Source organism: Myotis daubentonii, chromosome 12 (assembly GCF_963259705.1).
Source record: "Myotis daubentonii chromosome 12, mMyoDau2.1, whole genome shotgun sequence".
Classification (NCBI taxonomy): Eukaryota; Metazoa; Chordata; class Mammalia; order Chiroptera; family Vespertilionidae; genus Myotis; species Myotis daubentonii.
Genome location: NC_081851.1, coordinates 8,332,256 through 8,476,434, shown reverse-complemented (window position 1 = coordinate 8,476,434; position 144,179 = coordinate 8,332,256). Strand labels below are relative to the sequence as shown.

The 144,179-nt window shown below is 42.0% G+C and overlaps 3 pseudogenes; 1 reads left to right on the top strand and 2 right to left on the bottom strand.

Moving 5' to 3' along the window:
* Window positions 1-53,743: 53,743 nt before the first annotated feature.
* On the bottom strand, window positions 53,744-55,356 carry LOC132213852 (ribosomal L1 domain-containing protein 1-like; annotated as a pseudogene).
* An 11,215-nt stretch (window positions 55,357-66,571) lies between these two features.
* Window positions 66,572-104,268, bottom strand: LOC132213851 (nuclear prelamin A recognition factor-like; annotated as a pseudogene).
* Window positions 104,269-138,459: 34,191 nt separating this feature from the next.
* On the top strand, window positions 138,460-143,016 carry LOC132213850 (CXXC motif containing zinc binding protein-like; annotated as a pseudogene).
* Window positions 143,017-144,179: the final 1,163 nt, after the last annotated feature.

Here is a 144,179-nt window from a genome sequence, read left to right as displayed (position 1 = left end):
ATTTCAATGCCACTGTACTATTTGATTAGATAATACAGCGAGAGTAACATCTAATGGTACTTTACGGTTAATCAACATATAGCACTTCACATGTCATTTAATCTGATAATTTAATAGAGCATTAAACATTAAAATAGCATTTCATGAGGGAGAAACTTATTTAACCATGGATGTCTCTAAGTCCAAAGCAATGTAACCATTAAGCATTCCTAGAGCTATACATGTTTGCTTTCTGTGTTTTGGACGAAAGTTCACCAAGCCATTCTTTAATAGCCTGTGGTTTTGTTGATGTTAATGTAAGTGTTTATGCTCCCACTGAGCTATTCAATGCCATTTCTTTAAAGCTCATGTAATCCTAGTCATAATGGGAAGACTCTACTGTGTGTTATTTCAACACACATCTTGTCTTGGACCACATGGTCCAGACAGGCAGAGGACAAAGCTGCACCACATCCTTCTCAAGCACAGCATGAGTAAGACACACTGCCTCCCTGCACGCTGCTCACTGACCTCCATCAGGGATCTGCTGGAAAACGGGGTACGTACAAGTTCAAGTTTGGTAACATATCCTCCTGGAACTGCTGTAGAAGGGGAGAAACAAACATGATTAAGGAGCCCCTCCTCCACCTCCCTGTCCTGCCCAGCTTGCCCCATCCTGTGCAACACAGAAGCACTAATATCCTCATTAAGGAAGTCTTTTCCCCAAAAAATGTGTTTTATTGATTTTAGGGAGAGAGAGAGATAGAAATATCCAGGAGAGAGACACATCATTGATTGACTGCCTCCTGCAAGCCCCCTCCTGGGGATTAAGTCCACAACCCAGGCATGGGCCCTGACCCGGAATCAAACCGTGACCTTCTGTTTCAGGGGTCAAAGCTCATCCACTGAGCCACACCAGCTGGGCAGGAAGTCTTGGTTATGATTTCACTTTTCTATCCACAGAAGCGAATTTTGTTGCCATTCTCCATGGGCATGGTGCACTGTCACTGCTGACTCCAGATGCCAACGCAGCCCAGCCCAGCACGAAGCAGGGTCCTGAGAAAACGCAAAGCTTTTGTTACAAGGAGTCTGTACTCTACATTGGACAATACGGATAAACATTGACGTAAGTGTTTTTAAATTTGTCTCATTTACTTGCATGTTTCGTGCTTCATGAAAATTATACTTAATTTAATAAAACGCCTATTTCTGTCCAGCAAACACTTTTCTGAAAATTCATCAAGTCTTACACTTTATCATTCCTTATATACAAATTGGAACATCTTACACAATACATGTGACTTGTTCAAACTTTTATATCTTAAAAGCCTCCTAATTATACCTTTGGTTTGAAATCTAAATATGTCTATAGCATAGAATACACACTCCCTTTATAATAGGTTGCTGGCAGGATTTGCTTTCGCTTTTGGGAGAAGCCTATTCATGGTGAAATGTTCCCACACATGTCTGTGTCTGTTTCTCAGAGAGCGCCACAAAGGCTCTGACCCCCTCGCTCCCAGTCACCTGTCATGGTGCTGAGTCGCCTGCATGTGGGTGCCGGTCAGCCCGATTGGATCTGCTCTGTAAGAATAAGATTATATCTCACAGACGATGTCATTTCCAGGTTCAATAGGCACAGATTTAAAACTAGTCCTCTCTTTGACCCTCTGGGCTCTGTTGAACCCTTGCACCTTTTTTGACAGTGTTTGTGAATGAGTGAATTCATGGAAATTCACGGCCATTTTAATGATAATAGCCCTGCGGTGACAAAGGAAGGAGGACGGGCCGGTGGGTCCAGCGCTGCTGCTCCTTCTCCACAGCGACTTCCTTTCTGACAGGCTGACTGCAGAGTGAATTCCTGGAGCTGGTCAAAAGCTGAGCGTCCTTGTGTGTCTGCTACGTGTCGCTGCTGCTGTTCTGTGAACATGACATGCCTGAGAATATCGCATCACCATGGCAACAACAAACATGGGCTAAATTCCATTAGCCGTTGTGACTCAGTGAGTCAAACAGATAATGTGCTGGGCCAGGCAATGGCCCACAAAGGCGATGTGAAAGTTGTGATGAATCATCTTCTGCTCTTTATGCCTACTTTGGTGTAGATTCCCCTTTTTGGTTCTCTAAGTCCTCATATTTATGATATTTTCAAGTAGTTAAAAACCCATTTGGCTAGTCCACGCCCTGCGACGTACATTTGAGACTATCTCCTGTTTATTTAAAATGCCCACCATTGTCACTGCTACATCTTTTTCAGTTCTTCCATTAATCTAGATTAATTTTTAAAAATCTTTTTTGTTCCCTATAAGTTAGTGACAGGTAATTTTCAAAAAATGTTTACATTGTACTTATCCCGAAACGATTTTCTCTGAAGCAGGTAGAACTAATGAAAGTGGACAGCACTCTTCATTGAGGTCAGTGACACCAGAGTTTCTGTAAGGGAGGAGCTCCTAGGTCAAAAGGAGAAAAAAGCTAAGTCCTTTGATAAATTCAGTGGAATTGAGGGACAATCAGTTCCAGAGAAGATTAAAGAATGCGGACATCTTCAGAATAACTTTGAATGTAGAAAATAAATAGCTTTAAATGATCTCATATTAATGTACATCCTATTCTCCTGAGCTTGTGAGTTGAGATTTGTTTTCAAAGAAAAATCTGACTGAGTAAATAACTTACCTTCATATTTATAACTAAGTAGTGTCAGGGCTTAAAAAAATGCCACCTGCTTGTTTGTACCAGGCGTATTCTGTATGAGCCCCTCCCTTCCCTGGTCCCCTCTCTGTCTGTAGCTAGTTTCCATCCTGCTAGCTTCCTCTGCAACCTAACCATACGAAATCGGGCCTTGTGTGGATAGGAAAGGCAATTAGACAATTGTAATGGGCAGTTAGACAGAGGTGATTAGAGCAAGGACACCGGGTCAGTTACAGAAGATCACCAGGGTGGAAAGCAAAGGGCAAACCTGGAAAAACAAGGTAACCCAGGTAACCTTCCTTCCCTAGCTTATCACTGGTCATGCGGTTTAGACCCCTGACCTTTCCTCCCTAAAGATAACATCTAGGCCTCTGCCTTACTTCTGCTCCAGGCCCAGAAAAGCAGCAAAACCAGGCAAATGGCTCCCTGGCTCCCTCAGGACCAACTGCATTGACTCATGCCCCGCCCCCTTACCCTGGCACTGACCAAGCAGTGGAGACCATGGCCCTAAAGACCACACCTGGAAGCTGATGAATATTCTATTGAGACCCTCCCCTGACAGCTCCCCTAAGATTCCTGCCTGTAGGAGAGAGACATAAATACCCTCAACACAAAGGACCCAGCTGCCCTCTCCCCCAGGGAGCACGCCCTCACCAATCACTTCCCTTTCTTCCCTCTAAGGGACCCCATGAGACTTGCAGCCGGGCAGCAGTGGGCAGCGGCAGCATGTCCCGGGCTCACCCCTGACCCTGTCCCCAAGGCCCCTTTCCTCTGCCTTCCCCGTGAGCCCGAGCAGCCGGCCCAGGCTCTCCTGTGCTTCTTCGATGCCAAGCCCTTGTTCGCTGTCCTGAGTGTGTTTTGCTGCGGCCAGTAAGTTCTCACCTGCTTTGCGGCACTTGGTCTCTTGATTGAAATCTCTCCTTCAAGAAGATAAGAATCGAGGTCTCTCCGTCTCGCTGGCGAAATATGTATCATTATTGACCAGATGAGAAATAAAAATATTCTGTTTCTGCTTCAAAAGAATGATGTAGTTGATGAACCCCAGGGAATATCTACTTTTGTAATTTAGACAAATGTATAAGCTCAGCCTTCTAGTTAGCTTTCTTTGAGTACATTCATAATCTGCCTCAGAACAGTGAATTAAATACAAATCTTAAACATGAGACTTTTTAATGATTCTAAATACATATACTACTGTTTTCTCCAGAAACCTTTTAATGAACAAAATAAAAAACCTCTCTCTCCAATACACACACACACACACGCACACACACACACACACAACTTTCTTCATATTCATGTAGCCAAAGGTGTCTTTCTTAGCTCTCCTTCTCCACCACCCTCAACAAAGCAATAGAGATGATCTTAGATGCTGTGAAGTCCCTTAAGTTTTTCACTGCTCCCTCCATCCAGTCCCCAGCTGTATTTTAAGGAAAGATACACATACATATCTGAAGCAGGCGCTGGTTATGAAGAGAGAAGCGTCATGTCCAGGGCAGGGAGCAGCCCTCCGGCACCAGGTGAATCGGGAGCAGTAGTCAGAAAAGGAAAAGGGCCTGGATCACTCAGGCAGGGCTTGCTCTGGAGGAGGGCAAAGGCAGCCAGGCCTGGGGAGGCTTTTGAGCAGGACGATGCAACCACAAAGGTGATGGGGGAAGCCCAGGTGGGTGGGAATGGGCCATTTCAGTAGCCTGGTCGTGGAATGCTGCAGGTTAGTGAACTGATGCAAAGGACACGGAACTGACTGGTGCAAAACATGCAAATTAAATAGTTTTTGTTGTTGTCATGGTGGTAACTTTGATGGACCTTCCCCTATTTGAGGCAATAATAATGGTTTTCTCTATCTATTTTAAATATTTGAATGCAGCCATTCTGCCAAGAAATTCAGCATGTTTGAAAATACCAGGACATGTATTTTGGAGAGGTCTCCCTTTTCCAGACAAAGAGTGAACATGTTTCTTGGCCCTGGCTATTTTAAAGCATCGGACACAAACTCTGCATGTAGTACTATCCCTCTTTTTCTTTTTTATAAGAAACAAAATAACACCATACAGTCTTTTATGATTTTAGTATTTTAATGACGCTTCTCTTACTTACAAGATTGCAAAAATTACACAATTTATTGACTATTTCTTAAATAAATAGTAAAATCACAGTATCTTAAAACAATTAGAGAAAATTCATCTAAGCCAATCTAAGCCTGTTTAGTGTTTTATTATGAAATTGAAATAAAATTAAACAGTATTATTTTCAAGACCTTTATACTATTTCAACATAGAACACCATTTTCTCATAGATAATGTTATGAAATTATCAGTAATAAATGGTTAGAATTTATTTGCAATTAGCATATGCATTTTTTAAATGAGAATGAGGGCAAAGTGTTTCCGAATATTTGCAAACCTTTGTCCTTCCAGCATTGTTAAAAGTGAGAAGGTAAACTTCAGGTAAAGCCTCTGTCTTATATATTTTAAATTCTGAATAAGATTTTTGAATTTTTGAGACTTTACCATGATAAAACTAATCAATACCCATTAATATATGGATAATATTTATCCATAATCTAAGATAACGGTGCCTTCCCCATCCTCTGCAGCCCTAAGAGGCTGCTGCTACGAGGCGCAGTTTCAGGCAAGTCCCTTAGTGACTTAGGCCAACCCTTTCCAATATCCTCTCTCTAATAAGCTGCGAGCCCGAGCCGGCCTTTCTGCTGTGGGGGCGTGTTGGAGGTGAGCAAGGGGAGCTCTTCCTCTCCCATCTGCTCGCTGACTGTGCGCCTCCAAGAGCAGCGCAATAACGCAGGGTCAGAAGGGAAGGAGCCCTGCCCTGCGTGGCAAAGCGCAGTCGTGCCGCGTGTCCTGGGCGCTCCCGGCGCTCTCTGGGGCTCTGCCACCTTTATCATCGCGGCCTCTGCCAGATGCCAGCCCGCCCTGGGCCTCTCAGCGTCAGCACACGCAGCCATGACGGAGCCCGCGGCCAGCTCAGCGGCCAGCTCAGCGTCCGCACCTGCACCCCTGTCTCAGCAGCCGGCCGCGTGTTTGTTCTCGGTGGTGTTTTAAATTCAAATTCATTTATTTGATGCTGGGGTTTTACTAATATTCAGAGGAAAAATAATCTATTCAAGATAAAAGAGAGAAGCAGATACCTTTTCATGTTTTGGTGGATGGGATAAATTAAAGAAGAGACTAAAGAGTTCTTTAAAGGAGCTATATGTAATCCTTGTGTTTCCTGTCGCAGCTTCTTCTAACCTCTCAGGTAACTTCTCCCAGGAATTGCATTTCTGTATTTATTTCATAATAAAGCTTATGACCTCCAGGTGAAGCTGTCCTTTAAGACTATAAAAAAACTGCTGATAAGACAAAACTTGAGAATCTTAAAAACCCTATCGCACCATACCCCTAAATGGCTAGCCACACTCCTCGCAGTCTAAAACTGTGATGTTCTTAATGCTATGGGATTACCCACTGCAGAGCAGACCTGCTTGCCTGGGAGTAACTTGAAAGATTCTCTGCAAATTCCTCCTGCACCTGAACAAGAAGTCCTCAAGGCGTTATGGGCTTGCGGTTGGCTTTTAGCCCTAGGAAGCCTGTCCTTCCAAATGACACTCTAAAGTGCTTCTATCCACTCCTCTCAAGCTCTGTTGTTCTCCACATCTCACCTCCTCGCTGCTTCTCACCTCATTCCCAGGCCAAACTGGAATAGGGTTTCCTAGAGCTGGCCAGGGAGGAGGCGGCAGAAGATGTGCCTGCTCTGCTGCGTTCGCTTAGGAGTGAGAGCAGCAGCCACACTTGATTCTGTCTTCTTGTTCACTCATTTCTTAAACAATATTTACTGATGGCCTCCTATGTTCTGGTGACTAGATGGGGTTATGAAGATATTTTTACATCCCTAGAATTAAATATATTTATTTTATCAAGAAATATTAATCAACCAGTGAGGAATGGACAAAGAGGAACACTGTAGCATTTTCCTATATTAACTAGCCTTTCAAAAGAAGGACAACCCAAAAGCCCCAGTCCAAAAAGTCAACGCTAGCACCGTTTTCAAGATCAAAATGAAAATTAGTTGTCGGAAATGCTGTTCATAAAGGTTAGCCCATACCTGCAACGACTAATGCAAGTTTTCTGAAAATAATTACTTTCCTGAGGACATCATGTCCTCAAAATGTATTGGACAAATTAATTATTGCATTTATCTGAAATGTTTTGCAAACATTTTAATCATTCATTTATAAAGATTAAAGATCATTTACTATGTCCCAGAACCTAAGAATAGAAGCGTGAACACCAGAGGGCTTTCATCCAAGAAGCGTATCATCTGATGGAACAGCGTATCATCAGATGAGAACAGGGCACAGACGATTGCAATTCACTGATGCAAGGGACACGGAGCACCAAGGATGAGGTGGCCACAGCGCAGGGACACGGGTCAGCATAGCGATAGCAGAGGCAGGCAAGCACTCAGATCAGCACTGTTCTGACAAGAAAAGGTAGCCTGACCTGGCCAGAAAAGAGCTTCTACATAGAGTTGGGTAAAGTTAGGCTAGAATCTTACTGAGAGGGGTATTTTATCCGGAAAGACCTTGAGCATGAGAGAAAGGAGATCGAATTTGCATTGTAGAAAGGGCAGTGTGGCAGAAATGTAAAAGATATACTCAAGCAAGAGAAGACTAGAGATAGAGAGAGGAAGAGAGAGCTAATGAGGACATAAATTTGAATGCTGGTACTTCAGTAGTACCTTCTGAAATCAGTATATGCCCTTTTTAATGTCTCATTCTCTCTCTCCCTGTCTACACACACATGCACAAACACACACATGCATACACAATTTGTGTGGCGTTTACTTCTTTTTCTTTCTTTTTTTAAATGTTTTCTGTGTTTTTTTTCCTTTTTTAAAATTTTACATCTTTATTGTTGATGGATTACATATGTCCCCATTTTTCCCCCATTACCCCCTTCTAGCCCCCCCTCACCCCAGGCCTTTACCACATTATTATCTGTGTCCTTAGGTTATGCGTATGTGCATACAAGTTCTTTAGCTGATCTCATCCCACCAATCCCCACCTTTCCTCTGAGATTCCACAGTCTGTTCCCTGCTTCTATGTGTATGGGTCTATTTTGTTCCTCAGTTTATTTTCTTCGGTAGATTCCACATATGAGTGAGATCATGTGATGCTTGTCTTTCTCTGACTGGCTTAATAGTGTTTATTTCTAATCAGTCATCTCCATAAACAAAATCTCATATCGCTTCATTACGGGAAAATACAGAGTGTGGCTCAGTTAGTTGAGCCTCATCCTGTGTACTGAAAGGTTGCCATTCAATTCCCTGTCAGGGCTCATGCCTGGGTTGCAGTTCAATCCCCAGTTGGGGTGCATATGGAAGGTAACCAATCGATATTTCTCTAAGCATGTCCTCGGGTGAAGATTAAATTACAATAATAATCATGATGAACATAATAATAATAATAAGTTTTCTAATATTACACTGAATATTTTTTCATAACCAAACTGTTTGGAGAATATAATGGTATGAATACAGTTAAGTAAATAATATTTAATTATTTGATTAAATAATTTTATAATATTTATATCAACAAACAACAACAAAAATAGACTAGGACAAGCGAGTAGAAGAATAATTAAAAATTAGTAAGATGAAGGTGTGGCACGTTGGTTGAGCATTGTCCTGTGCACCAAAAGGTTGCTGATTTGATTCCCTCAGGGCACATGCCCAGGTTTCCGGCTGGGTCCATGGTTGAGTCATGCAGGAAACAGCCCATTGATGTTACATTCTCATATTGATGTTTCTCTCCCCCTCCCTGACCCTTCTTCTCTCTCTCAAAATCAATTAAAATGTTCTTAAAAATTTGTCAGATGAATCATGAATTAGTGTTTGGACACTTGTCATGAGATGGAAATACTATGAAATTTTTATCCATTGTGTGCCTGATCTGCTAGAAGGATCAGAAAATGGAGCAAGTGCTGACAGACATAATTATCACAGAATTTCATGAGTTTCCTTGGTATGAAGATGGTTGGCATTCCCTTCGCACATCATGCCTAAGTTACAGATGCCATGACTTCATCATCCCATTCCCTTTCCACCTACCATACCTGACTCAAATAAATGACAGCTGATTTTGGACTGCTGATTTGAGGAAGGAGTCAAGACAGGGTTTTCTAGAGATTATAATCATGACACTATATATCAGTCACCACCAAATCACCTTCTGCCACCACATACCTAGTGTAGACTTTGCAGACAGAGTCTTAGGATGCTTGTGACCACACTGTGGGCTTGGTATTATCACATTGATCCTAGGACGTACACATTGGGAGAGTGTTGTAATTGTTTCCAACATATTAATTACTTGTCACACAATTATTAGAGTATTGAGTCTGACTTGTAATTTCTTGAAGAGTGGTATAATCATAACTTGAAGTAATTTAGAGGGTGGATTTAAATGGAGTACCATGAATAAATCCCATCAAGGATACTGAGTTGTTTATGTGGAATAAAGAAAAGCTATGCAATGATGTATGTTTCAAAGATGTAAGCTAAGTTCACAAATGCAAGTTGAACATTATTTATTACTAGAGGCCTGGTGCACAAAATTCGTGCATGGGGGTGTCCTTCAGCCCAGCCTGCACCCTCTCCAATCTGGGACCCCTCGGGGGATATCCAACTGCTGGTTTAGGCCCGATCCCACAGGCAGTCAGACATCCCTCTCACAATCTGGGACTGCTGGCTCCTAACCGCTTGCCTGCCTGCCTGCAGATTGCCCCTAACCACTTCTGCCTGCCAGCCTGATTGACTGCTCCCCTGCCGGCCCAATTGCCCCTAACTGCCCTCTCCTGCTGGCCTGATCGTCCCCAACTGCCCTCCCCTGCTGGCCTGATCACCCACAACTGCCCTCCCCTGCCACAACCTACCTCCTCTGCTGGGACCCACATTCTCCAGGCAAGATGGCAGAACTGCGGGACCTTCAGGCCTCACCGCATGGAGTGGCCACCAGGCCCCGCCTCCACTGTGCGCACAGCCATCTTGTGACTGCCATCTTGGGCGTGATGCGTGAGGGCATAACGCCACTTAGGCTCTTATTAGTATAGATTGGACCTGCCCTATCCTTTGCACCTATTAGACATAGGATGTGCTCACTCTAAATAACTGTCTTAAAAAATATAGGACTGAGCATAATATTATCTGGAAAATATTTTAGAAAAAGCTAGATAATCTCCAGAAAATTATTTCATGCATTGTTCTTTCACCATGCTAATCTACTTTTTTCATTCATGCCCCTCACATTTTAAAATGTACCTTTTAATAATAATGTTGTGCAATTAACTTCCTACTTTTCCTTTCTAACCCTGAATATAGCATTTAGGTTTCCAATATAATTAAAAATGATAAAATTTAAAGAAACCAGGTATTAAAAATTTTTATATCCAATCAAATAATTATTTTCTTGACTGAAGAGATTTTTCTCTTTTTAAAAAAAACTTGTGTTTGTGTGGGAATGGTAGAGTTTTTATTGATTCCTAAAGTTAATGTTAAAAGTAACTTTAAAAAGCATTGTGTTACTAATTTTGCCTTGAAATACAGCTGAGAAAAAAGTCTCACATGTAATAGAAGCAAATAAGCATTATGCTTTATAACTGCAAATTATTTCACTACCCTTATGATTCAAAAATAAAAAAAATGAGAGTGATCACTAAGCTATTGTATACTACATAATGGTGTGGAAAATTTGAATTTGGGTAAATATGCCCATGTATCATTATTAAATTACTAGAGGCCCTGTGCACAAAATTTGTGCAGGGGGGTGGGGATCCCTCAGCCCAGTCTGCACCCTCTCCAATCTGGGACCCCTCAGGGAATGTCCGACTCGGGGATCGGGCCTAAACAGGCAGTCAGACATCCCTCTCGCAATCCAGAACTGCTGGCTCCTAACCGCCCTCCCCTGCCAGCCTGATCGTCCTTAACCACTCTGCCTGCCTTCCTGATCACCCCTAACCACCTCTGCCTGCCATCCTCATTACTCCTATCCGCTCTCCCCTGCAGGCCTCATAGCCCCTAACTTCCCTCCCCTGATGGCCTGATCACCCCTAACTGCCCTCCCCTGCCAGCCTGTCGCCCCTAACTGCTCTCCCCTGATGGCCTGATCACCCCTAACTGCCCTCCCCTGCTGGCCTGATTGCAAGATGTTCAGTCTATCTGGTCTAATTAGCATATTACCCTTTTATTAGTATAGATGCTAAGCAAATACAAATATATGTAGAGAAGTGTCTTACAAAAATGTTGATAGTATTTAAACATTATATACATTATTTAAATGAATATGTAAAATTAATTTTAAACAATTGCATTTATTATATCTGTATACTATCAATTATGATGCTGTTTAAACAGATAAATTTTAATTAGCCTACAGAACTTGGTCATTTATTTTAACTATAAGCAAAAAGTAATAAAATATCACATACATAAAAACAAAATGTATTCAGACTTTCTTGGCACAAAGTTATTAGACTTTTTAAAACAGAAATATTTTAAATGTAAATGCGATTTAGTATAAACTCTGCTTTAAATGTTTAATGAAATAATTAAGTCTTATTAAACTATCTTCCTTTATTTTTAACCTAGAGGCCCGGTGCATGAAATTCGTGCAAGGGGCTCAGCCCTTGCAGCCCCAGCTTTGTCCAGAAAGTCATCTGGGAGGACATCTGGAAGGTCGTTCGGCTGTCTGGTCTAATTAGCATATTATGCTTTTATTATTATAGATTATAGATTCTTATGAACTCAAAGTTTTCATTTTTATTGAATAATTCATTGGTTTTAATTGATATACAAATTTTGACTAATGTAATAAGTAAATGTCACTTCAATTCTCAAAATTAAGAATTATACTTTGTGTTGTATTCTTTTTACTGCAGAATTATTAATATTTTATATTTATTCTCTACCAGATTTCTGTGAAGAGAAGCATTAAGGTGTTGGATAACAACGTTATTATTTATAACTGGAGTCTGGTGCATGGATTCATGCACCGATTGGGTCCCTCGGCCTGGCCTGTGGGGATTGGGCCAAAACCAGCAGTCCGACATCTGCTAAGCGGTCCTGGAGCTCCAGAGGGCACTCTATAAAGTTACTGTAGCTTAGCAGCTCCTGCGTTAAGCATCTTCCTCCTGGTGGTACCGCCGGTTGGCCAATCTGACGGTCACATAGGCTTTTATATATAGAGATTATTATATTGAAATTTTGACTTTACCTAATTGGAAGTTGTTTCTTTCTCCAATGGACACTCCTTACACGGTGAATTCATGTCACATAAGACTGAAATTTATTTGAGGAAAGGAAAGTTTTTTTGTGTTTGTATTTGTGCTTGTGTAGCTTTCTCTCTCTCTCTCTCTCACACACACACACACGACTGAAAAATGTACACTTTAATTTGCTCCATATGTTTCTGTCATTTATTTTTTTCTCCATTCTAAGGTACCCTTTCTAAATCATCAGTAGATGAGCCATCCACTTCAGTCATTAGATGTGAAATGTCTGGTTTAATTCTATTTCATAACATGGACTTTATCATTTTTATGTTAAGACATCAATGAAAAGGAACTTCCATTTGTACATCTTTAATTCTAAATAAAAACTGAGGAAAAAGACTTATCGCATGCACATTATGCATTTTAATTCATCAAATACATATTAATAAATGTTTTGTTGATGACAACTGAATAAATGATGAAAAGCAAAAAGCATGCCTAACCAACTTAAGATTTTATGGGGAGACTGACAATCCAACCTTACGTTATCATGCAGGTCAATAAGAACCACACCGGGCAACTAACTAACTGTTGCCAGTTCACACAAGCAGCGCCTAACCCAGACCTTGGATTTTAAGGGGCCTCCTGGAGGTGGTGGCTACCAAGGCGAGACCAGATGGGAGAAGTAGCCAGTGCCAAGAAGTAGGGGCAAGCCAGGGGAGCCGTGAGAACCCTCTCAGGCTGTCACTGAGAGAGTGGACTCTTAGGAAATGATAGAAATTTGGTGCAGCTCCTTCTTTAATGAATTCAGATTTTCTAAAAACCAAACAAACAAGTAACAGCAACAATAGGCCGCCTCATCGTGCCTGGGTCTGAAGAAACCAAATTGGAAAGTCTGCAACTGTGCCGGCCTGTCCACAGAGCCGTGACCTCACTGGGGCACGTGGGAGCCTGAGGTGGGGGTGCGGGGTGAAGGGGAAATCAGGGAGCAAGAGCCACAAAACTGATATTTCAAACTTGCATCCGTGAGCAGGCGCTGCCTGCTTGAGGAGGGTGACCTCACAGGGAAGATCCCGGCACAAGCAGACCGTGTAGCAAACCCGGGCTCCCCACCTGGGTCCGCAGGAAGGGCAGGCTCCGTCTCTCTCCTGGAGGAGTGTTGCATTCTTGGTTCAGGTCTGGGCTTTCACTGGGATGCCAGGCCCACAGACCTTCAGTTCCTCAGTCGTGCTCTTGCCCTGGCCCACGCCCTGCACTTCCCACTGAGACCTCCACTCTCTCCCAGGGAGATCGCCTGGGCATGGGGTCCAGACTCGGGATAGGGGAGGCCTCCAAGGCTCGCCCTGCGTCCTGGATGAGACCCCAGGAAGGGGGAGAGAAAGCAGGGCTGCAGGGGTGGGAGCAAGCCACTCAGCAATGCAGTGGGAGAGGCACACCCCATAGCTGCTCACACAGTGTGGGGACTTGACCTCTAGTGGACTGATGCGGGCAGTCATACTGTAAAGAACTTCATAAAAATAGGAAAGAAACGAAAGAGGCATCGTTGGCCATGATTTCGGCCGAAGAGCATAAAGGCCGTAGTGTTCCTAAGGGCAGCATATGCCCTTTCGGCATCCCCTCGGGCGGGTGAGAGCATGAGGCCAGGACGCTCGCCTCTGATGGCCAGGCTTGTGTTCGCCTGATTTGTGCTTCGCTGAGCCCTGCGGGGGTCATGAACCCACAAACACACATACATATGTTAGGTGATTGTCCGCCCGCACGAGGAGCTAATCCTTACATATCAGTAAGGAGTAAGCATGTGAAATTCCACTGAGACTTTCAAGCGGGAATTTCAGCTTTCATAAGATGTAGAAATTGTTACCTCAATGATTTAAAAAACTCCCCAAACACTAGAAATGATACTAGATTGTAGCACACCATTTGCTACAGAAACAGATTTTTTCATCACTTCTCTCTCTTTGTCCTTTCTTGATGGGAAACTGAAAACCTGTCCACCCTGAAGATGACAGTTCTCTGAAGATTTAGATGAAGGTCAAGGGAGACAAATATTCCCGCTGCCAGGCCCATTCTCTTACATGCCAAGAGTGAGCCTTATTTCCACAGTGAAAATTGGGAACGTGGCCAGGAAAAGCCAGAATGAATTAACACAATGCAAAATACTGTATTAGAAAACTGCTCTCACCTGGGCTGAGCAAGCCAGTGGAGTGAAATGAGGAGGGACTACGACTTTTTCAGCAAAGGGATAAGCATACGGACTGTTCCAGGAACTTGAAGGATGCACCAGTAATTATAGGTGGATTAACGAAGGCAGAGGCCTGGCGATGAGCTGGAGAACAGGCATGGCCTGCTTCATGGAGGGCCTAGGTATCGTGCTCACCGTCCACTCTTTATCTTGCAGAGAACCAAGAGCTCTGACAGAGCAAGCATTCACCACTTGGAAGGCCAGCTGGCTGCTCCATCACTTGTCATGTCCTCACAACAATCTCAAATGTGCACATGCTCTCCAATGCCTGGTGGTTGAAATTGCTTTCATTGCCCATGCACAAACAGCTATAGGGTTACGCAATATCAAAGACATGGAGTGCTGTTTTATTCAACTGCTGATGTTGATTGTAAAGCCCAAAACATAAAAATAAGAATTTCATTCACCAATTAGGAACAAGATGGTTTTAAAAAGCAATAAATTTTTTCTATAGAGAAAGTATCTGATACTTTGTACTTGGAAATCTGGAGTGAATATTATACATTATATCACTGGGAGAAAAATAACTAAAAAGGAAAGGATAAGTTAAAATTCAGAATGAGTTTGTTATGTCAGACTACATTTACATTATAAATATTTCCAAAATACAAGACAAATAAGCAAATTCCAATCCGTAAGTGATACTCTTGCAAAGATTTTTGATAAATGCTATATGGAATAGACAGCATGGTGCAAAAAATTAGGTCTCAGGTTGAAATTCACTTTTGATACCTCTGGTTGGTCAAAACGGGTCCTATTTACTATACCATCTGAGTAGTTTTATATGTAAGCATGTAAGACTTCCTGAGCGTTATTTTAAAAAATAAATAGCAAATGGAAGTAGACATTTTTTGAAAGAATTTCTTCTGGTTAACTCTATCTTCTAATTATTTAACAAAACATGTTATTAATGGACAAACTTGCAGAATATCAAAGAACCATAATATTCATACTTAATACTCTAATACATAATTACTCAGATTAATGATATGTATATAAGATTTGTCTGTATAGGTAATGTGTTTAGATAGCTATGATCATAAAAGTTATAAAGTATTTGTCTTAAGCATTTATACTGATCTATGTCATATATAATTTATCTTTGTAAGTATATACCTATCTAGATACATGGGTATGTATAACACTTTTTATCATATATGTGTACATTCACACACATAGAAACATACCCATAGTTTAATCAATAGTTTATTACAGTACTGGGCTGTCATGGCTCAGTGTTTGAGCATCAACCTATGAACCAGGAGGTCAGGTTTCAATTCCCAGTCAGGGCACATGTCCAGGGTTACAGCTCCATCCCCAGTGTGGGTGTGCAGGATGCAGCCAATCAATGATTCTCTCTCATCATTGATTTTTCTATCTCTCTCTCCCTCTCCCTTCCTCTCTGAAATCAATAATAAAAATATATTAACAAAATAGTTTATCATAGATCAAAAATGTGAGTTTTACTTTTTTATTTTAAACTCCATAAATATATGAAATTAATCTTATTTAACCACTATTTGGGTTATGGAAAATATGAATTGATTTTAGATTTCCCAAGAGAATGTTCATTTTTAATATCTCACAAGAATATTTCACAACATTACATCAAAAATTATCTTCAGAAACAATATGAGCCAATTTTAGCGAGGCCCTGGGTATTTTTTCCCAGGGAATTTGCTAATGTATATAATCAAACCAAATAATGAGCTGCAATACAGTGAGCATGCTGTTTGTTTGAAAGGTATTCAAGTGAAATCTTGCTCTGTATTTAATATTTAGTGAGGAAGTTAGTAATAATTCAACAAAGAAACTTCAGTCAAATAATACCCCTGTGAAGCATAAATCTCCTTTCCTTTTATAACTACAATAAAAATAATACACATGCACATGCATGCATGAACAAATACACGTGTACACACACACACACACACACACACACAGCACCCAGCACAGGGAGTAAACCTGGGTAAGGAAGGCCAAAAATTAAACTGAGCTGAGCTTTTCCAGGCTGATAGTAGCAATGTCATATAGGTTTGCAACGAGACGGTCAGCGGCCAGGGAAGGAGAAATCTAGTCTTCAAGGATATGGCATATAGTTACAGACCAAAAGAGTTTATATAAATGCTCCAGTCGAATTTTGCATGCCCCTTCAACTAAGAAAAATAACTTTCTATATCAAAAGAATGAAAGAGAAGAGTTTTTCTTCCAGCCGTGAGGGAGTAACAGGTAATGGTTTACTCTCATGTGTTAAACAACTAAAACACAGACAAAATATGTGAAACAACAACGTCCGGTCATCAGGCAACAGGCAGAGTAAGACAGTATTCCTGTGTATGAAGAGACCAATGGAGGGGGCCCTGTGAGAGCGTGGACAGATCTCCAGAATGCACTCCAAAGATGAAGATGCAAACAGAGCCTGGCACCCTCCAAGAGCTCAAAAGACACGGGTCACGTTACAGGTAGGGTGAGGTAGCTAGAATTTTCAGGGCAAACTACAGAGGAGAGAGAATGTCAGGGAGAAAACTCAGGAAATTTGCAGAGCATTTCTTCTCCTATGTGAGATCAATGAGAACACATGTCTACACACAGACTTGTACACTAATGTTCAGAGAAGCTTTTCCCCCCAATAGCCATAATTTGGAAACAATCCAAATGTCCAAATGTTCATCAAAAGTCAAATAGAGCCCTGACCAGGTAGCTCAATTTGTTGGAGTGTCATCCTGTACACCAGAAGGTTTTGGGTTTGATCCCTGGTAGGAGCGCATATAGGAAGCAACCGATTGATGTTTCTCTCACAGCTCTGTCTGTCTCTGTCTCTCTCTGTCTCTCTGTGTCTCTCTTCCCCTCTCTCTGTAATCAATAAAAACACATCCTCATGTGAGGGTTAAAAAGAAAGTCAAATGGATAGTGGTATTCAATAGAATACTACTCAGCAATCACATGGAATGAACTATTGATACAAAAACATAAAGGTTAATGTAGTGAATTGAATAGTGCCCCTCTCCCCCAAATAAAAGCTGTGAGAAAGTCTATGAACCTGAGAATGTGACCTTATTTGAATAAAGAGTTCATGCAGATGCAATTAAGTTAAAATTCTTGAGGTGAGATCATAACAATTACCTGAAGGGAATTTTAATCCTATAACAACTATTCTTATGAGCCACAGCAGAGTCACAGACACATGAAGGAGAAAGTGATGTGAGAATAGAAACAGATTGATGTTATGCAGCCGAAAGCCTAGGAAAGGCTGGAAATACCGAATGCTGGAAGAAGCAAGAAAAGATTGTCTCCTTTTCAGCACCTGAGAATTACTTAATGACTTAGTCACTACCACAGAGGCCATCACATATATCATTACTTATCACTGAGAAAATTATACAATAAGTGAGATATTGTATCAAAGGAAGTCACTGATATTGCAAGACATGCCATTCCCCTGACTGAGGCCCACTGAGGTTTTAGGTATGTTGATAACTTGGGTTATCATCAAGAGCTTAGACCTATTTGGAATACAGGCTTGGCTAACTCCATGATGCAAAACTAGCTATCCAGTTGAGGGCAATGGGAATATGGAATAAAAGGTACAAAAATCATTAGAGAGATCCAAGTTGGTGGCACAGCAAATGGAAGTTACATTCACCTCCTCCCAGGACCATACCAGGATTAAAACTAAATTATAGAACAACCAACCTGAAAAACCAACTGAAGACTAGATGAACAGAAGCTTCAGAGCTAAGAATTTACAGAAGAAGCCACACCAAGACAGGTAGGAAGGGCAGAGAAGCCAAATGGGCTGTCCCTGCATCTATGTGTTGAGATTGAGAATCCAGAGGGACGTCTCAGCTGCAGAGGTCACCCTGTGGCACCAGAGCTGGGAGGAGGAGCCCACGTAACGTCTGGCTGTGAAAATCAGTGGGGATTCCATCTGCCACAGAGAGACAGGAGTCTGCTATTAACCCAGGCACACTCTTAAGGACCAATGCACAAAATTTCGTTTGCAGCCACACACACTGGGCTCTGGTGCAGAGACACTGGCTTATAACAGACTGGTGTTATAAAGGGAGATATCAGGGTGTATGGCTTCAAGGAGAGGGCTACAAGGACAGCTGAGTGTCCTGCGCTGAGTTTCTCTCCCACGCTGCCCACAGACACCATCGTTTCTGGGTCAAACACTCCCATGCATGCATGTCAGCCTGGGAATATGCACTAGCCCTACACTTCTGACTCCCTGTGATCCTGCCTTGCCAAGCTCAAGTCCTGTGGAGAAGTCTGGTGGCTGTAACCAGATTGGGTCCATGCAGCAGTTTCTTGGAAGGCTTTCAGAGAGGCCTACTTTTCCCTGACATGTCCCAACTGGCACCACTACTCCTGTGCAAAGCTCCTACTCACATGGCCAATTTGTAATTTGTTTTAGACTGATGAAATCTACTGGCCTCACCCTGATGACTCCCTGAGATCCTGTTCATCACAAAGTTGCACAGGCCCCAAGAAGGTGGCAGCTGGCCTTGGTGTACCCTGAGAATTTTGCTGAATATTCTCAGACCCAGAACTGATGCCAAGTTTGAGTATTTATCAACCTGGTGAACTTCACTCGTCCCTACCTGGTATCTCTCAGAGAACCTACCTCACACAAGCAACCTGTATACTACTAGAGGGTCTTTTAGTGACTGAGCCTGAAAGACAGCCAGAAGGCTGAGATGGATCTCAGGGTGCTTGGGCCATTGGCTGACTTTCCCCAAGGCTTGGTGCTGGTGGAATCCAGCCTTGGGACACAACTTGACCCCTACCATGTGCACCTAGCCCCAGCAGAGGGAGCCACAAACTGTGGATCACTTTGTAGCTCCTACCAGGTCACACAGAGCCAGTCAGAGGAGCAATTGACATTGGCCTACACCTGATACCGTCCAAGAAGCTCCAAAACCAAAAACGTCAGTGGTGGGCTTCAGACCACATCACAGCATGACCCAATTAGTTCCAAAGTGGTACACACAAAGGAAGATAGTAGCAGGCACTGGATACTGTAGGGGAAAATTCCACTTCATGGGGTCAGCCTCCACACAGCAGCTTGTACATTGTTGTCAGGGTAAATCCTCAAAGTCAGCCAGCAGTCAACCCCACCCATGGGCCAACAGCAATAAAGACTCAACTAGAACAGGAGGACTAACATAAACCAAAAAAAAAAGGAAATTCCTAGAGAACCTAACTCTGGTGATCAGGGAGATTGTGCCACTGAGGCCCATACAACATCTACTACCTAAGTCCACCATGCCAAGAACAAGAGACATAGCAGATCTACCTAATGCATGGAAACAAATACAGAAGCAGCCAAAATTTGGAGACAAAGAAATATGCCTCAAATTAAAGAACAGGAGAAATCTTCCCCTAAAAACTAAATGACATGGAGGCAAGCAATCTTTCAAATACAGAGTTCAAAACAATGGTTATAGGGATACTCAAGGAACTTAGGAGAAGAATGATGAAATCAGTGATAACTTAGATTGACAGTAGGCATTACAAAAGGACATAAAAAACATTAACAAAAAATAGTAAAAAAACACCAAATATAATATCTGAAATAAAGAATACACCAGGAGAACCAAGATGGCGGCGATATAGGAAGACGCGTCCCACATCGTGTCCCGGAGCAAATGGAGTGAGCAGCTGAAACTAGTAACACCCACACCAAATTGGCGAAATTGCTCAGCTGGTGAGAGGGTTTGCAGCCAGGAAGAGCAGAACTCCCCTGGAAAGGTAAAAAAACCAGGGATTTGGACAGGAAAGTTTGCCAGACCTCTGAGCCCAGAGAGTCGGAGGGAGACCGCGTGGCAGACAGCCGCGTCCCTTGGGACAGGCACAGCCCCTGACGGGGGGGAAAGGAGAACCACGAGATTCCTGGCCCTGCCCTGCCGGGGGAATTGAGAGCTGGGTTCTGTGATCACGGAGGACTGAGCCTAAAGGGGCCAGCCTGAAGAGCTGACCTGACCATGCAGTCCCGGTAAGAGAAGAAGCTTACAGAAACCAAGCCTTCCCCGTTTCTGCGGCCGGCGTTTGTTTGTTTGTTTTCACTGAATCCTGTTCATGGGACATTTCGGATACAGACACTCACCTGTGCTGAAGAGAGGGAGAGTGTGCGGAGGAGTGGAATCTGGGGAGAGACTGGGGAGAGAGGGGGAGCCGGGAGAGGAGGCAGTGAATTGAGTGCGGAGACACCCCTGAGCCCAGGACTGGGGTGAGACTCCTCCCCCCAGCCCCCAGGCAAGGAGCACAGCCACACCCAGATTCCACCCTGTACGAGATCAAGGATTAAGATAACCTGATCAGTCCCTGGGAGTTAACAGGGTCTGGCCTATAGAGGGATTTTCAATCCCAGCAACAACATAGCGCCGGTAACTAACAATTACGCAGTCAGCTCTGGGCAGTGAACTTCCACTGGAAAGAGAGGCCCTATAGCCTCAGAGGCCAACCCCAGAACACTGCCACCCAGAGGCTGACCCACAAACTGACTCTTTGCTAAACACAAAATAAGGCAGTCTGGGAAATAAATGCGACCTGCTTTAAAATAAAGACTGTGGTTCACAACACAGAGGAACAGTATATCGCAGGGAAACTCAACACTCTCCTGAATACCTGGAAGGTCTAAGGCGAGCCACACTGAAGAATAGAAGAACCGAAGGACCTTCACTACTGCATTTTTTTTTCTTTTTTCACTTTTTAACTAAGAAATCATTTTTTTTCTTTTTTTTTTCTGTTCTTTTTTTTTTCTTTTTCCATCACCTCATTTTACCCTTTTAATTACTACCTTCTTATTTTTAACCAGTATTATTACTGCTACTATTTTACCATTTTTTAAAGTGCCATTTTATTTTCTCTTTATTTTATTTTAGGATTAGTGTTCTCCATTCTATTTTCATCGTTATATTATTGGTTGTTTCTAGTTTGCGTTCATATCCAGGGAGCTGTTGCTGGAATTTGTTGGGATTAATGGCTGTTCTATAGGAGTATTCTCCTCATATAAAAAGTCTCTTCCCCTCTTCCACTTCATTCTCTCTTTTCGCTCTTTTTTTTTTCTTTTCTCGCTTTTATTTTCCCCTCTCCTTTTTCCCAATTTCATTTTTGCACTCCTTTTTTTGGTCCCTACTTTTCTTTTCTTTTTTCTCTTTTATCTTTTTCTCTTCCTCCTTCCTTATCCCCTAATTCTCTTAATTCAGGTGGTCACCTTTATTTGGGGTTATTAATATCGTGAATATATTTGTGCATAGTGCCTGGTACGTGGTGCCTTGTTGTGTTGTATTTTGTGCCTTTAAATCAACGCAGCAGATCCAAGCAACAGCAACCTCCTGAGCACCACATCCTCTGCTGAGGAACAGCAGCTGTACATGAAACCTCGCCCCACCAGCCAGAAGAGCCACCACAGCTGTGAACAGCACCCACCAGAGGAGCTGCTGACAACTGAAGAGCAGCTGCTACCGCAACCGCCCGAAGAGCAACCACAGACCAAGGAGTCACTGCCACCCAGGGAGCAACTACTGAACGACTCAACATCTAGATATGTCAGTGAGATCAAACATGGGTAGACAAAGAAACCCCCAAAGGAAAGAGAAGGAGGACTCTCCAGAAAAGCAGCTAAGTAATACAGAGGCATGCAACATGACAGAAAAAGAATTCAGAATAAGGGTCCTAGAGTGCATAAACCGGATGGAGGAAAAAATCAACAACCTCTTCAAGAAGCAAGAAGAAACAGATGAAAAAATCGATAACATATGGAAGAAGCTAGAAGAAACAGATGAAAAAATCGATAACATATGGAAGAAGTAGAAGAAACAGATGCAAAAATCAACAACTTAAGTAAGACCCAAGAAGAAATGAAGAGTGATATAGCTGCAATGAAAAACTCCATTGAAAGTATCAATAGTAGACTAGGAGAAGCGGAGGACCGAATTAGTGAATTAGAAGACAAGGAAGCAAAACACACCCAAAATGTACTGCAATTGGAGAAAAAAATTAAAAGACAGGAGGAGAGCCTAAGGGAGCTTTGGGACAACATGAAACGAAACAACGTACGAATAATAGGAGTACCAGAACAACAGAAGGATGAACAAGGATTAGAAAACCTACTCGAAGAAATAATATCAGAAAACTTTCCTGAGGTGGGGAAGAAAAAAGTCACACAAGCCCAGAGAGTCCCAACCAAGGTGAACCCGAAAAGACCCACACCAAGACACATCATAATCACTATGGCAAATGTTCAGGACAAAGAGAGAATCTTACAGGCTGCAAGAGAGAGACGGAAAGTTACATACAAGGGATCTCCCATTAGACTGTCAAATGATTTCTCAACAGAAACACATCAGGCCAGAAAAGAATGGACTGAAATTTACAAAGTGATGCAAAGCAAAGGACTGAATCCAAGAATACTCTATCCAGCAAGGCTATCATTCAAACTTAAAGGGGAAATAAGAAGCTTCACAGACAAAAAAAAAGGCTAAGGGAGTTTGTCACCACCAAGCCAGCAATGCAAGGAATGCTAAAGGGACTGGTATAAAAAGAAGAAATAAAAAGCTCAGAAAGAAAACAGCCACACAAAAAAAGAAATGGCTACAAACAAGTACCGTTCAATAATAACTTTAAACGTAAACGGACTAAATGCTCCAAACAAAAGACATCGAGTGGCTGAATGGATAAAAAAACATGACCCATACATCTGCTGTCTACAAGAAACCCACCTCATTAGAAGGGACTCACACAGACTGAAAGTGAAAGGATGGAAAAATATCTTTCAGGCAAATGGAAAGGAAAAGAAAGCTGGGGTAGCAATACTTATATCGGACAAAATAGACCTCAAAGTGAAGGCCATAACAAGAGATAAGGAAGGCCACTTCATAACACTAAAGGGATCAATACAACAAGAAGATATAACCCTGGTAAACATATATGCACCCAATGCAGGAGCACCCAAATTCATAAAAAAACTCTTGGAAGATATCAAAGGAGAGATCGACAACAATACAATCATAGTAGGAGACTTTAATACACCACTGACAGCACTGGATAAGCCCTCTAAACAAACAATCAGCAAAGATACAGCAATCCTAAATGACTCACTAGATCAGATGGACTTAATAGACATCTTCAGAACACTTCACCCCAAAGCCAGGGAATATACATTCTACTCAAATGCTCATAAGACATATTCAAAAATAGACCATATATTGGGTCACAAGCAAAGTATCCCCAAATTCAAGAAGATTGAAATCATAAAAAGCGTCTTCGCAGACCACGATGGCATAATATTAGAAATAAACGACAATAAAAACAACCCAAAATACTCAAACACCTGGAAGCTGAATAGCATGCTATTAAATATTGATTGGGTTACCAATGAGATCAAAGAAGAAATTAAAAACATCCTGGAAACTAATGACAATGAAAACACAACAATCCAAAACCTTTGGGACACAATGAAAGCAGTCCTGAGAGGGAAGTTTATAGCTCTACAGGCCTATCTCAAAAAACAAGAAAAAATGGTAGTAAATCATCTAACTCTACAACTCAAAGAATTAGAAAGAGAGCAACAAGAAAACCCCAGAGTGAGCAGAAGGAAGGAGATAATAAAGATTAGAGCAGAAATAAATGACATAGAGACCAAAAAAACAATACAGAAAATCAATGAAACCAAGAGCTGGTTCTTTGAAAGGATAAACAAGATTGACAAACCTCTAGCCAGACTCACCAAGAAGCAGAGAGAGAGGACCCAAATAAATAAAATCAGAAACGATAGAGGCGAAATAACAACAGACCCCACAGAAATACAAATGATTGTTAAAAAATACTATGGACAGCTCTACTCCAACAAACTAGACAACATGGAGGAAATGGACAAATTCCTAGAAAAATACAACATTCCAAATCTCAATCAGGAAGAATCTAAAAATCTCAACAGGCCAATAACTATGGAAGAAATTGAAGCAGTCATCAAAAAGCTTCCATCAAACAAAAGCCCAGGACCAGACAGCTTCACAGGGGAGTTTTACCAAACATTCAAGGAAGAACTAAAACCTATCCTTCTCAGACTACTACAAAAAATTCAAGAGGAAGGAACACTTCCAAGCTCATTCTATGAAGCCAGCATCACCCTAATACCAAAACCAGGTAAAGACAACACAATGAAAGAGAATTACAGGCCAATATCCCTCATGAACATAGATGCCAAAATCCTCAACAAAATCTTAGCAAATCGGATCCAGCAGTACATCAGAAAGATCATACACCATGACCAAGTAGGATTTATCCCAGGGATGCAAGGATGGTACAATATCCGCAAATCAATAAACGTGATACATCACATAAACAAATTGAAAGAAAAAAACCACATGGTCATATCAATTGATGCAGAAAAAGCATTTGACAAAGTTCAACACCCATTTTTGATAAAAACTCTCAGCAAGGTGGGAGTAGAAGGATCATACCTCAACATAATAAAAGCCATATATGACAGGCCCACAGCCAACATCATATTCAATGGACAAAAACTAACACCATTTCCCCTAAGAACAGGAACAAGACAGGGATGCCCCCTCTCACCACTCCTGTTCAACATAGTTCTGGAAGTGTTAGCCATTGCAATTCGGCAAGAAGAAGAAATAAAAGGCATCCAAATTGGAAAAGAGGAAGTAAAACTGTCCTTATTTGCAGACGACATGATATTATACATACAAAACCCTAGAGATTCCATCAAAAAGCTATTAGACTTAATACATGAATTTGGCAATGTAGCAGGATACAAAATTAACCCCAAGAAATCTGAGGCATTTCTATACACCAATAGTGAACTTTCAGAAAGAGAGATTATAAAAACAATCCCGTTTACCATTGCACCAAAAAAATTAAGCTACCTAGGAATAAACTTAACTAAAGAGGTAAAAGACCTCTACTCAGAAAACTACAGGACGTTGAAAAAAGATATAGAGGAAGACATAAACAGATGGAAGAACATACCGTGTTCATGGATTGGTAGAATCAACATCATTAAAATGTCCATACTACCCAAAGCAATCTATAAATTCAACGCACTTCCCATTAAAATACCAATGGCATACTTCAGAGATCTAGAACGAACTCTCCAAAAATTCATCTGGAATAAAAAAAGACCCCGAATAGCTGCAGCAATCCTGAAAAAGAACAAAGTAGGTGGGATCTCAGTACCAGATATCAAGTTGTATTACAAAGCCACTGTTCTCAAAACTGCCTGGTACTGGCACAAGAATAGGCATATAGATCAATGGAATAGAATAGAGAGCCCAGAAATCGGCCCGAACCAATATGCTCAATTAATATTTGACAAAGGAGGCAAGAACATACAATGGAGCCAAGATAGTCTCTTCAATAAATGGTGCTGGGAAAATTGGACAGATATATGCAAGAAAATGAAACTAGACCACCAACTTACACCATACACAAAAATAAACTCAAAATGGATAAAGGACTTAAATGTACGACGGGAAACCATAAAAATTCTAGAAGAATTCAAAGGCAACAAAATCTCAGACATATGCCGAAGCATTTTCTTCACTGATACAGCTCCTAGGGCACTTGAAACTAAAGAAAAAATGAACAAATGGGACTACATCAAAATAAAAAGCTTCTGCACAGCAAAAGAAACCATCAACAAAACAACGAGAAAACCCACTGTGTGGGAAAACATATTTGCCAATGACATATCTGATAAGGGCCTAATCTCCAAAATTTATAGGGAACTCATACAACTTAACAAAAGGAAGATAAACAATCCAATCAAAAAATGGGCAAAGGACCTAAATAGACACATTCCAAAGAGGACATTCAGAAAGCCAAGAGACATATGAAAACATGCTCTAAGTCACTAATCATCCGAGAGATGCAAATCAAAACAGCAATGAGGTACCATCTCACACCTGTCAGACTGGCTATCATCAACAAATCAACAAATGACAAGTGCTGGAGAGGATGTGGAGAAAAAGGAACACTTGTGCACTGCTGGTGGGAATGCAGACTGGTGCAGCCACTATGGAAGACAGTATGGAGTTTCCTTAAAAAACTGAAAATGGAACTCCCATTTGACCCTGTGATCCCACTTATAGGAATATATCCCGAGAAACCAGAAACACCAATCAGAAAGGATATATGCACCCCTATGTTCATAGCAGCACAATTCACCATAGCTAAGATCTGGAAACAGCCTAAGTTCCCACCAGTAGATGAATGGATTAGAAAACTTTGGTACATCTACACGATGGAATACTATGCTGCTCTAAAAAGGAAGGAACTCTTACCATTTGCAACGTCATGGATGGAACTGGAGAGCATTATGCTAAGTGAAATAAGCCAGTCAATAAAGGAAAAATACCACATGATCTCACTCATTCATGGACAATAGAGACCATTATAAACTTTTGAACAATAATAGATACAGAGGCAGAGCTGCCTCAAACAGATTGTCAAACTGCAGCGGGAAGGCCGGGGAAGGTTGGGGGGCAGGAGGTAGGGGGGTAAGAGAACAACTAAAGGACTTGTATGCATGCATATAAGCATAACCAATGGACATAAGACACTGGGGGATAGGGGAGGCTAGGGGACTGTCTAGGGCGGGGGGATAAAATGGATACATATGTAATACCCTTTGTAATACTTTAAGCAATAAAAAAAAAATAAAAAAAATAAAAAAAAATAAAAAAAAAGAATACACCAGAAGGAATCAACAGCAGACCAGATGAAGCAGGGGAATGACTTAATTAATTAAAAGACAAAGTAGTAGAAAATATATAATCTGAGCAGCAAAAAGAAAAAAGAATTTTTAAAAATGTGATACTTCTCAGACAACATTAACCATAACAGAATACATACCATAGGGGGACATAAAAAGAAGAAAGAGAGCATGGGATTGACAACATACGTGAAGAAATAATGACTGAGAAATTCCTTATTCTGGTGAAGGAAAAATATACACAAGTCAAAGAAGCACAGGGAGTCCAACATCAGATGAACCCAAAGAGGCCCAAACAAATACACATCATAAATAAAATGCCAAAGGTTAAGACGAAGAGATAATCTTAAAAGCAGCAATAAAAAGACAGTTGCCTACAAGGGAGCTTCCATAAGACTGTCAGCTGATATCTCAACAGAAACATATCAGGTCAGAAGTTATTGACACAATATATTTAAAGTGATGAAAAGCAAGGAACTACAACCAAGATTACTTTATCAAGAAAGGGTGTCATTTAAAATGGAAGGCATTAAAAAAGCTTCTCAGACAATAAAAAGCTAAAGGAGTTCATTACCACCAAACCAGTATTACATGAAATATTAAAAGAACTTCTCCAAGAAGAAGAAAGGAAAATAAACAAACTAACAAAAACCCGTAATTAGAAAGAATTAAATATCAATAAATATGTACCTATCAATAGTCACTTTAAATGTAAATTGATTAACCAGTTAACTTCCATGCATCCAAAATGGAAACCATCCCCACACGCCACTATATTTTGAATTTAATTTAAAAAATCCGCAGCTTGCATCTAGAGATGCTTATGGCATACAAAGAGTTAAATGTTCCATCAAAAGACATAGTGTAGGATAGGTAAGAAAGCAAGAAACCTATATGCTTTCTATAAGAGACCTACTTTAGATTGAAAGACAAACAGACTAAAAATAAAGGGATGGAAAAACATATTTTTACAAATGAAAATGAAAAATACCTGTGGTAGCCATACTTATATCAGACAAACCAAAAGACTGTAAAACAAAAGCTATGATAAGAGACAAAGAAGGACATTACATAATGATAAAGGATCAATCTAATAAGAGGGTATAATACTTGTAAACATCTGCATCAAACATAGAAACACCTAAACATATAAAGTAAATATTGATGGATACAAAGGAAAAGATCAACAGTAATACAGTCATAGTAGGGGACTTTAGCACCCCATTAATATCTAGGTGTACATCTTTCAGACGGAAAATCAAAAAGGAACTAGAAAATGAATTACAAGTAAATAAAGTGAAAAATACATGGAAGCTAAATAACATGTTGTTAAACAATGAATTGATTAACAAAGACAACAACAAAAATGAAAAGACACCTTGAGATAAATTGAAATAAAACCACAATAACCCCAACTCTCTGGGACACAGAAAAAGGAGTCCTAAGAGGAAAATTTATAAAAATGCAGACCTACCACAAGACAGAAGAGAAGTCTCAAATAAACAAGATAACCTTACACCTAAAGAAACCAGAAAAAGAAAAGCAAATAAAGCCCAAGGTTAATTGAAGAAAGAAAATAATAAATATCTGAGTGGAAATAAATTAAAGTCTAAAAAGTATACAAAGTATCAATGAAACTGAGGCTTGGTTCTTTGAAAAGATAAACAAGATGGATAAGAAAAATAGAGAGGACCAAACTAAATAAAAATAGAAATGGAAGAGAATTAACAACTGACACCACAGAAATACAAAGTACTATCAGAAAACATTATGAACAATTATATGACAACAAATTGGACAATCTGAAAGAAACAGATAAATTCCTAGAAATACAATCTTTCAAAACTGAATTTAAAAGAAACAGAAAATCTGAACAGACCAATACAATCAAAGTAGTAATCAAAAATCTTCCAACAAATGAAAGTCTTGGACTGCTGGCTCCTAACCGCTCGCCTGCCTGCCTGCCTGTTCGCCCCCAACTGCCCTCCCCTGTAGGCCTGGTTGCCCCCAGCTGCCCTCCTCTGCCAGCCTGATCGCCCACAACTGCCCTCCCCAGCCAGCCATCTTATGTTGGCCATCTTGTGATGATGTGAGGGCATTGCACTAGTGTGCGAGGACCACCTACTCTTTTATTAGTATAGATGTGCAGAAAACTGTGCAGCTGTTGTTGTTTTCTGTGGGTTGTGTGTGTGTGTGTGTGGGTTTAATTTCGTTCTCAAGTAAGAAGTCACAGAAAACTCCCATGGTTCCACTTGTGTAGAAGAGAATTCAGAGTAATTTCCGAGAATAATTACATTTTTAGATAATTTACTCATTCTGTCAGTACCTTTTGGGTACAGCCCTGCTTATATCACCTCTATTCACTTAGCAGTGGTTCTCAACCTTCTGGCCCTTTAAATACAGTTCCTCATGTTGTGACCCAACCATAAAATTATTTTCGTTGCTACTTCGTAACTGTAATGTTGCTACTGTTATGAATCATAATGTAAATATCTGATATGCAGGATGGTCTTAGGCGACCCCTGTGAAAGGGTCGTTCGACCGCCAAAGGAGGTTGAGAACCACTGACCTATGGAGTTGGTTGACATGTCCATCAGTAATACTCAGTGGATAAAAGAGCACTAATTCAGGAAAACAAGCTCAGGTGACATGGTCTCCTGGGATACCGAGCTAGGTAAGCAATCTCTACCAGGGAAAGTAGCAAAGCCAGGAATTCTTTCTCTAGAAGCGAATCATTATCTCCCAAGAAGGACATGGTTTTGCTCCAAAACATGAGGCATCATGCAGCACATTAAATCTGTTGGGTGATACTTCAAAGTGATCTAAATGACAGCTAAATCCTAGAACTAAAGGCAGCTCTTTCCCGGAGCCACATTCGAAGCTGACACCATTACAGGTTACCTGTAAGTGGGCGCAGCCAGCACACCTGAGGCAGCATTAATTGCCTCCAACTCCATGCCAGGCATTGTTCCTCTTTCTAGAGGCAGGGAGCCTGTGGCGCAGAAAGTTATCTGTGTGTCCCAGACCACTAGACTCAAACGTTTGAGTACATTTTCAGGAGGCTTATCTCCTAAATTCTCTTAGTCACTTATGTTTCTTACCACAACAACTAAGATCCTTGTACTTCATCCTCACCAGGTTCCATCCATCAAGAAATGGATCAGTGAGATATTCTGTGGAGAGTGAGATGATCGTGATGCTTAAAGACTTCACTATGATACAGACATGGAGATTTGGCATGGCACTGAGTTAATACAGGAAAGATGAATAGGTGTCTTCCAGAAAAAGACAGTTATTTCTGATATTCTGTGTTTAATAGGATAAATAATGACAGCACTGAGACAGGGCTTCTTTTCTCCCCCAAAAGGGCTATCTCTTAAGTAGCATATGACTTTTGAGTCACTAGCATTTTTATACAAGACACACTTGCTATCAGACCTGATCAAAAAACCCAGTTAAAAATCAATATTAGAGAAATTTCCAAACCTTCATGCAAGTCACAAAAATCCCAAGACTGTGCTATTGATTTTTTTAAATATATTTTATTGATTTTCTACAGAGAGGAAAGGAGAGGGATAGAGAGTTAGAAACATCAATGAGAGAGAAGCATCGATCAGCTGCCTCCTGCACACCCCCAACTGGGAATGTGCCCGCAACCAAGGTACATGCCCCTGACCAGAATCGAACCTGGGACCCTTCAGTCCGCAGGCCGATGCTCTATCCACTGAGCCAAACCGGTTAGGGCCTGTACTGTTGATTTTAATGTGTAATATTGTTAGAGGTGCTTTAAGATGCTTCACTTTGACAACTACCTTAATGGGCCCTCATTCCATGGGTTTTGGAGACAAAGCAGGGTGTTTTCCAAGCACTAGGAATTTTCACTCTGAATCTATATGTAAGAGCTTGAGCCAACTTTACGAGGGCAGGGGTCAAACCTCCACCACCTGCCTGGAAGTCCTCATTGTGACCAGTGAACCACGGAAGAATTCCGAGTGCCCAGCATTTACTGTTAATTTAGAACTAGTGTTCAGTATTCCAGGTATATTTCTATATTGCCCATTCCCAAGTACAGTTGATGCATAGCTATGAGTTTGAGGCTAGAAAGGGCATTTATACTATTTTGTGTTGTGATGGTAAGGTCACCCCTTAAGTGCAGCTGGTTGTCATTCAAGAGAATCTAGGCCACAAAAAAATTCAGCTTTTGGAACTGTACAAGGGATTTTCATGTGGTGACTCAAACCAGGCCTTAATTCCTGAAAACTAGAGTTTGTTTTTGCATAAAAAGTTTGTATAAAAGGTTTCTATATATCAGTTAGGATCTTAGTAGAGCTAGAGCTATCCTGATCAACTTGCCATTGCCATAGTTCCTTGAAAGTAGTACATTTTGATTAACACTCCATTTTATATTGAATTTATTGGGGGTAACATCCTATATAATAAAAGGCTAATATGCAAATGTTCATCATGCCCTCACATGTAATGACCGATCAGCAGGAAGCTGTGTGAGCAGCAAGCACTTGCGGGTGGGCAGGGCTGCATGCACAGTGAGGCATGTGTGGGTGGGCGGGGCTGCATGCATGACCAGTCATCAAGAGATTCATGGAGCTCCTCTCAGTTCCTCCATCCCTGGCTTCTGCAGGCAGTGGTGGTGGCTCCCTCCCAGCTCCAGCGGGTGGTGGCAGCTCACTCCCTCTTTCCACGGAGGCAGCGCGGCTCCCTCCCGCCTCCTGTGGAAGTGGTGCGGCTCCTGCCAGCTCCCCTGGGCACACTGCAGCTCCCGCCAGCTCCCACAGGCTCGCTGCGGCTCCTGCTGGCTCCCACGGGCTTCTGCAGGCACACTGTGGCTCCCACCGGGTCCGGCAGAAGTAGCAGGCAGTCTGCAGCATGTGATATCATGCACTGGGCCACTAGTTGGTTAATAAAATCACATAGGTTTCAAGGGTGCAATTCTATAATATATCATCTGTATATTGTATTGTGTGTTCACCACCCCAAGTCAAGTCTCCTTCCATCATCTCTGATCCATCACCATTTATCCCCCATTTACCCTGTTCTACCTGCCCACCCCCCTTTCCCTTTGCTCATTTTTTAATTGAACTGTTTGTTTTTTGGTGTTGAGCTTTGTAAGTTCTTTATATATTTTGGACATTAACCCCTTATTAGATGTATCATTGGTAAATATGTTTCCCATTCAGTAGGTTGTATTTTCATTTTGTTCATGGTTTCCTTCACTGTGCAAAACTCTTTAGTTTTATGTAGTCTAATTTGTTTATTTTTTTCTTTCATTTCTCTTGCCTGAGGAGATAGATCAGAAAAATATATATTGCTACAAGAAATGTCAAAGATTTTACTGCCCTTGTTTTCTTCTAGGATTTTTATTGTTTTAAGCGTAATGTTTAACTCTTATCCATTTTGTGTTTATTCTTGTGTGTGGTGTGAGAAGGTGGTCTAAGTTCACTTTTTTCACCTATCTGTTCAATTTTCCCAAATCCATTTATTCAATAGACAATCTTTACCTCATTGTATGCTCTTGCCTCCTTTGCAGAATACCAACATGAATTTCTCTCTGGGCTCTGTATTCCGTTCCATTGACCTACATGTCTGTTTCTATGCTGATGCCAGGGCGTTTTGATTAATTTGGCCTTGTAGTATAGTTTGATATCAGGTAACATGATTCCTTCAACTTTGTTCTTCTTTCTCAATGGCTATTTGGGGTCCTTTGTGGTTCTATATAAATTTTTGAAATACTTGTTCTAGTTCTGTACAATACACCATTGGTATCTTGATAGAAAATGCATTGAACCTATAGATTGTTTTGGGTAGTATGGACCTTTTAATGATGTTAATTCTTTCTCTCCATGAACACAGTATATGCTTCCAGATATTTGTATCTTTTTAAAATTTCTTTCTCATAATTTTTGAGTATAGATCTTTTACATCCTTGGGAAACTTATTACTAGGTTTTCGGTTTTCTTATGCAGTTGTAAATGGGATTGTTCTCTTATTTTCCCTTTCTTGTAGTTCTTTATGTAGTATAGAAATGTAGCTGATTTCTAGATATTTATTTTGTATCCTGCTACTTTACTGAATTCACTTATCAGTTCTAGTAGTTCTTTGGCAGAATCAATATGCAGTATTTGTCATTTACAGATAATGACAATTTTACTTCTCTCTAATTTGGATGGATTGTGTTTCTTCATCTTTTCAGATCGCTGTGGCTAGGACTCCGAGTGCTTTGTGGAACAAGAGTGGTGGAAGTAGACTTCCCTGTATTGTTTCCGATCTTAAGGGAAATGTGTTCCGGTTTTTTTCCCTCTGAGTGTGATGTTCCATGAGGGTTTGTCATATGTGGCCTTTATTGTGCTAAGATATGTTCCCCCTCTCCCCATTTTTCTGAGAGCTTTTATCGTAAATGGGTTCTGGATTATATTAAAAGCTTTTTCTAAATTGATATGATCATGTTATTTTTATCCTTTATTTTGTTTATGTGGTATATTACATTGATTGATTTGAAGATATTGTACCAAACTTGCACCCAGGAATAAATCCCACTTGATCATCGTGGATAATCTTTTTGTGTCTTTCTGGAATCAAACACTCCATTTTCACACTTTTTATTGTAATTATGTCAACTTTGGTTTAGCCTACCCACTTACCAGTGACTCCAGAATCACTTAACCTCCACTAAGATGTGGGAATTCATTTAACTGGAACATCTTTCCACTTTATCCCCAGCCTGTAAAGGAAAAGTATTACAGCACTTTTCTGGGATTCTTGTGCTTTCCTAGGATGGCATAGTTATGTGAACTTCAGGAGAGTTGCATAGATTTCACCTGACAGAAAAGTTGTGAGAAGTGACAGCCAACCCCTCACAGGAATGCAGAGGAGTGGCTTAACGGTAGCAAAGAAATATAAGCTAGACTTAGAAAAACAGGTAGCACTTGGATGTTGAAGGGTGCAATATAATGTATCAAAGACAATCCATGCGAATCAGACATCAGTTAGGTAGCCACCCAACCTGGCTAACGGGCAAGGGTTAGAAGAGAGTTCAAAGGAGGAGCTAGGATGCCTCTTCTACATTGTTCATAATCGTATAAATTTACAGGAAAACTAAATGTAAATATCTAACTATTTGCTAAATCATTTAAGATATTTATGAAACAAAGGAAACTAAAGGATGTTATTAAAAGGACCTGAAAGGAATATATGTAGGAGCATTATGGATATGATTAGAAAGTATTAATTGGATGCACTATGTTAATGACCAATTTTATTGTGGTTATTTTAGACCAGAGTTAAGTTAGGGTTTTTCAAAATGCTGACACACTGAGCTCAAAAGCTTCGCCATCACTGTTCTAAGCCTTCTTTTTTCTCTGCCTTTCATTGTTACTTTAAAAAAATATTTTTATTGATTTTAGAGAGGAAGGGAGAGGGAGAGAGAGATAGAAACATCAATGCTTACAGATAATCATTGATCAGCTGCTTCCTGCACATCCCTACTGGGATCCAGCCCACAACCTGGGCATGTGCCCTGATGGGTAATTAAACTGTGAATTCCTGTTTCATGGGTCGATGCTCAATCACTGAGCAACACTGGCGGGACTATTGTTACTTTTTGTATTCAAGTTAGTGTCTCTGTACTCTTGGGAGTGAAACAGACCTATTCAGAGATTAAATGGTGTACAATTGTTGGAACTTCCTTTTGCTTTCCTTTCCCTCTTTTGGAATTGTTCTTTCACTTTATTATCAATGTTCTTTCTTCAAAACTGACTGATGACATCTTTCAAAAGAAAAAAAAATCTCTTACTTATCTGAATGACAAAGATCAGGTATCATTAAACAAATGTCTGCTTTCTGCCATCAGCAGTGCTATTTATAGCCAAAGATAACATACTGACAATTTTATGCACCAATTAGCATGTGCTCAGTGACAAAATTATTTTTTCTTCTCTTTCACATTTTAAAATTATACATTTCTAACTTACTTTCATATGTATTACATCACTGACTCTGAAATTGTTAGAGAGCTTTAATGCCATTAAAGATTATATAGTTTGGAAGAAGTATAGTTTTCCCCTAAGCTTTCATTGTCTCTGATTCAGGGGTGTTACTATTATTATTAGTAGTAGTAGTAGTAGTAGTATTCTTTCCTAAAGTACACTTTGAGGTTCAGTTAAACTATCTTTAAACATCTCAAGCACAATGTCGTCTTTATAGAGCATATCTACTTTTACAAACTTTTAATTGAAGAATAGTTTAAGCGGATTATTTACAGAGCAGAAGTAAATGTCAACAAATCATCAGACTTTAGAAAGTAAATCTTCCCAAAAGACAATAATTATTTTTGATTTCTAAGGTCAAAATATTAGTCACTCTTACATTTCCTTGGCCATGAGGTCTATCTCAATAATCTAAATGAATAAGAAATGCCTGACATAAGCATGTGAGTGAGTCACAGTTTCATGGCCAAAGGTTCAAACATCCATTTTTTTTTTCATTTCACATATTAAATGTTTTACAAGATAGTTTATCAAATATAATAGTAAGGAATCACTAAAAATGAAATATTAGGAATGGATATTAGGAGAAGTAAAATGAAACATTGATATTCATGGAAGGACTGAGAGGTACATCAGCATGAAATAAAATGGAACTAAATCCTGAACAGCTCCATATGCCCAGTTATAATACAGAATTCTTATTTCCAGTACACATTTCTGGTTTTGATCTGGTTGTTGCTAATTTATTAACTATATTTTATACAACCCATTAACTCACTATTTAATTTCCACTTCTACTTATCCCACTATATTCTATTTTCTCAGCCAACATTTTAATTGATTTTTGTAGTAGGGGGTTGTTAATGGGATAATTTGTCAATACAATAATAAAACAGTTTTCTCAATGGTTCTGGTTGCTTAGTTCATCAGATAACAAAGTTGAGTTTTGCTTCATTAATTGAATGCAGGTGTAGTATTTGCTGGATAAAACATATAAATCCCTGTGGAGCTGTGGAAACCTGGGCCAGAGATCGCTGAACACTTAGTTAAGTGTGGTGGGTCAACAGCGGCCAGGCCGGTGTCCGGCTTTGCTTCTTTGTGTCACTCCCCATGCTCTTGCTCACGCACAGGCCTGCTGAGGTCGGGCACGTAGATCAACACACATATTTCTGAGTCTGTAGTAAATTAGAGGCCAGGCGAGGATTCCTTAAACTCACAAACATGTGATTCCTAAACACCCAGCCAGTACTCTCAGGGTAAAAAAATGTCACTGTATACTTAATGGTTTCAAAGAAACTAGTGAGTATTTTTTCATCTTTAAGGATTGGAGATAGTCTAAATAGAGATGAAATTATTTTTCCTTTATTGAAAAATAAAACATAAGACATTCATTCATCTCAAAAGAAACATAAAATTGTTAAGAAAACGAAAGATGCTAAGTCAAAACACATTCTTTATTTTTAAAGCCGTCCTTAAAATGTCAAAGGCTTTTAATATTCTCTAGTTAATCCATAGCCATGTCACTAGATGTTCTTTTTTTACTGTCATTTTAGTATACTTTTAAAAAGTCTCCACTTATGATTCTTATCTATAACTTCTTAGTATTTCAGGAATAATATAGTAAAGTTATTCTTACCAGGGGTGGGCAAACTTTTTGACTCGAGGGCCACAATGGGTTCTTAAACTGGACCGGAGGGCCGGAACAAAGGCATGGATGGAGTGTTTGTGTGAACTAATATAAATTCAAAGTAAACATCATTACATAAAAGGGTACGGTCTTTTTTTTCAATAGTTTTATTCATTTCAAACGGGCCGGATCCTGCCCGCGGGCCGTAGTTTGCCCACGGCTGAATTCTATATAGTGGTTACTGCAGACCCCAGATTGAATGCAAACCCTAGGATTAGACACTAAGGAGAATACTGACAAGAGGGCTCCTTCTGGACCCATAAGCTTATTAAGTAAATAGGCACAAACAGAATAATACCTTCGTTATGGCCTTATGTATGCCTCGATTCCCTAAAACCCATACCTGTGCGTGCGCACACGCACACACCATACTTCTTTTATTATTACTAAAAAAAAAAAAAAAAAAGAAAAGAAAATACCCTTTTTTATAAGTTTAAAAGTTTTTAGTAGCAAAAGTAAGCCTATCTCAGGAAAAAAAATTCAGGCAAAGGAATTTAAGGTGGAAAAAAAAAATTAAACTGATATTCTATACAAATAAGTTGGCCAGTTCTAGAAAGAGCTATGTGAACTCAACTATGATATTCAAACAAAACCTATTTTATATTATGTAACTATAATTTATTCTGCTACATGTTACGAAATAATGCTTACATGTCACCTAAGTCTGCTTTGCTAGTATCTCATTGGGTAAATGTGCATTTTCCTTATTTTCTATCTTTCATAGATTCCAAGATACATAATTTATTTCATTTTAAGAATTCTGAAATTGGGACATATTTTAAAAATCACTGTTTTGTCAGAGTTAATGACAGCATTGTTTTTCTGTCTTCCTGGTTCATAAAACAATGATGTCTATTATGACATCAATGACATCTTAGATTTGAGGATACAGATACAAATTAGCCCTCATTTCCCCAGTAACAATATTTCATTCATGCAACTCTCTTGGCTATGTTCACGTGTGATCATAGCCTATGATAGTGGCTGGAAAAACTGACAATCTCTGTCCCTCAGTCAGGGAGGGAAGGTGCTAACTAAATAGAATTAACCAGGAGCTGATGGCGCCATGAGAGCAATTTAGCTTTGTGTTTTCATATGTGCACATGACATTTCCTGATTCCAAAATGATAAATGAAAGTAAGTTTGTCATCCCAAAAAAGGGGTTCCTGTTTGTCCAAGAGGGTCTGTTGACTTCCAAGAGAGTTAAGTGTTTTCAATGGTGTATCTTCTCACTGAGTCACTAAGTAAGGGAACCCATAGGCTCACCTCTCTCCTCTTTCTTACTGGATGGAAAACTAGAGTCCACCAAGGTCAGTGAGACTGTTCAGACAGGTCCAAAAACCTGTGCTTCCGAGGCTGAGGTCCGGAGTGCTCAACGTTAGGGGCCCAGGAAGAAACCAAGACTGGGGGCATTCTTGTGTTGGGATTGTGAAGCATTATGAGGGGCGAACAAGTTAGTCTGAAGCAGTTGAAGAGAGGAGTAGAGACAGTCCAAGCAGGAAGCTGAGGGGGGAGAATTAACTCAGTGTGAAGAGAAAATCCAAAGGCAAGTCCTCCTGCAGCCGACCGTCCTTCTTGGGAAGTGAACGTAGCGAAATCCAATGCCTATGACTGTACATTTCACTTCCTGTGAAATCATAGTCCTGCTGGAGGCTGAGTGACCACCCAGCCACAGGAGAGGAGAGGGGATTATGTTTCTTCTTGACCATTTCAGACTAGAGTGAAATGGCACCCTCTTGGTTGGACCACAAAGAAAATAGTCTGCAAATGACCCTCAGTTATGCCAGAGAACCAGTAAGATTAACCATTTGATTGCCTCCAAAACTAGCAGGTCAGCCCCAGTGAGGGGAAAAGGTATTCTATATGGTAGGTATTTATATTTTCTACTGCGCAGATGTGCAAATTAAGTCACAGAGAGAGCAAGTGATTTGCCAAAAGTCCAGTATTTCCTTAGCTTAATGGTGCTAGAACAGAGATAAAGGGTCTTTTTATTCCAAAGTGGTCACTTTTTGCGTGTATGTCCTCTACATGTTAGCAATTCAGTCTCCTTACTAGAAGCCTATACATATGTGACGCCATTTGTTGTGCAGATTCTATGGATCTAATACTATTTTTTTCAGATAATTTTCAATAAAAGCTTGAAAACACAAAGGTATCCAAATGTTTCTTTCTCTGACCGATTCTTTCCATTGTTTGGTCAATTGAAAACCACTTATAAATTTTAAGATCATTATTTTAGGGCATAGAATTTAAAACCCTTCAAGTGGACTTCTCAGCACTTGACTATATCTTTTCTACTAATAAATGTTGATGTGTATGTATTATATACTAGAGGCTCGATTCATGAAATTCATGCAAGGGACTCGGCTCTTGCAGCCGCAGCCGCTGCCCTCAGCCCTCGCAGACCTGGCTTCACCCGGAAGGTAATCCGGAAAGATGTCTGAAAGGTTGTTTGGCTGTCCAGTCTAATTAGCATATTACCCTTTTATTATTATAGATCTCTCAAATAGTGGATATTAAACTTTTGCCTATTTTTTAAAAACATTAAAATTGCATAAATCAGCTTACTTTGACATATTTAAGTATTACATGTATGGAATTAAAATGTATCCATCAGCCACAAGTGCCACGCCATAGACCCTCTGCCACTGTCAGCCTTCAAGACAGAGGCCTGCCTCAGTGTGTCACAGATACGCGTGGACAGAGCCTCCCTCAGAGGGCTCGCAGGTCTTTGGGACTCAGCCTGGGCCGGAAAAACCTCTGGCTGCCCAGAGAGCCTTGGTTCTACTTGCCACATTCTCTGCCCTCTTCCCTGCCTGTTTCAGCCATGATGGAGCCCTGTCTAATGGGTGGGGGGGCGGGGGGGAGAGGTTTCTGTGAAGAATGGGGAAAGTAATTTTCTATAATGTGTGAAGTGGAGAAGCCACTATCATGGTTTTTACATTGAATATTGGAACATTTCAAAAATAATACAGGTATTTTCCTAATTTAAAAAGATGTACCCATCACATTTAGTGTTCACATTTTTATCAAGAGGTAGAGTTATTCACCTGAAGCACATGTGCTATTGTGGATGGAAAGGGGCCACATTCTACCCTGACAGGCTCAGGGAAGGCCTGTGTGGCAGCCTCACAAACTCAGAGACTTAAACAACTACAGAGGATGGTCTGAAATTAAATATTTTGAAACCTTAAAGCAGTTTATGGTGGATAGTCATGTCCTAGGCAGGTGTCTTCCCTGACAAAAGCCAATCTTCATCTTAACTGAGCCTGTCAATTGTCTTTTTGCATCTACGATAACATATGATTGGAATGCCAAAGTAATTTTCCCTTTTCCAGACCCCTCAAAGCACAGAACCCCTCCCCCACCCGCAGAGACCACAAACGCCTCATTATTATCGAGTTAATTGTTGACTGTTAACTATCCTGTAAAAGCAGTACGTGTCTATCATTTTATTTTTTACCCAATCCCAAAGGTTTCCCTGTTTTGCTTTCTCCCTTCTCTCTAATCCATCACCAATGGATTTCATGTAACCCACCTATGTCCCCTCCTTTGATTGCAATGTATAAAAATAGATGAAAACCGCCATTCTCCGGAGCATTATTCCAATAGATGGAGATTGCTTCCCAGCATTTGCTGACAGTTTGACTCAAATAAACTCAGAAAAATTCTTCACAGATTTGAATGTTTCTTGTGTTAACACTATTAACAAAGGCACTAGAATGGTGAAAATGGAGACTGTCTGCGTGAACTGATAGTTGTATGAGAAGCTCCTGGCAGCATTGCCTGATTCTGCTATTCAGATGGCTAAGATCATACTTCTTATTCTGTCTACATTACCAGGTAATTTTATACCTGGAAAATTTAGAAAAACATTAAGGAGGAGAGATTGGACTAAAGTATTCAGATTGGTTACTACTAAATATTTAATTTCTTAAAATGAAACAAAACCTATCTAGTTTAACCTTGAAAGGTAAAGCATTTTTTTTCTGAAAATTCTGCCCAGCTGCTAATGACCCAGCTTATTTTCCATTTATTCAATTTTATATTTAAATTCTTTATTGTTGAAAGTATTACATATGTCTCCCTTTTCCCCCATTGATTTCTCCCATCCCGCTCCCATCCCCAAAGCACATGCCCTCACCCACTACTGTCTGTGTCCATGGGTTCTGCTTACTGGTATATGCATACATACAAGTCCATTGGTTGAACTCTTAACTACTGCTCCCCTCCCCTGCCTTCTCTCTGAGGTTTGACAGTTCAATGCTTCCATGTCTCTGGATCTATTTTTGTTCATCAGTTTATGTTGTTCATTATAATCCAAAAATGAGTGGGATCATGTGATATTTATCTTTCTCCGACTGGCTTATTTCACTTAGCATAATGCTGTCCAGCTCCATCCATGCTGTTGCAAATGGTAAGAGTTCTTTCTTTTTTTACAGCAGTGTAGTATTCCATTGTGTAGATGTACCAAAGTTTTTTAATCCACTCATCTGCTGATGGGCACTTAGGCTGTTTCCAAATCTTAGTTATTGTAAACTGTGCTGCTATGAACATAGGGGTGCATATAATCTTTCTGAATGGTGTTTCTGATTTCTTGGGATATATTCCTAGAAGTGGGATTACTGGGTCAAATGGGAGTTCCGTTTTAAATTTTTTGAGGAAACTCCATACTGTTTTCCACAGTGGCTGCACCAGTCTGCATTCCCACCAGCAGGGCACAAGGGTTCCTTTTTCCTCGCATCCTCACCAGGCCTTGTCATTTGTTGATTTGTTGATGATAGCCATTCTGACAGGCGTGAGATGGTACCTCATTATTGTTTTGATTTGCATCTCTTGGATGATTAGTGACTTTGAGCATGTTTTCATATGTTTATTGGCTTTCTGTGTGTCTACCTTTGAAAAGTGTCTTTTTAGGTCCTTCGCCCATTTTTTGATTGGATTGTTTATCTTCCATTCGTTAAGTTGCATGAGTTCCCTTTAAATTTTAGAGGTTAAGCCTTTACTGGATTTTTATTTATTCTTCTTGTCTGAACACTATGGCTAGCACTTCCAACACTATGTCAAATAGGAGTAGTGAAAGTGGGCATCCCTGTCTTGTTTCTGTTCTTATGGGAAATGGTTTTATTATTTACCCTTTGAGTATATTGTTGGCTATAGTTTTGTCATATAAGGCTTTTAATTATGTTGAGGTATGATCCCTCTATTCCCACTTTGCTGAGAGTTTTTATCAAAAAAGGGTGTTGAATTTTGTCAAGTGCTTTTGCTGCATCAATTGATATGATCATGTGGTTTTTGTCTTTCAATTATTTCTATGTAATGTATCATGTTTATTGATTTGTAGATTTGTACCAGTCTTGTGTCCCCCGAATAAATCCAACTTGGTCATGGAGTATGATTTTTTTAATACATTGCTGGATGCAATTTGCTAATATTTTGCTGAGGATTTTAGCATCTATGTTCGTTAGGGATATTGGCCTGTAATTCTCTTTCTCTGTAGTATCTTTATCTGGGTATGGGATTAAGGTAATAATGGCTTCATAGAAAGAGCTTGGAAGTGCTCCTTCCTCTTGAATTTTTTGGAATAGTCTGAGAAGGATCAGTGTGAGTTCTTCTTTGAATGTTTGGTAAAACTCCCCTGTGAAGCCATCCAGACCAGGGCTTTTGTTTGCTGGGAGTTTTTTTTAATAACTGTTTCAATTGCATCGGTAATTATAGGCCTATACAGGTTTTCTGATTCTTCCTGATTGAGTTTTAGAATATTTCTTTTTCTAGGAATATTTCCATTTCATCTAGGTTGTCCAGGTTTTTGGAATAGAGTTCTTCATAGTACTTTCTTACAATCCTCTGTATTTCTGTGGGGTCAGTTGTTACTTTACCTCTTTCATTTTTTATTTTGTTTATATGGGTCTCATCTCTGTGTTTCTTCATGAGCCTTTCTAGAGGTTCATCAATCTTGTTTCTCTTTTCAAAGAACCTACTCTTGGTTCTATTGATCTTTTATATTGTTTTTGTGGGTTTTTGTGTGTGTGTTTTTTTAGGGGGGGGGGGGAGGCTCTATATCATTTATTTCTGCTCTGATCTTCATTATTTCCTTCCTTCTATTTACTCTAGGCTTTTCTAATTCTTGTTGCTCTCTTTCTAGTTCTAAAAGTTGTAGGGTTAGATAACATATTACCATTTTTTGTTATTTTTTGAGGTCTGCCTGTAGTGCTATAACCTTCCCTTTCAGGACTGCTTTCATTGTGTTCATAGATTTTTGGATTGCTGTTTGTTTTTGTTTTTTTCTAGAATGTTTTTTATTTCTTCTTTGATCTCTTTGGTAACCCAGTCATTGTTTAATAGCATGCTATTTAGCCTCCATGTGTTTGATTGATTTTTATTGCTTTTATTGTAGTTGATTACTAATTTTATGCCATTGTGATCTGAGAAGATGCTTGATATGATTCAATCTTCTTGAATTTGTAGAAACTTAGCCTGTGTCCTAACATGTGGTTTATCTTTGAAAATGCCCCATGTGCACTTAAGAAGAATGTATATTTCATAGCTTTGAGGTGAAGTGTCCTGAAGATTTCAATTAATTCCATCTGATCTAGTGAGTCATTTAGGATTGCTGTTTCTTTGCTGATTTTTGTCTAGAGGATTTATCCAGTGGTGCCAATGGGGTATTAAAGTCCCCTACTGTGATTATATTGCTGTCCATCTCTCCCTTGATATCTTCCAGAAGTTTTTTTGTTGTTGTTTTGTTTCGGTTTTGGGGTTTTTTGTTTTTTTGTTTGTTTTTGTATTTGGTTGCTCCTGTAATGGGTGCATGGTGCATATATGTTTACCAGTTATATCCTCTGGTTGAATAGATCTCTTTACTATCATGAAGTGGCTTTCCTTACATCTTGTGATGGCCTTCACTTTGAGGTCATTGTTGTCAGATATAAATATTGCTACCACAGGTTTTGTTTTTTTTTTTGTTTTGTTTTGTTTTTTCATTTCCATTTGCTTTAATTTTTTTTCCATCCCTTCACTTTCAGTCTGTGTGTCCTTTGTTCTGAGGTGGTTCTCTTGTAGACAGCATATATATGGGTCTGTTTTCTTATCCATTCAGGCACTGTATGTCTTTTGATTGGAACATTTAATCCATTTACATTTAAGGTTATTATTGATAGGTACTTGTTTGTTGCCATTTTTATTCTTTATGCCTATGTTCCTTTTCCTTTTCTTCTTTTTACATCAGTCCTTTTAGCATTTCTTGCATTGCTGGCTTGGTGGTAATAAACTCCCTTACCCTTTTTTGTCTGCAGAGCTCCTGATTTACCCTTTTATTTTGAATGATGGTCTTGTTGGGTATAGTATTCTTGGATTCAGTCCCTTACTTTTGCATCACTTTGTATACTTCATCCCATTTCCTCCTGGCCTGATGTGTTTTTGTAAGAAATGAGTTGATAGTCTAATGGGAGATCACTTGTAGGTAAATGTCTTCTCTCTCTGGCAATCCTTAAGATGCTTACTTTGTCATTGATGTTTTCCAATTTAATTATGATGTGTCTTGGTGTCGGTCTTTTTGGGTTAATCTTGTTTGGGACTCTGTGTTCTTCTTGGACTTGTGTGACTTTTTTCTCCCCAAACTCAGGGAAGTTTTCTGTCATTATTTCTTCAAATAGGTTTTCTATTCCTTGCTCAGCTTCATCACCTTCTGGAGCCCCTATTATGTGGATGTTGTTTCATTTCATTTTTTCCCAAAGCTCCCTTAGGCTCTTCTGCTTTTTAAGTTTTTTTTTGTTTGTTTTTTGTTTTCCTTGTTGCTGCTCTGCTTGGGTGTTTTATTCTGCCTTGTCTTCTAACTCACTTATTAGGTCCTCTGCTTCTTCCAGTCTACTGTTGAAACCTTCTAGGATGTCCTTTTTTAAAAAAATATATATTTTTATTGACTTCAGAGAGGAAGGGAGAGGGAGGGAAAGATAGAGACATCAATGATGCAAGAGAATCATTAATTGGCTGCCTCCTGCACTCCACCTACTGGGGATTGAGTCTGCAAGCCAGGCACATACCCTTGACTGGAATAAAACGTGGAACCCTTCAGTCCACAGGTCAATGCTCTATTCACTGAGTCAAACCATCTAGGGTCAGGGTATTCTTTATTGCAGCTATGTCAGTCTTCATTTCCACTTGATTTTTTACACATGTTGGTGAATTTCTTGTCCAGCCCTTTGAGCATACATATAACCATTACTCTGAATTCTTTCTCTGACAAATTGCTTGCCTCCATTTCATTTTGTTCCTTTTCTGGTGATTCCTTCTTTCTATCATATATTTTACTTTGTCTCCCCATTTTTGCTGTTCCTTTGTAATTTTTTTTGTATTAGATCAAACTGCTATGCCACCCAGAGTTTTTGACTTTGTCTAATGTAGTAAATGTTTTGTGGAACCCAGTGGTGCAGTCTCTCAGGTCTTCTGGGCTAGGTAGTCTAGGGATGCCACCTACTTGAGATATTTGTGTTCTCTTGATGTAGTTGGGCCTTGAATGTTATTGTCCCATTCATGGATGGAGTCTCCCATCAGGGTATCTGGTTATGTGTCTTGTTCTTTATTATGTTGTGCCAACCATTGTGGAGGCGGTGTCCTAACAGCACAAACTACAAGAAGGCAAGACACAACACAAAAGGAACAGAACACGAATGTACACAGACAATTCTCCAGGTGTCCTCTGCCTTTCCTTGTTGAAAATTCTATCCTTAGCTGTGTTTAATGTGTTAACCCTGATGGATGTCCTCTGATTTAGTTATTTTTTCAGTCTGGCTCCAGGACAAGGTGCATAACATGTCTACCTGTTTGGCTGCATTCTCTTCCTTCTCTTATTTTTCAGTTTTATCAGGCTCTCTCCCAACTCTGCTCAGAGTATTAAAAAACTTTGGTAGTTAGGTTTGTTTCTTTCTTTATTATCATAATATAAGTTCAATCACATTAGACTTGGTGATGGTCTTTAATGGTTGAATCTCAATTCCTGGCAGCTATAAAGACTTTTCTTTCTCTTTCTGAAGACAATAGTGTCTTGAAAATAAAATATTTTTTAAAAATCATTTATTTCATAACATGTGTTCAATAAAATGTTTTCACTCTTTCATTCCCATTGCCAGGTAACATTCCTGGATGAAGTCCCCATGGACTGTACAGAGAGATGCATCTCTTACTGGTATAAGAGAAGGTATGCCCTTACCTAAGGCATACAATAAAGTTTGAACTATTTTTATTTATTCATTTACCATTTAATGCTTTTGAAATTTAATTTTAAAATAAAGCAAATCCCCATATGCTAAAGGCGCAAAAGAAAGAAAGAGAGAAATAAATCTTTCCAAACAAGTTTTAGTTTAAAATAAGTTAAAGAAATTACTCACAAAACCTTAAAAATACCAGCTGGCCCCAAACAATTATATAAATGGAATATATTTTTAAATTACAAATTACAATTTGAAGTGGTTTGTACATTTTTATACTTTTAGAGTTGGCAAATGAATAAATGTCACTATTTAAACTGAAATAATGCTTCATTTTGCAGGTAAGCTCAGAAATTTGATGACAAGCTATGATTGCCAAATGCACTGCAGACAGTGCCAGAATTTAATTTTCCTTTATTCAATTAAGAAAGGATTAGAGGAGGTGTCTTTCCAGTCCCATCAGAGTTATCCCATTGCTCATGCTCATCCTGTCCTCTTTTAGCTTGCACTACAGAGGGGATGCATACTTATTGAGAATTAATAGAAATAGTTGCTTTTTGTTTCTCAAACACCAGATACTAACCCACACTTCATTAAATAAAAGCCTGTTTAGCAAATTCAAGCTGTTAAATATAGTAGAATAAATACAGTGCCACTCTTGGTCCCTTCACCCCACCCCAAAGTTAAGTCCTATGTATAGTGACACAAAGAGAGGCATTTGGGAATTTGTATTTTCTCATCTGTAAAATGGGACACAAATAGTACCAAACTCGGTGTAGAGATATTGGTTATCAGGATTAAATGAAGCACCTAAGTGCATAAGACAATGCTGGAAACTGTGAACTATCACTATTTTTATTATTACATAATGTCCCACAATCATCTAATGATGTTCAAAGGGGTTATATTTGGGGGAAAATCGCTTTTGGCAAATTTTCCACTCAATGAATCTAATTATTTTTTAAAAAATTAATTAAAATGTATGTAACCTAAATGTTCTGATTATATTTGCCCTACTTCCCCTATTGTTATTATATAAAAGTTACAGTAATGTGTACCTTGCAAGAAGATGAGCACACACTAATAATAATTTAATGAAATGTAGACTGCACATTTTTAAATCAAACCCTTTTTTATTGATTTTTTTACAGAGGAAGGGAGAGGGATAGAGAGTTAGAAACCTCAATGAGAGAGAAACATCGATCAGCTGCCTCCTGCACATCCCCTACTGGGGACATGCCCACAACCAAGGTAAATGCCCTTGACCGGAATCAAACCTGGGACCCTTCAGTCCGCAGGCTGATGCTCTATCCACTGAGCTAAACCAGTCGGGACAATCAAACCTTTTTTATTACTAACTCTTTGATAATGTGTTCCTATGAATTATGGCTTGTCTTTATATCATTTGTTTAACCTAACATAGATTTTCTGGCTTTATTTTCAAGATCTTTAGAGGCAATAAAAGGCCTTCAGAATTTTTTATTGTATTTGTGGTAAACATGTAATGTAAGGTTTGAGAAAAATGCTTTTATAGTTACTTAAATGTATTCAAGTGTGAATTGGTGAACTTTTATTAAAGCCTTAGCTGGTAATACTGAGACACAAATCTTGTGGATAACATGTGGAATTATAAATATATATATAAAGTTCTGCTTCTCTTAAGGCTGCAGAGGGCATCCGTTGTTTTCCAGCAAGCCGAGGACTCCTACCGCTCCAGCTGTCATGTGTAATTAAACATTTGGCCTCCACAATTACTCTACAGTGTACATATGCCAGCATTTCAAGCCTGGAATATGCATTTCAAAGAAGAAGAATTCCCTGGAAATCCTAAATTGACAGGAGCAAAGACAGCCTGAAGGAAAGTAGTCAGCGAAAACTGTAAGGTCGGGATCTGATGATTAAAAACGAAACTTCAAGAAGAACTTCAACCCTTAACTAAACCAATGGGAAAAGGAACGACAGTTGGCAAGCAGATTTCTGCACAGGGATTCTGACTGGTGAACCTCTTGGGGTAATTTAATATTATCAGTGTGGTTCACCTTGCTATATTCTGCCTTACCATTAATATCATTTCAACAGACATTCTCCTTAAAGCACATTTGGCATCACTTATTTCTTCATGAATTTTTAAAATATTAAATTTGACGATTCATGTTGAGTATGTAGTTGATTTATCAGAAAGCATTCCCTCCATTCCTCTATTTTCCTCCCTTAATTCCTGCTCTACAGATGATTTCACTTAAAAGATGTGATATCTCAGGGAAAAAAGGAATGCCGAGTTGACATTTTCACTGTAAATCCCTATTTGTAGCAATTTGTTTTAAATTCTATTTCCAATTATATGAGGATAAAATTAGGCACTTAACTTGTCATTAAAATGCAATTTTTGTTTTCAATATAAGTATTTGAATCAAATACTTATATAGGTAAAACAGTTATTTAGTTTCAGTCTATCTATATAGTCAACCATATGTTTACTATATTCAGGACGTACATGAAAATAAGATATTTTCAGGTAACTGAAAGAGGAAACTTCAAATGTAACTAGAAATAAGTGAAAAGAATAAGACTCTTAACTTCTCTTTACAGCCTCACGGGTGCAGGTAGATGGGCATTTGAATATGCCAAGCTCCCTACCCTTGTGTTGACCAAAAGAGGACAGGCATACAATTGATTATGAATATTCAGAGGACAGTCCGATCCTCTTCTACTTTGTCATTTTACTGGAAAGTCTACAGAAAACATTCAGATAAGTCTAATTGTATGACTTGTGATGCTATTTGTGGAGTGTATTATTTAAAATTTTGTCCAGAATTAGGTGTCTGTTTGCATCATTTATTTCCATAAATCCACTAGCAGAGCAAAGAGCATTTCTTCAAATACTTACACAATCCTAATTTTTATTATTAGAAAACCTAGAACTAATAAAGCTTCCAACCCCAACCCCACCAACCCTACTCTCTCCCCCTTTACAGCCCCCCTTCCATGCTGAGAGAATTTAGCAGCATTCAAGCCATTACTTACTGTTTAAGGGAAATGACTGATAAGACTTACACATGTTTTTCAAAAATAAAAGTTCAGACAGAGTGAGCTAATCTGTACATTAAATCATAATAATTTCCCAAGTTTCCAGTTTGGTAAAAGGAGAACAAACTAAAGAACCATCTGATTTTTTTTATCTTGGTCAATCTGTAAGGCTTTATCTAAATTATAACCTTGTCTATGTCATTAGAATTATGTAAGAATAATTTAATATTAATGTTACATTCTCAGCAAAGGCAGCAAAACATATTTCAATAACTAAGGTTAAAAAATTTGAATTCCCCTGAAACAAAGATGTATACACAAATGAATAAAGAAAAAACAATTTTTAAATAAACTAATAACATTCTTAAATATAATTGATCCAATTATATTTACCTAATGAAGATTCAGTACCCAGATTCTCAAGCTAAGGGATTCAGTCTGTCCCTGTGAGCTTTCAAGTAAACAGCCTCTTCATTAGAGATGAAACACAGGACTCTTGACAGTTTTATATATTCACCTTTAAGACCCATGACATGTTGCAATTTGTAATTTGAAGTATCTATTAAAACCCCTCCCACTCTATATACAACTGATATGAAGAAAAAAGATTATTCAGGACACATACTCTTAAAATAATCAGCAGAGGGTGAGAAGATTGCAGAATGATGATTCCTAAAAGAAGAAGAAAGGGAAGTTTGTTTGTTTGTTTGTTTTTTAAATATATTTTATTGATTTTTTACAGAGAGGAAGGGAGAGAGATAGAGAGTTAGAAACAGATGAGAGAGAAACATCGATCAGCTGCCTCCTGCACATTTCCTACTGGGGATGTGCCCGCAAGCAAGGTACATGCCCTTGACCGGAATCGAACCCGGGACCCTTCAGTCCGCAGGCTGACGCTCTATCCACTGAGCCAAACCAGTTTCGGCAAGAAAGGGAAGTTTTGATGAATTGAGAGTCTAACATTGGCTTCAGAGGGACTTGGCCTGAGATTTGAACACTTTCAAACTCTATATTATCTTCAGCAAGTGAGAGATCATCACTTATAACCACACTAGAGGCCCAGTGCATGAATTCTTGCACCAGTGGGGTCCCTCAGCCTGGCCTGTGTGATCAGGCCAAAACCAGCTGCCTGACATCCTCCAAGGGGTCCTTGATTGCGAGAGGGCACAGGCTAGGCCGAGGGTCCCACCGGTGCATGGTCGGGGCCAGGGAGGGGTGCAGGAGGTTTGCCAGCTGGAAAGGGACCGCAGGAGGGCTCCAGGGCATGTCCAGCCTGTCTCGCTCAGTCCCGATTGGCTGGACCCCAGCAGCAAGCTAACCTACTGGTTGGAGCATCTGTCCCCTGGTGGTCAGTGCAAATCATAGTGAGTGGTTGAGTGGCCTTAGCATATCATTAGCATATTATGTTTTGATTGGTTGAATGGCTGACAAGTCAACCAGACACTTAGCATATTAGGCTTTTATAATATAGGATGGACTAGAAAAGACAGCATAACTCAGGAGAAATCAGAATTTTTGTTTTTTGGTAGGGATGCTATATTGATATACTTATGTATCCACCTATGACATAAGAAAACTGACTAAAGTTTAATTAATACAGTGGAACCTCAGCTCTCAAACCTAATTCATTCCAGAAGGCTATTCAAGAAGAAAAGTGTTCAAAAACAGAATCTTTTTGTAGTATTAGAAATTATGCAAATTGAATTAATTCATTCCAGAACCCTAAATGATTCCCTGTTTTAACCTTTCTTATATACAGTACATTACTAATGGACTGTTTAATCTATAAACAAATACCTCTTTTCTTAAATTTGCTGAACCACTTCTTATACTAGCCTTAAACCCGTGACTTTCAACACTTGTTCCAGGGGTGCAGCATTTTTGCTTTTCACATATTACTGCCTCTGAAATGCTGTCACCAGCTAACTACGTTTCTTTCATCCAAATTAACCACAGTTTTTCTACCTTTTTGATTGCCTGTGATCTTTGTTTTGTGAACACATTCACACCCTTAGCAACATCAGCACACCTGATGGCCTCTTTATGCTTTAAAATTATGCTAATTGTCCATTTCATCAGCAACAAAGGCAAACACACACAGACACACACACCACGAATATATTCACAGCACAATTTCCTGATTTGTTTGTTGAAAACCTCAAGGTTTAGAGGTAAACAGATTCACACTCTTTCCTTTGTTTGCTACCTGAGAGATGCTTTTTATCATAATTTCGTTGAGAACCAAATTGTATCAAATGGGGACATTTGAGAACTGAGGTTTGACTGTATTAAATGCCAGTAGGGTAAAGATATTTCTGTTTCAGATAATAGTGGGGAATTGTAACCCACCTTACCATGCTTTTGACAGTGTTTCTGTGAATGCTGACTCTGACTAATATGTAGCTTGTAGATAAATAGCCTCTATAATAATAAAAGCATAATATGCTAATTAGACCAGACCTCCTTCTGGACGACCTTCCAGATGAAGCCAGGGCTGCAAGGGAAGCCCAGGTCCCAGGTGCCTGCTGGCAGCAGGAGGAAAGCCTGAGTCCCAGGTGCCAGAGGGAAGCCGGTGCTGGCAGCTGGGGGAAGGAAGGCCTACTCTTTCATGAATTTCATGCGTAGGGCCTCTAGTCCTATACAATAAAGAGGTAATATGCAAATTAACCCTCACACCCTCACTAGATGGCTGCCTATGACCAGGCTGGCAGGACGGTTAGTGAGGGACAACCAAATGACTGAGCAGCAGGCTGCATGGGGCAACCAGGCCGGCAGTGAGGGGTGACCAAACGACTGAATAGCAGGCTGCTTGGGGAGACCAGGCCAGTAGTGGGGGTGGTGAGAGACGACCGAAAGACTGAACAGCAGGCTGTGTGGGGCAACCAGATCGGCAGGGGTTTAGTGAAGGATGACCAAATGACTGAACAGCAGGTTGCATGGGAGATCAGACCAGTGTGTGTGTGTGTGTGGGGGGGCCTGTGAGGGGCAACCAGGCTGGCAGGTGGGGCAGTGAGGGGTGACCAAACGACTGAATAGCAGGCTGTTTAGGGAGACCAGGCCGGTAGTGGGGGTGGTGAGAGACGACCGAAAGACTGAACAGCAGGCTGTGTGGGGCAACCAGATCGGCAGGGGTTTAGTGAAGGATGACCAAATGACTGAACAGCAGGTTGCATGGGAGATCAGACCAGTGTGTGTGTGTGGGGGGGGGCCTGTGAGGGGCAACCAGGCTGGCAGGTGGGGCAGTGAGGGGTGACCAAACGACTGAATAGCAGGCTGCTTGGGGAGACCAGGCCGGTAGTGGGGGTAGTGAGAGACGACCAAAAGACTGAACAGCAGGCTGTGTGCTGTGTGGGGCAACCAGATTGGCAGGGGTTTAGTGAAGGATGACCAAATGACTGAACAGCAGGTTGCATGGGAGATCAGACCAGTATGTGTGTGGGGGGGGGGCCTGTGAGGGGCAACCAGGCTGGCAGGTGGGGCAGTTAGGAAAGACCAGGCCAGGGGGTGCAGTTGGGGGTGACCAGGCTGGCAGGGGGACAGTGAGGGGTGACTGGGCCAGTAGGGTGGCAGTTAGGTGTGACCAGGCAAGCAGGCAAGTGAGCAGTTAGGATACAGAGGTCCAGGATTGTGAGAGGGATGTCCGATTGCCAGTTTAGGTCTGATTCCCGGGATTGGGCCTAAACCAGCAGTCGGACATCCCCTGAGGTGTCCCAGATTAGAAAGGGTGCAGGCTGGGCTGAGGGGACCCCCTTGTGCACGAATTTTGTGCACCAGGCTCTAGTGTTTGTATAAGAATCCTAGGAACTAACTTCAGAAGATACAGACCTTTAGGAATTCCAACTCCAGGACATTTGCTAACCTTCAAACAACACCAGGAAGATGCACACCAGGCCATCACTTGACCAGTTTCAAGGTTCTTACCAGACTGGACTGTGATGCCTGCAAGTACAGAACTTTACAAACCCCTCCTATTGATTTCCTTGTTCCACTTTCCCTTTCCCACCTTATAAAAACTCTGCCTTCTCTGAGGTGGGGAAGCGGGCTTTAGACAGAAATCCCCCCATCTTCTCAGGTGGCTAAGAAGTATACTAGCCTTAAACCAGTTATGCTGTCTTTTCTAGTCCATCCTATATTATTTAAGGCTAACCCTTAAATAAACCTCTTTCCTTTCTCACCAGAACCTGTCTCATGAGTCTGGCTTTTGTTGTAGCAGACATCCAAACCTGGGTTTCAGTTACATCATCTCCACAGAATCTTACTCTAAATAGGTGATGTTGGAAGAGGAGTCCAGAGGTGGAATCACAGTACATAGATTTAAATATAAGCTCCTGGGACTACCAGCTGTGTAACATTTCTCAGCTAAATGGAGAAAAAATAGTAGCACTTCTGTGGGATTTACTTGAGGCTTAGAGAAGAGAAGTCATATCAGACGTTGTGCTGGACCCAATCTAGGCACATACATTGTCTATCACTCCTCCCCGAAGAAGCCAGGAGTCAATGCTCCATGTGGAGAATTCTGGCCAATTCCAATACAGGAGATGGAAAAGAACACCCAGGTAAAGTCCTGTTCACCCCTAACAGGCATTTCTGAGACAGGATGGTTCCCTGTGGCCTGCGAAGAAGTCATCCCACTGAAATGGAGTAGCCAGGTTTTTAAATGCTGTTAGTTTTTTTTGTTTTTTTTTTTACTTTAATAAAAACACTGTATTTTCCATTATATTAGCAAATAGACAGAAGAGCAATTTAAAACATGGAGTCAAACCACTGATTTTTCCACCCACAAATATGTATCAGAGTTACTTGTGGAGGTTTTAAACATGCTTAAGCCTAGGCCTCACTCTTGGAGAAGGTTTGTGACAGGGGTCAGGGCCTGTGTGATTTTCAGAAGCTCTCCACCTGGTTGAGCCACTCATTTTAGGTCCACTGGGGCACTTTGGGTTTGGGGGCCATTGTGGGGGCCGTGGAGAACTTTCCCTGCAGGTTTCTTAGCTGTGGTGAGGACCTTGGCCTCTGACCTTTGGGGCATCTGTCTTGGGTCTTTTTCCTCCAGCAGAGCGTTTCCTTCCTTCTCCATCTTTTCTTTGATTATTGGTTTCTTCCCTGGACCGTTGGCTGGGGTCTTGGGCTCTGCTGCTTCTGGGATCTCATGAGATGTGTTGTGACCAGGACTCTTTTTTGGAGACTTCTTTCTTGTGGCATGTTTTTGTATTTTTTCATATTCTTTGGCAAGAGTTCTTATTAGAACCAGTCGTGGAATTTCTTCTTCAAATTCGCCTTGTACTTTATATTGAGCTCTTATTCTGTGGGTCTCTTTCTTCTCAGGCTTTGGGGAGATCTCTTTCTTTTTGGGACCAGGGTCCTTTACTGGAGGTTCACTAGTAGTTAGGGATGATGTAGTCTTCCTAGCTTGTTTCGTAATCCTTATGTTTCTTTTTTCTCCTTTTGTTCCTCATTATATTCTTTTTGTTTTTGTATTTTATTTGCTTCTTTTTTTCTTCTGACTAGGAGTGCACAGTCCTTTAACTTTATCCTGGCTGCTGACAAATGAAGAAAAGATGGGAAGCCAAGTGCCCATCATTAGATGAGTGGATAAAATATATGTGGCACATTTACACAATGGAATACTATGCAGCTCTAAAAGAGAAGGGACTCTTACACTTTGAGACAGCATGGAGACACCTGGAGAGTACCATGCTAAGTGAAATAAGCCAGTCAGAGAAAGACAAACACCATGTGATATCACTTATATGTAGAATATAATGAACAACATAAACTGGCAAACAAAGTAGGACCAGAAGCATGAATGCACGGAACAGATTGACAGGTATCAGTGGGGAGGGGAGAGGAGGACAGGAAAAGATTAACCAAGGAACGTATATGCCCATGTGCATAGCCCATGCACACAGACAACAATGTAGTGAAGAAGCGCAGGGGCTGGGTGAAGGGGGAGGAAGGGGCAAGAGAATGGAGGACATCTGTAACAGTGTCAACAATGAAAAAGAGCCTGGCCAGCATGGCTCAGTGGTTGAGTGTCGACCTATGAACCGGGAGGTCATGGTTCAATTCCTGGTCAGGGCACATGCCCTAGTTGCAGGCTCAATCCCTAGTGCAGGAGGCAGCTGATCAGTGATTCTCTCATCATTGATGTTTCTAACTCTCTCTCTCCCTCTCCCTTCCTCTCTAAAATAAATGCGAATATATTTAAAGACCAAATAAAAAATAAAAGATGGGAAGGGCAACTGATCTCTGTTTTCACATACAAGCATCTCATGCTCTCCCATTCCTGGCAATTTCTGTGAAAGCTTTTCCATGACAGCAACAACACGTGGGGTGATGTGCTGAACCTGCACTCCAGTGGGATCTGTGGGACCTGCTGCAAGGACCGAGTTTTAGAGATGATCAAGGCGGTTCCTGTATGAATTTGTTGATCTCCCTGGAAAGACTCTTAGCTTGAAGGTTTTCAGTTACTGGAACTTTCTTTCTCTTATAGAAATGCCTCCTGGGGGTGAGGATAAGAGCCATCTGATTCTTGCATCAGTGAGGAATGGAAACTACCCAGTGCATATAAGTATAGTAGGTCCTCAGGTTATGTTGGAGATCTGTTCCTACAGCGTGATGTAATGCAATTTTCACTGTACGTTGGAACCCACCTACATAAGCACCTACGTCACTCACATGGAGCACATGCACAGCAGTAATGAAGTGAAACAGTAAAAAAAATTAAAAGAAAGATAACAATTCCTGACCTTTACTTGTGGTAAATAAATAATCCTAATAGTAATTCAAAAATGGTATTTGACTATACCTTCGCTATGCCTCCCATTGGCTAATCAGTGTGATATGCAAATTAACTGCCAACAAAGATGGTAGCTAATTTGCATACTGCAGGCAGGGCGGGACAGCACGAGCTGGCGTGAGCCGCCATCCAGGCCCAGTGTGCGACCCCAGAAGCCGCCTGCCTGCCATCCGGGACCCGGATCCCGGTCCCGGGCCGCAGGCCAGTGCCCGTGTGCAGCTGCAGAAGCCGCCTGCCTGCCGCATCCCACCATGATCCACTGAGTTATGAGGCCAGAGAGCAAGGAGAACTTCTGCCCCTGAGTCAAAGTGGGAAGTGGAGGACACGGCCTCCCCTCCTAAAGTCACCAAAGGACAGGACCTAACCTAAGCCACATCCTCTGAGACAGCCCGGCAGGCACCACTGACCCTCTCTGCAGGCTGGGCCCCCCACCCCCTTCCCCTGTCCCTGCACAGCTCCCATAGCCCCCCGCTGGCTGAGTAGGCACAACAGGTTTGCAGCTACAGGGGCGATTTAGCAGCTAATGAAAAAATGAAAAATGCGAGAACAAACAAATGAAGCAGCTACTGCAGTGGGGAAAAGATGTTCATCAAATTCTTTGTCTCTGAGAAACTGAGGCAGCCAGCACAGGCCCCTGAACAGGATGAGGCTTCTGCTTCTAAAGAAACGTCCTGGGGTTAGAGGTGAGGGGGTGCTGCCTTTCCCATCTCAGAGCTCTAGGAGGAGTCTGTGCTCCCCTTCCTGGTATTCTTAACACCCAGAGACCCCTCCCCAGTCCAGGCAGGAATGTTCCATGCTGACCGCCTCCAGAAAGCAGAGAACAAAGAGGCACTTCTTGACTTCAAGCCTCTAAACCAGTGGTTCCCAACCTTGGCTGCACATTAGAATCACCTGGGAATCTTTTTAAAATCCTGATTTCTGGGCCTCATCCTCTAGAAATTCTGTTTCTTTGTTATGGGGTGAGGCCACAACATTAGTAACAAAGAAACAGAATTTCCGGAGGATGAGGCCCAGAAATCAGGATTTTAAAAAGATTCCCAGGTGATTCTAATGTGCAGCCAAGGTTGAGAACCACTGCTCTAAACAGACTTGACCACTGCGGGCAAAGACCTGCAGCTGAGAAGGGACAGGTTCTGGGTGTCAAGGTCCAGACCGTGGAAGGCCTCCTGGGGGAGCAGTGGACCTGGAAGCCTGTGTGCTGGGTCAGAGACACCCCTGCCTCCCACCCTCCCCTGCCCTGCACATAGACGTGCCTGGACTGGGGTGAGGAGGAGAAGGAGAACTAGAGGGAAGGAACGCTGTTTGTTGGCGGCCATGTAAAAAGGACTGTGACCCTCCCCTCCCACTGAGTCACTCCCTGAGGCAGCAGGAGACGGAGGGTCTGTGGGCAGCCACACAGATGGTGTCCATGCAACAGGGCTGAGGAGGTATCAGAGGACCTCACCCCAGAAAGCCTAATACCTCTTTGTGTGAGAGAGAGAAGGTGGCAGGGCAGGAGGGAGAGAGCAAATTGGACTCAAGAGGCCTCATGGCCCAGATGAGGAGAATATACCAGGGATCAGCATGGACCTGAGCTCTGAGGTGAGGGTCAAGGGCAGCTGGGTGGGGGCCAGCCCAGACAGAAGACTGAGGTCCAGATGTCCTTGACCCTGCTCGGTTCTTTGGCACCTCTGCCTGAGAGATAAACTGTCTGACATGGAAGTACAACTCCAGAGAAGGGGGTGGGGAACCTAAGTTAAATAATATTTTGTTTTGTTTTTTCACTTGGCAGAATGGGGGGGCTGAAGTTGAAGTTAGGTTTGGTTACTAAACAATAAAGAAAGCAACATTTCTTGCACACCCGACTGTGTGGTCTGAGTTTGCTGCTGCCTATAAACCGAGAAAAAGTTGTAAAATGAAGTACTAATCTCTAGGGTTTACGTCAGAACAAGGAGTAGTGCCACTCAGCCGGAAGTGGGCTTATGGCTGGCCAGTGCAGAGGTGGTGGCAGGAGCCTCTCCCACCTCCGTGGCAGCACCAAGAATGTCCAACTAACAGTTTAGGCCCAATCCCTTGGGGCCTAAGCCTTTAGTCGGACATCCCCCGAGGGCTCCCTGGCTGCCAGAAGGATGTCTGACTGCAGGCTTAGGCCTGATCCCCCGGGGAGTGGGCCTAAGTCAAGAGGTGGACATCCCCCAAGGGGTCCTGGACTGCAAATGGGTGCAGGCGGGGCTGAGGGACCCCCCGGCCCCAAGTGCACAAATTTTTGTTCACTGGGCCTCTAGTAAAAAACATAAAGCACATATGTATATACATTAAAATGACGGAACTTTTTTTTTAATAAATACTGTAAATGGGAGATGGCGACATACCTCAAGTCCGATGAAACCTGAGTAACTGCCTGTATATAAGTTCTTTAGTCTATCTCTTCTCCCCTCATCCCCACATGGAGGTAAGTCAGTCTGTTCCATGCCTCATGTTTCCGGTCTTATTTTGTTGGTCAACTCATTTTGTTCGTTAGATTCCACAAGTAAATGAGATCATGTGATATTTATCTTTCTCTGTCTGGCTTATTTCACTTAGCTTAATATTCTCCAGGTCCCTCCATGCTGTCCCAAAGGGTCAGAGATGTTTTTTTTACTGCTGCATAGTATTGCATGGTGTAAATGTCCCACAGCTTCTTTATCCACTCATCTACTGCTGGGAACGTGGGCTGTTTCCAGATCTTAGCTATTGTAACTCCTATGAACACAGGGGTGCATACATTCTTTCTGATTGGTGTTTCAGGTTTTTGGGGATATATTGCCAGAAGTGGGATCGCTGGGTCAAACAGAAGTTCCATTTTTAATTTTTTGAGGAGTCTCCATACTGTTTTCCACAGTGGCTGCACCAGTCTGCATTCCCTCCAGCAGTGCACAAGGGTTCCCTTTTCTCCACATCCTCCCCAGCAGGATAATTTACTGATGGTAGACATTCACATTCTGACAGGTGTGAGGTGATATCTCACTGTGGTTTCAATTTGCATTTCTCTGATGATTAGTGACTTGGAGTATTTTTTTTAATATGTCTCTTGGCCATTTGTATGTCCTCTTTGGAGAAATATCTATTGAGGTCTGCCCATTTTTTAATTGGACTGTTTGTCTTCCTTTTGTTGAGTTTATGAGTTCTTTATATATTTTGGATATTAACCCCCTATCAGATGTATCATTGGCAAATATGTTCTTCTTTATAGTGGGCTCCCTTTTCATTTTGATGGTGTTTTATACTCCTTTTCTAAAGATCGGAGCAGGATAATCTTGAAAATGGTTTTAATTCGTGCTTGTTCGAATGCTTCTTATAAGCACGCCCCATCTTTTCAGGAGTTACATTGTATTTCTCTTTAGTAAATAAATAGATATTTGTTAACTCTGATAGAATACTGTGAGGCTGGACAATTTGACTCTCAATTATTTCCTTGAATTTTCCACACCACATTACAAAGAGAATTTCTTTGCCATTCAGAAGCAATCCATTGGCATTCTTCCTGGACCTGGAATGTGGCAACAGAGCTCCCATGGCCTTTCTGATCTGCCTTTATCCACTGGGCCAGGGCGCGGGGCCCTGGAGTGGAGGCTGAGGTTGTGGTTGAGGTTGCGGGTGGGTGGAAGCTGAGTCCCTGCCTCTCACCTGTGCAGGCTCCATTCGCAGCTCCTCCGGAGCCCGCAGAGCCCAGGCCTGTAGCCTGGAGATAGGGGGCCAGCGGGGTGTGCCTGGAGATAGGGGCCAGCGGGGTGTGCTTAGAAGCTGCATCCACTTTGCATTTCGTTCGCCTCCTTCTTGAGCTTCACCCCTTTCCTCCCCATTCGCCTGCTCTGCGGTTGACCTCCTAGTACAGCTTGGCACAGTAACTCATTCTTAGGTTGTCATCTTCTATTCAACTTCATAAACACAGAGCCATAAACATCAGCACATAATAACTATCTTTAATTAATATTAGCTATTTTAATACTATTTCTAAGGTAAAACCATATTAATAACAAAAATATCAATAATTTCAAATACAAAATGAGAAGAATGTGTTGAATCCAGTGAGAATAAGGTCAAAATAAGAAAATATGCTAACATGACACAAAAAGCCTTTGAATTTGGTCAGGAAGCAGGTGACCCACAAAATAATTAATTATGGTCCTGAAAGATCTAGAATCCATGGGAAAAACTGAGTCCAGCCAAGTGGCTCCTATTTAAAACAAATCAATTTATGTGGGAAACTCATGATAATTAAGTATATTTCTATACAAAAATATATATATATATATATCCTCCCAGAGGGCCACTGAAGGAGAAACTAAAGATAAAAACCCAGAACCAACAGATTGCAACACAGTAACAAATTAAAATGCCAAAAACTTTAGTCGGGCATTATAGAAGGGATTGTCATGTCCAAGATAAATATATATGTATGTACGTGTGTATCTGTGAGTATGTGTCTATATTTCTATCTATTATCTATGTCTACCTATCATCAATAGAATATAAAAGGAAATTAAAACAAAAGCCATAACAAGAATGTACACAACAAGAAAAATTGCCCCAGAAAACAGAGGAAGATTTTAGGCAACTAATACTACATAGTTTTTAAGTATTTAATGAGAATTTTTGTTAATGATAAGTGACTTTACTTATAGAAGATAGAAAATGTTGAGTGATGCTAGTATTATAAAGAGAGTGATAAAACAGCAGCACAATATTTAAAAATGTGTGGAAAGCAACAAAAGAACGTGAAAAGAAATTTATGGAATTACTAATATTAGAAAAGTAAAAAATTCTCAAATAAATGTTCTTAAGAAACTAGGAAAAGAAGTATGAAGTGGCTCCAAATTTGTAAATAAGAAAACAATAAACTTGAAGTTAAAATACCTCAACAACTTACTTGAAATGAAGGACTTCCCCAAAAGAAAAAGAAAACAAAACTCACTCAAGAAGAAATAAATACCCTGGCTAGTTCCAAATCTATGAAAAAAATGGAATTCATAGCTAAAATCTTTCTATCAGAGAAAATTCCAGGGCCAGATGGTCTCACTGATAAAATATTTAAGCCTTCTCCACAATAATGTTAGATGTCTGTAGATATTAGATGTGTCAACAAATGTATGAGGCAAAGAATGTATCAGAAAAAATTCAAACCAGTATTTTTCTGGATAAAATAAAAGAATATTATTTGAGAATAAATTCAACCATCCAAAAGATAAGATCAAATAAAGAACTAAACAATGAAAACTCTATGGCAAGGGCTAAACGTGACTATGGACTAAAACCTAATACACATTATACTATTAGCATTAAACATGTTGACAATCTAAAAATAAACATACAAGTAGCAAAAATCTGAAAATACAAGACCAGATTGTATAAGAAAATGTAATTAGATTTATTATTTAACTTTATTGACAGGAAGCCCACAAATACTGCTAAAGTGGAAATAATTTCCAAACAAAAGTAAATGGCCTTAAGTCCTTCAAATATTTCCATTTTATTTCAGAAGTATTATTTTAAAAATTTAGGTAAATAAAGATTGATTCGATATTCTACAACCTTCAATTTTATTTTCATTCTTTTTTCCTACTATTCAGATAAAATAAAAGTTAGTATTTTATATCAAAAAGTGATTGTTTTGGATTTTTTAAATTTAGGATTTCATCTATTTATTCATCTATTTCCTTATTCATATATGTGAAGGAAGAGAAATATCCAAAAGAATCTAGAACAAATACTGAGAGTGTTCATTTCTGGATAGCAGGAAATGGAAGTATATCTTGGTTTACTGTTTGTATTATCCTACATTGGTTAAGGTTATACAGTAATGAGCATAATTTTTAAAATAAAAGGAATAATGTCACATGCAAAAATTATAGGAAGTATTTTCTTTGTATAATACGGACTTACACTGAGAGGTTACATCAATTGTTAATGAAAGGAATCTTTATTGTTTTGATTTTATAATTTTAGGCATCTTTCTGGTTAATATGACAGTGATGATTCCAGATAAAAGAATGAGGCACTCATATTTTGCAAACATTTTTTTTTTCACATGCCAACACTTAGGGTCATTGATGATGGCCTGTGTGGCACTGCTTGGAATGATGATGAGACTGTTAGGGCTTAGAAACAAAAAGTGCCTTGGTCAGTTCTGATATCTGTCATAACTATAAGAAGTAGTACATACAAATTTTCCTTTAAAAAGAGACTATGTCTGCATTATGTTAGAGCTGTATCTATAAAATCGCTTGTTGAAAGGATAGATTATTTTATGAGGTATACTATACGAGTTTCAATAAATTTATGACAGTTTTAGGTCAATGAAGAAACATAAAGAGAAAAAGTACATTGCCTTAAGTAATACCTAAATTGCCATGATCAGGACTATTAGTATAATATGGACATTTGTGGTGTTGTTGAGAGCTCAGAAAAAAGTAACATGCTATTGGACACAGAAGAAGTGAGACCCTTGTGGTGGAAAGCTTAACAGAAATCTGTCCTGCAGTTGTATGGAAAGCACAACTTGTAGAAAGTTGAACTTGGATAATTAGCTGAGGATATTTTCACACAAAAAAATGTCGAAGGTTATTTTAGTTTCTTCATGCTACTTATAATGAAACCAGGGGCCCGGTGCATGGGTGGGGTCCCTCGGCCTGGATGGCAGTTGGGGCCAATCGGGGCCATCTCACCCTCTCCCTTCCCTCCAAAATAAATAAAAATATATTTTAAAAGAATAAAATAGAATCAAGAGTTAATCAATTCACCTCAAAACCAAACTTACAGTAACTCCAGTTATAACAAACTCACAGAAGTCAACACAGAATCGCCACCAGGCTCCATCAGGATCAAGTGGTGACCTCCATGTTCACTATCATCTCTCTATTGCCTAACTTCATCCCTACCACACACATACAACACACATGTGTACAAACAAAATATTCAAACAATAGTTTTGGACAAGTGATTGATTGGATGAATTAAAGAAAGCATGAGAGTTGTTACTTAGGTTGCTTTTCTTATGAGCCATGATAGCAATATTTGTGACATTTGACCAGAAATCTGTGTTCCTTTAACACAGCTGCTAGAGCTGAACAGGTGTATGGGCTGGGGATGATAACATTAGGAAAGAAAGGCGCCTGTCCATTAATACTGATGTGTGATGGGTGATAGGACTGAATTCTTTTTATTTAAAAAGCAAGAAATTCATTGGGAGAAAGGCAGGGTTTAAAACATCAGCAACAACATGCTTCAGCTACAACGTACTCTGCTATCTCTGCCACACAAAACCCCCAAGGCAGTAGATTCATAGGGAGAAAAATCATGAAAATATGTTGTGGCAAGTGAAATTCATCTTTTAATCATTGTCTGTTTCCTCTATGCCCTGTTATGACTCTCAATCTATATGTCTATGTATCTAAATATTTTGCTAAGAGGGAGGAGGTCTCAATGGAATTAAATTGCACAGCTGTGCTCTTGGGGGATGCTTCATATATAATAATGAATTAAGCTAATTTTAAAGTCTGGTTATTTGAATCAGACAAGCCATCTAACATTTCATTACTTAGTAGAAACTTTTATAAACCCTATGATGTAAATAGCGGAGCGGTAACAATTATAGAGATATATTTCTTCTTACAACCAGTTTTAAAATGGTGAAAAAAAGCTGGTTAGCTTCCATAGATGTGTGTGTGTGTGTGTGTGTGTGTGTGTGTGAATTCACAAAATACAATAATGCTAAGAAGTGAAAAAAATTGGAAAAGATTGAGTTCAAATTTTAAGACATAAAGTCATGTTTTTCACATGAAATTCAAGATCACATAGTGAGCAAGTACTAGGGCAGTGATGGCGAACCTTTTGAGCTCGGTGTGTCAGCATTTTGAAAACCCTAACTTAACTCTGGTGCCGTGTCACATATAAATTTTTTTTGATATTTGCAACCATAGTAAAACAAAGACTTATATATTTTATATTTATTATATATATTTAAATGCCATTTAAATATATGAACCAAAAAAATGAGTTCGCGTGTCACCTCTGGTGTCGCCATCACTGTACTAGGGGCTTTGAATAAAGCCCAGCTACATAAGCAAAGACATGGTTGTGGATGAGAATATAATAATATGCGAGAGGAAGGCTTATAAAAAGGAAACTGCAGAAGGCAACTGGGAGATTCTGTCCCAAACTTTAACTCAATTAAAAGTTAAATCTAGTGAAAAAAATAAAATAAAATTTGTTATCTCGGTTAGCTGACTGTATGGTGTTCCTGATAATGAAGCAAGGAAGTCATGGGTTAATTTAAAATTAACTGAAACATTGATTACATTAGGTGTCAAAATACTGGAATTCTAGGAGTCCCCAATCTTGAGTTGCCAGATAAAAGAGAGAAGGTAAGCAAAATTCAAATTTCAGTTTAACAAAAATGGACTTTTAAATGAAAAGATATCTTAAATATAACATGGGGCATACTTATTCTTAAACAATTTATTATATATCTGAAGTCTAAATTTCAGTGGATATTATGCATATTTATGTAAAAAATGTGGCATCCTACCTGCCTACCTTTTCTCTTATGCCATTTGTGCATGATTACAGGTAAGTTGTTATAACTATTTATTTTTTCTTTTAATATATTTTAATTTATTTAATATCTTATTCATAAAAAGAGCTTCTTTCATTTTCTTTTATTATTTTTGCTTTAAAATTTTGTGCATTTTAAAAATAAGTACTAGCATGACCCTGGCTGGAGAGCTCAGTTGGTTAGAGGGTCATCTCAATAAGCCAAGGTTTGGGGTTCAACCTCTGGCCAAGGCACATATAAAAATCAACCCATGAATGTGTAAATAAGAGGAACAAAAATCTCTCTCTCTCTCCCCACCCCACTCTCTCTCTAATCCTATGCAATAAAAGGCTAATATGAAAATCGACCAAACAGGGGAACAACCGGTCACCATAATGTGCACTGACCACCAGGGGGCAGATGCTCAATGCAGGAGCTGCCCTCTGGTGGTCAGTGCATTCCCACAGGGGGAGCGCTGCTCAGCCAGAAGCAGGGCTCATGGCTGGTGAGCACAGCAGTGGTGGCGGGAGCCTCTCCTGCCTTCGTGGAAGTCGGACATCCCCCGAGGGACCCCAGACTGCAAGAGGCACAGGCTAGGCTGAGGAACCCCCTCCTGAGTGCATGAATTTCATGCACTGAGCCTCTAGTCAATTAATAAACATTAAAAAATATGACCATGGGAAAACAATATAAAATGAATGACTAAAAATATCAATTTTGTGTCTAAATTGTCAGTATTTTTTTTATTGTTTAAAGTATTACATATGTCTCCTTTTTCCCCCATTGACCCCTCCCCAGCCACTCCCACCTCCCAGGACAAGTCCCCACCGCCCCAGTGTCTGTATCCATCGGTTATGCTAACATGCATGCATACAAGTCCTTCGGTTGATCTCTTACTTGCCCCCCCCCCCTCCCCAGCCTTCCCTCTGAGGTTTGATGGTCTTTTTGATTCTTCTATGTCTCTGGATCTATTTTTGTTCATCAGTTCATGTTGTTCATTATATTCCATAAATGAGTGAGATCATGTAATATTTATCATTCTCCGACTGGCTTATTTCGCTTAGCATAATGCTCTCCAGGTCCATCCATGCTGTTGCAAATGGTAAAAGTTCCTTCTTTTTTATAGCAGCGTAGTATTCCATTGTGTAGATGTACCACAGTTTTTTAATCCACTTGTCTGCCTTCTTTCAGTCTTATTTACACAAGCATCTATTTCTGTCATGGCTTTAGGTGGGGGTGTTGCTTTATTGGTTTCTGGAACCAAATGGCTCCTCAACTCAGTCCCCCAGGGTTGTAGATTCTTTCTTTCCCTTGTAAAGCTCAAGGCTGGGTGCAGCTGCACTAGTTGCCCTGTGGGTGCTGCTGGAAGGGGCTGGCTCTTCAGGAGAAAAATGGCTGTTTAGGCTTGGAGGGTCAGGAATGTCCCAGTGCTGGATTCCTGGTCACCTCTCTCTGTCCTGCTCCTCTCCACAGCCTCTCTCCATCCTCCACAAAAAGCACCTCCACTGGCACCACAGCCTCTTCGCGTGTTTGTAATTGAAAGGCCCTATGAACTAGGTTCAGTGAGTAAAAGCAAGGAAAATATAAGGCAGAAGAACCTCACCGCTGCAAGTTTCTCTCCCCCTAATACCACTCAGCTCTGGTGGTTCTTCAGGTTGCCTTTCTGGGTACAGCCTTTCGCTCTCATGGCTGTGGACTTAGACCCAAAGCCCCTGCTGCCAGGAGCCTTGTGGACCCTTCCATGGTCAAGTGTTGTGCGTGTCCCCAGGGACGGAGATTTGATGCAGAGCAGGCTCCTCCTGACCCTCTCAGCCCAGTGGCCACGCTTCTCTCTCGAGCCCAGAACCTCGGTCCTATTGTTCTCCAGGCGTCCTCAGTCCTTTTTGGCCGTGGATTGTCTCACCAGTTGTTCCTTCTATCAGCTCGGTGAGAAAGCTCAAGACACATCCACCTACTTGGCCACCATTTTGAAAAGCCAAATTGTCAGCATTTTTTATTATTATAACACTAGAGGCCTGGTGCATGAGTTCGTGCACTGGTGGGGTCCTTTAGCCTGGCTGGAGATCAGGACTGATTGGTGCATCTCGCTCAGTCCCTATCGGGACCGATCAGGGCCGCAGAAGTTTGGCCGTCTGGGGGAAGGGGGCATGCGAGGTTGGCCTGCCAGGGAGAGGGGCCACAAGAAGTTGGCCAGCCGGTGTAAGGGGGGCGTGGCATGGGGGTTTGGCGGGCCATGGGAGGTTGGCTATGGGAGCTCACTGACTACCAGGGGGCAGCTCCTGCATTGAGCATCTGTCCTCTACTGGTCAGTGCTCATCATAGTAACTGTTTGACCAGTCATTCCAGTTGTAAAGGTTGCTTAGGCTTTTATATATAGATATCACTTAATATTAATAACCTATAAAAGAAAGAAAGCAGTATTAGAACATGTCCAATAGCAGCAAGATAAAGTGACGGAAAGCCTAAATGAATTCTCTAGCAAACATTCTTATCCTTGCATAACCCCTATAAATCTAGGCACACAATTGTCCCTGTCCAAGGGCTATGCAATTTCTTGCCATCACTTAGCAGAGATGGCAAATCAACACACCTTGACTGACCTTGCGGTGTCTCCACTCAGTTGCCATTCTCAAAAATATTTTTCCTAAATCTCATAATGTTGTGGCACTGTATTAACATATGTGAGTCTTAGATACTCAAAGAACTCCTTTCAAGAAAAATGAATATGCATGCAGAACTGAAATCTATACTGTGATTTAAGAAAACTATTCCCTATAAGTCAAGGGAGAATCTATACTAATCAAAGCCTAGTTGGCCCTCTCATGAAACGTCATCACAAGATGGCTGCCACAAGATGGCACAGCAGAGACGGGGCCTAGCGGCCACTCCAGGCAATGAGGCCTGGGGGCCCTGCAGCTCCTCACGGCATGGAGGAGGCCAGTCCCAGCATCTCTGCCGCCTCGCACGGAGGGGGTGGGTCATAGCAGGGGAGGACAGTTGTGGGCAATCAGGATGGCAGAGGAGGGCAGTTGAGGGTGATTGGGCCAGCAGGGGAGCAGTTAGGCATCAATCAGGCCAGCAGGGGAGCAGTTAGGGGGCAACCAGGATGGCAGGCAGAAGTGGTTAGGGGCAATCAGGCAGGCAGGCAAGTGAGCAGTTAGGAGCCAGCAGTCCCGGATTGTGAGAGGGATGTCCAACTGCTGGTTTAGGCCCGATCCCACAGGGATGGAGCCTAAACGGGCAGTCAAACATCCCCTGAGGGGTCCCAGATTGGAGAGGGTGAAGGCCAGGCTGAGAGACACCCCACCCCCCATGCACGAATTTCATGCACCGGGCCACAGTATTAAGTAAAACACAGGAGCCATTGCTAACATTCTTGTTCCATCTAGAGACATTTAAAACTGTTCTTAATTGTATACCAGGACATTTGCTGAAGTTCATAATAGAAAACAAGGACATATTTATATCCTTGAAGAAACTTTCCAAATGTTGTAAAATATTTAAATTAGTGTCATGAACTTAAAAATTGAGAATTTAACCAAAAATTTGCTTATTTAAGAAGAAATTATAATAAACTCAGAATGCAAAAATACACTTGATTGTTAAATGTAAAATTATTTATGATAAAATGAGTTATAAAAGAGATTGTAATTTAAAAAAGTTATATTTGCTGAAGTTTCAGAATTTTAGTTAAATGCTTTATTTCTTATGTTTAAAGCTCCAACAATATTTTATCATATTAGTTTTTTAAATTATAATTGTTTTAATTATAATTTTTATGGCCAGGGAGTTTTTCTGGGAACCACATTCATACACTAAATATTACTTTCAACTAAAAAAATTACTCCCAAAATATATTTTGGAGATATTTTTATCTTTTAGTGGATTGTGAAAATTTGGTATAAACATCCTTTGAAATTTATGTGTTTGTGCCTACTTCATGTACCATTTAAACAGAAATCATGATTTATTAGACTCATAAGTAAATAAATCTGAAAACATGATCATTTTATCTTGTATATTTTAGCTCATGTAAAAACGCCCTGACATTAATTGTACCAGATAATCTGGGACCGAGTGTTTGTACCTAGGAGGCAAAGGAGCATTCGTTAGTAATTATTTTCTAAAGAATGTTCTCAGTCTTTCATATAATAGAGCTAATAGTTCTAAAGCTACAAATGAATGCAGCAACACAATGATTTTTAAAAACATGGTAGAATTTACAAAGTTGAAATATGTATTATAATCTCTGTGAGACAAAATACATTCATACACTGATAATTGTTCATATTATACCAAAAACAAACAAAAGCATGCTGTAGTTAAGGTTAAGTGTTTGGGAGAACCAATGGTAGCAAGGTAACATTCCAGACCCAGAGGGAGAGGCAAGGCGTAGGTAGGAGTGCACGCGCAGGTCTGGCCCGATGGGTGACGCAGGCATCAGTTGCTGGTGTCAGGGCTCTGCTCAGAGAACCGTGATCAGGGTGGTAGATATGCAGTTTCCAAAACATCAGGAGGCACCGGTTGGGGGTGGGGGAGCAGGCCAGGTAGATGCCTTCACAGGTTAGAGGGTTTCTAGCTTAGGCTCTCTGTCCCACTCATTTCTCATCTCCCTCTGCATGGAATTTAAGGAACCTTAGGGTACACGTTCTGTCCACCTAAAGTTTCTAATGATTCTTTCTAGTTCCTGATGCCAGGTAGCAGTTTAGCTCCATATTTTCTAAACTTAAGGAGTTTTCTCTTCCATCTGACTGATCTTTGAAAGCCACTGCTCACTGTGTTCTCTTTTCTAGAAAAGATCGCTTCAAAAATATCCACTGTGACACAGCTTAGCCACATAGTGGTTTGAATTCACTCCACATGCATGGGACCGTTCTGTGTTTTTATTGCAGTGGAGGTTACATGAACCTACACACGATAAGACTGCAGAGCTACACACACATTCACCAATGTAAATTTCTAGTTTTGATATTGTACTTCGTTAAATTGTAACCATTAAGTTGTATCATGGTAGAAGGGATTGCAACTTTCTATGAATCTATACTTATTTTAAAATCCTAGCTAATAAAAGACAAAGAGTAATTGACCGCACATTTGCTACACTTCCCATTGGCTAATCAGGGTGATATGCAAATTAACTGCCAAGAAAGATGGCGGTTAATTTGCATACATAGGCGCAATGATGGGAGGCCAACAGGGAAGGACAGAAGAACAGTGATCGGAAACGCAGGCAGCAGGCAAGAGCTGGGTGGCAGAGCAAAGGCGGCCCCCGGCCCTGGATCGGAGAACTGGGGCTGCCTTTGCCCACCCCCCAGCCAGTGATCGATCAGAAAGCCTGGCTGCAGGAGAGGCAGCACCCCCGGGTCCCAGAGGTGCAGCCTCACCTGCGGCCCGTGATCGCATGGCGATCGGAGGGAGAGAGAACCGGGGCGCAGGCCCTGTGGTCACCATGGCGATCGGAGAGAGAGAGAGAGCCTGGGTGCAGGCCACGCGAAACCCCCAGGGCCCAGGGGTGCCGCCTGGCCTGCGGCCCCATGGTCGCCATGGCGATCAGAGGGAGAGAGAGCTGGGGCACAGGCCAGGCGGCACCCTGGCTCCCCAGCACCTGACATGCAAAGGTCGGGGACGAAATGGCTTTTCCCAACCACATCTGCAAATATCCTGGGGAAGGCATCACTGAAGAGCTCACAACAACTCTCTTACTTGGCAAGGAAGAAAACATTGGCAACGGAAACAATCCCTTACATCAAAGTTAAGGTCCCTCTGAGTAAAAAAGAATATTTCCAATGTAAAGGAGGGAGAGGCAAAAACAATAGGTTCTCATGACTTCCACTGAAGTCTGAGCATATGACAGAGTCAAAATGAACATAGAAATTAAAACAGACAGTGGACATTCAAATGACCTGAATCAACTGTCACTGTTTGTCCCAATAGCAGCAATGCTTATGTGATAATATAGTTTAACAAACATACAAAACAAGTCACATGATAAGGAGGTTCGGCTTCTAAAGTAAATTGAATATGTCCTTTTAAAATTCTCATGTCCTCCCCTCTGACTATAATTCTTAATTTTCCAATCAGAAAATTACCCCAGGTGATCCAGTAACATGTAGAACTCCAGTAACCTAACTTATTTAAAAAAGCAAACATCCCAACCATTTTTCAAATATTTAAATTGATATTTTAGGGTTAAAATTATAAAAGATATTTAGATCCAAATATATTTTCTGAATAAAAAATATTTCAGTTTTTGATTTAAAAAAATAAACATAAAAAATATATGTGACACATTTTCCCAAGGAACTCTGAATTAGTACCTTTCCCTCTAACTTTCTTCAAATTAAGAGAATCTATGTACTTCCCTATACTGCACAAGTTTTAATGAAAGAAAATAAGACTTTCTAAGAGCATCAAATACATGTTTTCTTATTTACAAACATATATACTCTTCTCTCTCTCTCTCTCTCTCTCTCTCTCTCTTTAAAATATATTCTTACTGATTCAGAGAGGAAGGGAGAGGGAGAGAGATAGAAACATCAATGATGAGAGAGAATCATTGATCGGCTGCCTCCTACACACCCCCGTACTGGGGATCAAGCTCACAACCTGGGCATGGGGCCTGACCTGGAATCAAACTGTGACGTCCTGGTTCATAGGTTGCTGCTAAACCACTGAGTCACACCGGCCGGGCTCAATTCTTATTTATAAATTCATTCCAAGGACATTTACAGCTTGAAAAGCTTTGGAAGTAGTTTCAAAAAAACTAGCTTTTAAGTAACAAGAAAACAGTTATAGAAGAAAGTTTAAATTAAATGAAAAAAATTGTTTTAATTTATTCAAGAGTGGGAACATCCTCCATGAAAATGTGTACCTTGACTGTGGATGGCTGGGAGGCCTCATCACACCTTAGGAATTCAAATGCTTTTTACAATGACAAGAAAGAGAGTTTCATCTCATTTCTCTCCCAGGGTAGATGTCTGTCAATAGAATGTGGACATCAATAAAAGGAGGGGCTTGCACAATCAATCCAGAAAGTCAGCAATCTATGAATACTCCAGAACCGAGTATTTATCTCCTTTGCCACACACCCTCCCTCCCAGCCAGTGAGCAAGATAATTACTCTCAAGTCAAGCTAAGTGCCACCAGTCGCAGTGGCCCAATGCTGACGTACAAAGCATACAAATCATTCTCACTCTGGCATAAAAGTGACAACTTCCTTGGAAGAAAAGCAGATACTGAAAATTTCTCAAAGTTTTCCTGGAACATTTTTTAAAGTAATTTTTACTTCTTTAGAAAAAAATGCATACATGGCAAACCATCTATAATAAAAGGCCCATTCTATAAAATTTGACCTGGTCCTACTCGTATCTGCAATCATAATCATATTTACAGATAAATATATATTAATAAAAAAGTAATATGGTAATTAGACTGGGAGACCTTCCAGGAGACATTCCAGATGTTCTTCTGGACAAAGCCATGGTGGCAGGGCTGAGGTAGAGGCGGTTAGAGGCCAAGAGGGGAGGGCAGTTGTGGGTGATCAGGTTGGTGGGGGGCGGGGCCATTGGGGGTAATCAGACCAACAGGGGGGCCAGTTGGGGGCAAGCAGGCCATCAGTGGGGGTCAGTTGGAGGTGATGAGGACAGTGGGGGGGCAGTTTGGAGTGAGCAGGCAAGCAGGGGGACAGCTGCGGATGAGCAGGCCAGTGGGGATGCAAGGTAGGGGTGAGCAGGCCAGCAGGGGGGGAAGTTTGGGGTGATCAGGCTGGCCAGGGAGCATTTGGGGACAAGCAGGTCGGCAGCGGGGGTGGGGCAGTTGGGGGTGAGCAGACCAACAGGCAGAGTGGTTAGAGGCAATCAGGCAGGCAGACAGGCAGGCGAGTGGTTAGGAGCCAGCAGTCCCGGATTGCGAGAGGGGTGTCCGACTGCTGGTTTAGGCCTGATCCCTGTAAACAGGGAGTAGGACATCCTTCGAGGGGTCCCAAATTGGAGAGGGTGCAGGCCAGGCTGAGGAACACATTGTCCCCCCCCCACCCCATGCACAAATTTCGTGCACCAGGCCACTAGTGAAAATATAATCATTTAGAAATAATTGTCCTGGTTTTATTTTTACTTTACAAACATATGATTTTGGTCTTTTTTTTTCATTCAAAGAGCCTCCTTCCACCTCCCACAAGAACATGGGGACACAGAATGAAATAGAAACAGTTAATTACTTTTGAAAACCGAAAGTAAAATGTTGGAGACTCAAAAGATAAAAGGTTAAAAAAAAAACAAAAAAAAAAAACAAGAAACTGGCTTAGATAGATAAGACTTTTGAAAGGAAGAATAACTTAAGAATAGAAAAGGAAAATAATTTAGGAAACCAAGATGCAAATGTATTGTGAAAATTCAGAGAAGTTGACATTTCAGAGTTAGAAACATGCTAGTTTTATCTATTCAACTAGGGGCGCAGTGCACGAATTCGTGCCCCTTGAAAGGAACTGTGGGCCATGAGGTTGCAGTGGGCACAGGGGCAGGTGGGACTCAGCCTATCCTCCGTGCCCCCACCTGGCCCCTCCCTTGTGGCCCCCAGACCCCTGTCTGCCACAGCCCCACTCCTGCTGCCACCGCTCTCATGTGATGATGATGCTGGCCCCACTCGTGCCCACTGATGGTGCAAAACGATTGGGGTCAGTGCCAGCAGCAGGTGCAAGCAACGGCTGCTGCCCCAATCTCCCCTTAGGAGCAGGGGGAGGTGGAGAAGCCCTCAGGGGCAATCGGGGCGGCAGCCACAGCTCGCACTGCTGATGGTGCAGAGCAATTGTTACTGGTGCCAGGCGCTGGCAGGGGGTGAGAGCCGTGGCTCCAGGACCGGCTGCTGCTGACGCCCGCCATGTTCCATGCCCACCCCCTGGTGGTCAGTGCACATCATAGCGACTGGTTGTTCAGTTGTTCCGCCGTTTGGCCTATTTACTTATTAGGGTTTTATATATATAGGTATGCTCCATCAGGGGCTGTCCCGATGAGGTGCTAATACCTGTCCAATAAATGAGGAGCTGAAAGTCCATGGGCCAGGCCGGGAGCTGAGGGAACTGTGGGCCAATTCCAGATTTTGAAGAAACCAAAATAAACAATATACTGAATTTACAATAATAGTCAAGTAAGTTGGGGTTCAAAGGCTGGTGACTTACTCTATCACTTTATAACTTTAGGCACACTCTATAATACAGTGGGGCCTTGACTTACGAGTTTAATTCATTCAGAGACTGAGCTCCTTAAAGAGCTCGTTAACTCAAATTACTCTGTCAACTCAATGCAAAAAATTGGCCGAGACAGCTGGTATCTCAAAAAACTCGTTAGTCAGGACACTCGTAAGTCAAGGCCCCACTGTATCTTTAGGCCTCATTTTAAAAAAAACAAAAAACAGAAAACGATACCATCTTTTACCATGAAAATTAAATATTTGCTAAGCATTCAGTGCTTAAAAATATAATACATTCAATAGATCTGATACTATAATTACTATTGTGTAGGTTAGTATAAGGAACTCACTGTCTGACTAATGCAGATTGGTGCCCCGCAAAAAATAAATAAAACAAACGCACATACAACTGTTATCTTAGTTAAAGATGACAGCATACTATGGTTCCTCTCCTGAATTTTCACCAAACAAGCATATTAAAATTCCGGAGGTAAATAATCTGTGTAACGCAAGCCCATACTTCCTGAATTCACTTAATTACTCAACTGTTTCAGGATGCCTGCTCCATCCCGGGCTCTGCCCCTGCTCAGATGGCCTGGGGAGAGCATCCAGGACCTAGATTTTTCAAATGCTTTCAGCAGCAAGATTCTTTTCTTTTCAACTCTATTCAATAAAACACATCAAGGTGGTAAATGCTCTCCCCGGGCAGTTAAAATGTTATTGTCTAGTATATACCTGATTATTTGCAAAATCCCTAAAGTAACTCAACCTGTCTGGAAAACAGTTTGAAAATCCTGAAACAATGTGTCCTGTGCTTCAGAAAAAGAATTCATCTGAGACAGTTTTCCTACTGTCTCAGATACCCTCTCAGAGAGACTTTTGAAATAGTCTTTTCTTTTTCACTACACCCTTAAAAATCAAATATTCGGAGTGGTCTGTGGTCATCCCATCACCGGGGCCCGTGTTCACCTTGGTGGCACGGGATCTCTGCAGCGCCCGTGTTCCACCTCAAATCTTCCCCGGATTTGCTGGTTGTTTTTCTTCTTTAAAAATAAAGTCTATTCACTTCAAATGTAAGAAAATATTATATCAACTTTTAGAAAAAATCCCTTCCCCCCTTTTCTTTATAATAAACAGAAAATAAGGGAAAGATTCCATCTTACATTCGGAAAATACTCTAAATGAAGCATTCAGTAGCGGTCCTCTATCAGATTCCCCCTTTAAATGCTTACAATGACTCAATGTCTCTCTTTACAGAGCGCCCATAAGCACCCTTTGCCTCCCTCCAACCCCTGGGTGTAGTCGGAAGTATGTGTGCTCCACACTTCTTTAGGTCAAATTCTTCTTCTTTCATTCTAACTGAGTAACTCTTTTGGTCAAAATGTCTGTCTCCTATATTTTAGTTGATTCATCTCATCACGTTGAGAAGATGCTGGGCAGAGAAATTCTTAGAAAACAACCAAACCTGGTCGTTGCATCATGAGCCTTACACTCCCCGCCAGGGAGAGATGGGAAAGCAGAAGCAAAATCCATCGGGCCAAGTGCCAGGAAAACATAAAGGACATGCACTGGGTGGAGTGGTAGGAAATATTAAAAATAAAGGAGTCCATATTGTATCCTAAGAGCTTCAGGAATCTCTTGAAGAGATTTTTGCAGGGGCATTAGGTAATTAAATCAATTTTTAAAAGTAACTTTCGCCCTGACCAGGTGGCTTAGTTGGTTGGAGCATCATCCCACACACCAAAAAGGTTGAGGGTTTGATTTATGGGCACATACCTAGGTTGTGGGTTAGACCTGAGACTAAATGAAAGATGCTCACTATTACACTATTATTAAAATAGTTCTAGGGAGCATAACAAAGACTGTAAAATAATGAAAGCATAGTGGTGGAACACTGAAAAGTATATTACAACTTTAGTTATGAACAGAAACTATGATCACTCATACGGAAACTCTAACTACAGAAAAGTGTGAGCATTTACTAGTATAGCAGTTCACTAACAATGTCAGACACAAACTCAGAAAAATGCAGGGTACCTCTACATCAACTTTAACAGCTAAGAAAGTAGATTTACTTTACAGAGATGAAACTTTACATTACAGAGCTATAACTGTGTAAGAATTAACATAACATGGAATCCATAGCATATTTATGGATTTTTAAAAGAATCTTATTAAAGAACATCAGAGATATAAATAAAAAAGTAAAGAGGAGGAACACTCTGATTAAATTTGAACATACCAAAAAACACCAACATTAAAATGCAAAATTAAATAAGCTAAATAATATCAAGTGGCATTATGTAAGAACAGTTCAAAACCAAATAGAGCATAAATACATATATTTTTATAGGTCAACTCTATGATTTGAGTTTGTATCTAGAAAAAGTAATGCATATCTAAGCAGTGCTATAGCCAATTAAGAGGGGAGAAGAATGATGACTAGAAGTTCATGGGAAATTGATATATCATGGGGAGAATAATGTATAATATAAACATTTAAATTTATATTAAGCTTATATTTAAAGCTTCAAATAAAACCCAATAAAATTATATCTCCTTTTAGTTTTGTAACAAGCTCCCAGGTGGTACAGATTCTGCTGGTCCTTGATCTGCACTTCAAGTAGCAAGAACATGGGAACTGCCAGTAACTTCCTGATCACCAGGCAGTGTTCTGGCACATGACCTGCACTGCGGGCAGAAAGCCACGTCAGGACAGAATATGGAGAGACAGGATGGTTTCCGAGAGGCAAAGGTGCCAGACAAAGGTGCACTTTACCTCCCTATTTGTTTCATCTGTATGCAGAACATATCAGACAAAAACTGGACTAGACTCAGAGGAAGGAGTGAAAACTGGTGGAAGAAACAGCGATAACTTAGGATACGCAGATGATACTATTTTACTGGCAGAAAGTAGCAATAATTTGAAATGACTTCTGATAAAGTTGAAAGAAGTGCCAAAGCAAGGCTGCATTTAAATATCAAAAAGACAAAAATCGTAACTATGGCAGGAATGTACAACTTTAACCTAGACAGTGGAGACACTAAAATTCTTATAGAAAGTTCAGTCATCAGTTCAAATGGAAACTGCCTCCAAAAATGAATAAGAGAAGCCCAAGACTCAAAGGGCAGCGAGGAAAGAATTAGAAAGATCAAGGACAAAGATGTGCCATTAGAGACCAACGCTAAGACCAGCCACACCCTTGCAGTCCCAATTGCTACACACACATGTGAAAGCCGGACAGTGAGGAAGGCTGATAGTAAAAAGGTTGCTCCATTGGAAACACGGTGTGGGCGGGGAGCTCTATGGACACCCTGGGCCACCAGAAAGAAGAGCAAGTGGCTTCCAGAGCAACTTAAGCTTAAACATGGCTGGAGGCAAAAATGACCAAACTGAAGCTGTCCTAGTTGGGGCACATCATGAGAAGGCAGTGTTCTTTGGAAAAGACAATAATACTCAGAACAAAAACGGAAGGCAGCAGGAAGAGAGGGAGACCAAGTGTGAGGCAGGCTGACTCCACAAAAGAGGTCATGAGTGTGAGTGTACAGGAGCTGAGCAGGGCTGCTGGGGACAGGACATTGTGTTGGGGCTGACTCAGCAGCCCACCACACACACACACACACACACACACACACACACACACACACACACGTAACCTCATGTGGTGGCTTTCCCAGAATCTCATTCCCAGCTGGGTGCTGCATTAGGGTTGGTCACAAAAGAAATGATCTGCAAGGAAAGGTAAAATAACAGCTACACTGCTGCTGGGAAGTTGTTGTGAGGCAGGTGCTCTGCCAGCCCGCGCACACTGCTGCAGCAGCGGGCTTACCTGGTTGGCCCCGGCTACCACCAGGTGTGCAGCTCCCGCAGCACCCACTGGGCTCTCCATTCAGCTTCTCCAGTTCGTGGGCAGTTCATGTGTGGCTGCTGCGTGTGCCTGTGCCATTACCCACATCATCGGAGTGTGGAAGCCCTGAGCCAGGGGTTTAGATTCCAGACTGTAAACATGGGTGAGGGTTTTTCCTGGCTTTCCTCCACTTCATGTCCGTCACCTCTTTCTGACCGAGACCCAGTTCCAGGGCAGGGTCAACAGTTACATGGAATTCTTAACCAGGTCCCAGGACTGCATATGATGTCATTCACATAGTAATTACATACCACTTCTGCTGCTCCGAACAAGTCCAAACTCTTATACCTTGAAGTTGGGTGGTGGGGAGATAATTTACTTTTTAAAAAAAAACTTTGGAGTTATAAAATGTAAGGTAAATAAGTGATATGGTTTTAAATTATTATCATATTAAAATTTAGTACAACTCATAGACCAAATTAAAGACATATGTCATTTAAGGAGAAAATATCACCAACTTCTAACAAAAGGACACCAGCATTTAAAATATTTCAATATTTCAAGGAACTAATAAAAATCAACAAGTATAAGTCAGGAAACCAAATAGAAAAACAGTTAATGAATATGAAGAGGCAACTCACTGGACAGAGCTAGATAGCTAACAAGCTTTAATGGATACTTAAACTCAGTGTAATTAAATAAACTTAAAGAGAACAATGAGGTAGCTATGTGAACCCACAAAAGTAGACAAAATTCAGATAACACCAAGTTGGGTTTTCTCAAGCACTGGAGGCAATGGGGCCCCTGGAACGAGAGGAAGTGTAAACTGTCATAGTCATTCTGGAAGGGCCCTGACTAGTAACTGATGAAATTAAAGGCATATGCCCCATGTTACAGTGATCCTACTCCTGCATCAGCATCACCTTCCACTCCAGCAAAAGCAGCCACAGCCAGGCCTCCTGGGGGTCTTGTCCGAGGATATTCAGAGCAGCCCTGTGAGGCATGGAGTGAAGAGCACCTCACAGCCTGTCTCTCTGAGGGGGAAGAGGAACAGGCTCTGGGTGTCACCATAGAATATATGCAGCTTTTAGAAGCAATTAACTCACTGCTCCGGAAACATAAATAATTCTTTAAAAAAATTAAAAAGTTATGCTGAGTCTAAGATCTTTATTTCAATGTTACTTATGTGAATTAAAACATGAATATAAGAAGTCATACATATTTATCTTCAAATACATATAATCTCCATCCTAATATTAAACATTTTATAGTGGATTGCTTGTGAGGGATAAATGTGGAAATGTGCTTAGTGCTGAAGGGGAAACATCAATAAGACTGTATGTAATTAATCAAGCACTCGTACCTAAATTCCAAATCAGTAGAAATTGGGGAGCAAAGAAGAGAGACAAGTAAGGACTTTTAAAACATGTACAAAGCGACCTCAGGACTGAGCTGGCCCGGAGCTGGCATATTTTCCAAATATTTTACCATCGTCTCACCCACACCAAATCTACCCAGCAGAACTTCTTATCAATGACCTTTATTGAGTCTTTTTTCCAGAGAAGTAAACTTAATTTTCATTAAATTAACCACCCACTATGTTTTTTTAAAGAAAGAGATAATTCATTTTTTAAATTATGTTTTTAAAATGATAGTTGACATACAATATTATATTAGTTTTAGGTGCACTACATAATAACTTGACTTTTATATACATTACTAGGGGCCCGGTGCACGAAATTCGTGCACTGGGTGTGTGTGTGGGGGGGAGTGTCCCCCAGCCCAGCCTGCCCCCTCTCACATACTGGGAGCCCTCAGGCGTTGACCCCCATCACCCTCCAATCGCAGGATCGGCCCCTTGCCCAGGCCTGACGCTTCTGACAGAGGTGTCAGGCCTGGGCAGGGGATCCTCATTTCCCCCCATCACTGGTTCTGCCCCCAGCCCAGGCCTGATGCCTCAGCCAGAGGCGTAGACCTCCATCACCCTCTGATCACCTGATCGGCCCCTTGCCCAGGCCTGACGCCTCCGCCAGAGGTGTCAGGCTTGGACAGGGGATCCCCATCTCCCCCCGATCACAGGCTCTGGCCCCCGCCCAGGCCTGAGGCCTCTGGCCCAGGAATCATGCCTGGGCAGGGGACCCCCATATCCCTCTGATTGCTTGCTCCACCCCCCGCCCAAGCCTGACGCCTCTGACCCAGGCTTCAGGCCTGGGCAAGGGGACCATCATATCCCCCCAATCCCCGGCTCAGCCCCCCACCCAGGCCTGATGCCTCAGCCAGAGGAGTTGACCCTCATCACCCTCCAATCACCAATCACTGGATCGGCCCCTTGACCAGGCCTGAGGCCTCCGGCAGAGGTGTCAGGCCTGGGCAGGGGACCCCCAGCTCCCCGTGGTTGCAGGCTCCACCCCTGCCCCTGCAGGACGCCTCTGGCTGAGGCGTCCGGCTCGGGCAGCGGGGACCTGCAGCTGCAGCGGCCCTGCGATCGTGGGCTCTGCTTTAGGCCCAGGCAAGGGACCCCTAGCTCCCAGGACTGCCAGCTTCGACCGTGCCCAGCTCCCATCGCTGGCTCCACCCCTACTTCCTGCTATCACTGGCCAGGGCGGCAAAGGCGCCTGATTCTCTGATCATGGCTGGGGGGCAGGGCAAAGGCGGCCCCAGGGCCGCCTTTGCCCTGCCCCCCAGCTCTTAGCTGCCCCCTGGGTTTCCAATCACTGTCAGTGGCAGGGGGCTTCTTCCTGCTTTCCCTTTCGCCTCCCTGCATTGTGCCTACATATGCAAATTAACCGCCATCTTGTTGGCAGTTAACTGCCAATCATAGTTGGCAGTTAATTTGCATATAGCCCTGATTAGCCAATGAAAAGGGTATCGTCGTACGCCAATTACCATTTTTCTCTTTTATTAGTGTAGATGATGTGCTCACCATTAGTCACCATCAAATGTATTCTCACATTTTATGTAACCATTAGAGGTCCAGTGCATGAAATTTGTGCACTGGGGGGGGGTCCCTCAGCCTGGCCTGCACCCTCTCGCAGTCCAGAACCCCTCAGGGGATGTCCACCTGCTGGCTTAGGCCCAGGGAACGGGCCTACGCTGACAGTCGGAAATCCCTCTTGCAGTCCGGGACCCCTCATTCCTTACCGCCTGCCTGCTCACTGCTCCTTACCACTCAGCTCCCTGCTCCTTAGTGCTGCCATGGAGGAGGAGAGGCTCCCGCCACTGCCACTGCGCTCACCAGCCGTGAGCCCTGTCTTTCTGTGTAGTTGTCCGTGGGCCAACTGCTCTCTTCCTTCTCATTTATGGTGAGCAGCATGTGAGGGCAGAGTGCGCTGTTGTGGAACGCAGAGGGCTGCTCGGAGCTGAGGGGAGTGGCCGGGCCCATGGGGTGAGAGGTGGACACAGAAGACGCTATCTCACCCAGTTGTGGGGTGGGCTGGCCGGCCTTCATCTGCCTGACCCCATGCCGGGAGGGAGCGAGCAGTGTGTCCACCTCTCCATTCTCCATCCTTCCATCTGTGACCTGTCACCCTTGGCAGCCCTCCCCCAAAGTGTGTTCAGCTCAATCCCTGAATGTAAAAGGGCATGGGGGTGGGAGGGGAGCCCCACTCCAGTTCCACCTGATTCCGAGCGACAAGATCTGGTCGACTGTACCTGATTTCAAGACAGTGGCCACAGCTGCAGAACATAAATCTGTTTCAAGAAAAGTTGGGAATGCAGACTTTTGTATGAGTCCCTATTCCAAAAGGTGGCAGTTTATTCACATTGTGGCAAAGACACCTTCAAGAGTAACATAAGTGGGTAAATTCAGGGCCAAACCAGGCCATTTCCTCATCCAATATCTCTGAGATGGGTGGACAGAACCAAGTTTCAGCTCTTTGCAGGACACTTCTGGGCTTTTTAAGCCTAAAGGACAGCAGTCTGTCTCCTTTCTTGTTCTTTGGGATTTTTTCATCATCGGATAAAAGGATACGTACATTGGGGCAATCCTCTTGAGATACAATGTTCCAGTTGATCCCATGTGACGATGACAGTGCCCCTCAGAGGGAGGGAGCCGACAGATGGGGAGCAGGAATTCTGAAAACCAAAGCGCTGACAGAGATGCTAAGCCTTTCCTTCACGTGTCTGACACCCCTCTTCAGGTGGCCTGCAGGCTGGGCGTCTGCTGGACCTTTACCACCTGATGTCCTGGCAGGCTGCCCTGGGCCCTGTGAGGCGGTGTGCAGGGCCACCTGGGCCCAGGGGGAGTCCCCCCACCCCCCGCCCCAGCCACTCCTGGTACAGCTCCTGCACATGGGCGCTGGTCTCCGGGGCCCACACCGGGATGGCAGAGTAGATGCCTTCTATCTGCTGCTGCAGCGCCCTGTCCGCATGCCCGTCCTCCGCCCGGGCCTGGCCCCTGCCGCTTAGGCATCTCCGGCACCGGCCAGGACCTCCACGAAGCGGCAGGGGAACTTGCCCCTCTGTAGCTTCAGGACCACTTCTGGATGTTCCAAAAGCCGTAAGCAGCCTCAAAGCGTAGGAGAACTTCCCCTTCCTTTTCAAGGTGACCTCCTAGAGGGCTTTGTTCCTCAGGGTGCGGTAGGTGAGCAGCCCACATCCTCATTGAACAGCTCCTTGGCCATCTGCCTTAAGATGTGTGCCAGGTACCCGTCGGAGCTGGCACCCTCGTGGAGCCTCACCTCCACCTCCTTCATGTCTCCAAACAGTGTCCACGGCAGCGCCGTTCGAGGCGAGGTCACTTTGCTCCATTATCTGGACAGTTTCACTGAGGTTAACACGCAGGCAGCACCCTGGGGACTGTGTGAAGCTGTGGGAACATCTTCTCAAAGGGCCTCCGGTTTCTTGTCATAACACGGGGCCACATGACGTGGAAAATCTTGTCTGGGGACAGGTTCTGCCATCTGGTGAAGTAATCCTTCACCAGAGAGCCCATGACCTGCTGGGGAGACTTGGCTGTGCAGAGGTGGGGGGTGATTGGGTGACCCAGCACACACTCTACATATCGGTCCCAGCCGGGGCAGGTGGAGGTCAGCATGGGTAGTCAGGGCTCTTCCTCATGGTACTGGTAGAACCGACACACAAATTCTTCTGACTCCCCGGGATGCTGAAGTCCGCAGCTATCTCCATGTCAAAGACATGCACCCCAAGACTTTTGAGGAAGCCACAGAGCCTTCTGGATGCATCAGAGACACTGAAGCTGAAGTTAGCAGCAAAATAAGGCAGAAATTAAGGACACACAGACACTGCCAGCACCTTGTGCTGTGAGGATCACATTTCTTATTAAGGTTCAGAACATGGAAAAAGTCCTCGGTGTTCCGTTGAGAATCTTGGGCTCCTTCCTCTGCGATCACACAACTGTCACACACCAGACAGTCACTCAGAAATATCTTGGCATTGGCCAACTTATGGAATTCTCCCTTCTCTCCATTCTCCTGAGCCGGACTCCAGACGTTGACTGCGGCATTCTCTTGGTCATAGGTTTTTGATTTACTACATTCCTTCCGTGTGCAGTGATCACACTTCCTCTGGTGCGGGGTGGGCGGAGGCCGGCTCAAGTGACGTGGAGGAAGCACAGGGAGAGCAGTCAGTCACCACTGGTCGCCCCTGGTGCTGCTGGTGGTATCTTTTCTTCCTTGTGGAGTGTCTAGGGAGGGGAAGCGGCCGCAGTGCCCAAGGCTGTATTCCAGGAGGCCGGCAGTGCTGTCGGGATTTTGCAGGAGGCACTGGTCCGTGGGTGCCTGGCCTTTCCTCTGGAGATTGAACCTACAGGCCTATTAAGGAAGCCAGTCTCCAGTTCTGCCCCGCCTTCGCGACCAATTGATTGGAGTCTGAGGGCCAGGAGGAGGGACCAAGAGGCCTGCCTTCCAGCTGCTTGCCAGTCTCCAGGCCACTCACTCCAGTTCCCTGTTAACCATCCCCTGATCAATGGGAGCCTGCAGGCCGGGGGAGGGACCAAGCAGTCTGCCTTCCACCCGCTCACCAGTCAGTGCGGTCAAAGATTCATTGGAGCTTGAGGGGCCCGGTTCTCCTGCTGCCGGTTCTCCGGTTCTCCGTTAGCCATCCTCTGATCAATGGAGCCCGAGGGCCGGGGGGTGGACTCTTCGGTCTTTATGGACCCTGGGTTTTTATATATTAGGATGTAATGAAATGACAGGGACAACACAACTAGCCTGGAGAGACTGGAAGCAGACATGGTAGGTGGGCCTTGTGGGGAGGCGCCCCCTCACCTGGGACAAGCATCAGGAGTGACTGTACCAGGCCCAGCAGCCAGCATGTCGCAAGCCAGGGCATCTGCCAGTTTCCACATAGGAAGTGTGGGATGTTGGTGGTATTCTGGAAAGTCAACACATGGAGTTGTATTAAGAAAAAAATAGTGCACCCAGCAAATGGAATGCATGATGACCTGGAGATTATTGCTGACAATGAGATTAAATTTAAATTAAAAAAGAAAGCTGATTAAAAGGAAAAAGAAAGATTATGTAGATAAACGTCAACATAGTAAGGTAATTATAAGAATTTATAAAATTGATTCAAAGAATAAATATTATATGCTCAATACTATAAATTTGAACATTTGTACTTGCCCTATTAATAGCAAAAAAAAAAAAAAAGTTAACAACAACCAGATAATAGCATAGGTTCATGCTTATTGTTATAATCTGGTTATAGTGAAATATAAATGATGTAGAAAAAAATGAGGGATTTAAAAATGTAAAGTTCTTAAGAAAAGAAAAAATATATATTTTGTAAGAAAGATGCTGTGGTGCATTTACTGAGCCAATAAATTTCTATAAATAGTTTTAGTTTTCCCTACTCATGCAATAACTGTGCTAATGAGATATTTGGTTTGTATACAATGCCAATTGTGTATCAAAACTGTGTATCAGAATCTGTTCTACAGAATTGTAAGAGGTGTGCTTTCATTGTCCTCAGAGGAGCGTCTCAGGGAGGCTGGGGCCATCAGAACGCTGCGCCATGCCAGGTAAGCTGGCTTTTGTCTTGTAAATTGGGGGTTTTGTTGCTATTGCTGTGAACTTAGGATATTTCTGCAGTTTGACTGGTCTGTGTCATTCTATTGACCCTTTATTCCTACGCAGTGTTTTGGACTGGGGAAAGCTTTCTTGCTCTCTAATAGCTTGTGCGCCAGGGCTTGAGCTGCTTCTGCAGGAACACATGCAAACCTCCGTTTTGTCTTCCAATGTCTTTAATCTCGCATCCCAAGGTTTACTTGTTTGCATCTGTCTTCAGAGGGACCATCTCACATTGTCCCCTGTGTTTCTCATTCAACTTTCCACAATATCCATTCTGCTCATCACGCCTCTAGTACAGATTTAAATTTTTATATTGCACTTTTATTTGTGAATCTTCTGTTCCATCTCATATTATTAACTTTTTCTCCCCAATTAAATTAGTTCACACATTCCTGCTCCAGTTTGTTTCTCTTGCATGCTATTGAATATAACAATAGTATTTATTGCTATTATATTATAACTAGAGGCCCGGTGCACAAAAATTTGTGCACGGAGGGGGGGCCCTCAGACCAGCCTGTGCCCTCTCACAGTCTGGGACCCCTCGGGAGATAACGACTTGCTGGCTTAGGCCTACTCCCAGGTGGCAGAGGGCAGGCCCAATCCCTAGGTGCAGCCCCTGGTCGGGCCAGAGCAGGGCCAATTGGGGAGTTGGGGCGCCGCTCCCTGTCATGCACAGAGCAGGGAGGATCTGGAGGTTGCGAAGCCACCCTCAGTCACACTCAGGGTAGGGCTGATTGGGGGGTTGGGGCGCTGCCCCCGTCACACTCAATTCAGGGTCGATGGGGAGGTTGTGGCACCACCCCCTGTCACACACAGAGCAGGGCCAATCAGGGGGTTGGGGCTCCGTACCCTGTCACGCACAGAGCATGGCTGATCAGGGGGTTGTGGAGCTCCCCTGTCACTCACAGAGTAGGGCAGATAGGGGAGTTGGGGCACCGCCCTCTGTCACACACAGAGCAGGGCGGATCAGGGGGTTGGGGCACCGCCACTCTCACACTCAGGGCAGGGCCGATGGGGAGGTTATTGCTCTACCCCGTCACACACAGAACAGGGCCCGTGGGGGGTGGGGGGTTGGGGCACCGCACCCTGTCACACACAGAGCAGGGCCGATCAGGGGGTTGGGGCGCCACACACTGTCACACACAGAGCCGCAGGGCGATCAGGGGGTTTGGGCGCTGCCCCCTGTCACGTTGATCCCCGTGCCGGGAGGCCTCTCGGCTGATCCAGGTGCTGGGAGGCCTCGCAGCTCCGCTGATCCCAGTGCTGGGAGACATATTACCCTTTTACTATATAGAATAGAGGCCTTGTGCATGGGTGGGGGCCAGCTGGTTTGCCCTGAAGGGTGTCCTGGATCAGTGTGGGGGTCCCCACTGGGGTGCCTGGCCAGCCTGGGTGAGGGGATGATGGCTGTTTGCAGCTGGTCGCACACCCTTCAGGGTGGGGGTCCCGCTTGGGTGCCTGGCCAGTCAGGGTGAGGGGCTGAGGGCTGTTTTCAGGCTGGCAGGTGACTGAAGCTCCCAACTGCTCCTTTTTTTCTTTCTTTTTTTATTCTGGGCCAGCTTAGCTCTGGCTCCAGCTCTGAGGCCTCTGCTGCTGAAAGCAGGTATCTGGTTTGTTTGGGTTCTATAATCGAAACACTGTATCAACTCCAGCTCTGAGATCCGGCTGGCTGAAAGCAGGTTTCTGGGGTTTTGTTTAGCTTCTATATTTTTAACAATGTTTCAAACTGCAAGCTCAGAGGCCAGCAAGGCAGGCGGGAACATTGGTTTCCTCCGTCACTGAAGCAAGCAAGCCTCATGTTAGCTTCAAGCTGCCTGGCTGCCGGCCGCCATCTTGGCTGGCAGTTAATTTGCATATCACCCTGATTAGCCAATGGGAAGGGTAGCGGACATATGGCTAATTACCATGTTTCTCTTTTATTAGATAGGATCTATTTTTTCCCCTCTGATTTCCATAAATTGTTTCCACTGGTCTTTTTTTCTCTGAATCCTCAGCATGATGCTTTGCTTATCTGCTTATTTTACAATATTTTATAAGCCCTGGGTAGGCTATTTTTTCTACTCAATCTTAAAGAAAGTAAAATCTGACCAGACAAAACCAACAGACCTATTGACTTTATATTCTAATAGCAATCTGCTCACATTTTCCTGGATTCCCCTTCTCACAACCATCTCTAGGCAGTGAGTTGATTTCCAGCTCCTGGCCAAGTGCCCTCCTGTTCTCAGATGATCATCTTTATCCCACTGCCCAGATCTCTGACACTTGCCAAGACAGAGTAAGGAGACTGTTTTATAAGACTCAGAGCAGACTACTTCAAACTTCTGCCTCTCTCCTTGCCAGTTTTCCTGTGGGAAATACACACCCCTACATGCAGTGCCCCCCTGCTGGTTTCCCATGCCACTCAATCCCCGCTCCCCAAACACTCCCCTGCTGACACTGAAAGTCTTCACTGTTTGCCACCAGTGAGTTACTAATTAGAAATTGCCAGGGCACTTCGACTGGAAAAGCACACTTAGCGCATAGGCAGAGAGCTTCCTGTTTCTCTATAAAGACTTGAACTTTCCCAACAGGACAACTGGAAGAAGGAACAGGATCAATGAAAGATCTTCCCACTTACCTTTAGACAGGGAAGCTAGCTCTGATTCAGGCTGTGGAGGAAATTAATTTTCAGAAGCGGTTGTTCCATAAGCTTGGCATTCAGTATAAATGTCTCTCAGATTTTGTCAACAGACTTTTACATTATCTTTTATTCCTGGTTTGGGTTTGAAGATATTATTCATGAGTATTAGCGAGTACTAGTCAAAGTCTTTTTAGAAAGAAACTATTATATTATATTATATTATATTATATTATATTATATTATATTATATTATATTTATTATATTATCAATTATGCCTGAATAAAAATAAATTTAAAAGTAATTAAATAAGAGAAACCCCCACATTCTATCATAAGCTATAGATTTATAAGCTTTTTACCTCACCATTTCTACTTTTTCTTTATAGCTTTTAAAACACTAGGTTTCCTTTCATTACCTCTTTATTTTTTATTCTAAATATTTTTAGTTTCTGCTAATTCTGACACTTAACTTTTTTTCTATTCCTATTTTCTCTCAATCAACTACAAGTTTTTCCTTCTCAGTTGCAATTGTTTTTGTCTTTTCCTACATAATAACAATTTTAAAATTTCCCTCTTCTGCTGGCATTTATATTTCCAGTCTCACACCATGGCAATTAGTTACACAATACATTCTGCAATATTGAAGAGTGCCCACCAGGGCCCACAGCAGGTAGTGGCAGATTGGACTGTTATGCTTCCAGCTCAGTACAGCCAGTCAACTTTCCAAATAAATTATTTAGAAAATGCCATTCCTCTTCTTGCTGGGAGCACACGGTAGAAAGAAAAATGAAATCAGCATCTTTTACTGCCCACTCGGCATAAATCACTATTTTTTTTTGGGGGGGGGGCTGCTGACCATTTGCAAACCTGTAATTGAATCCATTGTTTGTCTATGTTATATTAGAGTTCTAACTTTGAAAGAACCATAGTAATTTTTTCCAAGATATTTTGATGATTATACCAAAGCATAAACAGCATTTTAATATTTACATATATTTCATCTTTGCTCTAGTCTATGCATAGATGAGTCAGTGGAGAGGAGTGAAACACGCAGAAGAAAGGACAAAGGAGGCAGTGGCCGGTGAGTTTTCAGAATGACCACTGCCCACTCATCCTGTGAGAAAGATTTGTTTGTGTTCATCTCGTAGAGCTACTCCCGCTGTTCTTCACTTCCTGACAAATTACGTGTTGTCATCATATTGTAAATAACAGTTGGGGAATATGTAATGAAAAATCTCATGGGCCGAGCAAAGCATCACATTATTAATTTGTCAGAAATGCTATTACCTAGAGAACCGATTTTAAAATTGCAGCATTTGTAACATGGCATCAGAGCGACTCACACCGAGCAGCATTTAGCAACACCGGGAAATGTATGCAGAGAGCACGGCTAGTGTGAACTTTTCTCAGTAATGCCAATAATATCTTAACTTTGTGGTGTTTCAATGTTGAAAAGGCACTGAAAATTAAAAAGTTCCAAAATATTCTAAGAGTACATTTCCGTTAGAAATCCACTCTTCTCATTCATGTTTCTAGTTGCAATTTGTTTGACTATATGAAACTGTGATATTTGACCTACAAAGAAAACAGTGAAGAAATAACCCTATGATCCTGCCCATCCTCACTTTGGTAAAATCACATTTGCCTACTTCTCATGAAATACATTATTAGTCAAAAAGGAAAAAGGTATGCTGGGAGTTAACAGAAAGCTATGACTCGATAAGGGCTGACATTGAAGAAATATCTGGGATTTGGATAGTGGATAGAGCGTCGGCCTGCAGACTCAAGGGTCCTGGGTTCTATTCCGGTCAAGGGCATGTACCTTGGTTGCGGGAACATACCCAGTGGGGAATGTGCAGGAGGCAGCTGATCGATGTTTCTCTCTCATCGATGTTTCTCTCTCATCGATGTTTCTAACTCTCTATCCTTCTCCTTTTCTTTCTGTAAAAAAAATCAATATAATATATTTAAAAAAAAGAAAGAAAATTGCTATATCAGGGGAAGCTCCCTGCAACTTGTATGTGTCTTAAGCTATTTGAAATAAGTTATATAAAAAGTCTATTACAAAGTACTTGTAACCCTTGCTATCATCCTTTCTACCTGTAAGCATTGGAAGCTATAATAATATTGACTAAATATGCCAATGTGGATAAACTGGAGCCCAGGTGAGATCTCTCAGAAAGCCCTGAAACAGGTGTCTAGTTTCCCAACTGGATTAGTTGAGTCACATGGTACAGTTTAAGGACTCTTCTTATCGCTCTGATTCAGTGAGTATAGAAAACAGAATTACCCGTGTTTTCCTTCAAAACTTTATTAAAATTGGTTATCTTGGAAAATATTGATGATTTTTGTATGAATTTCCACAAAACAAAAAGAAATATTAAAAACATGGTGTATATGTTGTAAGTTACTTTTCTTATTCCGTCGCAAATATTTCTAATTTTGTTTTGCTGCAGGGCAAGGAGGAGGGGAGCTTAAAAAGGACATTATATGACAATCGCAACAACAACAAAATTAATGACGTCCTCACCATTTTTTCCCCTTGGATTCCACTCCCCCCTCCTCAGAAGTGAAGTAACAAACTCTATGGATTGACTATTCCTTATGAGACTATTTTGCATTTGTAACTTTACCAAGTATAACATTTCCACAGATGTAAACTCAGTGTCACTCCTGGCCACATACCTGAAACTAAGAATTTCACCGGAAGGGGAGCTCTTACACCGGATCCAACAAGCCGCTCTTTAACGAGACGCTCTCAAGTCCTTGAAAGAGAGAACATTCACTCATACAACAAGCAGAAGAATCAAACAGGTAAACGCATTTTAGGCTCTGCTTGCATTTGCTTCCTTAAGAAACATATCAGATTTACTCTTTTTTCTCTTAAAAATCTTATATTTTCTAATTCATAGTTTATCAGATAATTGTGGCTGATGAGGAGTTGAACTTGGACTTAAAATAATATTTTAATAAAAATTGTAAATATGTCTGAACAAAAGTCTGTAACGTAGTTCAAGAAGAATATTTTTTAAAATTATTCCAAATTTAGAATTTATCTAAGCAGATGAGACAAAATGATTATGTACTTTTCCCTCTAAGAATAGAAGAAGGTTAGGTTCTTAACCTTTTAATAAAAAGAAGGTAGAAATTTAAAAAGACAGTGGCAAGACTCCCTGTTTCAGCGCTGACAGGTGAAGATCCTGGTAGTCGCCACTCTTATACTTACAACAAGAAACGCTGAGCAAATTGGCAGCAGCAATTTTTCTTGGACCCATTAGAGAGCTTCTGGCAAAACACTACCCCACAGTCTGGTAAGACGGGCAAATCTAGAGAGTCCCTGCTGTCTGCCTAATGAGCAGAAGCCAATGGAGCCGTAAACTGGTAGGAACACTTACGTGGGATTTTGACAAGTAGGTGCAGGGGGAGTCTTGACTAGCATGAGCACAAGAAACTCCTGGAAGCTTCAGTCTTATGAGCTCCTAAACTGTCATGGCTTCAGCTGCAGGAGCCTCTTCATTATTACAGGAAGAACTAGAAAGACCCCTTCGTAACTCGCAGAGCGGAGGGACTAGCAGTCATTGTGAACACAGCTACAGCATTCTCAGTGGCAAAGGGAGAAAGGAAAACTTTACCTGAGACTTATTTCCCCTCGGGGGAGGCAAGCCGCAGCAGCTGTGAGGGCACGAATTTCGTGCATCGGGCCTCTAGTTTAAAATAATGATAATAAATATGTTAAGGGTTCTAATGGAAAAAGTAGACAACAACAAATAACATATAACTAATGTAAGAAGAGAAACATTCTAATAAAAATAGAAAAGAAATAAACTAATATTTTAGCAGAAATATTGGACTCATCAGTAAACTGGACATGGTTGAGGTGGCAATCATAGCTGAGATAAGAATCAACATCAAGAACAGTGGCACAATATCAACAGATGTAACATATGCCCAAATGTAATGCCGAACAGAGAAGAAAGAGAAAATAAAGAGAAGAAACTGAGAACTTGAAATCTTTCCAAAAGTAATGACATACATCAAGCCCCAGATCCAGGATCTCTGAGAACACCAAGAAGAATAAATCCCCCAAAAGTTCACATAGGCATGTTTTATTTAAACTGCAGAAAACAAAAAACAAAGAGAAAATCCTGAAATTGGCTGTGGGAGGGGAATGATGCTTATCCTATATAATAAAAGGGTAATATGCAAATTGATCCCAGCAGCTGAACGACCTGAAACGGCCAATCGCTATAATATGCACTGACCACCAGGGGGCAGATGCTCAATGCAGCAACTGCCCCCTGGTGGTCAGTGAGCTCCCACAGGGGGAGCTCCACTCAGCCACAAGCAGGGCTGACAGCTGCGAGTGCAAGCAGTCGCAAGAGCCTCTCCTGACTCCCCGGCAGCGCTAAGGATGTCTGACTGAGGCTTAGGAGCCATCAGTGGGACATTCCCCAACGTTCTGGGGCTGCCAGAGGGATGTCTGACTGCCAGCTTAGGCCCAATCCCCCAGGGAGCGGGCCTAAGCCAGCAGGTGGACATCCCCCAATGGGTCCTGGACTGCGGGAGTGCGCAGGCCTGGCTAAGCCCCTCCCCACCCCCAAGTGCACAAATTTTGGTGTACTGGGCCTCTAGTACAGGAATAAAAGGAAGAATTTTATTAAAGGTATCAGCAGAAACTATGTGTGCAAGAAGTGTGTGAAATATTTTAATTATGGAAAGAAAATGATAATCTCCTTAAATTTTATATCTGGTGAATTATCCTTCAAAAGTAAAGAAAAAATAAAGACTTTCAAAGAGAAATGGAGGGATTTACTGTTAGCAGACGGTCTTGCAGGAAAAGTTTTTAAAGTTATTAATGAGGTAGGAAAGGGATTTGCTCTGAAACTTGAATCTACATAATGAAAAGAAAACCACTGAAGATGGAATAATTGAGGGTACATAAAATATTTCATTTTTCTTAAAATTAAGTGATATAATAGATGCTCATTTATTTAAAGTAATCATAGTAACAATGTATTGGATGATCATAGCACATGAATAAGTCTATGAATAATAGCAATGTATCAGGGATGGGAAGGAAGAATTGGGAATATTCTAATTTATCTGCACTACACATGAGGAAGAATGATATTATTATTAAAAGTAAATCTAGGTTAATTAAACAGTGTATTTTCAATTTAGTATAAATACTATTTTTTAAAGATGAATAACTGATATGACAAAAAAAGGAGGTTGAATCACTTAAAATGCTCAATTAAAACAAAGGAGGCAGAAAAAAATAGGAAGTTTAAAAAGAAACAAAGAATAAGTGAAACAGAGAACAGTTATAAATATGGTAGTTCTCAATCTAAGTATATAAAAAGGTAGCTTTAAATGTGAATGTTCTAAATAACAAATTAAAAAGGAGAGAGACTAACATAGTAGATTTAAAAAACATACTATATGTTGTCTATAGAAAACCAACTTTATTATTTTTAATTTTAATTCTTTATTATTTAAAGTATTACATATGTCTCCTTTTTCCCCATTGAACTCTCCCCTGCCACTCCCAACCCCCAGCACATGTCCACACCCTCCTACTTGTCTGTGTTCACTGGTTATGCTCATATCCATGCTCACAAGTCCTTTGGTTGGTCTCTTACCCCTTCTCCCCTTCTCTCCCACCCCCCTCACACCCACCCCTACATTCCCTCTTAGGTTTGATGGTCTGTTTGATGCTTCTGTGTCTCTGGATCTATTTTTGTTCATTAGTTTATGTTGTTTATTATAATCCACAAATGAGTGAGATCATGTAATATTTATTTTTCTCCGACTGGCTTATTTCACTTAGCATAATGTTCTCCAGTTCCATCCATGCTGTTGAAAATTGTAAGAGTTCTTTCTTTTTTACAGCAGCATAGTATTCCATTGTGTAGATGTACCACAGTTTTTTAATCCACTCATCTGCTGATGGGCACTTAGGCTGTTTCCAAATCTTAACTTTTGTAAATTGTGCTGCTGTGAACATAGGGGTGCATATATTCTTTTTGATTGGTGTTTCTGATATATTCCTAGTAGTGGGATTACTGAGTCAAATAGGAATTCCACTGTTAACTTTTTGAGGAAACTCCATACTGTTTTCCACAGTGGCTACACCAGTCTTCATTCCCACCAGTAGTATACAAGGGTTGTTTTTTATTTTCTCCACATCCTCGCCAGCACTTATCATTTATTGATTTGTTGATGATAGCCATTCTGACAGGTGTGAGGTAGTACCTCATTGTTGTTTTGATTTGCATCTCTCAGATGATTAGTGACTTTGAGTATTTTTTCATATTCCTCTTGGCCTTCTGTATGTCCACTTTCAAGAAGTGTCTGTTTAGGTCCTTTACCCATTTTTAAATTGGATGGTTTTTCCTTTTGTTATGTTGTATGAGTTCAGTATAAATTTTGGAGATTAAACCCTTATGGGAGATAACATTGGTAAATATGTTCTCCCATGCAGTGGGCTTTCTTGTTGTTTTGTTGATGGTTTCTTTTGCTGTGCAGAAGCTTTTTATTTTGATGTAGTCCTATTTGTTTATTTTCTCTTTAGTCTCCATTGCCCAATGATCTGTGTCGCTAAGATATTGCTACGACATATGTCGGATATTTTGCTGCCTATGGAGTCTTGTAGGATTTTTATGGTTTCCCGTCTTACATTTAAGTCCTTTAGCCATTTTGAGGTTGTTTTTTTGTGTTTTTTGGCAATCTAGTTTCATTTTGTGCATGTATCAGAACAAATTTCCCAGCATCATTTATTGAAGAGACTGTCTTGACTCCATTGTATGCTCTTGCCTCCTTCGTTAAATATTAATTGCACATAATAGCTTGGGTCAATTTCTAGGTTTTCTGTTCTATTCCATTGGTCTATATGTCTGTTCTTGTGCCAGTACCAGGCAGTTTTGAGAACCATGGCAAAACAACAATGAGATACCATCTCCTACCTATCAGAATGGCTATCATCAACAAATCAACAAACGACAAGTGCTGGTGAGGATGTGGAGAGAAAGGAACCCTCGTGCACTGCTGGTGGGAATGCAGACTGGTGCAGCCACTATGGAAGACAGTATGGAGTTTCCTCAAAAAGTTAACAATGGAACTCCCATTAGGCCCAGTAATCTCACTTCTAGGACTATATCCCAATAAATCAGAAACACCAATCCTAAAGCATATATGCACCCCTATGTTCACAGCAGCACAATTTACAAGGGCTAAGATTTGGAAACAACCTAATTGCCCATCAGCAGATGAGTGGATTAAAAACCTGTGGTACATCTACACAATGGAGTACTATGCCGCTATAAAAGAGAAGGAACTCTTACCATTTGTAACAGCATGGATGGACCTGGAGAGCATTATGCTAAGCAAAATAAGCCAGTCTGAGAAAGATAAATATCACATGATCTCATTCATTTGTGGGATATAATGATCAACATATCTTGATGAACAAGAATAGATCCAGAGACAAATGTCAGGGAAGGGGGGCTTAGAGAACAGCCAAAGGACTGGTATGCATGCATGTTAGTGTAACCAATGGACAGAGACACTGGGGCGGTGGGGGTTTGCCAGGGGTGGAAATGGCTGGGAAGGGGGTCAATCCGGGAAAAAGGAGACATATGTCCAACTTTAGACCATAAATATATAATAATAAAGGAAAGATTTTTGTTTCAGCCGCAATCACTCTGTGAGCAGCTCCCAGGAGCCATGTGCAGTAAGCAGCCATGTGAATAGCATTGTTGTCCCTCAGTGTTTGGCCTGGTTGGGCCTTTGTTGTATTTATAATTCACTAATTCACCATCACAGATGACACGGTGGTTAGCAGGAACAAGGCATGTGCCTGTCCTATTCATTTAACTTGTTTGGAACCTTTTGATGCAGCACATACAGTTTGAGGGACTGAGCAGTGTAAGTTCATCATAGCAAGTGAACAGCAAATAACATGCTCATTCATTAGACATTTAATTAAACAGTCACTCCTTGTGGACTGTTGTGATTTCTTCCACCCACAATGTTCATTTCGTTTTCTACCCACATGTGAATGATTATTTCTGGGGCACTGTTTTTCAATCTGCAAAATGGGTTTAATACCAGGGACTTATGGTGTTGCTGTACCAAGTGAACTAGTACCTCCCACATTCTTATACCAATGCTTGATGCTGAACAAAGACTCAATAAGTGTGAGCAATTATGATGATAATTAAGGACATTTTTCATTGAGAACAATATTAATTTTTGTATTATGCATTTCTATTTAATGACAAAACATCTGGCAATTAAAGAAAAATTGTCTTTTAAAAACTTTAGGAAAAAAATCAAACCCGTCAGGAACCTAATTCTGAGTGAAGCTAATAAGCATATTGCTGTGTTGTCAAAATTCCAACATGACCTCATGTTTTAGCATAAAAGGAAAGGAATAAGACCTCACTTTAAAGTGTTCTTTCAAGTTGTAGGAATGAAACTTGTCACAAATTAATTCCAACATTTCAGGTTAGAATACATTTCATATGATAACTATTTGCATCTTTTCATTGTTAATAAGATCATTGGGTCTTTCAAACTGTGTTGCATTCGGCTTGATCTTCATCTTCCATGGCACATGACTCTCTGTATTTGGCTTGAGTGGCCTTTCAGAAATGATTTGTAATTTTCTTAAATGAATATATTTTATATTCAAACAAATGACACAGTGATTCTTTGAAAATTCTGGGACCACAAGTGGTTTACCATTTAATATTTTGTTTTTAATTACTGAGTGATCAGATCTTTTATTTTAAATGATTAATTTAATACATTGGGCCACCATTTATATTGTTCATTGCACTGACTTATGTTTAAATTTAAAAGAGCTAAATAAATGTATTGATGAATATAATATGGAACTTTTACATTACAGTCTTCCTTAGCTACTCCTATAGCCTCACAGAATTTCCTTTACTTCTTCTATAAAACACCAGTGGAAGGACCATGAACATCTGTAGAAAGATCTTTCAGGTTCTTGAAGTCTAAACCCTCTGAACAAAATCCAAAACTGTGCCACTCTCACCACATTCCTCCTCCAGCTTTCTTCCTTTCACTTTGTCTCTGTGCATGTACACATTCTCTTTGCTAATTCATCTACCTACACCCTGCCCCAGAGCTCGGAGCTGCAGGCAGAGAAAGACACGGGATAGAGTGGGGCCAAGACTGCTGGGAATGACTTCAGGTGTAACTAAGCTTGGAGGAGAGATTTTGAACTGCCCCAGAAGTGACAGAGTCCAGGAACAATGCTTTGTTATTTGTTTGGAACCCTCACTGCCCCATTGATTTTTAGAGGGAGTGCAAGGGGGAGAAAGGGGGGGGGAGAGAGAGAGAGAGAGAGAGAGAGAGAGAGAGAGAGAGAGAAGAGAGACACATCAATGTGAGAGGGAAGATATAGCAATTGGTTGTCTCCCAATCACACCCCTGAATGGGGCCAAGGACCCAACCAGCAATCCAGATATGTTCCCTTAACCAGGAATCAAGCCCCAGACCCTTTGTTGGGAGGATCGACACTCTAACCACTGAGCAATGCCAAGTGGGCCTTATTCTTTTCTTATACAGGAATGAATACATACCCTCACTTTCCTTTTCATCTTATAGTGGTTTTTTTATTAAACACTGTCCCTTCAGTGTTGCACACACTCTCTTTTATCTTAGAACTACAGGTCCGATGCACAAATTCCGTGCAAGGGGTTCAACCCTCGCAGCCCCAGCTGCCTCGGCCCTCACAACCCTTGCTGCCCCATGGCCCCACCCACTCATCATTTCAGAAGGTCATTCTGCTGTCCAGTCTAATTAGCATATTAGCTCTTTATTATCCAATATAATAAAAGGCTAATATGCAAATTGTCCCCTTAACCTGGAGTTCAACTGGGAGTTCAACCAGGGGGTGGACAGGCCCTCCCCCTGGCCAGCCTTGCCCTAGATTGGCACCCCCCCTCCCGGTCAGGGGTGGGGCTGGCCTGCCAACAGCCTGTGGCCCCTCCCCCGGATAGCCCCACCCATCAGAAGTGGGGTCACCAGCCAACTGCCTGAGGCCCCTCTCCCTAGCCAGCCCGATTGGCCCTGATTGGGGCAGGCCGGCCAGACCCACCCGTGCACAAATTCGTGCACCAGGCCTCTAGTATAGGATATTTTCCCTTCAGTATCTTCTATTTGCTATGTAAAATGTATTACTATATAAAATCTATTAATGCCAGACAAGAGGGAAAGATGAAAATATGGGCAGCGTTCACCATGGCCTGAGAGCGCCTGTGAAAGGGTCTTCCAAGGGTAACGTCTCTAAGTCAAAAGCAGAATTGTCAGTGAGAACATAAGAAAGCACTTTTTATGTGTAAGCCTTGTTAGCATGGTTTATTTTGAGAGCCATGCAACAGACATTTTATGGTCTTGTTTTCAGGGTGCTTCCTACACACAACAAAATCTTGAAAGACTCCATAAGTCAGACTGTTCTTCTTTTAAAAGGATAGTCCAACACCAAAATGGCCCCAGCTCCTGGGACAGCAACAGGGATCGGAATGCTTGGTATTTTTTCATTCTTCAACTCTCATTATATTCATGCTCCTTCCCCAGAAGGTTTGGTTTATCTTGGTATGTATTTGGAGGCTTATGCATGCTTTCTCACAGATCACATATGTGATCTTACTGATACTGAATACTATCTGTAAAGCATATCAAGACATAACTCCCAGCTGGATAAAATAAAACCCATATCAAGAAAGAAGAAACCCTCAGTTCCAAAGATGCCTGAACATCAACTCCCTCACAAAAGCAATCTACCATTCAGGAGAATATACATTTTCTAAAAGTCACCCTTCATTTTATATTAAGATTACCACAATTAAAGGTTTCCTCTGAGATGCTTCACAGGGCATTAAATATTCAATAGTACTTGGAAACATTGTTAGAATGTACTTTTGGTAAAAATGTGGACTCTTTCAGAAAACCCATTGTTAACATGCAATTAATCAATTAATTAATTCTCCTTAGTGTCCCCAGCAGGTCTCTACCATTATATTTCAACAACACATGCCAGGGATGAAGTGGGTAAGCATTACAGGAACAACAAATATTGACTAACTCTAGACAGGAAACATAGGGTTGTCAACTCTTTCTGAGACATGTAACCTTCACTGAATCACACTCAACCTGAAAGTGTTTAGCGTGTTGTAGGTGTTCAGTAAATATTTAGTGGATGAAACTGTGTCTTCTTATCAGGAAATCTAAAACCACTTTTGGTACCATGACACTTGCTCAGGGAGAGAAGACATCAGAGAAAGGCTACAGAGAAGAAAGAGAGACCATTAAGGAGATAACAATAGCTAACACTTGCCAAATGCATGTAAGAATAAAGGAAACCCTTCAGTTTTGAGAAAGGAAAAGTAGATTTCCAGGCATATTATATATGGAGATGGCACCTCAAGTCAATGGAGGAAAGTGAAACTAGGGAATCCAAAGTTTATAGACAAATATGTGTACTGGTGCCATGCTCTCTGCTAGGTGCGGGATAGTACAGAGTTGTGGTAAAAGTCCCACTATAAGCAAATGACCATCTTAATAGTAATTATCCTGGCACAGAAATACTTGCCAGACAGTGCAGAAACACCACAAAGAGTTGTGATGGATCCTAAAAGGACAAGGACTGGAATACTTCACTTGGTTACGCTTAGCTAAGGCTTTCAAGGATTACTTATAGGAAAAGTATTGGACCTGAACCTTACAAAAGCAGTAGCTATAATTTGAAGTTTAGCATCTATATAACTATGAGGTACCCAGTGCACAAATTCATGCACCTTGAAAGGAGCTGTGGACCACGAGGCTACAGCAGACACAGGGGTGGGTCTCAGCCCATCCTCTGCACACCCCCGCTATGGCCCCCAGTCCCCTCTCTGCTGCAGCGACACTCCTGCCACCGCCACTCCCAAGTGTTGATGGCACCGGCCCCGCTCGCACCAGCTGACAGTGTGAAGTGAGTGGGGCCAGGGCCAGCAGCATGTGCGAGTGGCGGCTGCCGTCCTGATCACCCCTCAAGGAGCAAGGGAAGGTGGAGAAGCCCTCAAAGGCGGTCAGGGCAGGCAGCAGCTTCTTGCGCCTGCTGATGGCACTGAGCAATCAGGACCAGCACCAGGCGATGGCAGCGGGTGCAAGTGGAGGCTCTGGTGCCAGCTGCAGGTGCGAGCGGGACCAGCGCGGGCAGTGGGTGCGAGTGGCAGCTCCAGCACCAACAGCAGGTGCAAGCGGGGCTGGCAGCACGTGCGAGTGTTGGGTGAGGCTACAGCACGCGTGAGCAAAGAATTTTCAGTAGCCATCAGAAGTTCGCCCTGATGACAGCGACTGTCGTCCCGCCTTGGTCTGGCACCCACTCACCTGGTCCACCATCCTGCCATGGCCAATACCTGCCATGTTCTGCGCACGCCCCCCTGATGGTCAGTGCACGTAATAGCAACAGTTGTTCAGTTTTTCGGTTCAGTTGTTTCACCATTCGGTCCATTTGTATATTAGGGTTATATATATATTCTAGTGGTCTGGTGCATGAATTTGTGCACATTGAAAGGGAATTAATTAGAAGAAATACATTAATATTGCTATTCACCCTTTCTCTATAATAGAAGTGACAGATGTGAAAGAAAATTAGTAAAATTTATATGAAAATAATGTATAAATTTATTAATAAATAAACAATAACAACATTATGTAACAACAAAGACAGGATATAAAAACAACAAAAAAATGATATAAAAACAACATTGATACAAACAATGACTGATAAATTGATTAAACTTATTCTAATATCTCCCTGTATACCACATTAAGAGTAAAAACACTTTCAGAGTGCTTGACTAATTTCTCTTGTGATGAAGTATTTACAACTTTACCTTTAACATCACACACTCCTTGAACTTGAGAGAAAGCAACATACAACTGACCATGTCCAAAAACCGGTTCAGGTAGGAATATTCCTACTCTGTCTAGAGTTTGTCCTTATGATTTATTAACAGTCATCACAAATGCTGGCATCACAGGAAACTGTCTTTGAATTAATTTAAATTGGAGGCCAGTGTCAGAATGGGACAAATCCATTCTTGGAATCAGAACAACCTCTCCTTCCACAGATCCTGTTAATACTTCAGCTTCGATTATGTTAGGTCGCAATCTTTTGATAATAAATCTAGTACCATAACAAATACCCCATTTACTATTTAGATTTCTTAGTAGCATAATGATTGCACTTATATTCAATTTTAATTTATGACACAGCATTCCCGAAGAATTAATAATATTAAGAAATTCTATGGGAAAATTTTCCTTTTCGGCATCATCCATTGAATCGATGGACTCATCACTCAAATAGGTGTGAAAATCTCCTATTATACATCAAGTATATCCAAAATTTCCTCATTTAATTTATGAATGTGCTCATTTTTAAGACAAAGAATTGCATGTTTAGATATATTTTTAATATTATCTATAGATATACTATTTCCAAAGGTAGCTTCAATCATAGATGTTACAAACATTTCACGGGGGATTTCAATAATATCCATTCTTAAATAAAAACTGCTATCAAGTTTGCCATCTCCAAGTTTTACTAACTATCCTATATAATAAAAGGCTAATATGCAAATAGACTGAACTGCAGAAAAACTGGAACAAATGAACAACCAAACAACCAGTTGCTGTGACATGCGCTGCCACCAGAGAGTGTGTGCAGACTATGGCAGGCATTGGCTGCAACAGGACAGTGGAGCAGGTGAGCAGGGGTGCCAGACCAAGGCTGGGCACCAGTTGCTGTCATTGGGGAAAGGCTCTGGTGGTTACTGAAAGTTCTTTGCTCCCATGCACCATGGTCCCACCCAGTGCTTGCACCTGCTGCTGGCACCTGAGCTGCCACTTGCACCAACTGCTGGTGCCCAGTGCTGGTCCTGATCACTCTGTGCCACCAGCAGGTGCAAGAGGCAGCTGACCACCCCAATTGCCCCTGAGGGCATCTCCACCTCCCCCTGCTCCTGAGGGGTGATCAGGGCAGCAGCCTCCACTCACACCTGCTGCTAGCACCAGCCCCAATCGCTCCACGCCATCAGCAGATGAGAGGGGGGACTGCACCGTCAGCTCATGGGAGCAGCATTGGTGGGAGTGAGGTTGCCAGCAGACAGGAGACTGAGGGCTACAGCAGGAGGGGCCAGGCAGGGGCACAGAGGATGGGCTGAAACCCACCCCTGTCCCATCGCAGTCTCACGGCCCACAGTTCCTTTCAATGTGCACGAATTTGTGCACTGGGCCCCCAGTTCACTATAAGCAGAATCCTCTGATCGCATATTTGTTTTAAGAGACAACTTTCTGAAACATCCCCAAACACTGCAGTACTTTAAACTTGTTTGTACTATGGCTGATCGATCACATAGCATGCGGCACAATACTGAGACATTGTCAAAAATACCCTTCGAGAAGGAGAACTTTCCCACCAAATGCAACATTCAAATTCATAATTGCTCTTAGTAATCTGTCTATAGCATTTGTAGCATGTCTGGATGCCATGATGCATTCATCAATAATGAGAAGTTTGGCCTTTTTAATGGTTTTAGCAACTTCACTCTTTATATCAAGTCTAGAAATTGAAGTTTCATGTAATGGAATCAGTAATTTATATTGGGAATGAAAGGTTCTTCCATCGAGAAGTAAATTTGCAGTGATTCCTGTAGACACTGTGGGTAAAACAGTACCACCATGACCTGTAATATAATGTATTAAAACTTTATAAAGATATGTTTTTCCACTGCCACCTGGACCATCCTAGAAAAAGCATTTGGGGTGTACAGTTTGATCTTTGATGGTGGAAGTTATAGTATGAAAGAATGCCAACTGTTCAATGTTCAGAGAATTTATCAAAACCTCTGCCTGTGTCGCTCATACGATTCATCGCATGTAGTTGTATTCATTAATAAAGTATAGTCGGAAAGTCTGAAATGTGAAAATTTCATTCCATGCAATGTGAATACTTCTTGAATTTCATTAAGGACATGCATTTCACACTTCAAACAGGCACCTTCTCTTTGGTGTAATTTCCAACAAAAATCTTCAATAAAATGAGATTCATTCTCATCCCATAATTTATCTGCATCAGAAGGACATTTTAATGTTTTAACATGGCCCGGGGTGCGGGTGAACAGCAATCTGGGATGTCAGGGTGCAGACAGCAAGCTGACCAATGGCCAATTCCACAAAGAATGGGGCTCCTGCCTCCCTGCTGTCAGGGTCTGGAGTGCTGGCGAATGGGATTCAGGGCTGTCAGGGCACCGACAGCAAGGTCTGGGTCAGTGCCCCTCATAGCTACCTACTGGTCATCTGGTCGTTGGTCATTCTGGTTGTTACACCATAACAGTCACTGGGCTTTTGTTATATAGGATGTTTAAGTAATTATTAGGAAACTTTTTTTATTTTGCAGTGTGAGCTGCATCCATTTCAAATTTAAAAAAAAAAATGCCCTAATTGGTTTGGTTCAGTGGATAGAGCATCAGCCTGTGGACCAAAGGGTTTGGGTTCGATTCCGGTCAAGGGCACATGCCCAGATTGTGGGCTTGGTCCCCAGTAGGGGGCATGCAGGAGGCAGCCAATCAATGATTCTCTCTCATCATTGATGTTTCTATCTCTTTCTCCCTCTCTCTTCCTCTCTGAAATCAATAAAAATTATATTTTAAAAAACATCATAAGTTACACTACAGTTTTAAAAAAATAACAAATCTTCAGAAGTATATTCATAGATAACTACCTGAGTGAGGCTAGCTTATAAGTTCATGGAATATGTTGGTACCAGAGTATTTAGATCACACACAAAGAAATGGTGAAATATCTCTATGAAAAGCCAGTGTTGTGATGACCAGGATGACCAAATGACCGGTCCCCATGAGGTGCATTGAGCACCTCTTGGTCCCTCCCCTGCCATCACAGCAAGGCAGGCGGTGGGTGGGCGGGGCGGCGAGTGCAGCGAGCAGCACCGGGCGGGTGGGCGGGGCTGCAAACAGCGGTGGTCTACCATGCATGATTTCACACGCTGGGCCTCTAGTGATAGTTATAATTATGGACTTCAAAACCAGACTATGAGTTCAAAGCCTGGCTCTCTTACTTTCAAGCGGAGTAATTTGGGCCACGTAAGTTCGACCCTTTATCTCTGTCTTTCCCTCTCAATAAAATGGGGGAAATAGTCAATCGTCAGGGCTTATCGTGAGTTACTACATGGAAACGTAGAACCTGGCTTGATGCAGTGTTCAGTGAATATGGGTCGCTATTCATTGAGACTGTACGACACACTGTAGAAGTGTGCCCCAGTAGGCCACAGCCCTGCTGACCTACGTGAAACACTCGCAAGGGGTATGTGGTGCTGCCGATTGGAATAAAGGTTTGCATTTTTTAGTGGGTCTTATGAAATCAAACTACATTGAATGCAGGACAAGAATGGGTACAAGCTCCACCTATCCATAATGTTAAACAATGGCACTGCCAACACATTCACTTTGTTTCAAATTAATTTCCTCATTTAGACTAACTTTTTGGGACCTTTATATGTGTTCAGCACTCAGGGCAGGAAGTGATGGCAATGAAACCTGACTCTCTGGCGAACCTCAATATAAAATATATTTCAAGCCCACATGAGTAATGCACACATCAACTTGGTGGCCATGGAGATGGGAGTCGGCCAGAAATCTTAGCAACCTGGTAGATTCAGACAGCCTTTCGAACAGACGAGAATTTAAAGACTTGTTCAACTAAATTTAAAGACAAGGAAACAGATTTAGAAGGAGAAATAAAAATGTTTGGTGTAGCCCTAACTGGTTTAGCTCAGTGGCTAGAGCATCGGCCTGTGAACTGAAAGGTCCCAGGTTCAATTCCGGTCAAGGGCATGTACCTTGGTTGTGGGCACATCCCCAGTGGGGGGTGTGCAGGAGGCAGCTGATCAATGTTTCTCTCTCATTGGTGTTTCTGACTCTCTATCCCTCTCCCTTCCTCTCTGTAAAAAATAAAATATATAAAAAAAAGATTGCAAAAAAATAATGATTGCTGTAAAGTGATCTAATGGGTTAATGCAGAAATGAGAATAGAAAGAAGCTGACCAGAGTTTCTTCATATCACCCCAAAATGCCATTACATTTTCCCTCTTATCATTGCCACCTCCTTGCTATAAAAAGTGCTTCAACAGGAAATTCGATAAAAATAGAATTATTATGAATTTTATTAGTTATTATCCACCTAGTCGCAAGACTATAGTCTTGATACAATGACTATTCTGATGAAATGAAGGAGAGAATATGTCATCAGAGGGGAGAGGGCCTCATCTCACCTGGTTTCTGCTGGGAGTGGATTTCTTGCGACATCCCAAGGAAAAGAACGTTCTGAGGCTCACATGGGAGGATGAAATATCATAGACAGTTGTATTCCTATGGAATCACACCCCTGGGTTTCCAAAGGCCCATGTCCCTTAATCAGTCATAGAAGTGCATCTGGGCTTCTGTGGGGCTGAGATCAGGCCAGTGTCCAGAATTTCTCTTTCATGTTGAGCTGGGCCCAGTCCAGCATCAGGCTGGCTCAGTGGTGCTTCCACTGCAGTCCACCAGTCCATTGCATGTGGGGTCCACAGGGCCGTGGGCCATACTGGCAAATGCAAGGAACTCAAGAGTCACAGCCAAGAGTGCTAAGAGCAGCAAGAGAGCTCCTTTGTTAAAGAGGTCATGTATCCCCAAATTTTTGCACACTTGCAGTGGCTATACCCATTTTGGCCAATGATTTCTGTTTGCAGGTATGACTGAGAGGCAAGTACCTTCCCTATGCCACCCCAACTTTCCTGCGCATGTGTCTACCCTTCCTTTGTCCAGTGTTTTGCAGTGAATAGACTGGTGATTTCGTGGGGAGTGCAAATTTGTAGCTTCCTGGTGAACTTGCCTAATGACATGCCTATAATGTTTAGCTTCCCCCATTGTTCCTTTTCTATCCTCCTCCTTCCTATATAATAAAAGGCTAATATGCAAATTGACTGAATCGCGGAACAACCAAACAACTGAACAACCAGTTGCTATGATGTGCACTGACCACCGGGGGTGTGAACAGAACATGGTGAGCGTGGGCAGCAGGCGGCAGAGCACAGAACATGGTGGGCGTTGCGGGATGGTAGAGCTGGTGAATGGGGCACCAGACCAAAGCAGGGTATGGTCGCTGTCATCAGGGCGAGATTCTGGTGGTTCCTGAAAATTATTTGCTCCCTCCCACATGCCGCAGTCCCACCCAGCACTCGCACTTGCTGCCAGTGCCTGGTGCCAGCCCTGATCGCTCGGCACTGTCAGCAGGTGCAAGCAGTGGCTGCTGGCCCCAATCGCCCCTCAGGGCTTCTCCACTTCCCCCTGCTCCTGAGAGGCGATCAGGGCCAGCAGCCACCTCTCACACCCACTGCCAGCAACGGCCCCACTTGTATCCGCTGCCAGCACCAGAGCTGCTGCTCGCACCCACTGCCAGCGCTGGCCCCACTACCACCCGCAGCTTGCACCAGAGCTGATGCTTGCACCCACTGCTGGTGCCCAGAGCCAGTCCCGATCATTCAGTGCCTTCAGCGGGTGCGAGTGGCGGCTGTCAGCCCAGATCTCCCCTGAGGGCTTCTTCACCTCCCCTGCTCTTGATGAGCAATCAGGGCAGCCACTCGCACCTGCTGACAGTGCTGGCCCCGCTTGCACCCGCTGCTGGTGCCAGCCCCAGTCACTCCGTGCTGTCAGTGGGAGCGAGTGGGGCTGATGCCATCAGCGCGAGAGAGCAGTGGTGGTAGAAGCAGAGCTGCCAGCAGACAGGGACCAGGGATTGCAGTGGGAGGGGCCTGGCAGGGGTGCAAAGGATGGTCCAAGACCCGCCCCTGTGCCCACCACAGCCTCGCGGCCCACAGTTCCTTTCAGAGTGCATGAATTCGTGTCCCTAGTTATTAATAACTAGCTAATTACAATGGTATCATAAGCATATACATACAGTTTAACAATATGAGTCTTGTTAAACTCACATTGATTATTAGCATTTAAAATTATGATTTATTCAATCTAATAAAAGTAAGAGGTGGTTGCTTTCTAATAAATTTAAGCCAATATGTAAATGGTAGCAGGAAACCATAATCACACTGGATTATGATTATACATTAATCATAGTTACTTTGGCTTTATACAGTGTACTAGACATGACCATTTTGCAAAATAATAATAAATATTTATATTTGACTTATGGCTTACACTTTATAAAAACATACACAATCAAGGATGCAGTTGTGCAATTTTCAGCTGCATTTATCTAGCCATTTATCTGGACTTCAGGTTAACCCTATTTGTCTCCCTGTTGGAATTTATTTTTATTCAGATTATTTTTATTAATTGTACAAAAGTAAACCTTAGACTCAGTTTCATACTTTTTATGAGTTACACACTCATTTTGTAATTAGAAACATAAATACCCTGTTACAGAAAAAAATGTATGTCACTCTTATTTACTATTATGAATTCTTCTGTTTTCTCAATCAGGAGAGAAAAGCCGTAAAAAATAAAATATTTAAGCATTTAGGTGTGCACTAAAGAGCATTATTAAACACAACATGGGTATTTTTTGTGTAAGTCATGTACTCTCCAGCTTTAAAGTTCACTTCAATAGAGATTTAAAAGGTCATCCGAAAAGATACTTAATATGCGATTGGGCAAGTCTCCCCTTTTATCACTTCCTTGGATCTGCTGTCAGGAGATCTGCTTTCTTCCCTCCCAGACTTTCTGGAGCAGCAGATTTGAGCACCTAGAAACATTTTGCGTATAAGTCCACAGTACCCAGGAAGCATCTTCCACCCCGATGCTAACTAGATAGAAAATAAACGATCACCGCAAGGAAGTTGCCAGTGTCCTGGGCTACTGGCTCTCTCCTCCTTCATTTCTCTTTCACTCCAGACAATGCTCAGACTGACCCGGAAGACAGATCTGTGTAAGGAAACTGTCAAGTCAGAGCAATAAAGGTGTTCTTGGGTCCTTCATATATATGTGGCAGTGATTGTGTGAACTGTGAACTATTTAGAGTCTCTTTATTATTTTTATATAAATCCAGGAGCCACGTAAAGGTAATACTTTCTTCCCCTGAGGTCCTTGTGATACATAGCTTGTTCTACATATACACTAACATATTTAGGATAGGCTAACTTGAACTTTCAAAATAATTTCCTCATATCTCCTTATCACTTTGCTATCATACATATGACTATAAAATGGACTTATATGTTTTCATGGAGATTGTGTTTGTGGATTTATAATATGACTAGAGGCCTGGTGCACAAAATCTATGCACGGATAGGGTCCGTAGACCTGGCTGGCAATCAGGGCCTTCCTTCCCCCTGCTGCTGGCTGCTGGCTACCGGTGGGGCCTTCCTTTGTTCCATGCCACCCCCTGGTGGTCAGCACATGTAATAGTGAGCAGTCGAATTCATGGTTGGTCAAACTCCCGAGGGGGCAATTTGCATATTAGCCTTTTATTATGTAGGATGTTTCATTAAAAAATAGAGGTAAAAGTACTACAAATTTCCAGTCTGATCTTTAAAATTTTGAAAGGCATCCCTGACATCATTTCAACAATAAAAAGGCAGGACAAACTAATCTTAGGTCTCTGATCTATCAGGAAACAGAGCTCACAGGGCAACCGACCACCCTGAAGACTGGAGAGACTGAGGGGAATAAAAAGAATCACAGTTTTCAGGGAGCTGAAGCCAAAAACTGTGCTGGAGCTAGCTACTCCTAGAAACCCTGCTGGGGTAATTGACTAATTATGGAAAACTAAGTGCAGACTAGCTTGAGAAATAAAAATGGCTCAGGAGGCAAACTTAAACGTGATCCCACACTTTCATAAGACTTACCTCCAGGAGTCCCATCATTTTCTTTGAGTGAACATCAGAGAAAAATTCCCTGGCACTTGGTGCCAGAAGAGAATAGTAACCAGTTTGAAATATGCCCAGAGCCTTCTGTTCTCCTTAACAAAGGCCTGGATAGTATCACCTGAGCTAACAGACATGGGTCATACCAGAGCTTAATCAGCCTGGGGAAAGGGAAACACCTAACGCCTACCCTCTCCAGGCTTCCTGTTTCACTGAGGACGAGGAAAACTGAGATGCACTTTGAAGTTCACAATCAAAGGGGTAGCTCCCTGAGACAGAGCCCTCGCCACAGGGCCACTGACTGCTTCCCCTCCCCCACCCCTCACCACCACATCAGCAGGGCTCCTGTATAACAATAGGATTGGAGCTGAAGGCACTGCGCATCTCAGGTCTTATTTAAGAATTCTTTAGGGAAACACTTAGAAAACAAGAAATGCAAAAATAAGAACACCAGAAGAAATTTTAAGCTCCCATACCTAGAGGCACAGTAAACAGTAAACACAGATTAACTTTTAGCTAGATACATAAAACCTCACACTTAAGGCCTGTTTACCTCCAATCTTTTTACCCAGCTTTCAACAACAACAACAACAAAATTGCAAGTCATGCTAATAGGCGAAATAATACAGTTTGAAGACACAAAGCAACATTGGAACCTATTCAGATATGGATGCTGTAATTTGATACCAGCAATTTGAAACAACTGTGATTAATAATCTAAGGGTTCTAATGGAAAAGTCTCTAACATGAAAATATATATGGATAATATATACAGGAAATATAAAATCTTCAGGAAAAAATTGAAGTTAAATTCTAAAAACATATACCAATAACAGAAATAAAGAATGTCTTTGATGGGCTCAGTAGAAAAATAGACATAATTGAGGGGGGAAATCAGTGATCTGAAAGATATATCAATACAAAGTTTCCAAATAGAAAAGCAAAGGGGAAAAAAATTAAGAAGAAACAGAATAACTAAGAGCTGTGGGACAACTGCAAAAGTTATGTATAATAGTATTACCAAAAAGTAAATCTAATCTAATAAAAGAGAAACATGCAAATTGACCACACCTCCACTACACCCCAAGCCACGCCCACCAGCCAATCAGAGTGACTATATGCAAATTAAACCAACCAAGATGGCGGCCGACAGCCATGGAGCTGGAGCAAGCAGGAGGCTTGGTTGCTCCAGCGATGGAGGAAGCCAAGCTTCCCACCTGCCCCAGCTGGCTGTGGCCTCCACTCAAGGCAACAAAGTTTCAATTATAAAAGATAAATAAATCCAAGATACCTGCTTCCAGCCAGCCTCCACTGGGAGTTTGGGTGGCTGGGGGCTGTGGCCAGCCTGCAAACAGCCATCAGCCCCTCACCCAGATTGGCCAGGCACACCAGCAGGACCCCCCACCCTGAAGGGGGTGTGTCCATCCTGAAAACGGCCCTCAGCCCCTAACCCAGGCTGGACAGGCACCCCAGTGGGGACCCTCACCCTGAAGGGGGTGTGGCCAGTCTGCAAACTGCCATTAGCCCCTCACCCAGCCTGGCCAGGAACCCCAGGGGGGACCCCTACCCTGTAGGGGCTGTGGCCAGCCTGGAAACAGCTGTCGACCCCTCACCCAGGCTGGCCAAGCACCCCAGCGGGGAGCCCTACCCTGAAGGGGTTGTGGCCAGCCTGCAAACAGCCATCAGCCACTCACCCACGCTGGCCAGGCACTCCATCAGAGACCCCCAACCCTGAAGGGGGTGTGGCCAGTCTGAAAATGGGCCTCAGCCCCTCACCCAGGCTGGCCAGGCACCCCAACGGGACCCCCACCCTGATCCAGGACACCCTTCAGGGCAAACCAGCCAGGCCCCACCCATGTACCAGGCCTCTATCCTATATAATAAAAATGTAATATGCAAATTGACCCTAACAGCAGAACAACTGAAAATGACTGGTCACTATGACATACACTGACCATCAAGGGGAAGACGCTCAATGCAGAAGCTGCCCCCTGGTGGTCAGCGCACTCCCACATGGGGGAGCTCTGCTCAGCCATAAGCCAGGCTGATGGCTGCCAGTACAGTGGTGGTGGTGGGAGCCTCTCCCGCCTCCTCAGCAGCGCTAAGGATGTCCAACTGCAGCTTAGGCCTGTTCCCCGCTGGCAAGTGGACATCCCTCAAGGGCTCCCAGGCTGCCAGAGGGATGTCTGACTGCCAGCTTAGGCCCAATCCCGAGGGGACCAGGCCTAAGCCAGCAGGTGGTCACCCCCGAGGGGTCCCAGACTGCAAGAGGTCACAGGCCGGGCTGAGGGACTCCCCTCCCAAGTGCACAAATTTTTGTGCACTGGACCTCTAGTAAATAAATAAAAGAGACAGAGAGAGAGAAAGAAAAGCAGAAACTATTTGAAGTAATAAAGGAATAAAGGCTGAGAATTTTCCACACTTAATGACAGACACTAAATCACAGATCCAGGAAAATGCAAGAATATCAACTGGATAAATATCAAAATATATATACCTTAGGGATATCATATTTGAACTTAAAATAAAAACAGACAAAGAGAAAATATTGAAAGGAAAAAAGGAGAAAAATATTCTCACCTACAAAGAAACAAAGATAAGAATTACAACACACTGTCTTCAGATATCATTCAAGCAGGAATATTGGAGTAAAGTATTAAATATATTGGGAGGTAAAAACCACCAAACCAAAATTCTGTATCCAGCAAAACTATCCTTCACAGGTGAAGAGAAATAAAGATTTCTTAGATACATAAAAATTGTATGTATTTGTCAACAGTATACCTACTTTGCAATGATTATTAAAAGACATTCTACAGCCCTAGCCAGTTTAGCTCAGTGGATAGAGCATCAGCCTATAGACCAAAGGTTCCCAAGTTAGATTGTGGTCAAGGGCATGTACCTTGGTTTCAGGCTCTTCCCCAGCCCAGGCCCTGGACAGGGAGTGTGCAGGAGGCAACCAGTCGATGTGTTTCTCTCACATTGATTTTTCTCCCCATCTTTCCCTCTCTCTTCCTCTCTCCCTAAAAGATCAATGAAAAATATCTTCAGGTGAGAATATGAAAGAAAGAAAGAAAAAAAGAAAGAAAGAAAGAAAGAAAGAAAGAAAGAAAGAAAGAAAGAAAGAAAGAAAGAAAGAAAGAAAGAAACTTAGAAACTCATAAAGAAAAGTGTTTGAGAAATAATAATTGTAAAATAAAATCTATTTTTCTTATTTGTAATGATCTAGAAGATAACAGTGTGAGTAAAATAATAATGGCAACAATGTACTTGGTATGAAGTTTGTGGATAAGTTAAATGAATGACAAGAATATTACAAAGAATGGATCTGGATACTATTATGCTACGTGAAATAAGCCAGTCTGAGAAAGACAAATATCACGTGATCTCACTTATTTGTGGAATCTAATGAACAAAACTAACTGACCAAAAAAATAAGACCTGAGGCAGGGAGGCATGGAACAGACTGGCATACCTCCATGTGGGGGTGAGAGGACGAGGAGAGAGAAAACAAAGATCTTATATACTTACTAGAGGCCTGGTGCACGAATTCATGCATGGGTGGAGTCCCTTGGCCTGGCTGGCGATCGGGGCCGTCTTTCCCAGTCCCAAACTGGGCTGGCCAGCCAGCCAGGGGGAGGGTCCACGGGAGGTTGGCTGGCCGGGGGGAGGGACTACAGGATGTTGGCTGGCCGGCTGGGGGAAGGGGCTGTGGGAGGTTGGCCAGTCACTGGAGGTTAGCTGTGAGAGCACACTGACCACCAGGGGCAGTTCATGCATTGAGCATCTGCCCACCTGGTGGTCAGTGCACATCATAGCTACTGGCCGGTCATAATGGTCACTTAAGCTTTTATATATATAGATATGCATAGCCCATGGACATGGGCAATAGGGTGGTGAATACCTTGGTGGGGAGGACTGGGTGGAGGGAGGTATAGGGGGTGGATGTGGGAGACATCTGTAATACTATCAACAATAAAATAAAATATTTTTTAAAAAATTAAAAAAAACTAATGGGTAGGAGGCATGGGTAATACTCCATTATAAATTACCTACAACGCCAGTGAAGCAGTATGGTGTTATTTGAAAGTAGACATACACTAAGTATAAATGTATATTGCAAATTCTTGGGCAACCACTAAAAATGTTCTAAAAGTGTTATAATTTATATTACAAAAAATGAAAGGAAAATAAATCTTATAACATAATTAAAAAAAAGCAGAGAAGTCAAAAGAGTGGGGTAAAAAGTTAATAAAAGAAACAAAGACCGAGGGGAATAAATAAAGTGGCTAAAAAAGCCATGGTGCATTTACACACTGGAATACTGCCCGGCCATAAAAAATTAAGAAAAGGAAGTCGTACCCTTTGTGACAGCATGGATGGACCTGGAGATTATTCTGCTAAGTGAAGTAAGCCAATTAGAGAAAGACAAATATCACATGATCTCACTTATATGTGGAATGTAATGAACAAAAGAAACTGACGAACATAATAGAGCCAGAGGCGTGGATGCACGGAGCAGACTGACAGCTGTCAGAGGGCAGGGGTTTAGGGAGCCAGTTGAATGAAAGAGAAGGGATCACGCAGAAAACATTATATAAACACAGACCGCATTATGGTAATAGCCAGAGGGAGAGATGGGGGAGGTGGGAAGTAGATGGAGGCTGGCAAAGGTGAGGGGGAATGAGAATGAAAAAAGACTTTACTTGGGACAACGGAAGCAAGATGCAGCGTACAGGTGATGTTTTACGGAGTTGTACACTTGGAACCTGTATGGTTTTACAAACCAATGTCACCAAAATAAATTCAATAAAATGAAATGGAAAGTGGTAGATACTAATTCAACTATGTCAATAATCACTTTAAATTTGAAGGGTCTAAATATGCCCATTACCTGGTGAACAAAAACAGATCCAGAGACAAAGAAGCATCGATCAGACCGTCAAACCTCAGAGGGAAGGTAGGGGAGGGTGGGGGAAAGGGGGAGAGATCAACCAAAGGACTTGTATGCGTGCCTAACCAATGAATACAGACAACAGGGGGGTGAGGGCATGAGTGGGGGGGTTGGGGTGGTAATGGGGGAATGAGGACACATATATAATACCTTAATCAATAAAGAATTTTTTAAAAATAAAAAATAAAAACAGAGGTTGTCAGAATGTATTTTTAAAAATAAGACCCAATTATATGTTCTCTACAAAAAAAAAAAAAATTGACTTTTCACAGTTTCGAATAGAAACTCTATAGAGTGACTTTTTAGAGACAGACTAAAGATAAGAAATGGAGAAAATACATCATACTAGCACCAACAGTAATAAAAAAGAAGCTGGAAAAGCTATATTAATTTCAGACGAAGCCAACTTCAGAGCAAGAAAGATGATTGGGGATAAAGAGGAGCTTTCATGTTGTAAAGGCAGCAAAAACCCAAGAAGGCATAACAATTCTTAATGTGCACAACCCAACAAGAAAATATCAAAACATGTAGGCTAAGCTGCTGGGATGGGAGGACTAGAAAACCCACCATTGTCCTGGGAGCCTGCATCGGGAATTAGCAGGCCCAGCAGGCAGAGAATCAGGAAGGATGTGGTTCAACTGAACAGCACATCCATCAGCGATCCTAGGTGACACCTGTAGGACACTTCATTTGAGAGCAGTAGGATAAGCACCCTTCGCAAGCTCACATGGACTGTTTGCAGCCTACACTATATTCTGCCATAAAACATGCCTCGAAACATTTTTTTAATCCTCACACTAGGATATGTTTTTTACTGATTTTAGAGAGAGAGGAAGGAAGAGTGGAGGTGGGGGGAGAGAGAGAGAGAGAGAGAGAGAGAGAGAGAGAGAGAGAGAGAGAGAGAGATTAGTTGTGTCTTATACATGCCCCAACCAGGAATTGAACCCAAAAGCTAGGTATGTGCCTTGACCTGGAATTGAACCCTCAACCTTTCAGCGCAAGAGACATTACATTCCAACTAACTGAGCCACACTGGCCATGGCAAATTATTTAAAAAATAAAAATTATTCAACATGTGATCTTGGACCAAGTTGGAATTAAACTAGAAATCAATAACAGAAAGACAGCTGGAAAATCTCCAAATAATTGGAGATTACACAGCAACATTCTAAATGACCTGTGACTAAAAACAACAAACAAACAACAACAAAACAAACAAAAAGAATTATCAAGATAAATTATACTGTGGACTTGATAAAAATAAATATACATATTATCAAAATTCTGGGATGCTATAAACATAGTGTTAGAGGGAAATTTATAGCATCAAATATGAATATTAGGAAAAAGATGATATAAAAATCAATAATATAATTTACAACTTTAGAAAACTTGAAGAATATTAGCAAATTAAATCTAAAACAAGCAGGATAAAACAAATAGTGAAAGGGCAGAAATCAATAAAATTGAAAACAGGAAATCAGTAGATTTCAAAGAAATCAAAAACTGGTTCCTCCTCAGCTTGATTTAAAAAATAGATAAATAAATCTACAACAATTGTCATATTTAATAGTGAAAAATGAATACTTTTCTCCTCATGTCCAAAATAAGTCCCTGGTTTCCTCTCTCAACACTCCTATTAAACATCATGATGGAAGTCTTAGCTAATGCAATAAGACAAGAAAAGGAAATAACAGGTACACAAATTGGACATGAAGAAATAAAACTGTCTTTGTTCACAGATGGCATGATTGTTTATGTAGGAAACACTGAGTCCTGGCAATATATAAATCTGACATAAAAAAAAGTCCATTGCCTTTTTTTATACCAGCAATGAACAATTGGAATTTGAAATTAAATAAACATCATTTACATAGCAACCCCCCAAAATAGAAAATTTGGTACTGTTAAGCTGCCAGTTCTCCCCAACTGCATCTACAACTTCAACACAATCCCAGTCAAAATTGAAGCAAGTTATTCTGTGCAGATTAACAAATTAATAAACTAATTCTAAAGTTTATATGCAAAGTAAAAGCAATCAAAATCTCAAACACAATGTTGAAGAAGAACAAATGTAAGCACTACTGTAACACTGTAATAATCATGATAGGGCAGTACTGGCAAAAATATATATACAAATAGAGCAATGGAACAGAATAGAGACCCCAGAAGTAGATTCATACAATTACAGTAACCTAATCTTTGACAAAGGAGCAAAAGCACATTTGAATGAAGAATATTCTTTTCAATTAATAGTGCTGGAACAATTGGGCAAACACAACACTCAATTTAGACACAGGACTTACACATTTTAACAAAAGACTAATTTAAAATAGATTATAAGCCTAAATGTTTAATGAAAAATAATACAATTTCTAGAAGCTAGCATAATAAAAAATCTAGGTATCCTTGGATATAAGAATGACTTCTTAAATACAATGCAAAATACATAACCATGAAAGGAAAAAAATCATAAATTGGACTTTTTAATAATTAGAACATTCTGTGCTGCAAAAGCAACTCACAGGGGAATAAAAAGCCAAGCCACTTCATGGGAAAAGATATTTACAAAACACATCTATCTATCTATCTATCTATCTATCTATCTATATATATAAGCTTAAGTGACCTTTATGATTGGATGACCAGCTGGTAGCTATGATGCACACTGACCACCAGGGGGAAGATGCTTAATGCAGGAGCTGCCCCCTGGTGGTCAGTGTGCTCCCACAGTCAACCTCCCACGGTCCCTCCCCCTAGCCGGCTGGCCCCGATCAGGAGTGAGTGAGATGACCCCAATCGCCCCCCACCCATGCACGAATTTGTGCACCGGGCCTCTAGTATATATATAAAAGCCTAAGCGACCATTAGGACTGGTCAACCAGTCCCTATGCTGCATACTCATCACCAGGGGGCAGATTCTCAACACAGGAACTGCCTCCTGGTGGTCAGTGCACTCCCACAGTCAACCGCCCACACCAGCCAACCTCCCTCAGTCCCTCCCCTCCTGCCAGTCAGCCCCAACCAACCCTGATTGGCCCCAATCGCCGGCCAGGCCAAGGGACCCCATCCATGCATGAATTCGTGCACTGGGCCTCTAGTATTTGATAAAGGGCCTATATCCTAAATATACATAGAACTCTAAAAACAGAACAAGAAAGCAACCCAATTTAAAAATGAAAAATAATTGGACACCTCACCAAGTATATACAAATGGCAAATATGTATATGAAAAGATGCTCAAAATCATGTCATTAGAAAACTGAAAAAACAATAATAATGAGATACCACTGCATAGTGATTACTATTACAAAGCTAAATCCTAAAGCAGCTGTGATGCCAAATGCTGGGAAGCAGGTGGAGCAAAAGCAACTTTTATTTCTTGCTGATGGGAATGCAAAATGGCACAGACCTTTTGAAAGACAGTTTGGCAGTTTCTTACAAAGCTAAATATACTTTACCATACAATCTAGTAATTACATACACCTCAATATTCACTCAAATGGCTTAAAACATGTCTGCACACAAACCTGCACATGAATGTTTACAGTAGCCTTATCCAGAAATGTCAGGAATAGGGAGCAATGAAGATGTCTTTCAACTGAAGAATGGATAAGCAAACTATGGTATATCCATACAAGAGAATACTATTTAGCAATAAAAATAAATGGCATATCAAGGCATAGAAAGACATAGATAACCCTGAAATGCATATTGCTAAGCTAAAGAAGCAAATTCACATGAATCTAACTGTATGACTAGAAAAGCAGAAATATGATCATGGTAGAAAGACCCTGTAAGTCATCCATTTTGCATATTCATGCTGGGCTATCACATGTGAATATAGAATATGCCCTCCTCTCTTTGGTGCTATTGTGCACTGATTCATTTTTAAGGCAAAAGTAGATTCCCCTTTCCTATAGTTCATAGCTATAGATCACCAGCTCTCCACACTCCATGTAAATTGCTCCTGAGACATCTGCAGAAGCCTGGAATATCTCCGAGCCCCCAAGGGAGTGCATATGACTCACATGTAAACAAACACTTTTTTGATATCTAAAATCTCTACCAATTTTAGGGCAACTATAAATAACCATTAATTTACAACCCTAAAACTAATTTCTTTGATTACACTTCATATAATTATATATCTTTAAATGCAAATATTTGCTTATAAATATTATTCAAAGGCCTAATAAGCTCTTTTAAATACCAAAATATCTCCGTTCTTGTAGTTATGATAATCTGATGGCTGATAAATAACATGTCGTGCTGCGGGCTCCGCTCTGTCCATTGTGGTGCACTCAAGCGGGAAATATAAAAAATAAAGTCTGCGGCAGGTTTTCCAACTGGCTTCTGGTTTTGAACATTGAATGCTAAGAGAATACGTGTTTCACTGCGCAGTTATGATACATAAAAACATTTGAAATAAAAGGTGCGTTATTTTACACCCCAAAGATATTTCTGATGGTTCTGTGATCACAGTTTTCTCATCGAAGTTATAGCCCTAATGCTATTAGTTACTAACAAAGCAGGGTATTGCGTTTACCCTAGAAATGCTCTTGCTATGGTAGATCAGATTGCTCAGTTTACAAGTTGATAATCTGTTTCATTCACTACTACCTTTCCTATGGAAACTCTATTCATTTTAAGGTCCTCACATTATTTCCTCTCTACACCATTTTACACTGCCCCTACTTGCCCTGCCCTTATGGCAGTGTCTTTCATAGCTTGGGCAAGCTTCACAGTAAAAGCACACATGCACACACAATCTTTTCATAGAGCCCCAAACACTCGGACAGTCTTTCTGTCCCTGTCTGTCTTTCTGCCTCCCTATCTACATCTCTCTCTCTCTCTCTCTCTCTCTCTCTCTCTCTCTCTCTCTCTCTCTCACACACACACACACACACACACACACACACACACACACACACAAACATTTCTCAAAGTGATACTTAAAGTACAACTTCCATGGTTAACTAAGGTAGGGCATGTAAAATATAGTGCCTGACATAGTCGTTCTCAGTAAATACTTGCTGAATGAAATGGCTGAATGTTGAATTTTGGGCACTGTTATAGATAGCCCATGAGTCATTAGATATAAGTGTTAACATGCAGGAGTTTTGGAGAGTACCAAATATATACATTGGACTAAAACATCCCAAAAGATAACTGGGAGGCACAGCACAGGAGTTAGGAAATGTTCAATGAGCATCTGCTGCTCAAAGCGTTGGAGGAAGACACAGCCATTTCTGCCCTCCCCGAGTGAGCATTGTAGGGGCTGAGACAGGTCTTAAAGGTAAACGAGGCAAATGAGAGTTTCTGGTGAGTGTTATGGGAGAAAATAAAACAGGAAACAATGGGGGCAGGGCCCTGTGGTTAGCAAAGAAGGTCTCAGAGATATCAGTACCGAGGTTAAGGATTAATTCAGATTTCTGCCTGAGTAAAGTGAGGTTCAGGTACCAGATTAAATAATACGACTCAGAGTAAAGTGTGGCTCAGGCACAGGACTAAATAAGATAACTCTGATTAAAGTGCAATGCGGGCACCAGATTAAATCCATGTCTGCCTGAGTAAAGTGAGGTTGGGACACAGGGAGCAGCGACAGCAAAGGCCTTGCGGCACAGGGTGTGGCATGCTGAGAGCACAGTGTGGCTGGAAGAGGGGTAAAGGGCAGAGTGCTAGGAGCTGAACATTAATTGAGGAACAAATCCTGAGAGCTTTGGAGGCCATTTTAACAATTTGTTATGACATCAGAGAGAAATTGGCAGCCACTGGAAGATTTGAGCGGAGGACCCACACGGCCAAACTCCAGGTTTTACGGAACCCCTGCGCAGAGCACATAAATACTCACGTCCCATTTTCAAGCCGCTGTGCGGGCCGACCTAAATCCGTCTGGTAGGCAAACTTGTTCACATCCTCGTACCCAGAACTGTGCCTGCATCAGGTCACGTGATTAAGGAAAATGAAGGCTGCAGATGGAATTACACTTGAGGAGGTTAGCCTGGGCTATCCAGGTGGGCCCAGGTAATCACAAGGACATGCATCAGGGCACGTGCAAGGAAGGCCCGGGAGTCCACAAAGAATGACCTGAAGACGCTGGACTGAAGGTTTTGACGCAGAGAAAGGGGCCACAGGCCAAGGGATGCGGGAAAGCTGGAAAAGCCGGAGAATGGATTCTCCTCTAAACCTTCCAGAGGGAACGCAGGCCTGCCAAGTCCTCCATATCAGCCCAGTGAGAACATTTTAGACTTCTAACCCGTAGAACTGCAAGAGAATAGACTTGAGCTGTTTTAAGCTGCCAGGTTTGTGGTAAATTTTTACAGCAGTCATAGAAAACTGACATATGCGGTATTTCAATAGACTTGGCTTAGGAGAGCTACTAAGAGAGGTGGAGAAAGGCCTAGGAAAGTCCTTACGAGGCCCCCGGAGTCTCGCCAGGTTCCAGTGTGCCATAGACCTGACAGTGCGCTCCCGGGGTCTCCCCTGTCCTCCGGTTTCTGCTGCTTCTCTCCCAGTGCTCCTTACGTTTGGTAGTGTTATTAGCTTCGGAAGTCCTTTTCAATATTGACCTGTGAGGTCATGAAACACATTTTTCTCATTATCTATTATCATGAAACGTGTGTGTATGTGTGTGTATGAGCACATGTATGTAGAAATTTAAGGGAGGAAACAGGGGCAATATACTAGTATGTTGCAAATAAACAAGTGCTGGAGTTAGACATGTGGAAGCAAATTTTCTCAGGAAGAGTGGTAGATTCATGAATAATTTACATGTCTTTAAATTAAGGAAAAAAACCCATGCAGTGTGTTCAGACTCTAATTTTATTATTTTGTCAATATCTCAAGTGTCCAGCTAAGGCCCTTCCAAGCCCTGCCGACCAGCAACCGGAAATACTGATGTTTCTCTGGTGGGCCAGACTCCAGGCGAGAGGCGGCTGCTTGGACCACAGGCAGATCAGAGCAAGAAGCTTTTCCTCTTGCTCAATCAAAAACAAAACTGAAGATAAAGAAGTACTTATACAGACCCCAAATTATATATCTTTTAAGTCAAAACAAATACTGACAATTTCATATGGTTTAAAGTAACATGTTGCTGCACAAATCTCGCAAATCCCTGTTATTTGGTGAGGGCGTGCGCATGGGCACACCCTCCAGGAAGCAGTCCTATTACAAGAGGAAGGGTGCTGGCAGTGGGTTCTTTGGTGATAGGTCGAGAAAGGGCTCTGTAGAGAGGAGTGTCATTCAGGCAGCCAGGACCAGCACAAGCAAAATGAAAAGAAAACAACAACAAAAACAGCCAATCAAGTGGGGCTTATCTAGTCACTCTGCAGTTGATCAAGGCTGACAAGTTAATTAAATCACTTTCATTAAGGTTGCAATACCGTGTGATACTTCTGTGATAACACTTTCAGCTGATATGGACAATATTTGTGAAAAATACTACTGAAAAAATAACAAAAGTTCAGTCTTTAAAAACCTTTTAAAACAAGTGACCTGAATTAAGTAAAATACATTTAAAATTTTCTCTCTAAAACTATTTTTAAAACATCAAGCTGCCCCAGAATGATGGCAAGATATCAAGAATAGTTTAAAGCATTCAAAAGGGGCATGAGAATGAGTAGTTTATAGTATAATACAAAGGTAGTAATATTTAAAAGCTTTCAGACTTTACAAAATTCTTTACGCAACTTACATTTCTCAAATGATAATATCAGGTTAATACATTTCTTTTCAGGTATTTTAGCAGATTAAGGGTATATTTTTATTATCTCAAACTCATCTTAAATATTTCATTCTCAGGTCAAAAACTTTGAAAATAACTTCTGGGATCCTCATTATTAATAGTATTACTCTCTTGTTAGTTTACGGTTAGCTTCTCAGGATATCATGAGACCATAAAAATTCTATCCCAATAAATGTGTCTATAGTAATACACAGTCTAGGAGTTTCACATGGACTTACGTTCATCAAATCAAGTGTCTGGGTATGGTCTGCACAACCAAGGCGAGGGCAGCAGATGGCTGACTATCTGTGGCTGAGTAAGATCCAGAAATAATCCTGATTTGGAAAATGTAAGAATAAAATGATACCAGAATATATTATTCAATTTCTAGACCAAACTTGAGTAGGAAGCCTCTCAATCAATAATTTATTCTTTCAGAATACTCTTTTACTTGAGATAGAAAGTAGACTCAACAGAATGTGCTCTGGCACTGATTAAGGGTTAGAGATGAGAGATGTGCCGCAGGGATTTTGGTACACATACTTGGTGCATTCTCCTACCTGATAAAATCCTGGCCCAGCTGGCGTAGCATGGCTCAGTGGTTGAGCATAGACCTATGAACCATAAGGTCACGGTTTGATGCAGGTCAGGGCACATGCTGGGTTTTGGTCTCGATCCCCAGTGAGGGGTGTGCAAGAGGCATCTGATCAATGATTCTCTCTCATCATTGATGTTTCTATCTCTCTCTCTTCCTCTTCCTTCCTCTCTGAAATAAATAAAAACATACTAATATTTTTTAAAAATCCTGTCTCTTGTTTTCTATTTTGGTTCTATTGTACATATCACTGACATAGGTTTTCATATTTAAATTAAAGGAAATCTTTTAAAATTGTAATTATGAACACTGCAATCTTCCATTCCTATCCAATCTAAAAATTTTAATTTAATACTCTAGTTTCAAATATCAGTATAAAAAATTAAAATTACAGTTTATCATCATGTTCCCAAATATATTAATGGTCAGAATTTTTATATTAAAGACAAAATCTATATATATAAAAGGCAAGTGACCAGAACAACCAGAATGACTGGAATGACCAGTCACTATGACTTGCACTGCGGCTGGCCAACTGGCCCAATAGGAGGCGGGGCCAGCTGGCCAACCTGCCGTGGCCTCTCCTCCTGGCTGCCTGGCCCCCAGTTGGCCCCTCCACCCCAATTCTGGGCAGGGCTGGTTGGCCAACCTCCCACAGCCCCTCCCCTTGGCCAGCCCTGCCCCCGATCAACCCCCCCAGCTAAACTGGGGTGGGGACAGCTGGCCAACCTCCAGCATCCCCTCCCGCCAGCCAGCCTGGCCCCAATCATGGTGGGCCGGCTGGACCCCACCTGTGCACAAATTCGTGCACTGGGCCTCTAGTCTTACCTAATAATAGACAAACATGTAAATTAACTGTCCCTCTGCTACACTCACCAGCAAATCAGAAGAGTATGCAAATTAACCCAACAAAGATGGCGGTTAAGCGGTGGAGTGAAGACTGAAGACTCCGTCTGGAGCCGCAAAGACTGAAGGCTTCGTCTGGAGCCACGAAGACTGAAGGCTCCGTCTGGAGCACAGGCTTGGGTCCCAGGTGCTGGAGGAAAACCGATGCTGGCAGCCAGGGGAAGGGAAGGCCTATTGCACGAAGCTCTTCATTCAACGGGCCTCTAGTATAAAGATAATGAATGATCTTTACCCAGACATTTGCTGTATTCACTCAGCCTTGCTAAGTTCCTTGGACACTATATATTTTCCTTTTCTCAAACAGAAATATGAATTTAAAAATATGAAAGCATTTTTAATTCCATGACATTTAATGTTTGACTATTTTCAAATAAAGGCATTTAATTTTTGAAAAACATTCAAATAAAAATATTTGTCTTTTTAGATATATTTGGCATGATTGTATATTATATTTAAATTATAATATTATTAAGTTTAAGTGGGATAACATCTAAGTAAAGCTGTACATTTTGGGATGCATAATATAAAATATTTTAAATATTTTCATATGGTTTATCACCTCAAATACAAGCATGTCATACTGTGGTTAATAACACGTGGAACACTTCACCCACAGGTAAGAAATGCGAAAGATTAAGGCTTATTAAACACGATATAACTGCACAGTGGGTAAGACCAAATTCACATAGCACAAGTGTTTCCCATAACTGGAGTCCATTGGAAAAATGCACTGCGTTCCATACTCAACATTGTTCAAACATGATTCTATCTGGGCACTTTGCTGATCTCACAATGAGTAACTTATTGAAATATAAAAGTAATACAAGTAAACTCCAAAATGAATTATCTTGCAAAATACATTTGCCTTCTTGCCTAAGAATTTTGGGATGCCTAATATACTTAAGAAACTTCACTTTTGAATTATCTATGTAATAAAATTTTGATGACAATCATCTCAAATTTCAAAAATAAGATGTATCATTTAAAGAGTGCAATGCATTTTTTAAGAACTCTGTGCAAGCCCAGGCCGGGGCTCAGTTGGTTTTTGGTTTGATTCCCAGTCAGGGCACATACCTAGGTTGCGGGTTTGACCCCTGGTCTGGGTGAGTACCAGAAGCAACTGATTGATGTTTCTCTCACATTGATATTCTCTCTCTCTCTCTCTCTCTCTCTCTCTCTCTCTCTCTCTCTCTCTCTCTCTCTCTTTCTCTCTCTCTCTCTTTCTCTTTTTCCCTGAAAATCAATAAAAAACATCCTCAGGTGAGAATAAAAATAAAAATGAATTATGTGTGAGATAACTTTAAATCTATCTATATAAAACCCTAAAATGCAAATTGACCAAACAGCAGAACTACCGGTGGAATTGCCAGTCACTATAATGCACACTGACCACCAGGGGGCAGATGCTCAACACAGGAGTTGCCCGCGGAGCCAGTGAGCAGGTTGTGCAAACGGGGGGCCTGGCTCACCCTGCCAGTTGCCCCACAGATTGGCCCTGATCACCGGCCAAGCCTAGGGACCCTACCTATGCACAAATTTTGTGCACCTGGACTAGTCTTATAATAAAAATTATATAGTTTAAAAACTAGAATGGCAGAGCTAACCTTCTTGCTGTTTAGGCTATGCTCCTGAATTTCCAAAGTCACTTCTGCAGCTTTCTTTCTAATATGTTATTTATTTCCCAGTGGCCCAATGCACAAAATTTGTGCAAGAGTAGGCCTCCTTCCCCTGGCTGCTGGCACTGGCTTCCCTCTGGCACCCGGGTCCCAGGTTTCCTTCCGGCCGCCTGCAGGCACTGGGACTGGGACTTCCCTCGCAGCCCCGGCTTCATTCGGAAGGATGTCTGGTCTAATTAGCATATTATGCTTTTATTATTATAGATTCTATTTCTCCAAAACCATACCAAATCTCCAGAAAAATATGGAATTGGCTTTTTGCTTCCTTGGAGCATTAATTTATTGTTTTTTCAAATGTGTCAGTAGTTCTTTTACAAAGCCAAGCTCTTTATCAGTCAAAGATGACATGATTCATTGTTAAATTAGAACAAAGTTAAGGTATTTGAAAAGTAAAACAGACCTCACAAAATTGTCAAAAAGTCTAATAAAGCTCCAAGTTTAGTAAACAAAATGTTTTGTTTCAATTTGTCGAACTAAACATTGGTTGCAGTAGGAGGTGGTGGGGAATCAGTCCAATCAACCAATATATTTATTTGAAATACACAACTTAGAGCAAAAAGAAGGTTTGATGCACTTTGCTTAGTTTTAACTTCATAATAACTGGCTCCTTTGAATTCTCCCCCTTGTGTGTCCAGCCCTGTGTCTGTCCTCAGCCCAGGGTTTGGCTAAGTCTGCCCGGTGTCTTTTGTGACCAACAGACTCCTCATTCCCTCTCATCTTCACGCTGCGGACCAATTAAGCTTCCCCCAATTGTCAGCAGGCTATGACTCATCAAGTAAATGAGAAATTTTGAGTAAGCTACAAGTCACAAGACTGACAAATACTGCAAAATAAGTATTCTAACTGTATAAATAAATATATCTTACAGATTTTTAAAACAAGCATTAAAAACTGGGTTCCCCAGACTACAGAAATGAGAGCTTACAGCACACTGCCAAGTGTTTAAGTCGGTAAGCATTTTCTCCAGAAATAACTGAATGGCCAGAAAACAAATGCCATGCTTCATCATGTTAAGAAACGTGTATGAATTTATGTTGAAACTAGTGGCCCGGTGCATGGATGTGTGCACATTGAAAGGGAATTAATTAGAAGAAATACTTTAATATTGCTATTCACCCTTTCTCTATAATAGAAGTGTCAGACATGAAAGAAAATTAGTAAAATGTACATGAAAATAATGTATAAATTTATTAATAAATAAACAATAACAACATGATATAGAGTAGCTGTAAAGGCAGTAAAGTTATCATAACACAGAGCCTCTTTGGTATCCTTTAACCAACAAACACAATTATAGAACCACTATTAAATTTCCCCTCTTGGGGAAAGTAGAGTTGAGAGGCGGCTGTGCCTGGAGCCCTGCCCCTCCACAAGCCCACAGCCAGCTGCTCAGGGGCCGGGATGGCCACCAGCCTGAGCCGGGATCTGGCTCCTGGATTACAGCCTGAGGGACAAGCATAAAGGAGGAAGACAGTCCTTCAACAAATAGGACCCATCTCTGTGTCAGTGCCAAACTACGCTTGTTCCAGAGGTTAATCAGTTCTGCCCATTCGATTGCTCTTTCCCTGTTTCTCTCCTTGCAGCTATACTTTCCCTTCTTCTCATTCCCCCTCGTCAAGCTAGCACATCTGATAAATATCCACATCATGAACAAGCACCAGAGCTTACAGCACACTGCCAAGTATTTAAGTCGGTAAGCATTTTCTCCAGAAATAACTGAATGGCCAGAAAACAAATGCCATGCTTCGTCATGTTAAGAAACGTGTATGAATTTATGTTGAAACTAGTGGCCCGGTGCATGGATGTGTGCACATTGAAAGGGAATTAATTAGAAGAAATACTTTAATATTGCTATTCACCCTTTCTCTATAATAGAAGTGTCAGACATGAAAGAAAATTAGTAAAATGTACATGAAAATAATGTATAAATTTATTAATAAATAAACAATAACAACATGATATAGCAACAAAGACATGATATAAAAACAGCAAAAAGATGATATTAAAACAACAAAACCATGATATAAAAACAACATGGATACAAACAATGACTGATAAATTGATTAAACTTATTCTAATATCTCCCTGTACACCACATTAAGAGTAAAAACACTTTCAGAGTGCTTGACTAATTTCCCTTGTGATGAAGTATTTACAACTTTAACTTTAATGTCACACATTCTTCGAACTCAAGAGAAAGCAACATATAACTGACCATGTGCGGAAACGGGTTCAGGTAGGAATATTTCTACTCTGTGTAGAGTTTGTCCTTGTGATTTATTAACAGTCATCACAAATGCTGGCATCACAGGAAACTGTCTTTGAATTAATTTAAATGGGAGGCCAGTGTCAGATGGGGACAAATCCATTCTTGGAATCAGAACAACCTCTCCTTCCACAGATCCTGTTAATACTTCAGCTTTGATTATGTTAGGTTGCAATCTTTTGATAATAAATCTAGTATCATTACAAAGACATCATTTACTATTAAGATTTCTCAGTAGCATGATGATTGCACCTACTTTCAATTTTAATTTATGACATGTCATTCCTGAATGACAGATCAAAACACACACATGTGATTGGCACCAGAGAGAACTTTGTATTGCACCTGCGCGAGCCATATGTACCGGCCTGTAGGTCGGTCGGACGGTCGGTGGGATGGATGTACGGTCGGTCACTTAGCCTTTTAAATATATAGATTATACTCTAAATTTAGAGTAGCTGTAAAGGCAGTAAAGTTATCATAACACAGAGCCTCTTTGGTATCCTTTAACCAACAAACACAATTATAGAACCACTATTAAATTAAACTGAACCTGATTTAGTGCCAGTCCCTATTCTGGAACTGGAGTAACCTTTCAACCCACATATGACTTCTAAATATCATCAGAGGGCAGCTTGTGGACTCCATGCATCGATGGAAACTGTTGCTGAAGTGGAGAGAATTGAGGGGGCAATATGTTAAAAGGTGAAGGCCTGCGGACTACCACACCCTACAGTGTAAACTTACAGCACACAGCTGAGTGCTCAGAAGAGGTCTGTGTGGGGACATAGTGCCTTTTGTTAGGTGCTTAAAGGAACACAGAAAATAACGGTTTCCATAGTGATACTTGTTACTAATGTATTGAATAACTTAGCATTTACTTTTTCCCCAGTTTCCTTTTGCAAACACTTTAAAACGATGGCTACAATTACATAAAAAATTGGCCTTAAAAATTTTCCCATTTCATAGTTTGCTTATATCACTTGTGAAATATAAAGTTTTTGTTTATGTTCTTTTTTTTTTTAAAGATATTTTTATTGATTTCAGAGAGGAAGGAAGAGAAAGAGAGAATCATTGGTCAGCTGCCTCCTGCACGCTCCACACTGGGGATTGAGCCAGCAACCCGGGCCTGTGCCCTGACTGGGAATCGAACTGTCACCTTCTGGTTCATAGGCTGACACTCAACCATGACCCACGCTGGCTGGGCTAACATGAAGTTTTTATGCTTAACAAGGATATTGTTATAAAAATATTAATTAAAATGTTTTCAACAGTTTGCAAAATTTAAAAGATATGACAAAATTTGTTGGTTAGGAAATCTTTATAATATTCAAAAAAAAACCAAATTTGACATAGAAACCAAATTAAAACATAGGGTTTTTTTGTATTGCTAATTTGACCTTAATAATTCTGATTATTCTAAGTTCTCTTTTATACAGACTATGTCTAAAAAGCTGTGTCTGCACTGTGATAACACTCAATAAAAAGGTAAACATTATTTTAATCAGTTTTTTTGCTTCCTTTTTAAAAAAATCATATTTATTGTTCAAAGTATCACAGATGTCCTCCTTTCTCCCCCTTTGACCCTTCCACCCTGCACCAGCCACCTCCAGCCCTACAGCACTATTGCCTGTGTCCATGGGTTATGCATATAGATGCATATAAGTTCCTTGGTTAATCTCTTCCTGTGGGAAGAAATGCTTTGTAAGTTTATCATTTTCAATTTTAAATTTTTTTTTATTTTTCTAAGTAATCTAACTAAATTTTAGTCAACATAAAGCCATTGTAAAAAAAAAAAATAAAGAAAATTTTGTTTAATAGTTTCTTTTGTTACCCCTACAGAGTCACAATTCTACTGTAAATAAAAGACGCCAAAGCACTCTTTGAGGTATCTGTGTACTAAGCTTTATTCTCATGTGAGGACATGTTGGTAGAGCGTTTTAACCTCGGTTATGCTCCCACTTTAATATAGAGTCAGATTTCTGAACATAGTTGCTTGGGTAGACAAGAAGCCCGCCCATGGCAAATCTCACCGTGCAGCCTGATTCGCCAGCATATTCTAGGTGAGCTGGCGCTTAGGGCCGCCATTGCTTTCGGAAGTTGCTGTCAACAAGCCAACCTACATAGGGGTGGAAAACACAGTGTGCTCCATTGGCATGCCTCCAAGCACTGCTTGTTTGGGAGTTGCCTCTAAGGAAGAGAGCAGTGAGCATTGAAATGGCGTTCCCGAGTTGTTCACATGAAAACCTAGGTGTGCACTCTCTCAGAATGTTGTGTCCTTGGCAAGCAGACTGTTCTCGCCATGCTGGGCTTCCATATCCAGATGAGGGCATAAGGAATGACTGAGATATCCCTGTTACCGTTTCCTAAATCAATATCTTCTTGAAAAAATTAGTAAACCATTCTGGCTAGTGAAGCCCCTTGGAAAGAAGGTAGATATAGCAGGTTAGCCTCACCACATTAACCCAAACAGACAAGCCTACCTGTGTGGTGTGCGCTTCCGTTTGTACGCGTCAAATGCTACCTCCAGGTCTTCTTCTTTGCTGAGGGAACCCTGGGGTGGGATGTGCCCTCTGCCCACACAATCTCACTCGCATTCCAGAGGGAGTGGTGGTGGGACAAGGCTTCTATACCTTTGATGGCAAATGCTTGTTCAGGGTTGAGTTTACTTTCCTGGTATGTAGGTAGAGCTCGGGAAGTATGTCTCAGCGCTGCGGCTGATGCAATGGTGTGAGCACACTCCACCATGACATGCTTCCTCGGCACACCAGGAAGTAGCAACGGCCGCCTGAACGAACTCCTAGAGCCACGTGCACAGTACCCCAGCCTTTCAGCCGTTGGTCGCCTGTAGCAACGTGTCTCCCTCTGATTGGTCCCCTCATGCTATATATACCCCTGTAGTTCCACAATAAAACGGATCTGCGTCACTGAACCTGGTCTCCGGAGTCGTGCATGCAGACGCCCTAGCGCATTGGGGCTCCGTCGTCCTCACCCCCGAGGACCCCCTGCTTCACTGGTAGTCTTTACATTGTGACTGTATTCCAATGAGAAATGTTACTTCCAGCATTGTACTCAGGTTAACAGTAGAAGGGACCAATATCCCTTCATTTTCAGGGACTCACTGATGTGTTTTAGAGACTTTTCAGCAAGACTTCACAATAAAATTTGAATTTCCTCCGCGCTTATAAGGATGCAAACTAAATTAGAGATTCATCAATAAATTAAGCATAAAAACTGCAGACACTTGCCATAGAATCTATTGTGCTCTTTTAACACTTGTTTCCCTTAAGGAAACCCATTTTGTAAGTCCTACAGAAATTAGGAATCTTTTAGATGATTCTTGTTTTAACAAACTGGAATATTATGATTTTGCCTTTTAACAATTAAGACTTCCTATCAATGAATGCGATTGCACCCTGTGATGAGAAGGCCCAGTGGTCTCCATTAGAATGTCCTAGAACTCTTTTCTCTACGTTTCACTCAGAAGCATGGAGATTGCTTTAATGCCTACCAAGAAGGGTTTTGTGCAGTGCATGGCTGTCATAGCTGCTTATTTAAAAAATAAATAAAATTTAATTATTTGGGCTTAAGGAAAAATTTCTACTATAGTCTCTCTTTTAATGTTTACCTTCTTATTTGTAATGTATTTATGCTAACCTAAGAATAATTGGGAGTTGTACTAAATTTTATATTGACTTAAACATATATTTCTTTGAAAAAAAAAGGTATTGTGGTACTCTAAAGATTCAATGGTCAGAGCCTAGTATCAATTCAGTTCTTCAAACAGATCTCATAAACAATGAAATTCTTTATTTCCTTTAAAAATGAACTCAGGATACAACTTATTCCATAATAGGATAAAGACCTCACAAATCTAAATTTTTCCATATTTGTGGGGAAATGCCCTATAGGTTTAAATATAACACATTGCAGCTCTTTTGTTTCTGTTAATAATATGTGAACAGATTTGGGGACATTTAAGTCTATCCACATAAAAATTAAAGTAATGTTATGGACAAAGTCCCTGAACTGGGTAGTTTCTATCCTCAGATAGTTGTGTGTGTGCGTGAGTGTGTGTGTGTGTGTGTGTGTGTGTGTGTGTGTGTGTGTGTGTGTGTGTGAAATAGAGGCAGAGAAAGACAGAGAAAGAGTGAGATGGACATGGAGACGGGGCAAAGACAGAAGTGGAGGAAAAGCAAGAGACAAAAAGTGAGAATTCTGCAGAATCAGGTCAGAGCTACTGCACCTGGGCCACGTTATTCACGTTCCTCTGCCGGGACGTCCGGGGATGCGTGTGTACAAGGTGGGCCTCTGGTACCGGTTCAACCTGGTTTATCGGATGGTTGCACACAAGATTCCACAAACTCCTTAATGCATTGTGCAATCTAATTACAGCGTGGTCTCCCAGAGGGAAATATATTACCCTATCACCTCCAGCTACTTCTTGATTACTATTTTCTGTAGCTACTGCAGCACTGGGTTACAGCCCAGCTTCCTTCAGTCCTGTCCCCTCTGTGTTTGGCACCATGCATTGCCGAAGGTTTGATCACACGGCATTTAATATTGATGCTGGAGTCTGGTAAATGGGATGTAACACCTATGCTCTGCTGTTGTGAACACACTCACCACATGCCCTTGGTTGTTAGTGTATTAAAATTTCAAGAAAGGATTCACATTTAAAACTCACTGGGTTTACAAACATATGATGACTGTAGAAAAATAAACACTCAGCATCTATTTTTTTCTGAAACATTTTTTCAGATAAAATATAATTATCCAAAAGTATTTTTTCAACTGTGACTGTGATCTCTACTGAGCACTGCGTGGAATTTTTTGACGGATCCTCGGTGCCTCCCGGCAGACATTGGTTGGTGCTGAGCTGGGTTCTGTCGAAGGAAACGACGTGGCTGCCTGGGCCGGAGAGGGACCAGGTCTAAGCTAAGATACAAATGCAGAGAAAATACCCTGGAACTCCTGCCACTCCTGCCCTCTTTATGGATCACTGTGCCCTTTTTCTAGCTCTGTATCTGTTTCTGGATTTTTCTTTTCTTTACGATGCCTCCCTGTATAAACCCCAACACACACTTCCAGGGCATTGCAGACTGGCCTCTGTGCAGAACACAGACTCACTAAGTCAAGGTCCTGGGTGTTTGCGGACGCTGCCCCTGCACCTGTTGCCTCTGCCCTCGGAGCCCGCTCCAGCGGTGGCTCAGCACTTGGGAAGGCTAATCTTTCTGCTGAGGAAACACAAAATTGCTGCAGAGAATGGATCCTTTGACCGCGGAGTAACAAGGTCTGAGAGGAGCACAGTAGACCTGTGTGCCCGGCCACCTGCAGACCGCCACCTGCTCCCGCTCCAGGCTCCAGGACTGTGCGACTCGGCTGGGGTCATGGGCCAGGGGGACTTCCTGGTTTCCAAGGTCTCCAGTTACTCGAGGGTATCTTTATCAGAAAGCTGCTGTTTTCCTTTTTAAATTAAATGTGCTACCTTCATTTTTTAACAGTCGGTGATCAATTTGCGCTTTTGTGGGAGGCTTTTAAAAATGTTTTAGTTAAAGACATAAAAGTAAATGTTGTCAGAGGGGACAGGGTTAGAGGGCTGGGTGGAAAAGGTGAAGGCATTAGGAAGCACAAATTAGTAGTTACAGAATAGACAGGGAGATGCAAATTACAGTGTAGGGAATGCAGTCAATAATATCGTAACCACTGCGCGTGGGGCCAGGTGGGTCTCTGTCATCGGGGCCACTCTGTAAAGTACACGATTGTCTAACCACTTACTGCACGTCGGAAAGTAATGCCGAATAATGTCGAATGGAGCTGCAATGGACAAATAAAATATATTCATATATATTTTTAAAAACTACATGTAGACAACTTTAATAGACCCTGGGTACAATATTTACCCATTTGGGTAAGATTTTTAAAAACGAATCCCAATAGTACAAAACTAAAACTTGAAAGTGTCCCTCGCTACACTGACAGATTCGGCTCTGACTCCAATTGCACAAGATTTGTTGCACTTGACCAGAGTCGGAATCCCTGCCCTAACCAAATGGAAAGCATTTGATAGTCGCTATGAGACAATTTTTAATTCACTTTTTAAAAAACCCTTTGATCAAAAAATTGGAATTTCTGTATTAATCTTTTTGAACTGCATATGGAGTTCAGGGATCAAGCTTATTTTTACTATTTTTCCAGACAAAACTTTAAGAAGGGGGTGTATTATTCACTGGTTAAGTTCTCGAGAATGCTTTCTGAAGATTCTTAAAATAATTTTTCATGAACTGAAATTGTGTTGCATTTCTGATTGGAGATAGGAAGAACACTTAATATAGGCACATGAAAAAGAAGCCGCCAGGGAAAAAAAAACAATAAAATCATAGAGGTACAAAGTTGATTCACTCTCATAAGACAGATGAGATCCGAGTGAGGTTGACTATCAATTGAGGCAACTGTCCGTTCTAGTGAAAAGAAGAGGGGTTTTTTGAAGACATGCTGTCTTCTGCTTAAGGAATCCACCTATACTCCACGTTGGATGAGATGAATGCCCCGCTCAGTATGACTTGGATTTAGAGAATTCTAGAGGGCCCTGGGGGTGTGGCTCAGCTGGTTGGGTATTATCCTGTGCATGGAAAGGTCCTGGGTTCGGTCCCAGGTAGGGGTGGTGCAGGAGGCAGCCCATGTTTCTCTCTCCCTCTCCCTGTCACTTACTCTTTCTCTAAAAATCAATAAAAATATTTTTTTAAAAGAATTTTGGAGGCCCCACCAGTTTAGCTTTCTCCCTGAACAATATTGAAGACTGCTTTATCTTGTTCCATGCACAGATTGTTTCAGTTTCACAAAAGTACTTTCAACCTCTAAGTGTAGGCATGTAAAGAAGCCCTTTCCGCTCTTAAAGGCTGTTGCTGACATTTGGTTGCTTGTGTGCATTAAAGCTGTTACAACACAACCACCCCATGGAAACAAAAATGCAGTGAGGGGCCTCTTATTCACAAGCCTGTTTTCTTCTAATCAAAGACACCTGTTTTGTTTTTTTGGTTTTGTTTTTTGTTTTTGCTTTTTTGAAGCTCTGACTCCAAGTGATTCAGAGTAATGTTTTTTTCTTTCCCTTCTTCTTCTTCCTCTTCTTCTTCTTCTTCTTCTTCTTCTTCTTCTTCTTCTTCTTCTTCTTCTTCTTCTTCTTCTTCTTCTTCTTCCTTTTTTTTTTTTTTTTTTTTAATAGAGGGCTTTCCTTTTCTCTAAATGGTACCATCAAAATGCATTGGCCCTCCCTACCCCCAAACCAAAGAAGTAAACATCATTCATGTAGGGAGAGTATAGGTTAAGCAATTCACAGAAGCACCCAAACACTTACTGGCACAAAGTCTGCAACATGCGCTATTTTGTTAAATTTTAACAGTGTTTTCTCAAATCTTCAAAGCTCGCCTTGATGGTTTGCTGAAGTAATTGAGCGACTCTGGAGCTGTTTCACACAGGACAGACATCTTATCTTCCTTTCATTCCCGGGCAGGGCTTTCCTGTCCCCATGGAGCCCCGCACTCACTTAGAAGCTCTCCTGCGCGAGCTGCTTCTAACTTTCACAGAGCCCTAGCACGATTTGAATACGAAAGAGGTACTGAATAGAAAGCTTTAATCTCTTGTCTGTTATGCTTCTTTCTTGCCTCTTCATCTCCTCCCCTTCCAAGGGCTTCTCTGTGCGCGGAAAGCGAGCACTTTCCGTTGAAAGTGAAGTGTTGGCTCAGAATGCTTTTGCTGGGCTGCGAGGGCAGAGCGGCTCCTGCAAATCTCTCCAAAGTGGGGCTACGTTTGCGCCGCGCTGCCTGGCTTGTGCGCCTTGGCAGGTGAAAATGAGTCAGGAGCTTGAGTAACGGGAATCCTTCCTCGAAGCGGATGGGTATCAGGTGCGCCTCCACCGCCGCTGCTGCGGGGCTGCTCGGGTCCCGCGCCCTGCGCCAGCCGGAGCCTTTGAAAGGCTGCTCTGTTCCCGGGCCTCGTCAATGGCTTGCCAGGAAATGAGCCCCCTTTGTGAGATTAATTAATAGCAGGAGCGATCGCCAGAGCCGATCGCCACGCAACGCAGCTGTAATTGCTACTGTGTGGAGGGGAAAGAAAAAAGTTTAAGAAGAGGGTTTAAGGGAAGTTCTTTGAACTCGAGGTCTCAGTGCACGGGATTAAGGCAAGAAGCGAGGAGGCCTTTGAAGTTTGCTAAGAGGTTTGGAAGGGGAAAAGTTGGGTGGCAAATGGGAGCTGGCAGCATCAAAAGCGCTCGCACCGCACCTCACCTGCTGGGCGTCCAGCGGGGACCGCGGCCGGCGGCAGCGCCGCGGGTCACTGAGGCTGCGGCGCGCGCGGCCGGTGCCACGCGTGGGCCTCGCGGCGCAGCGGAGGGAGCGCCGTGGGCTGCGCTGAGCAGCGGCCAGAACCGCGCGCCCGTGCGAAGGACGGCGCCGCTTCCTCGCCCCTGGCCTGCCCCTTCTCACTTCTTCAAAGACATTTAGAAAAGTTTCTCTGCTTATCGCTTAGCAATGATGTCTTGATAAGAGGAAGAAGGGACGAGATTATTGCAGAAATCATATCCATATCCTGCCTGGAAATATGCGTAGCTCATCTGTTCTCAACAGAGGCAATAACGCCCCCAAGAGGGTGAAATTAATTTTGGGAGGTGGGAGGTGGGGGGAAGAATCTCAGATATTATCATGGTTTAGGGCCCAGCGGTTCTCAACCTCTGGGTCGCGAACAATGAAAATACATCCTGCATATCAGATACTTACATTATGATTCATAACAGTAGCAAAATGACAGTTATGAAGTAGCAATGAAAACAATTTTATGGTTGGGGGTCACCACAACATGAGGAACTGTATTAAAGGCTCGCGGCATTAGGAAGGTTGAGAACCACTGGTTAGGCGCTTCAAAGGGCCACAGCGCATCAACGGATATAGAAGGTATTTTTGCTAATAATATTTCATGGGGAGGGGGCGATTAGAAATAAAATACTTAAAAAGACTCCTATGGGACATCATTAAAAAAAATCAAATCCCCAAAACATGGGAATCAGTGGTGCATGCAAATTTCTAAAAAGCTGCAAGAGATTCATTTTTTAATGAATTGTATGTTAACCAGAAGTTAACTCAATAATTTGTATTTCATATTTTGATTTTGTGTGGATCAGGTCTTATCTTAAATATTTTCATACTTCCAAATCTCATATTAAATATTTTTATTATTTTATCAAACTTGTCAGATTGATTATCTTATCCCTTCAAACTTTGTATACTTTTTTCTAAGCAAATATGGTCAGGTACTAAATTCAAATGCTAAGCAATATTTAAGTAAATCAATAAAAATTATATTAACACTTATTAGCTGGTAGAATAGTTTTAGATCTCTTAATAATTTGAATTTAAGGGCTTTGTTTTAATTTTTTACTCAAAACTCAACTTCCAAGATAAAGACATAAAATTTTAATGTAACCAAATATGCAAATATTTAGGAATATGCTTTAATAATGAGAACATTTTGAATTCTTATATTTTTAATCTATAGAACTGCTGTATTTTTCTCCTATTACAATGACAAGAAATGTTTGAAAATCAAGAACCAAACCCAATCTGGACTGAATAAACCCGAAACTCTTGCAGGCCCGCCCTGAAGCCAGACACCGTGTTTCTGAGCACCATCGCCCTGCAGATGTTTAGACTTTGCTGACCTTGAGAAGAAGTGCTGGGGTCTTTCCCTGCAGCGAAGTGTAGCTACACAGCAATGTGCCCCGGGGGCCACGGCCTCTCTCCCATGTCTTTGGGCTGTTGTGTTTGGACAGTCAATCAGCAGAGTGGCAGCCCCCGCGAAGTGCCGCAGTGACATTTCATAGCTTCCTTTCCATTGACATCCAATACCAGGTCATGCCGCACGAGCAGGTGGGCCCCGCCTGGCCCGCAGCCCACGGTGAGCGATCAATAGCCGTGTTGACTGACCACACCGGAGCACCCACACATCAACCCACCGACTGTGCAGCCTCATCACAGAACCATCCGGGGGACCTGCCATTTTGAAAGCTTAGCAAATATCTTCATTGTGAGTCCATTGCCAGAATTCCCCATCCCCATCCTCCCCAACCTGCAGGAGCACATGTCTGTTCCCAGTGAAAGCCCATGTCTAATGGCCGACTCACTCAGAAGCGACTGTCAGCTCTGTGCACTACAGAAACGGTGCACACATAGAAATATGTACGATACAGATGACAAAGCCTATTCTTTACAATATCGCCTATGCTTTCGTGTACTAGCTGTCAAGAAGCTCTATGTAATTACGCTCGTTATGAAAAACAGATTCAATTCCCTTCCTGCTGCCCATAGCTTTCTCTTTTATTATATCCAATATCTTGGCTCATGCCCGTATGTTAAAGTTTACCTCTCCTTGAGGCTTGCAACGGCAACAGTTTGTAGCTATCTGGAGGATTATAATTGTGTGCACACATCAATTATGGATTGGATTCAGCGTTTTCAGATAACTTCCCAAATCACAAAGAGAGCACGGTGGTCTCCAGGCACCTCCAGGCCCGTCTGATTACAGGTGTACCACAACCGCCTCGTTAGTCCTCGGTGGTGAGGGCTTCCTCCCCCTGCTGGCTCTCGGAGGGGCACTGACCACTGCTTTTCACTAACAATTCCTCCCCAATCCCCAGAGATGCCTTAATGAGCCCCTTGGACATGGCCAAAGGCAATCTTGTTCTCTGGGCCAGTGAGGTGAAAAGCCAAAGCTTTACCTACCAGGCAAGCAATAATTAATAAGGTATCTCTGATTCATCTCAGTTCATTAACAAAGTTACAGGTTTGATGGCCTCAAGGAGCACAGTGTTAGTCTGTCACTTCATTTACAAGCATTGAATGAAACATGCGTGCCAAGGTACGTTAAAAAAATTAACTTACAACAAAAATAAATGGATGTAGAATACTAATTGGAGGGGAGAAACTGACAGATACTGCAAAAGATTGATTTTAGGGAAAGCTGAGAAATCTGTTTTCTGTTTATTTTAAGGACAGGAAATGAATACTGATTAGAAATGTATAGGCAGATGCGTGTGCAGCATTTGGTAATGCTTTTGCTGGATATTTGATTTGTCTGTTTTACTCAGATTTTAGATTGGATGCCAGCTATCGGAGTTAGTTTTTGGTCTAATAGTTAATTGGACTTTCTTGGATACAGTGCTCCTCACTTACAAGCCTTTGCCTTGCCTCCCCGTGGAAAAGCAATTCAAGCCCAAAAGTCACTTTTCCGCAGCGAGAAATGCCTCTTTTATATGAGGAAATGGGGCCTAGGTGAGGTGGTCACATTTATTTTGGCCTATTTTTTCCCCTCAGAAACTGCTGTCAACTTAAGAAATATTACCCATTTGGTAATATTTATAACATTTCCCTCTAATCTGGGATAAAAGCAGAAACAAAACAAAGCCATATTCCTAAATAGGAAATATTCGTTTAGCGTGAATGCATTGGAACGAAGCGATCAGAGAAAGGGAGGTGGGACCACTCTGGGGGCACACGCTGGCCCATACCACTGCCCGCCCCTGCAGGTTGCGGCAAGTGCCGCTCATTTGCATTAGTTGTGCTACAGTCCTGCTGGGGGCCTGTCCGCACAGTGAAGGTGACGATGGAAGGCAGCTGGGAGCTTGCATGAAGGCCATGGCGAGTCCGAGGCTTCCCTCGGCTGCTCCGCTGGGCCCACTGCCCGAGAGCCTCTGTGAGGAGATCTAGATGGTGCGCACTGCACTCCTGGAACTGCTGGAGTGGATATGGGCTGGACTCAAAGGATCCCAACCCTTCCTGGAGTTTGGGAAACGCTGCAGTGAGCTTGCAGTGACATCTAAAGGCAGACTCTCTGACTTGTGCTGCACTTCTTAACAGCTTGCTCCTTCCTGCAAACGCTCTAAGCATCTCTTCTGACAAATTTCTCCTAAAATCTGCACAAGGCCATTTCGCCTCAATTCTTTGCTTTGCTTTGCTTTGGGGTGGGGATTCTCCTGCCATCTGGGAGCCTCTCCTGTGTTCCATATCCCATCACGAAGACACTGCTGCAGGGCCTTCTCTGCACATGAGAGCCGGAACAATTCTTCGGCCACGCGTCTTGAGGTCAAACCAGGCTTAAGCTCATAAGCTACACCTCAGGTAGGAGCACCCCCTGCCACATGCTGAGGTCCAGCCTAAGGCACTGGCCTGGGCGCAGTCTCCCTCTTCTAGGCCCCGGGCCTAACAGGATGGCCATTGGTTGTGTGTGCGTCCACGGGCGGGCAGACACTGCCCAGCCACATGCCGCTCTTGGGCCTGGGTATGGCTCCGTTACCAATCTGGACAAGGAAATGTGCGTTTTTACTAGTAATGGTGGGTGCTCACAGGTGAAGTCTGTGCTTTCCTTTGGCTTTAAATAAAATGGCCTTCGTGGCTGGTGTTTGCTTCAGCCGATCAGGTAGCCTTATGTCCTCCCCTCCAGCATTAACCGCAGAGATTTCACCTTTACCGTCATGCAAGGGGCTGCCTTCACACCACCACCTTCCAAGCCTCCTGCTGTGGACAATTCAGCAACCTCCCCTGTCATTTCGAAGGTGACCCTGAGTCAGCGCCTGCAACACGCTGCGCGCTTCGGCTCCCCGCTCCGGTTCTCACACAGTCTGTGGGTCTCACTGTGGCTGTGGACACGGAGAACACAAGGCGCCGGGAACAGGTGTGTGCACGCAGGTGAGCCGGCAATGCGAGAGCCGCGGTGTGTTTCCGTAGCCCCACTGCGGGCTGGAGTTTTTCTTTTCCTTTCTTTCCTTTCTAATGGCCTTGATAACAGGCTCATGAGGGTGAGTGGAATGGTTGGAAGGTAATGACTGGAGTGGTGAAGGTCCTTGCCTTCATCTGCCACCGTGCCCCTGGCAGTGATCCTGGCTTTGGGACTAAAATGTCCTCAGGATGTATTCCTGTGGCAAACACATGTGCTCTTGTGCACTCACGAGCCTTTACCAGCCTTTGAACTGCATGCTTTGTATGTAAATGTTGCTGCTGACCAAGTAAATCCCTTTGGATGAAGTGACAGCATCTTTTCAGCACCCATAGCTGGTGACAGCTGGCGGGGAGACCATGAAAGACTGCACCGTGTTCCTTACCAGCCCTCGTCCAGCCCAGTGCCAGCCACCAGCTGAGCACACCCAGTGCGCCTTCAGGCACCGGCCAGCCACGGGGGCTCGCCGCCAGTGCGGACAGGTCCGATAGGTATTTGTAGGGAGAAGGTATCTGTGCTTCTGGCCTGCCCACGCCTTTAGTTAGGTACATGCTTATTGGATGTGCCCATGGAACCTTTTCATTAACTCTGGTGTGACCCTTTATTAATGCTGCGTGAACCATATTTTGGCATCTGAAACGCAGTGGAAACGCAGCTCTGAAAGCAATGGTTGCCGAAAACCTTTGAAAGAACAACTCAGGGGACCAGAGGCGTGCAGTTCCTTCTTTTGTTGGCGTTTCCTTGTGAGCATCGAACTTGCAATGCGTTCTGTTGTTTTGGATGAAAATTAAAAGCTGTCCTTTTCGGGGGAGGAGTGCCTTCTGGCCGGCGGCCATCGTTAGAGTAAGTACCGAGGAAGGGGCACACCCCACGTGAGAAACCATATTGAGTTAAGGTGGCATTAGCAGCAGGATGGCCCTCGGTGGAATGATTTACTTTCAAATAGCTACCTAACCGAAGGCTCTGTCTATATTTGCTGAAAAAGCAAAATTAAATAATACTTTCAGGGAACAAAAGATATTAACCATTTGAGAGCAACCTGTATGTTAGGTTTTCTTCATAATGTTAGATCCCTAACATACATAATCATCTTTCTAGATATTAAATATTTACTCACATATGAAACAAAAATAACCTGCAAATTAATATACCTCTTCTGAAGATCCACATTGACATAGCGCCCGTTTTATTTGTTACCACTTTTATCTACGATTGCCTTAATCTTGTCAAAAATGAAGAGAGATTTGAGAGACTATTTTCATTTGTGTCTACCTGTCGATGCTCCTTGAGACTGGGAGCTGCGGGAGGGGGGACCGTTTAGCTGTGTCCTGTGTGCATGCGCAGCCCTGACAGGCTTACACTCAGTTGGAGGGACGAGTGTGGTCAGCCGGCCCCTAGCAGCCACGGAGACAAGCCCTTGGAGCTGGAGCCTGACTACAGCAGAGGCCACAGCTAACATCCTGGCAGCTTCCAAAAATAAAGAGAAAAATGTGTGCATACATGTAGAAGTGTGTGAGGGTGTGTGAATGTGTGTGCATTCATGTAGACGTGTGTGAGGGTGTGTGAATGTGTGTGTGCATTCATGTAGAAGTGTGAGGGTGTGTGAATGTGTGTGTGCATACATGTAGACGTGTGTGAGGGTGTGTGAATGTATGTGTGCATACATGTAGAAGTGTGGATGTGTGTGTGCATTCATGTAGACGTGTGTGAGGGTATGTGGATGAGTGTGCATACATGTAGAAGTGTGTGAGGGTGTGTGAATGTATGTGTGCATAATTTTCCTTTTGCGTTTTCAGTGTTTCTTAAATTGACAGAATTTTACTATTAGATAAATGTGACATTATGAGAATATTTTAAGATATTTGAGAACTATATTTTATACCATGATTCAGTTTTACACAAACTGTGGCACTTGAAAATTTACTAAGTTAAAAATGAGAAAATTAATATACAAATGAAAACAGTCATCTTATTTATCTTATATTTTTGATTTCTTAAGAATGTATTAGCAGCAAAACTAATTCTGTGCCTTTTAATGAAAGAGAATTACACAATTTGGAGTTTAACATCTTCATTTCCATGTTTGTCATTATAGCATTCCATGTGTCCTTACATCTGTATCCCTGAGTGAAGGGAGGGGGTCCTGCAGCATCGAGGGAAAGGGTTGGGGATTTTTACAATTACAAATGTAACTGCTAATCTCCCAAAATAGACCATTTGCAAACATCAAATGATGTCTTTTCCTGGAATATGAGAACAATTGCTAAACTCAATACTCCTAGTGAACTACAAAGATGCTAAATAAGCGAGTGAAATAATAAAAAATGCTCCTATAATCAATTAAAGGCAAGCAATCTGCTAATGATAAAACTGAAATCTGTGAAATCTGAGTTGTTGCATTTCTGTTTAAAGCCAAAATGCACATGGGCTTTCAAATATTCAAGTACTTCCACCATTTGTGTGTGTGTGTGTGTGTGTGTGCATCAGGCATGTGTGCGTGCCTGATGAATTATTAATACAGGACTTGTGCTGGGCTCACCAGCTACTCCTGAATCCCTATTAGTAAGTCACAATTTGATGTGTCATAATGACGGGTGAAGGAGTGTCTAATAAGGCTATCATCTATCTATTGGCGAGCACATATTGATATCTGTTTCCTGACCTTTCGTGCATTGGGTAAATTATTTAAAATGGGCTTGTGTTCTTATGTAAGAAGTTGCTTGTTTTTTGGTTTAGCTGTTGTGAGGGGCATGCATGCATGTCTGCATGAGTATGTTTTCATGGGCTATTTGTGTGCCATAATTCTTCTGGTGCTTCTTTATACCACATATTCAAATTCGAATATACACAAACATATATGTACCACATACCTGTATGTGTGGTGTCTGTTTACATTTTTGGTCATGTAGTCATTAAGCACACAGCGTAGACTTAAAGGATGTCAGAACTGACAGCCTGGCATGATGGATGGTGCTGTGCTAGGCTGATTCTTACCAGGTGTGGTGTGATGGGAATTCAAATGCTGTTCAGAGCTCTTATTTGTGTTAGTAAAGTTTTACTTTCTGTCATTTTTGGGGGGAGGCAGGGACTTCTGAACTTAAAATCTTAAACTGTTTTATAAAATGTTTTGAATACATTAAGGAAAACTTTATGGAGGTTTCTTCCAAAATTTATATTTGAGGCATTATCCATTTTTATATCATCCATTCTACAATACACATCCAAACGGTCAACTTATCAGGATAAATATTTTCCAAGATGTACAATTACTGATCCTGCTCTCATTATTCTTGTGGGTATTCAAATGTCCTCACCACCCCCTTACCTGGGCAGAAGTTACCACTGCCTGTCTGTGTCTATGAAAATACCAAGCCGAATTTTTAATGAAAGTTTTATTTAAATATTGTGAGCCAGCCATACGTTTGAAATGATGAGTGCAACATTCTCTGGCCTCCATGCAGACAATGCCTGATGTCTAAACTCAGCCTCATATGTCAGGTTGGCCCCTACAGGGCAATCAGTGCAGAGAGTGGAGAACCGCATGCCTGCTTTGAGTTTGCTCCTCCCAAGCTCATAGGGCTGACACTCGGTACCTGAGGCATCCCTGTGCAGGAACAATGCTGCCACGACAATGAAGTTCCATCATTTCCCATAATCAAATTCAGTATCTTTTGATAAAAAAAGAGCAGTCTTTCCTTTTTGAGCATTTCAAGTAGGAATGACAGCACTAAGTAGGTGAATTTGTGCTCTGCATCATTCCACAAAACTGGACACCCTGCAGGGCGCCCACCATTGGAGATGGGCTGGAAAGCAGGGACCGCAGCCGCCCCGGGCTGAGCCAGCCCCTGTGGGGAAAATTGTGCTGCAGCTCAGAGAAGGTCACTAACCTCCGGCCTGTGCAGGAGGACTCCCAGGGGTACCTGGAGCTGAAATGTGGCCACTGTGGTGAGCTTTCAGAGAAGCAGCAATACATTTGGCCGGTGGACAGTGTGGCACAGAAGGGAGGCCGTGGCAGCGCCTCCCTGGTCCAGAAGTGCAAGCTGTGTGCAAGGGAACACTCCGTTGAGATTCTGAGCAGCACATCAGATCACACAATGTTGAAGACGATGAGAAGTTCAGGACAATAGTAGCGTTTGAGTGCCGGGCCTTGAGCCAGTTGATTTCCAGCCTCGGGCTGGGTTTGCTGCTGAGGGCGTAGAATGGAGGACAATCTTCAGTGAGGTTAATCTGCAGGAGAAGGACTGGACTGACTGATGGAAAGGCCCCGGAGTCTGTGGGAATGTACGAGGTCACCCCCCAGTTTGTGAAGGGCTGAACCCTCTCCTGCTCACTTGCCTCTAAGAACTGAGAAGGGACAACCCAGCAGCAGAGCCCACTGAGGCTGGTCCCTCATCCCTTGTCTCCTGGCAGCTGTCCAAGCCCTCACAGTCTGCATGCCGGGCTGTCAGGTTCCCAAGCCCCATCGATAAAGCCCCTGTGTGTGCTGTACTCATGCACTGAGGTCGAGGCAGGTAGCAGCCACTCCGCCCACAAATAAGAATCCGTATTAGAGATCTTTTACTGTTTCCTGATACCTTTTCCACAATATGGAATCTTACACCTGGTCGCTTTGCAAGCTATGCAGGAGCACACAGCTTCTGAGGGCCCTTTAGCTCATGGGGAGTGGGCACATCAACCCAGAACGCCAATGGTGCCAAGGCCAATGGTATGAAATGCAGCCGAGCCTATAGAATGATGCCATGAGCCCAATAATCCTGAGCCCAAACACTGCATCGATTAGCTTGGCTCTAAGTAAATGCAGGCATCTCTGTTAGCTGGTGTCACTTCATATTCTAAGGATAAAAGGGACTGCAGAGGCCAGCGATCCAGTCCTGGCAAGATTCTGCTCTCACGTTCAGGCCAGGTGGTCATTAGGTCTTGGCTCACCTGCTGTGATGGGGCTATCTCCTCCCACACGGAAGTCAGTATGAAAGTTCTTCTGTTCAGTCAGCACCTATGCCCCAGGAAGCTCCTGGTCCTGGCTTGCCCGCCCCCCCCCCCTGCCCGCCCCAGGCAGCCCTGTGGAGGTGTGAAGAGCCCCTGCCCAGTGGACAGAGCTGCTTAATGCCTTTAGGTCCCCGAGGCATGCTCACGCCTTCCCACCAGTGAACCCATTTGGAAAACTCGTTACAAGAGATCTCATTTATCCAGTGTTCTACTGGAGCAAGGAATTCTTTGGAAGTAAAATTAATATCCTCATTTTCTGAATGGCCCACTGGGAATGGGTGTGCCCACTCCTAAGCTGGTTGAGGGCACTAGGAAGGGGCATCCGATCCCCCAGTTGAAGGTGAAGGTGGCCGTATCCAAGAGGCGAAGAGGTGCCTGCCTTGTCCCCTCTCCAGTCTGGCAGCTACTTCTTGTTTCCTCTAAGTGGAATATTCCTGGACCCCCTGGGCCTCTTTTATGTACCTGACAACAGCATTTCTTCAGCCCTCACTC